Raw genomic sequence first — 141,484 nt, 5'->3', positions numbered from 1 at the left:
GTCTACTAGAGGAAAAACTTATTTAGAAATCTTTAAATGTGCTGCGAGGGTTTTCCGACAAGCAGTCCAAAACCCAAAGATACTTCATACATAGAAAAGTGGAAAAAGCGGCAAATCCTGACATTTGAGACGCTGGAACAACCTTTTTTGCTTGATCGATCTGCATAAATCATTGTCAATGAATCATAATATTATAAGTATCTACTTTTAATGCACTTATCTCTTCGAACCCTAATCGTATAATAGTACCCTAATAGTATCATGACTTACATTTTTGCACTGATATAATAGTCAAACACCAGAGCAAAAAAATCCTATTATCCAATAAGGGATACAATAATATGAAGGCTGTCGAGAGGATCCTTTTGTAATTTCCTGTAACAATACAGGGGATGAAGTGACACCATAAGTGTGAGTATTAGAATTTAGCTGTACATCTTGTCGTCGCCGCAACGTTTCCACTCAATAAAACGGTTTCTATATGAAAGAATATTTCATTTGTGATTTTAAGCTGAATAGGGAACACCGCTGCACTCAGCTCTAACACCATGTATCAGGCCATGTGCGAGCTCGCACTAACATATAATGAGGAATCCCAAAGCCTGGAAAAGCACACCACATCCAACATGAAGACTGCAAACGGGTTACCACACACACCAGTCGACCACGATTATTTTCTCATTCCTTTTTCTTTTTATGTTGAAACTCACATAGCTGAAATTACGCCAGTTGGAAACATTGTCCATAACTAATTTGTCTATCCTCTTGGTCAAGCAGTACAAGTGGGATTAACCCACTAGAGCTTTTACTGATACTGATTATTGATAGCTTGTACTGTAACACCCCCCACGTATATCTGTCAGTGAGGGATGAACAGGGCATTTGAACAGGAGTTTTTTAAATCTTATTCTCACTGATTATAACATGTTACAGATAAAATTCAGATTTCGTATCGGTGATTCCAATTGGATTTGGAAACACTTTCGACGAGTCAGCAGCAAAGTAATTATGCCGTGTCTGTATCTCTCAGCTTCCCAGTTATGGCGCCCGGCGTTGCCGTGATTCTTCCAGCAGACGATTGCGGAGCGGTCTTTCTCGTTGCACGAGCCCGCTGTGTGACAGTGTTAATCCATTTGGCTGTCACTCAAGTGTACGGCCCAACACTTTATTTACCACCAACTTCATACACTGGAACCTTCTGTGATCCCAGCCAAGCCGATACACCAGAACTATGCACCAGCAGACACATGCACACACACACACACACACACACACACACACACACACACGTGCCTTGTGTGTCCACCTGGATGCACTTTTACCATTATCCAGTATATGATTATCTTTTCCGCTGTGGCAAACCAGTTCTGAACACCCAGAGACACAAACCCACCCACAACAGCTATACAAATATATATATATATATATATATATATATATATATATATATATATATATATATATATATATATATATATGCACATGTGTACTATATGTATAAATTAACAGTCTGGCTAAGCTGACAACTGTATGACACACACACACACACATGATCCTGGCCCCTCCTTGATGGCTGTGATTGGGGTAGGACAGTCTCCATACATCAGTGGCGGCTATATGAATGGAACAATTGCATGAGCACTGGCAGCACCGGCGCACAGTCGCATCTCATTAGCTTAACGGGATGCCCAAAAAGTTCTGACAGCGTCCTGGCTGTGATTGGTGTGGCCTGGAGTGATGGGGACATACCTGTGGCTGTCTTGTGTACTCTGTGGGCACATGGTGAAGACGTAGCACACGTCGCAGCTACGGCCTGGCAGCGACTGTAGGATTCTGGGTGTCCACGCCAGCCGCCGCTTCACCGTACACGTCTTTTGCAATAATAAAACTCTCATTACTTTTTCTTCTTCTTATACTCTCACCGTCTCGTGCCCTGTCTCGCACTCTCCTTGCCACACACACTCGCATTACACAGACATGAGGGGAAACAGTGGCTGATTCTGTGTACTGCCGTGCCATGAGCAGAGTGCTAACTTTGAATGCTATCCAAGAATCAATTTGGAGTGGAGTTATTATTTTAAGTCTGTTTGCTTGACTTCATGGATTAAATTCAGAGAGTATACCTAGTCTTTAAAGGCATAGTTTGACCTTTTTTAGAATAAATGAGGGCATCAATAGCACTGTAATATGTGTCCCAACCAACAGCCGCTTAGCTTAGCTTTGGTTAGCGTGTGTAAAATGAAGTCAAGAGCTAGCTTGGCTCTGTCTGGCGCGAACAAAATCTAGCTTCCCGCACCGCTAAAGCTCACTAAATGACCCTTTATATCTTGTTCATTTAAAACGTAGTGTAAAAATAACACGTTGTGGTTTTCCGGGGGGTTATTTGCTTGGCCGGGAGCAAGCACTTCCTGAAATCCTGCTGGTTGCCTGGTAACTTCGTGGCAAGGACAAAATGTAAGGAAGTTATTGCTCCCGTCAAAATAATAATCCCGGCACATTAACCCATTTATAACTTACATTGTACAACACGGTTTTTGTCGGGATTAAACAAAATAGATATAATGTGTTCATCAGTGACCTTTTTGTTAGTTTCAGCAACGAGCCAAGCATTTTTTTATCCCATTTCCAGTCTTTTTTTCCAAATTTAAGATAACCAGCCACACTCTAGATTTGGATTGAATTGACTAAACTATCGTCAAGAAAGGAAGATTTTTTTTTTTAACTATTACTTTAGTATAACCACTTTTTTTTAGCTACTTCTTTTCTCTGTCACGTTGTCTGAACACTAATGTTCTTATGCTCTTAAAAATTTAGGATGTGTCATTTTTGGCACATCCACGTGTCTAGTTCAGGGCAAGTCACATTTCTTCAATGATGTGCTGAAAATGAGCCTTCAGGCTGCAGTGTTTTTTATCCAGTCGCACTATAGATGTCTCCCTGAGGGGTTTTTGGAAGAACACATGTTTTTAATAAGGGTCTTTACGTCTGGCCTTGCATAAATGTTTAGCAGCGTTCCTTCTGGGAACTGGGGCCTGTCTTTACAGTGGAGGCTAATCAGCTGTAAATTCTGTTTTAAAAAGGAAAAGGAAGGTATGGAAGGAGTTAATCTCCAAGGCCCATTGAACCCTGTGTCTCACCCTTTATTCACTCTCTCGCCATCTCTCTCTCTCTCTCTCATGCACAGATGCACCTACATACACTCCCCCCTCCAGAGAGTGAAAGGAGGGGGTGAAAACAAAAACAAAAGATAGAGAGAAGAAAAGCTAGAGGCTTTAACAAATGATCCAATAAACGGGTAGGGAGATTACAGGCTGGTTGCCCACTGGGAGAGGAAGTGGGGCAGTAAATATTTTTTAAAAGCTGTCAATAAATGTCCAGCGTTGAATTGAGAGAAGTATTCACGGCAAGAGTCAAAGGAGATTGGGCTCCGGTGCTGGCTGCTTGGGAACTAGTTAATCTTCTATAAGATGACAGCAATTTAATTGCGAAGAATTATGTTTGAAAAAAACTGCTGCTGATTGAGGCAGAAACATGCTAAATGTGTATACCAGAATGAAAACCACGCTGTTTGACATGTACAATACATGCAGCGCTCCATTCCACTCGCTGGCAGACAATCCCAGCTGACATTTCAAGGTCAATTAAATGAACATCAATCTTAATGCTGTCGACATGATGACAGAAAAGATTTTAAAAATGTAACTAATGTTGTTTCTGTCACCGTCTTGGATTTTTTGTTTACTGTTTTATTTTGAAGTCCTTATCTCTCGTGTCCTCGGTATCCCTGCACTTCCTGCCTCTGTGATTGTCTGCCCTGTTCCTGATTGTTTCCTCCTGTGTCTAATCACCTGCACCTTCCTAGTGTATTTAAACCCTGTTTGTCTCCAACCCCAGTGTAGGGGTGTTGTCTGTTTAGAGCTAGTTTTGAATCCTAGTTTATAGAATCTTTGGTCTTCATGATCTCCTCTTTTGTAACAATAAAATAAATAAATATGATATATATATGTATTTATAAATATATTTAATTATATATATATATATATATTTATAATAAATTGCTTTACACCGTTGTTTGGCATGTGGGTACATTCTTATGTTGCACGCCCTGACAGAATCAATAAGATTAAGATCATATGCAGCTGTCTTTCTGTATTTCTCTTGAAGGTAAAAACACTGACGCTTAATTATCAAATGCTTTTATGTAATACTGCACAAAACAAGGATATACAACACAAGCACATCATTTTATTCATCAAGTCTGTTGCACTTATTTAATAATAATAATAAATGTTATTTGTATCATGCTTTAAAAGATACCCAAGGCACTTTAAATGGTAAAAACAGACATAATAGAAGCAAAAGCAATGTACACAATAAAGATTACATAACAGTAATAAATCCAAACAACAAACATACTGAACTAGCATCACAGCAGATTCAAAAGAATGAGTTTTAAGAGCAGTTTTGAAAGTGGTGTGTGATGGGGTGATGGGGGAAAGAGTTCCAGAGGGAGGGGGCAGCAATGGAGAAGGCCCTGTCCCCTCAGGTCCGGTACTTGGATAGAGTAGGGGGGGGCTAAGGAGGTTGGCGTCGGCAGATCTGAGGTTGCGGGTGGTAATGGCCAAGGTTGTGAAGGGCTTTGTATGGGATGAGGAGAATCTTGAACTGGATTCTTTGCTGTATAGGAAGCCAGAGAAGGTTTTGGAGGACTGTGTTGATGTGATCTCTGGTGTGGGAGTTCTGGATGTATTGTAGTTTGTACTCTTTTAGTAAAAACAGAAAATAGTATACCGGTTTGGGTTGAGAATTCAAGATTGATAATATCCTCTCATAAATCCATTGTTTAGTTTCTTTTTTTTCGCAAGTTAAAGTTGCAGTGTTTAAGATCTGGCGGAAAATATGAGTTGTTTCCTCTCGTTTCTTTGGATTTAATCCAATAAACAAACGATCAAAACATACACGGACAGCACTGGCCCTGGTTAGTGGCACAGTAAACACACCATAGGCTACATAGGCTGCAAAATGTGAGCAACACAAGATAGCAGTGGTATTACTCTCAAAGTTTCCACAGTGTGGCAGAAGTTTGTATATATGTATGCCCTGCTGTAATAATTGACAGTAAATTTTAATTGGATGGACCAGGAAGTAGATGTCAAATGCTAAACCCAATTTCTTAGTATGCAGCCAGATCGTACAAACAGCACCTTAAAGAAGTGACGCTAGAGAGACTATTATCACTAGCTCCACTCCACAGTTGGCGGGGAGTCTGTCAAAGATCCCCGACACCAATCTCACTTTCCCACACCTTTCAACCACGCTTGTTACTCAGCAGTCCAATTAAAGCTGATTTAGGGGTTCACCTGTGTGCCTATTGGCAAATGCTAGCCTTAGGGCGGTGCGATCGTATGATTGATGGGTTGATTAGATAATGACAAGACAGCCACAGGACTCACCTGCGTTCTCCTGTTTTAGTTATCTTACTCTGATTGGTTAACATTGTGGTTAAGGCCGATCCTCCAGAAATCTGTAAATAATAAGGTTAAGCCTGACAACAAGATTACACTGAAGAAAGACAGAGTAATAATTAACTTTTTATGTGGCTTTGTCATATCAACTTCCAATAAAAAGACTTAATTTCAGTGTGTAATGACGGAATAGTTCCCTTTCGACTCACATTGTTATTATTATCAGCAATATTCTTCTTCTTCTATTAGCATATTGAATGTCAATGTGACCTTAAATTGACACTGGATCAATTGCAAACAGTTGGATGTTAAAAGGCCTCGTATAACTACGTGTTTTAAATAACAACTGAGCATTGAACATCTTGCCACTTATTTCTCTTGTTAATAGCAACGATAGGAAATTGAATTATTTTAGACCTCCCAGTCATCAGACATAACAGTAAGAAAACATAGATTTAATTCCCCTTCAACCACCAGCCAAAGATCATAATTAGTGGTCATGCTATAAAGATAAAAAACACTTTTGACAATATCAAGTGTCATCTTTGGGATCATTTCTACCTTAACATGTGTGGTCTCTCTCACACAAACGCACATACACACACACACATACACACACACAGGCTCACGCACAACAGAAGGCCCTGCAGATATGGTAGAAGTTCCAGGATATGGATATCTATAACACCTTCCTCCTCACCCTTGGAACGGATCCTCTTGAGTTTCTGTTTGGTAAGCAGAGAGAACATCCTCGAGTCGCTCCTGTTCTCTCCTCCCCAGCTGGTTTCCCGTCCACTGGATAATATTTCACTGATCCGATGACACCCTGCGCCGCTGCCGCCAAGGCGCGGTGGCCAGAGGCTCAAGACCTCTGGGGCAATTAAACACAGCACAGATAACAAGCTTGTCCACTGCATGAGGTGTTAACATTTCAACCCCGTTGTTACAGTAATGTGTTGCACTGGAAAAGAGCATGTAAAGTCTTGTTTTTAAATATCGTGATTCATTTAAGACCAAGTTGTGATGAATTAAAAAAACTGATACAATATGTAATCTGTTCACATCACATTTATTATACTCAATTTAGTAAACACACCTATTGTGTCACCATTTAATATTAATTATTTTTCAGTTAACGTTATGAAGTAAAGGTAGCTTATGTGTGTGTGGGACAGATAGATAGATAGATATATACTTTATTAATCCCCAAGGGGAAATTTGTCGTAACAGTAGCAGCACCAATAAACTAAACACACGAGAATAAAAAATAAAATATAAATATAAAAAACAGGGATGAAAGATATAGATGTATACAAGTGAAAGATATAGATGTATACAAGAAGTATACAAAGTAAAATATAAAATAAAATATATCTGTATATATACAACATATATGCATACACAATACAATACTAATGACTGCAGTGTAAAATTAAATTAAATATAAAAATATTAAATAGAGACAGTGTGCAAAATGCAAAGTGTGTGTATGTGTGTAGTGTAAATGAAAATGAAATGTGTGTGTAGTGTAAATAAATGAAATGTGTGAAGTGCAGATCAACATAGTGTAAATATGAAGTTATTATTGCAGTTATTGCACGAGGATCTGGCAAGAGGTGATCTGTTATAGAGCCTCATAGCCGTCGGCAGGAATGTTCTCCTGTATCTGTCCTTGTGGCAGCGGAGCGTGAGGAGACGTCTGGAGAAAGTCCTCCTCTGTCCCTGTAGGAGGTGGTGGAGAGGGTGGTCCGGGTTGTCCAATATGGACACAAGTTTCTTCAACGTCCTCCTCTCCACCACCTGTTCCAGGTGCTCCAGCTGGCAGCCGATGATGGAGCCAGCCTTCCTAACCAGTTTGTTGAGACGGCTGGTGTCACCGGCTCCGATGCTGCTCCCCAGCAGACAATGGCAAAGTGCAGCACACTGGCCACAACCGACTGGTAGAATATCTCCAGCATCTTGCTGCACACGTTGAAGGATCGAAGCTTTCTCAGGAAAAAGTCGACTCATCCCTTCTTGTACACAGCGTTGATGTTGGCCTTCCAGTTCAGTCGGCTGTCGATGGAGACGCCCAGGTACTTGTACTCCTCCACCATGTCCACGTCCACTCCCAGGACACTCAGAGGTGTAGGAGCTGTCGCCTTCCTCCTGAAGTCCACCACCATCTCTCTGGTCTTGGCCACGTTCAGCCGCAGGTGGTTCTCATCGGCCCACTTTACAAAGTCACTCACCACTGCCCTGTACTCCTCCTCCCGTCCATCCCTAATACACCCGACCACTGCAGAGTCATCAGAGTACTTCTGCAGATGGCATGACTCTGTGTTGTACTGGAAGTCACTGGTGTACAGGGTGAAGAGGAAGGGAGACAGAACAGTTCCCTGTGGGGCTCCAACATCACTGACCACCGTTCCAGACAGCACACGGCCCATTCTGACAAACTGTGGTCTGCCTGTGAGGTAGTCAGTGATCCAGGAGATGGTGGACGCGTCGACACCGACCACCCGCAGCTTCTCACTCAGCAGCAGTGGCTGGATGGTGTTAAATGCACTGGAGAAGTCAAAGAAAGTGACTCTCACAGAGACACCGGTTCCATCCAGGTGCGACTGAGCTCGTTGCAGCAGGTAGATGATGGCGTCGTCCACTCCCACATGAGGCTGGTAAGCAAATTGCAGAGGGTCCAGCGACGATTTCACCTGCGGCCGGAGGTGGGCCAAGACCAGCCTCTCCAGCACCTTCATCACATGGGAGGTGAGGGCAACCGGTCGGTCGTCGTTGAGGCCAGATGGTGTTGACTTCTTTGGGACAGGGACCAGGCACGACGTCTTCCACAGCACCGGGACTTCCTCCTGCTATAGTGAAGATATTGTAAATTGCACAGAATCCTGCTCAAACATTCAAGCAAATTATTGTATTCTTTGATTACAATTAACTGCTGTATTTCTTTGATATAGTAGAGACACTGTAACATGTTCAGTAGTTCGCTGACAACGTTGCCGACAGTGATTTACTGTCTGTTTAACCCTCCTGTTGCCTTCGGGTCATTTTAACCCGATTCAATATTTAACCCTCCTGTCGCCTTCGGGTCAATTTGACCCGATTCAATGTTTAACCCTCCTGTTACCTTTATATTTACTGACATATTTTACCCTTGGGGTCAATATGACCCCAGCTATTAAAATCTCCAGAAAATTATTAGAATTAATATTGTTTTCCAAGTTTAAGTGTGAGGTACTTTATGTTTGTTTGTTGACTACCGAAAGAACACCGACATTAAACATTGAATCGGGTCAAATTGACTCGAAGGCGACAGGCGGGTTAAATATTGAATCGGGTCAAAATGACCCGAAGGCAACACAAGGGTTAAGCAATTTTTAAAAAGCACCAAATAGATTTCCACTTTAAGATCAATTGGCAGAAAGAAATTCCGATGTACTTGAAACATCCACAAATGTATTTTTTAAGTTTTTTTCAAATTCAAATAGATAAAGCATTTTTGCAATAATACCTACTGAATTTAATATATATATATTTGTCTGAAGAATTTAGAGAAATTAATGATAAATATAAGAATTTTATCCCAATCTCAGCCAGTTCAACTTGGCCCAATGCACTGTTAAAGTAGCAGGTCTACCTGGTCGGCCTTAAGACAGCATTGGCTAATAAACGCCACTCTTAATCATTCTTCAACCCTCCCCGTTTGAGTTTGCCTAACTGTACCAGAGACCAAGGTTCAAGCCTCTCGAGCTGCCCTTGAAGCATAAGCAGCAGCCACCAAACAGACATCACTTCCAATCATCATCACAACTTCTGAGCCTTCAGTGAACAAGCAGGCTGTCTCAAGGTCTCCAGTTTCACCTCCAAAACTCTTTAAAACCCCACCGGCCTCACCAGATTCCCATTCGCTCTGACCTACAGAATCCAAAATGCATGTCGTCTCACCCTAACGATGACTCAAAATCAGAGCGCAGAAGACGAAAATAAATCACTGCATCTTTTTCAAGCCATTATCTTTTTTTGATGGGCAATTGACTTTGTTAGCGGGGGTTTATGGCGAGGGAGGGGTGGTGGTGGTGGTGGTGGAGTTCGTCTCTGCTTGCCAGTGAGAGCTGCCGGGCCTCTTGCCCTTTTCCGCTGTGATGCCTGCGTGCTGAGTTTGGCTTGGCTTGAGTGTCTGCACTTGATGGTTTATTCATATTCAGCGGTGCAGGACGCTGTGCCATGAGGTTCCTCTCACACTCAATATGTCTGCGAAGAAGTAATAGAAAGGAGGTCTGAGTCCCGCTTTTTGCCGTACGGGCGCTTCATATGTTTTGCTCTCGTTTTCAAGATTGGAACAGCGATCAGTTTCAAAGTCGACCAACACCACAGCCCTTCTCTCTTTCTCCCCTGAAAGGCAAATGTTTTACAGCTGTCAAACAGTGATTTTACTCAACGGCGAAAATGCGTGGTGTGATTTTGACTGTCGAGCCATTTCTGTTTGTTTTATTTTCTTCATTTCCGTTCTTTTCTCGTCTTTCAGTGTCGTCTGCTTCGGAGGATGTCCGTGTCTATTTTTCCTTCGCATCAACTCCCCGAATTCCAATGAGTTTTCTTTGTAGCTTCTCAGAGAGAAATAATTGATAACAAATAAAGCTCATGTCCATCTTACATCGGCGAGCCAACACTGAAAACATTTAGAGGAAAACATGTATGCTTTGTATATATTCCAGCCTCCCTTGCAGTCACCACCCATTCCCACAAATACATAATGTACTATATGCAAAGTTCATTTAAGCACACACACACACACACAGGTAAACGCCACGACAACTGAAATGTCCAATCAGTGTGTGCATGGCCTGTGTTCATCAATTAACAAGCCACTTGCTATTCAAAAAACAACAACATCAACTTCCCCCGAAAAGCCCAGTCAAAACAAGCAGCATAGACTGGCTTGTCCACTTAATCAAAGCCAGATGTCTCCTCAAAAACTATTTCTCTCTTTCCTCAGTGCACCCCTTCATCCAATCGCTCATTCTCCCCTTCTCTTCCCCCCGCATTCCCTTTCCTGTCTGTGCAGACGGCTGGTCCTCGGCAGTCGTGATTTGGTTCTCTTGTCGTCTCTCCGTCTGTCTCTCTGTCTTCTTTCTCTCTCCTTTCCCTTCTTTTCTGTTCGTAGAGTCATTGTCTTGTCGAGCGGGCATGGACCCGCGCTGACCCACCCCCCGGCCGCATTCACAATCGTTCAAGGTGAAAAATTAGACCCACATGGCAGATGCCACGAAAGAAGTACCTCTTGCCGGATAACTTCCAGTCGATCTGCCTGCCCATCTGATGTAATGGCGATTTTTGAAATACATGCCACAGCCTGTCTGTCTAACTAAGAGCTCGAGACTCCCTTCTGTTTACTTTAGCGTGAGCCATGTCCTTTTGGTAACAGCACTTTGAAGAGAGGAGTCTTGTGGCTGTCGACACACCATTCTCAGTTGATCGGAGCCTGAGCCAGGCACAGAGTGAACGCTAATTTACTTTTCCACCTCAGTGCCGAGAGAAAACACCCTTTCCCGGAGATGCTAAACAATACAGGCAGTGCCTTTCTGCTAACTGCTCTTCAGGAAGGGGAGGGAGGGGGCTACTGCTGCTGCTTTCAACTGGCTATCTTGCTCAACCTCCTTAATCTGAGAAGCAAATAGCCCCCAGTGTTGTCCTTAGAGCTCATGCACAACTCTGGGAGGCTCAGTGGGTCTGTGGAGAGGAGCAACAAAAGCACAAGTCGAATTGTTTGAAGTCCGCCATGTGATTGGCACTAATTTACTGGCTCTTTACCCTCTTTGTACTTTTGAACTTTTTGAATTACATTATGTTGTAATGCGTTACAGAATTAGCCGTGATTTATTCTGCTCTGTAAAAACAGGAACTGCTTTGTCAAAAATGTCAAATGTTCTGCTCTTAGAAGTCCTCCGAGTGATTCATAATGGAAACCACAGAGTGTGTTTAACAAAATTGAAAAATTCCTCATTTTCGTCTTTCTTTTCTTTACAGTAGCAAATCACAACAATGACTAATTTAGTAAGGGCCTTAAGTTTAGAAACATATGCAAATATTTAAGGCAGATTGGTGAAACTCCACTACAACATTCACTACCCGGCCAGTACCTCAGTTTAGTTTTGTACAACAAGCATAATCATGAACAATAGCTTCATTCTATATTTTCAAAGTAGCACAGGTCACGTGTGCCCTCCACTTATTTTTACTGACTCTACCAATCAAATGAATGTTGACTACAATACTTTACCAGTGTTGGCCTTGGAAAGGGAAACAGGCTGATGGAGCCCATTTCAAATCCAAGCAGATTGGCTTCCCCCAGCCTATTCCTCTATCATTTCCAGACTTTGTTTTTTTTTCTTTTTGCAAAGCATAACAACCATCACATTTTCAGAAACCCAACCATTCTGTGCACAACTGTATGGAAACATTGTCAGAATCAGCTAATCACAACTGTAATTTGACATAAAATTCACTTTTTAATTTAAATGATGGGTATTTGAATCCTCACAGTGGTGCAAAAACATTTTTTTTTAAACGTCACCTGAATTAATCTGCATATACAAACTCAACATTGTGTTTTACTGATGAATATTACTTCACAACTTTACTCTCCCTAATCCTTGCTCTTATCAGGCTGACTTGCTGACTGTGGATGGTGCTTCACCGCTTCACTGGGATTGAGGGGATGGAGGAAGGGGCGGCAGATTCTTGAAGGGGACACTTGTGGGAAGGAAAGGGGTCTCATTGCGAGAGATCAGCTTGTGTAAACATTCAGGTTAATGAAGCTCAGTGGGCCTAATCCTCAACCCTCTTTCTCACTCTCCCTCGCCCCGGCCTCAAACCCCTTCACCCCTCCCCGGGACCTCCACCCCCCCAGTTTCCACCATAATCCCTTGCAGGAGCGGGCACTGTCAATCAAAAGGACCCCAGGGAAGGAGGACAGGGTGAGACGTGTGCACGTGTGTGTGCATGAGTGTGTGTGGGCGTATATGTGTTTGCATACAGTACAACTGGGATTGATATTGCGTGCACAAACCACACACATCACATACCTGCGCACACACATGCGGGCGCAGAGCGCTTTGAGGCGCTGTAGTCTGTTGTGGTATTTCCATTGAGGGAGCCACACTGCTTCAAACCATATGAGCGGTGAAGGTGGAAGCTCTGGGTCCAGACCTGGACTTGGGGGTAATAAGCAACACATGAACCATGTATGACGAAGGGGAAACGGGATGAAGGAGCAAAGAGGGGGTGGACGGGAAGGCAGGTTTCCAATCTAAGCTCTCCAAACACTGACATCACACATTGTGGTCAGGCTATCAGACGAAACACACAGAGCTTGAGGATGTCTTTTTATACCCTGAAACAACAACACATGATCATAATATAGTGGGCATGTGGAGGAATAGGTGTTGCAGTAATGTTGACTGATAGCCGCTCCTTTATGTGAAAATAACATTTAGGCTACAGGTTAACATGTTTGATAAACAATGAAATGGAACGGTGTCTTAGACCCCGTTTACACGATGGGAAAACGCATATATTTTCATGCGTTTTGGCCTTTCATTTACACAAAAACGGAGGTTTTATCACGGAAAACGATCATTTCTAAAAACTCCGGCCAAAGTGGAGATTTCTGAAAACTCTGTTTTTGTGTTTGCGTGTGAACTAGGTCAAACGGAGTTTGAGGTTGTCAAACGTCACAGTATGCGACTAAAAATGCTTCACGTCATGTGAGCGTCCTGTTTACAGTTAGTTTGCTTAGGTGCGCCCGAGTTATTTCCTCCTTGACATGAGGATACTCCTCGGAGGTCTCGGACGGGTACTGTTCTAAGAACAATGCCAACATATCCCTATATTTAGTTTGGCATGATTCCCAATCCACATTATCGAGTGCTTTATTTATATTATAATCTAAGGCGACTCGAAGCAGCAGCTCCACTTCGCTGTCTGTCCATACAAATGAACCTCGCGCCATATTTACTCTCTAAAGGAAAAGGAAGTTGGTCGTGTTTTTCGTAGTTGTTGTTGGTTTTGAGAATTCTGATTGGTTTGCATGTCTTTATCCTTCTCGTTACACTGCCGACTACAGGTTTGGCATAGTTATGATGGCGCCCGGGGGCGTATTTATGCGGGTTCATATAAACAGAAACTTTTTTGAAAACGACCTTGTGTGTACGACGTTATTTTTGAAAATGAGGGGCAGAAATATTTGTTTCTGTAAATACCCGGCTATGTGTAAATGTGGCCTAGTCTGCTTTAATATAAGCCGCAATCATTTGCATGTCCTGCTAACTAGCGCACTGCCAACAGTTATAGCAAAGTATTGCTACTGCCAGGAGTTGGCATATCATTAACTCATTACATTGGTTTGTGTAACAGGTAATTACACATAATGTAGAATGTCCCGACTGTAAATACTACACCTACTGTTTAAAAACGTGTCAGCCAAAGGCTACTACCCAAGATAGAACATATCGGTTGGTTCTCATCCTAAAAGACATGTTCTCTTGTAATATTAAATGTGAAAAAGACTGTTTGATAATATGAACAAGTATGACAGCTGAAGGGTTATGTTACAACCATCTGTGTTATATTGTCTTTGTCTTTTTTAATAACAGCTCGATACTGAAACTCAAGAACAATGCTGCTCCTTTACATCTTCTACATGGGTCAGTACATGCTAGCTGCTGTTGGTGCTGTTTTAATGGGACATCTAGCTTTAGCATTTTAGGAATAGGCTATATCATTTATGGAGTCATGAAGTCCATATTAAATATCACATTTACAGGGTTCTGATACAAGTAAGCTGAAACCATATAAAAAGTCAGCTGATGAATGTTAGCTTCATGAGTTAGCTAGCTACGCCTGATAAATCTGCTAGTGTGTCTTTCAGTCGGCATTGATGGGCGGGCTCAAAATAATAAGCATGCTTTTTTGACTAAATGAATACACGTTGGTAACACTTAGTAGTGACTAAAGGAGGATGGGATGGGGGGGGGGGGGGTTGCTCTGAAATGTCTACCTGTTAAGTGCCACTGAGAGTTTCAATAAGCAACCATGTTCCGTCCTCAGTTACAGAATTTGCCCTGAGGAACTGTAAACAGTGTTAACTAACTGACACCTTCTCTACCACCTTGTCCTGAGAAGTTAAAAAAACCACCTGGCTAGTGGCCACTAAAGGACATCATGAAACAGATACCCGAGAACAAGAGAGCATTTGTTGGTGTGTGGGTTTATGCATTATGTACAGCAGCTTGTGTGTGGATGGATGTTGTTTTCCCTTCCACCGAGGCCAACTCCCTGTACTGTCTTCACAGCAACAATACCATCACAGCCCAAGGAGAGAGCCTGAACTGGCCATTCAACTCCACTGTTGCCATATCAGTTCCAGCTCTACATTAAGGAGGGGATTTTTTCTTTCTTTTTCATAGGCCTACTTGGAAAATGAGTTTAAATTTGAGACATTCAAAGGATCTTAAATGCTTCTCAGGCGGTTGATTATGTTAAAAAATAAATAAACAAAAATACAAAACTGAATGGACCCATTTGAGAAAAAAATCTCTGAAAATCTCTGCAGCTTAATTTTGTTTAAATGAATGAAAAGACAGTCAAAATCTTAACTCATATATATATATATATATATTGTGTGTCCGGCATGAAGGGTAATTTCTAAAGGCCATTGACGGCATGACTAATCATGGCCATATTAGTTTACTGGCCATATCTGCATGGTCTTTGGTCTCCCTCCTTTTTCTCACAGTTCTCGTTTTTCTATCGTCTTATGGATTCCCCTCTTGCCACCACCATAGGTTTGGTTGCTGTTTTATGATGGCATATATTGTGATGATGATGATTTATGCTCTAATACGCTTCTCTCTCATTTATTCCTGCTCCCCTGGTTCCCATAAATCAGTGCAGATATAGAGCCTGGCTTGGCTACATGCCACTCATGCCATAGCAAACACTCCTCTGGGGACATGGGAGGACTAAAAAACACGGTAACCTAAAAGACAAAACAAGCAGGACCTGAATATCCTCAACGTCCAGTTATTTCTTTTTACATTCAATTCAATGACAATTCACTGATGAGCTTAGACTTTTTATACTCTTCTTCACCCTTTATTTATTGCCTGCCTGCAACTATGTATTGGCAAAGCACTCACTGAAGTTTTTGCAGTGAGATTTGGGGGTATAAAATGAGCCCCCATTAACACCACACAAACCAGTATGACTGAGCTGTCTGAGCGCTTCTGTCAAAGGTCTGCTCACTGAAGCCAGATGGCAGAAAGAAAGAAGGGGTGAGAGAGACGGATGACAGAAATTGCTAAAAAAAAGAGAAAGGTAGGAAAAGGACAGGATGAAAAACTGGGTGGTTTGGGGTTCCCCTGGCATTCTGCATTACGTGAGCAACACACAATTGCACACAAACTACACACAAATGAACCGACACGTGAATGCTGAAGTATTCCGCCCAGACTCTGAAATCAACTGCTGGCTCTGATCCAACGTTAACATGGTTCAGTCCATATACCCTCGTGTGGCAGGGTGGAGGAAGCCAACTTTCTTCTTCTGTGGTAAAGCTGCTGTGTGGCACCAGCTAATGAAACCAGCAGCATCCCTCTGTCCCTGCCAACTCCTTCCCTTTTCTCTTCTTCTGTGGTGGCGGAGCTGGTGTGGTGACAAGGGCAGCCTGCGATGCAGTGAGGGCCCCTCACTTGACTGAATTATCTCATCAGGGTCCCTTTATTAGGAACTCAGCAGGCTTATTATTTTTATTATTAACGGCCTGTGTTTTCATCCTCAGGATGCGAGGCTTCAGTGCACACAGCTGTTTCTCCTCAACTCCTATGTTTTTTTAACTTAAGAGGTGCTTTTGCAAAATGCCGTTCAGATATTTTTCTTCAGCATCCCCCCGCTCTACGCCTATCTTTTCACTGGTCTGGCTTAATCTTTTTTTTTTTCTCTTCCTGAGGCCGGATTAGGCCAAGTTTAACAGCCATGTCTCCAAGCTGGAGTGACAGGCCAGTAAAATTATGTTGAACACAGCGAGCCAGATAATCATTAAAGTATGAAATAATAAATCCAACTTTGCCTGGTTTCCCTCAGACGAGTAACAACAATGTGCTTGAACATTCAAAGTGATGGTAAGAAAGCAATAGATTTCCAAACAGTATATTGGCTTTGGTGAGAATTCTCTGTAGAATTTGCAGACGTCTATTATGAAATAATGATTAAATATACATCACGGAAAATAAATAAACGCTCACACGAAAAAGAGGAATAAAGAAAATCGTGAACAGAAAAGTGGACGCGGTTCATCAGCGAGTCTACATGCTGAAATCCTACTTGGATGATGTATGTGTTATATTTGTGTCTTTCATTCATCACACCCCCACTGTCTTTCAGAAGAGGGTCTTGAAGTGAACATGGAGACATCAGGCTGCTAGCTAATAACCCACTAGTGGAAGTCTGATCAATAGCACAGCTCAGGTTTCCCAGCTACATCACAGAGAGAAAGTGTAGCAGCAGCTGTTTAGAGCTCCAATCCAGAATAGGAACAGCAAAGCGTCGAGAGGCATTCCTCGGTGAGGTTTAACATATGGACACTTTGCTCTTGTAAAAGATGACGATTAAGCTCAAAGGGCAACACAGCTTTTGGGGGGGGGCTGAAAATCGAGTGCTTTGTCACTTGAACGTAAACACAGGGTGTTTTGGGGCCCCTGCTGAAACAACCAATTTTGATGCTTTTCTTCAGAGAACAGTCTCCTATTTATCGTTGTGGATTAAATGCTCTTGTTTTAGAAAAGAAACAATGTCTTTGGCGAAGAGGAACAAAAAGGGACAATACTTGTTAGTCAGATCAATTCATTATTGGTTATTTAGGAAATTAAAAAAGTTTGAATATCACCAGATTTATCCTTCAAATGACAACATACACATACATAAACCGTAAGCATTTTATTTTATAGAGGAGCATATATATGTATTTCTTAAGTTTAGTTGTACTCGTACACGGAAACACTGCTCCCATTGTTGTAGTTACTGCAAAACATGCCTTTTTTTCAATGATTCAGACAATATTGCCTAGACGCTATGATCCTGTGTTCAGTTCTCCAACAATAAAGACTATTAAGACTCTAAAAAAGACAGAGACAACCAGAAAAAACTCTCACAAACCGCACAGTGAAGCTCATGCTGTGTTCAGAAGCACAAAACATGATTCACACATGGAGACATGCCTGCAGCCGTCAGATTTTATGGATCCCAAAAGTCACATTATTGCAACCCTGCAGCGCATATTCTCCGAAGCTTTGTCACCGAGCCCAGTGACTCATGCTGAATGGTCTATTCCACTGAGCCTCTATCGCACCCAAAACTGTTTAAACATGTCAAAATCACAGTGAGATTTCACCACCGTCTCAGTCTTGGAGGGACTGGAGCAGCGTTCTCTGCAGCCAGCGCTCAATCACAAGGGTGAAAACACAGCATGAAAACCATTTCAGGATAAGCGAGATGAATGGGAGACAGGAAAAGATGAACTGGAGCATTACAACCCAGTGACAGTTTGAGCAAACGATCTGCCGGGAATGTGTTGCGCTCCAAGGATGAATATGATTTAGGTTGCTGTATCAACTAAAGAAGTTCAGCTGACGTTACATGTTGAAAAATGATCCTACTGGATTTAGATTTACATGAACAAAACCATTTGAACTCTTACTGTACCACCTTTTTATGCATGCCTGCATATGTTTTTTACCAACAGCCCATGCTTAACCATTGAGTCAGACTCCTTCACCACAGCTTCATGACGGTAAGACTAGACTTGGTAAAACCAGAGGGGGAGGGAGGTGGGGAGGGGGGATGGTCAGTCACAATGTAAAAAGAAAAAACACTCAGCATCTATCACTCGTGGTCCCGAGACAATTGGCTTACTTCCCATCCTGGTGGTTTATCAATAAAGTGATTACCTTAATAGAAAGAACAGTGCCTTTTAAAAGCCTCTTTACTTGTCAGATAATTAAATCAACCAATAGAGAATCTGTTACTGATCAGAAACCTGAATTATTGATGAGCCAATGGTATCTTTTGTAGGGACTCTGGGGGTTATTAATAATTGATGGGCTCCATCTGGATTAATGTGTGTGAATGTGTCTGTTTATTCATCCACTATTCACATCAATCAATCGATGAATCCTTCAAGCTCTTGGACCCTCAGTTGTCCAAAAGCAGCAGCGGCAATCGGGGGAAAGCCAAAGAGCAGCAACCGTGACGACGATTGCTCATCTGACTTTGATTGCTCAAACTTTTTCCGTCAGTTGTGGTCAGAGTTATTAAAACCAACCGTCGTGTCCTTCAGTACCCAGTCAGAGTAATAACAGGGTAATGCAGTAAGTCAAACAGTCTTGTTCTAATTAGGTGTGGTTGTGTGCGGTGTTCCAGCGCCTGTCGACTGCTCACAGACGTGTCCATAAACACATTGGACCTCGGCGCTCTGTGGATTTCGCAGCACTGTCCGCAGGACGGGGGAATGATCCAATAAGAGTTTTTCATTTTGTATTTTCTTTTCTGAGTAGAAAGAACAAAAACACAACAATCACAGAGGAATGTTGTTGCAAAAAGGAAAAGCGAGGCAGAGTGGAACAGCCGGAGAATTCTGTTTTTGATCAAATAAAAACTTTTGTGTCTTGGATCATTTCATCGTAATATCTAGTTTATATAGAGTCGGAAGAAAATTCGAAGAAAAGTTTGAAGAGACAAACTTTACATTTTCTTATCTGAAGGCTGTGTAATAGATGTACATTTTACAAATTACAGGGATTTTCTGCAACTGGAGCTTCATTATGGCCACTAACTGGTGTCCTAGCACAATCTGTGGTATCTCACTGACTGGTTTTGGTTTCCATGCGGTCTGCAAAAATGACAAAATGATGCACTGGACTGAAGCTTTGAACTGACACATTGACAAGCTGCCCTCCGTTTGGTTTTCACCCAGAAGATATTTGTGACATCCTCATATTTAAGTGCTTACAAGACGTATACAATCTTCCAAATAAAATAAAGACGTCTTAACTATTCCTGTTATTTTTGTTGATGAAATGTGGTCCACAAAATCCTGACGAGTTCCCAATAAATGAATTTAGACCAAATCAGTTTTACATCTGGTAATGAATAAATCAAGGACTGTGGGTAGAATTAGCTACTTAAAAACAGATTGCTAAATACTATAATACAAAATCAATGAATTAAGTTAACATTCATACTGAAATTGAATGTGTGTTAAGATAATTCAACATTTTAACTGAGGACAGGCAAACATTTACACACAGAAAAATATACATATAAATCATCCATATACACCTACAACAATAATAGGCATGAATTGTATAAGATGTTTTTGATTGAAAAATATCTTTATAATATTGACCAAATAATATTACCTCAACTTGCTTTTGATCATATCACATGTTTTTCAAATTGTTTTCTCTGAGCAGCTTCAGGACTTTTTGTCCTTGTTGGGAATATAATCCAAGGATAAAATATGAGTCTTGGATCACTGCGTTAAATCAGTGTGCAATGATAAGTTCCAATGATAATATCTGGAAATCTGCAAACTGATCTGTTTCTTAATTGTTCCTAATTGGCTCAATTAGGGCAATATCAATCACTTCTTTCATATTATGTTTGTATGAGTACAAAGTTATGATAGCTGGTTCCTTATTTCTTCTTAACTGGGAGCTATACTTAGGATTTTGTGCTGCGTTAATGCTGAGCCTTCCTCTTCTTTACGCTCCGCTCTTTGTGGGCGGAGTTTTCACACACTTTGCAGTGACAAGGCAATGTGCACCAAGGTGAGGCCTCCGTGAAAATCCACTGCCTGGAGCCACCAAGCCCACCGGAGAGGAAATGAACACATCGCTCCTTTTTTTCACACTTTTACCTTTACCTTTAACTCTCCCTCCCTCCCTCTTTCTCTCTTACTCATTCACCCCAGGCATCAAACTGATAATCCAAAAGGTCACCTGTGGCCTCCTTCTCTCGCCCCTCCCTTCTCTTTCTCCTCTCCATTGAGAGAGAAAAAGAGACAAAACATGCCTGAGGGAGTAAGGGCAGGTAACTCTTGCAGTCAAACAAGTGTCTCCTCTTCCGATTGCAATTTTCTCTCACATCATTTCCTTGTTCAAGATCCTTTACCTCATTGGGGTGAAAAAGTGACACCGATTATTAAAGCGGCTGAAATATAAAAGGTAATATAGAGTCCTGTACCCTTTGAGAGCTTGGTTTCTCAACATGTAGCTAGGATAAGAACAATGTCTACAAATACAAATACATGCTGCATAGAACAAAAAAGGAAATTGATTCTCAAGTTTTGCTAAACCTATGAATTAAATGTACGTTACTGACTGCTGACTCATCACTACTCTTAACCGACCAGTAGGCCGCGAGTTATCAACAACGCCTTCAGTTTGAACTCTTGCTTCTGCTACGGATTACAAATTTAAGTTCCTCTCTTGGTTTGCATGCCCCAAAGTACAGTAATACAATCGAGTTTGTTTGTATAACTATTGCTTAGCTAATGACAAACTAAACCGAGTGCTGACTACAACAACATCGAGTCTTACGTTACCCTGAGGAGAGATAGTTAGCTGTTGAGCTAGTTACGGCTAGTAGAGCTAACAGAAAGCTAACGAGACCAAACATAGACAAACCGTTTCTGTTCAGAGAAGGCGTTAAACAGACAACATGAAGTGTTACACAGTTTAATGTGACAACACAACATGTTTACAGTAAATAAGCATACCAAAGTACATCAGCCGAATACAGTTTGGAGGTAAAAATACTTGAAGTGTAATTTATGCACGCTGCATAGGCTACACAGACTGCCCTGCACTCCCTGTCCCCCATCACACTTTTCTGGTCTTGTCCGAGCAGCTTCTTTAGGCTCTGAATGTAAAGTGATGTTGTCAAACTGCCCACTATAGGCTGCCCTTCTTTTGTGCAGAAGGGACAACTTAACAGTGTCCCTCGTTCGCCTAATAGCCTCACACTCAGCTATCACTTTTTAAATCATTGAATTGGAGAGATAATTTCGGCGGGTTTGTGTGAGCTTTAGGCAGGAGGGATGAAAGGTCAAAGGTCAAGTGTAGTTCACTCTCCCACATTTTATTTAGACTCAGGGAATATTAATAATATAGTCGAAGCAGAAAGGTTTAACAATGACAGCAATTTGTCCTTTTTGGCCCTACTGCAATATGTAATTTAATGACATTGTTTCTCTTTTAAATAAATATGAGTTGAGTTTCTTTCGTGCTTCAACAGCATCAGACTTCAAACATGAAGCAGAGTAAAAAGCGAAGTTATGTGTAAACCACAATTTTATGTGAAAAAAAGTATTTTCTCTGTTTGTCTACTTTTCCACTGTGTATCTGGGATGTAGGCTGCAGCTTCTCTGACTCAGACATTACCGGGTCTTATATCACCCTTATTAAAAGAGTTTCTTTCCAAGTTTTTCAGACAGACAGTACAGTTCATTAAACTCCAATAAACAGAAGTGAAAATAAATTAGATGTTACTTTTTTTTAAACGTTTTGCCTGTCGGTGAATTTAATTTTAACTCACAACCACAAGCTAGAAACAATAAGTTAATAAGCATAGGTTTTAAAGTCGCTAAACCTCTGCATGATGGGTAGGAAATACTGTTTGTATTATACAACATCTTAAAAGTCTGTAAAGGTAATGAGGGCGCGTCTTATAGCATGTCAGTCTTTGTGTGGACATTATTTTTGACCATCGGTTTTTCATGATTTTCCTATCCTTTGACCTCGGTCCAGTGTGACCCAGGGAGAGAAGGAGCAGTCGCCCCAATGGTTTTCTCTCTTAAACCTGTTTCAGATTCTGAGGCAGCGGGGCTTCTGCAACTCAGGAAGCCATAAGAAAGTATTTAATATCATCCCCCTTACATTCAAAAAAGACACCCTCCTTCTGCTTGTAATCTTTTACTCACTCTTATTCTGAATCACTCGGTCTTTCTCCTCCACCTTGTTGTTTGTATTCTGTTCAGTGAAGAAGTGAGGTGTCTTAAAAGCAGGATGTATAAGGGAATATGCGGCAGATGCTTTAGTTTGTCTCTATTTGCTGACTTTCTTGCAAAGAGCAGGTGAAAGTATCAAGAGAGAATCCATTATTGTGTGTCCTCTGTGTCTTCACTTTCTAGCACATAATGATGTTTTCATTTTTATAAGAAAACGTTTCCCTCTTTTCTTTATTTTTTTCATTTTTTCTTCTCCCCAATCGTATTACTCTTTATCTCCTACCACTTACTTCCTTTAGCTGAACTTTATCCTACCTTTTCAGGTAGACATGCACATACAGGTCATGTAATAAACCCTTGCTTCCTTTAGCCTTCCGGCCATGGGAATCAAGTACAACATATACAGTGATGACATCATGCTGTACACTCAGAGGTCAAGTATAAATCCTTAATATTGTAATAACAGTGACTTAAACTAATTACAAATAATTAGTTTTTTTCTTTTGATAATTTATTATAATCCTATGCAACATATCGTATACGATACAACAACAAAGGACAAGAAAAATTTTTGCTTTTGAAGTTCAGTTGTATCTTACTTACAGATTTTTCTCATTTAAGGTTTATTGTTTGCTTCACATTAATCTCATCGCTGATTGCTTTGTTCTGCCACAACAAGGCAGCCGGTTGGTACTGTGTTTAACAATCATGATATTTCTTTCTTTACTTGTAATGAAGCAGAGGCTATGTGATTGCGCTTGGCAATACTCGCATTATGATGCGATGAGTAAGATGGAGAAGATCCAATAAAGAAACAGTTGTCATGCTCAACTGCCACGGGCGAGTTGATTTAAGTGCAATTAGAAAAACAAACGTTAAGGAAATTTAATATTTGTGAGATACTTTTAGGATATCACAAGGTTGAGAGCCATCCTTGCCTTTGTTTCATTTTTACTGACACAAGAACAGGAATGGACAGTAAGTATCCTCCTGTAATAATCAAATTCATCTTTACTGTAAATATACCGTATATTTATTTATTTGATTCTTTTAGCCGCTGCTTTGGTCCAGACTCATTATCTCCAAAACTATTGGATGAGTTACCACGGAAATCTAACATCCCCAGAGGCCGATTTTTGGCTTTTAGATAAATGTCTTGGCAGCTATTGCAAGGATTGTCCTGCCATTTGCAACATGTACAGAAGATTAATGCTAATGACTTTTGGTGCTCCCCACCAACAGGTCAAACAAAACAGGTGAGTTGAACAAAGACATTTGAGCGGGGAAAATGACTAACACATGGTGAAATCATCCCTGAATTGAAAAGGGATGTGTTCAAAATGATTAGGGTTAATCAAATTTTTTTGTTGAGCTCACATTTTGGTTTGAGCTGCAAACAGCCTCTCTCATCATGTGCTTGTACCTTTAAGGGTGTAGTTCACTCAAAGCTCTTTTTTCCCTCCGTTTTCCTCTTAAAAAAACATTAACCAAAGGAAAACCATTCAGTGAAGTATCATCATCCTGCAGTGACTCTGTCGCCACCAACATCTCAACAAAAAATCCACCAAAAACTTGTACATTGTCAGCAAAATAATAGGTTGTGTTGTTGTGAAACTATGTCACACCATACCTCGAGTCACATGGAGAAGGCAGAAATACAATACTCTCACCACGCCTCGTCTTTGTCAGGGAGAGAGTTTGAAAAATCCCTAGACTTGCGAACACGGATCCTAAAGTCTGACATTTTCTGCTCCGTCGTGGGAACTTGTAAAGCTACGTGTGAACGTATCTGTCTCACCTCTGGGCCTGTGCGCAGGAAATGGAAGAGTTGAAAGTGTGCTTTTGAGAGTGTATGTTCTGGGTGCTGGTGGAGGGTTTCAAAGAGCAAAATGTTGTGGAATTCTCTCAGGAGATCATCCATCATATGAAAATAGGAGACTGGCTGAGGTTTTGCTTTATTTGCGTTCAGGAGGGGATTATAAATCACCAAAAGTGAGAACAAGTGTCAATCGTCTGAGCTGTTGCTTGAACAGCGGCTGTGTATTTTGTTTCGTTTTTCGTGTTTCGTTTCCTAGACAGCAGTTTATAGCGTCTTCTTTTTTTACGGTGGTTGTACTAATTGCCTTGTTGTTTTTTTGGTTTCTGATTGAAAATTGCTGATGCAGTGTTGACTCACAGACTGTGTCATACATGGAGCAGAAATGTGAGCTATTTTCACACCAGTCAACACAGCCACTGTTGTGTTTGTACGCATGGGAAAACGTACAGAAGAGTCGGATGAATACCTGCCCTGAGGATGTTCAATTCCAATATCCGCTGAGACATTCCTTCAAAAGTTTATTGTTACATGTTACACTTTTGGTGGGAGACACTTTCTCACGGTTCAAAACGGAAACCCAAATCAATATCGTCTATTTAGAATAGCCTTATTTTAATGATCCTTATCAATTCCTCAGGTCATACATTTCTCAATAAATTGATTGTTGCTTTGGTGGATGAAATGTCAGAGAATGGGGAAGAATGTATCAATTCATGTAACATTTTCAAATATCCTGATTAATTAACTGATCATTTCATTTGTATGAATAAAATTGGAAAAAGGTACCCCAATTGATCAATTCATGTAACATTTTCAAATATCTTGATTAATTGACTGATGATTTCCTCCTTTCTTCAACGTTGCATGGACTATTAGATCCATTAAGGAGTTTAAATAATTGCTCATATTTCTCTTTGATTCAGACCTTCAGAGGATGGACGAGGAACACCTGTCAACACAATGCAATGGCTCTACAATGTATCCTGAATGTGTTGTTGTGAAATGAGCTGATTCATCTATTCATGGCAGTTTTTGAGGTCACGTTTATTTTAGTACAGCTTCAGTCCAACAAAGCAACTTCACTAACCATAAACTACCAGAGATTAACCAACACAGGGAGTGTTTATTGAAGATATGTTTGGATGGATTACGTTATATCATGCACATGTGTATTCAATTCATGTTATTGTGTACTCATGTTATCTTTGGGTCAGTTACAGAAATTGATCGAGTTACATTTCTAGATTGTCACATCCGTGCTTCGATTTCTAAATAACAACAGCTTCAGCCACCAGAATCTAGTTATACATGATGTGTATAAAGCTAGGAACATTCCACACTGTATTGTATTGTTATGTGTGCATTTCTGATTTCTATTCTTGATGCTGCACACAGACATTTGTCATAGTATACAGTATATCACGTCAGTGGAGCAGCTCCTGCAGGCTGAGGTTTCATCCCGCTGTGGAACCAACTCTGTCTGAGGCTTACAGCCTGAAACATCTGTTGTAATTTCTGTCAAATTGAACTTTTATTACCTGGTCATTAAAGCCGCAGCAATGGCAAAACCAGATGGGTTCTTGCTGACCTTACAACTGCTTCTTTTTTATGGTGTTGGTGAAAATTGAACCAAAGGAAGCCGTGCGCTTTATAAAATTAAGGCAATCATTCCCACATTCCTGAGACATGGGGGGCACTGAGGAGGGCAGAGAGAGGTGCAGAGCAGCTATGAAGGGGGGAGTGTGTGTGTCTGTGTGTGTGTCTGTGTGTGTGTGTGTGTGTGTGTGTGTGTGTGTGTGTGTATGCATACAGTATACAGCTTAATATTCTTCGTGGGTAGATTTGCAGACTCAGTGGAAATGGAATACAAAATATTACTTTACAATGTTGCGGCTATATGAGACAGTAATTCTGTAATTATCTGTACAGTACAGTAAGTATTTATAACATGACCTTTTTAAATAAATGAAAGGATTGTCAGAAAAGTGGCCATTGATACAATGGGTATTGTGTTTCCAATACTGCATATCTAATGTTAAGTCCCTGTCATGGATCTCAAACGTTCGATTATATTATCTCTTATTTTTTTTAATCATATTGAAATCTGCAAGATATTACATTTGAAAAACAACCCCTTCCCGGCCCTGCACATGCGTGTGTTCCTTATGGGCCTCTACGCTGTACGGTTAAAGGCCAGGGTCAGTTAAATAACACGCGCAGCATATAACCAGCCTGGGTGAGAGCTGTCTCCCTGGGAGGAACGGCTGCTCCATCACTGGTCCCAGTGGGGAAGAATGGAGGGATGCTGGGTGTGTTTATTAGAGACAGAGGGAGGGGAAATGCTTTTTCAGCCCAGGGGAGGGGGAATTTGCTTTCCGTACCGTCAACGTAAAATCTGTAGATGTACTGGAGAACCGGAAACCGCTTTTTTTAACTTTAAGTTTTATATTTAAAAAATGTTTTAAACATTCGTATGACAATCGTATGCCATGATAAACAATACATGCTGGATTCTAATCCCTTGGAGAATTGTGTAAAAGTTAGAGCGAAGTTGTGTCCAAGAAATTTTTATCAAATTAATGGGAGAAATGATCTTAAACCATCTTGGCACCAGTACACAGCGCTCAAACTGTTAGTGGGATGGAGCCATTTCTGTTCAGAAACCAACAGCTGACATTCACACCCACTTAACACAGTGATTCGCTAATGCGTGCAGAGACTAGAGAGTAACCAGGGTTTAGCCTGGTCTCTTAACATCTCATTTGATTTCATTTTTCACAAGTGAAACACAGCTAATGCCTTCAAGGAAAACATCAAAATGAGCATCTTTTTTGACGATATTGTGTTTTAACCTCGCTACCGTCTTTGAGTCACAATAGCTCCAAAAAAAGTTTGTCTTTAGATGTGGTCGGACAACACTTTGTGAAGACTTGTTCCTTTTTATGCAAAAACAAGACCCTCAGCGCCTGCCGGTGCATCTTTAACCACATTTCCCAGAGCGACTTTCAACGCCTTTCAAAAAACGGGGGTTCAAACTTGTAGCTTTCAACGTGAAGTCGCCAGATAACATGAGCAAACAAACAAAGTGACTGATAAGCGGATGTGGTCATGGCCACAAAACAAATGTCTTTTCTTTACATAATGACAGTTAGGTGATGACATAGTCACAAAAAGTCCTGACCAATTATGTAGAGAGTCCAGCCTTATACAGTATCTGTGTGAACAAAAACAAGGAAAAAAACGAAGTGGTTGGAATAGAAAGTAAAGTGTGGGAGGGATTTAAGAGGAACACGTGGACATTGAACACTGTTGTGGAGTCAAGAACACATAAAAGCTGCAGGTTTGTATGACTTAAAGAAGTTATTTTATCAGAGAGGTGTATGATTTTGAAGGTGGAGTTGAGGCAATGGGGCGGACGTTGTGTGAATCAGAATCAGAATCATTTATTTGCTACGTGTGTTAGAGACAATCAACAGTCAACATAGTGCAAGAATTTAAATGTACAATGGTAAAAGATAAAAATAATGCCCGTGCAAGCTCAGGTCTACGCTTTCGGGGGTTGTGTAAAGGGGCCATCTAAACGCAGATGTGGTGGTTACGAGGCTCTCGCTTCCTTTGACATAAGCTCTACGAAGTATACGATTACATTAATACACTCCTTGTGTTTATGCTCTCTCTCCCTTCCTTGTCTGAGTTCTTTCAGTATCCCTTCAACATGGGAATAATAATGCTTATACGTGACACTCACATCCATGTGACGCACAACGAAATGTAAAACTTTAAACCTTGAACCTCTTCACGTGAGACTCTCCAAAAAGCTGAAGGTCAAAATGTACCTCGGCGAACTCGGAGGCAACGTTTTCCTGTATCCTGACGGGAGGAACGGCGTCACATTGTGACAGTAACTCTGTGTCAGCGGATAACAGCATCTGGCACGAGGACAGACAGGCAGCTCGTCAGAGGAAGGGAGAGACAATAGCGGCTTTTATTTCTCCACCACACATTCCAGCGGAGGAGAGGAGTCGGTCCGCCCGATGTTTGAACCTGAGGCAGACTAGTTCATCGTGTCTGGGTCACGGTACTTCCCAGAGCCTTTGTCATTTCGCACCTCACTGCTGTATTGTCACAGTAGAGGATTTTTCCAGCATGTATATATATTTAATTCAATTGTTTTTCTTCGATGAACGCCACGCAACCACATTTCTACTTGAATGAACAACGCATCACTAAAGTCAAAAGGTGAACTGTTTGGTATTACAAGAGCTTGTGTCATTAAAAGTGAGTTCATAAGGTCACTGCTATTGATATTTAATACACCTATTTTTTTTAAATGACGGCGTCTATTGTGAACAGTTTTATATTTCTTTGTGCATAACAAATAACCTTCTGCTGCCAATTAACCTGTTTGGGTGCATATTGTGTTATGACATATTTTTGTTATGCTGTATTTTTTTATATTGACACACACAGCATATGATCACATGACCTATTGTTTGTATATTATGTTGTTTTTTTGTCCAGTAAAAGTGAGCTGACATAAATTAAATATCAGGACACTCATCTTGAAACAACGCTTTAACAGTTGTGCTAAGCCCGAGCATATCACAATGGTATATTTTTATAATAGTAGTAATAATAATAATAATATTAATAATACTACTCAATAGTGATAATAATGATAAGTGTCATGACTCATTACACATGTGACAGATACCAGTTTATTCAGTGGCAGTAGCCTCAGTAGACCAGAATGCATTGCTGTTGCCATGAGCTCATGCGGTGTGAGTGCTGTAATTATTTTCCTCAACTATAGAAGATGTCACTCTTACAGCTGACATGTGCCAAATGCAACAGGTTGAGGCACATTCTTTGGGGGATTTTGGAAATAGTTATAGATAAAGTAGACATGTTGCTGAAGTCATCTTTGAGTCAATGAAATAAAGTAATGAATTATAGCATTTTTTTAACAAAATAACAGCTGTAATTCACCCTAGGACATTCTTTTTAGAACAATATGTCCTTAAAATTCATAAGATCTCTCCATCTTTACATAACAATTGTAATATGTGTGGTTCCTTTATCTGGCTGATGCTTATGAATGTTTAACAGACATTCAAGATGAATGTTTATTCATATGCCCGTAGCTTGTTGTTATTTATATATTAATAACCAGATGCGGAAGCAACCAGCAGTTTAATTCTACAGTGTTGGAAAAAAAAGAAACCTTTTCATCCAGGACACATGTTGTTGTCCAGCTTCTTTTTTTTTTTAGAGCCACGTCACCGTCGAGGATGTTCTTTTCTTTTATTTGGAAAAGGTCAGCGATGCCGACACTGGCCCATATGCATAGTGGCATGAATCTCCCCCAGGTGCCCTCACGTATCCATGTCTGCGGGTGTCGAGCTGGTGTTAGCGAGGGCATCCTGTTGTCCCCCCCGCTCAGGAGAACCTGTTTCCTTCTGAGTCACAGCTCCCAGCTCCGACACACTCGTCCTCATGTTACAGAATACACAGAAAGACAATGGCACACGAGTTGGGCCCACAGAAAGCGGCCACAAACACACATATATTCCCATAATTTTAAACAAACAGACGAAACAGAGGACGAGACACCTGCATTGTGCCTCCTTCGTTTCAGGGTAAATTATGACGGTTGCGCTCTGGCAGACAAAACTGTCAAATATTGCTTCTCTTAAGTTCAGCAGGTGTTGTTAGGACTACACGTCACATGGCCTGTTTTGGTAACCTTAAAGGATCTTTGACATTTCCAAGATACACAACCAGGAGCAGGTGATGTGCTCTAGGCATGGGGTTCAAAATGAGAATCGAAGATAGAATCTAAAAGTGGATGTGATGCCTGATGATGTTTTATGGGAAGGAAGTGGACCATCTATGAAGGCCTCGGTAAATATAATAAAATATAATTTTTTTTAGCCATTATTAGAGCTTCTAGATGAATTTAGGGTACAAAAAAAAAAAAACCTTAATATCAAGCAGTTTTTAAAGAATGGACTGATTGAGGTTTTCAATAATATCAAATGAATATGTATTATTGAATGGATATGAAACGTCCATGAGCAGTTTGGATCAATCGGACAGTATTGGGATATTTAACCCTTAGATGCATAATCATTTGATATTCCAGGTATTCCTCAAAAATATGTTTTGTTTTGTGTTACTACCCCCTTTCCATAGTGGGGTCTAAATGACCCATGCATTTTTCTATGGAATCAATGGGAACATTTGATTCTTATCAACTGATCAAGTGTCACCCCTCAGGAAGATTATTTTACACAGCAAGAGCTGATACGTGTAAGTATTATCTTCATATAATATTGTGTGTGTGTGTCTTTCAAATAATAATGTTATGATTATTTATCAACAAATTAGCCTACTTTATAACTAGCTAACACTAGCTAGCTAACATTACTATATGTATTGTGTGTGTGTGTGTGCGTGTCATTCATGATTGTTGTGTGAAAGAGTATGTAAAAATGTCACCAAAGATCCATAGCCTTCATTGGATTTACCTGCTTTGCAGAGCAGGAGAAGGAGGATGTAGGATGTATCAGTCCGTGAGGTGTTCTCTACATAATCATAATCCCCATTATGGCTAGCTTAGTATTATTGTTTGGTGGTGACACAAAAGCCACCCCAAAAGAGGAAGAAGCGGGGCCAACCCGAGAAAAAAAAGGTCAGTGAGATCCCCCCAAGTAAAAGATGTAAAAGTCACAAATAGTGTGGAAAATGCAATGTACCTGTGTGCAAAAACAGAAAATAAGAGAGAACTGTCATGACTGGACTACACACACACACACATACACACACACACACACACACACACAGACACACAAGATGTTCACATTTTCTATTGCTGTTGGTAATTTTCAAAAATGTTAAAAAGTGAAAAATAAAGATATTTCAAACATGAAATCATTCTTGTGTGGTCCTTAATATAATACTAAATATTATACAAGTGATTATTCTAAACCAAAATGGCAAAAATGGCATAAAAACACATTGATTCTAATATGGGTCCTTTTTGACCCACTTATGGAAGAGTGTAGGGTCCAGTCACTCGTGCATCTAAGGGTTAAAAAGAGCACAAGGCTTTTTAGAATACCTTTGTACTTTTTGTGCATGTTTACTTCTTTCCAAATACAGAACCAATATGTTTGCATATTTAGTTTGTGTATTACTTCTCCCACCACTTTAGATAGTGTTAGGTACTGCATACAATTAAAACATCTGCAAAATGTCGCATAGGTGCAATATAGCATCAAACAAGAGACATTGCACCTGCAACCTTGGCTAGGCTTTAATCATTCAAATAAATAGTGATTATCAATTGAGGAGGTAGGAATGGACTCTTGATAAACAGCCTGCAGCTATTGACCACGAACTAACACATCCTCCATCTAGAGTGCATACAGAGGACTGAATAGTGTGAGGGTCGTTGTGTAAACACGCGGGAAGAAGAGCCCTTAAACAAGCGCAGATTTAAAGATACAGAAGAAGACGGAAGAAGAAGAAGAAGAAATACATTAGAGTGGTTGAGATAAGGGAGCGCGCTCTGGCGTACACGCGCGCTAGCACGCACACACACACGTTACAAGTTCAGGCTTCGTGCAGCGCGCGCAAGGCTCGGAGAAGAGGAGGAGGAGGAGGAGGAACCAGAAATCTTCCCTCATTTACTTAACAACACTTCCCCACCGCCGGGAAAGCAAACACGCTCCTGAAGCTGCAGCGGAAGAGAAGAGGCGATATCGACGCGAGTGAGTGTCTGCGGAAGGCTGTCAGCACCTGGAGCCGCTCGAGCGAGGGAGCCTGCGCCTCTTCGTCCTCTTCGTCCTCTTCTTCCTCTTGTTTATTCTCAGGAGCCGCGAGTCACCGGGTGCGCTCACTTTGTCACTGATTTTGCCGGGACACTTGCGAGAGGCGTGCGGGGTCCTGTGGGCATGGAGAGGAGACTGCTGTGACTGAGGATCGGATTGTTTCCCTGCTTTCTGGAGAATGGTGAGTGGGAAACACTCCATCCTGTTCTCTATGCGGCTGTTTCTGGTCAAAGCGTTATATTTGATAAAATATGCTAAAATATGATTCGGAAATATTTCTGTTCCGCTCTGTTGGTGTCCAATTTAGATAATCTTCTAAATTAAACACGCATCTCATCCACAACTACATCAGATAAATATCCTTTAAATAAGCACCCGTCACTCCTGTATGGTTTTTAATTATGTGTGTCATCAAATGGTACAATAAAAAATAAACATGAGACTAAATCTTCTATTGTATTCTGTGTACACACATTTACATTTTATTTGAATAAAGTCATCTAATTAATACATATACTTGACTAATACAATAATAAAAATAATTGAAAAGGTGTGTTTTCATATAATGTATTTGAGACATATACTTGGCTATATTCTTTATTAGAAATAAACCCTAAAGGCCTCATACAATCACACATTTCTACACTATACCCCCTTAATTGCTAATGCATAAAAAGTAGGCCAATCTAAAAGTAAATATTTTCCTTTTTCAGTGGAAATCTTGTCAGCTGCGGATACTATCATATTATTTCCTTCTTCGCTATTCAGCATAAATTTCTTTTATTTATTCCAATACATTGTAATTGCAGAACACCCCCAAAATCCATCATCAACAAATCAGTATTTGTGTCTCCTCGAGACCTTTAAAAGACGCGGAGGGGGAAAGTGTGTGAGGCACCTTCTCTTATTGAGCTCCTTTGTTTTTCTTGGTGCTGGTTAAATCTGTTCAACACTTTCTGCTCGGTTTGAGAACAGAAGATTACACTGAAATCACTGACACCCCCCAGCAGCCATACAGGGACCCTCATTAACTAAATTAGGGGAGCCTCGCTAAGCATTTTTTTTTAAAGGCTGGTATTCATATTTTTCAAGGAGCCCCTTCATGGCTCCAGACTAGAAACTCACTCACTGTTTTTCCAGCCGTTTAAATCCCCTTTAAACATGTCGATCAGCTGCACAGTTGGAGGAGCGGGGACTTAGTGGGGCCCTTTGGTTTCTGAAAATGTAAATAAGTTTAAAGCAAAGAAAGATGACATTACATATTTTCGTGTAGGATCTGGTTCGATTTTCACAACAAGTCATTACATGGATTAGTTATGAAATAAGTAAGATCATAACATCCCTTCTTTTTAAATTCAATTTGAATTAGCATTATTTGAACTATAACCTCTTGGGTTTCGCATCTTCATGGACGACATCAGAGCTTTTTGTTTTATTACTATTGCCATTGTTTAGTAGTGCAATGTGTTTCCTGTCATTTTCCTCTCATTTCTGCTTTTCAAAAAATAATTACTTCTCCCTGTCAGAATCAGTTATCTGAAATAAACCTGAAAGTAAGGTTTTTATTTAGTAAAAATAGATTCATCAGAGATTTATCAGATTCTGGTCTGTGATTGTAAATCTCAGTAAATCTCCTTTTGTATACTTGTATTTAAACCCCCACAAATACCGTTATGGGGTCTTGATGGAGGGGTGGTGGGGTGTGTGTTGGTGCTCAGACCACATACCGAAGGTGTGTGCTCGGGCATGTTTGATTTAACACTGCGGTTCGTCTCTTAATAACATTAGGCCCCATTTCTGGACTGCTGGGTCCCTCTCAGCCTCTCTCCCTCTCTCTCTCCTCAGCCTTCATGGTTCCTATTACTAGCTCTAATAAATTGTGAATAAGCAGCAGCCCAAAAAGTCCCGGGCTGCGGAGAATTCCCCATCCTGTAGCGCAAGGCACCCCCTCTTAAGAAAACACAAATTAATTCCAAACCCCTCTGTAGCCAAATGTTCGTGGAATGATAAATATTTTCACAGGAAGCTCTGCTCTTCCTGACTTTATCTGCACCAATGTCATTATATCTCTACACAGCCGCACAGTTCTTGATGTCTTTTAGCTTCTGTGCATCTCTCTCCTCCTCCTCCTCTTCTTCTTCCTCTCTCTTTGGGAGTCAAATGACCTGAAGGTTACTGCATGGCTCTCTTGTCGACCCTTAAAGTCTGAAAATATATGCAATCCATCCTCTATTATTATAGTACTCGAAACTAAACTGATGAGATTCACTGTGTGTGTCCATCCAATATTTGGTGCTGAAAAGTTTGAGCTTTTTTTCAGTTTTTTGCTGCTTTTTTCTTCTATGAAACTATTGTATTCATTCACACACTGTCTTTGTGTTTGTGCTCAGCCCCGTGAACAAGGACATCTTTCTAAATGAGCATGCAGACACCTTGTTTTATGCTTCGCGACTTTCATTCTAGAATAGTTTGTCCTGCTTTTCATAATAAAAGAAATATTATTTCAGCTGTTGAACGGACCACAGAGAAGATAACCACTTTTTGTTAGAATAATGTCTACTTTTAAGTTGGCACTTAATGTGCATCTGCATGTTTACCCCGTAATTTACTTACTTCTTTATTCTTTTGCATTTCCCCATTGCTGAGCGACTAGCGTCACTTTAATTTAAGTTCCTCATTGTTCGTTACAGCTATTTGCGTCTAACTCTGGCCGTATACCTTCCTTGAGGGGTCACCATGGAATAAAGTAAAGTTGAAGTCTTCTAGGTTTTCATGGAACGAATGCTTCTGAACCTTATACAACTTCAGAAGAAGCAATCATGAATGTAGCCTGATATGTGCAGCTGTCTGCATAAACAGAAAGCCTGACTAAATCAAAACTCCCTCAACTATTCTTTGTCAAACTTCTTTATTACTGTCGAGAAAAGCAATACAGCAGATGGAGAAACGAAGACAACAGCAAATTATTCTGAATTATTAGCATTTAAAAAACGGTATAATTTCCTCTCCTTCTGGTTTTTCTGAATTGGTGTGGTGTGTGTGTGTGTGTGTGTGTGTGTGTGTGTGTGTGTGTGTGTGTGTGTGTGTGTGTGTGTGTGTGTGTGTGTCAGTGTCATCGAGCCATCTTGAAGCAATGTGTCCGTGTTGTTGTGAGCCCTTGGACGTGTGCGTGCGTGAATCTGTATAAACCTCAATATGTTAAGTGAAACAAAAAGCTCACGATTGAAAAAAGATGCCGCTGATTCTAATGTTGTGTGACTTATCACACACACTTCCTCCCAAATGTCTTCTCCTCCTCTCCCTCCCTTTTTAATTCCCTTAAAGCCCCAGAGAGCTCCCGGGGTGTGTGTGTGTGTGTGTGTGTGTGTGTGTGTGTGTGTGTGTGTGTGTGTGTGTGTGTGTGTGTGTGTGTGTGTGTGTGTGTGTGTGTGTGTGTGTGTGTGTGTGTGTGTGTGTGTGTGTGAACCCTTGGCTGTCAGCAGCAGACAACAGCTGTCTCTGACTGACTATCTCCACTCTCCTTATCTCATCTTGAGAATGGAGAAGCCACACACTTTGCAGCGTAGAGCCTAAAGTGATCATATTTCTTCTTTCTTTTGGTGCTTTATAACAGTTTGGGTCTTTTTCACCGAAAATATAATTTCATAATTATCTCTGGCTCTGGTTATTTTTGTCTGAATTGATCTTCTTGAACAGCATGTTCCATGTCTACTCATATGTTATAATACCTCCGTTACCCTGCATTCTTATCTCTCCAAAAAGGCATACATCACTGGCATCTCTTCTCTCTCTCGCTTTCTCACTCTCACACACACACAAACACACTCCCACAGTAAATCCAACAGTAAAGAAATAATTGGACCTCAGGCCGTCTGTAACGCCCGTGAGCTTCAGCGACCAGCGAGCTCTGTCTGGCCAGCTGTTAGCAACTACGACGGCCACCCGCCGTCTCCCGCTGGGCAGACTGATCGAGGGCAAACCGTTTCATCCTAATGACTAATAAAGCAGCCAGTCTGAGAGTGTGTGTGTGTGTACATTTGTGTTTGTGATAGTTAATTAGAGAAAAACAGGAGCAGTCATGCAGTCAGGCGTGTGTCAGTTGTTGAGTGTGCGAGCGCGTGTGTGACCAGATGTTTTATAATTATTATTTTTTCATACCTGGGACAGACCACCATCTGACTGGGGTCAGCCTGGTCCTCCAACCCCACAGCCGCTCCTGCGGGCTGCTGGGAGGTCTGCCAGCTGTCCCTCACTTTGACCCCTGTCCCGGGGCACTGGTTCTGGGGGAGACAGAGTCTGGGCCTTGGAGTAGGTGGTCCTTTTTCTCAGATTTGGCAATATCACTAGGGGGGGGGAGGTAGTTTGTGATATAATTAGAGTGTGTGAGTGCCGTTTAATGGGCAGTGAAGGCGAGTGAAAAAGAGACTGTGTGATGGAGAAAAACAGAGATAAAGACACTTGCATTGTGGAATAAAGAGGCTTTGATTACAGGGGGACAGAAGGGGGTAGCTTCTGGCATTAGAGCAGCCTTGTTGCAGAGAGTTAGTCAAGTGGAAAAGAGAGGCCACCGAGTCTGAGAGGTAAAGTTACACAGACAGAGTGGGCAACAGGTTCACTGCTGCCAGGGATTAATCGGAGCCCCGCGTAGAATGACTTCTGTTCTGTATCTGTCATTATGCGACTTAACTGCTCGTTCACTTTTAATTTAAAGATTGTCAGTATTAGCCAGGTGTGCCTGTGTTTTGAGTCCTCTGTGGGAGTTGAACCTGTCAATAAAGGGATTAATCGCTCGCCGGCGTTTTTTAAAACTGGTTGCTCGAGTTCCTTAATTTCTAGTTGATGATGTAAACATGATAACGGCCGTATCAGATGATGACGTCTGCATGCTGGCTGCGTGAAACCGCATTGAGACGGGTCACCCTGATCGTAAACTGACGAGCGAAACATGGAAACATCTTACCCGGGCGATTTTGCTTTTTACCGTCTCAGCAAATTTCGGACGTGGTATGTGGAGTCAACAAAAACACGTCGGGTTACTGTCGACTTTAGCATTTTTCCCAACGTCAAAAATGAAGCACCGTTGCTCAGCTTTTTTATTCCAGGTTTACTGTTTTCGGCAAAGCAACAATGCTAAGTTGTAGTGAATCAAGTATTAACAGTTGATCACAAAAAGGACCCCAGTTAGAAAACAGCTGGCGTCGTTCACTTCATACAGGCAGCAGTGGCGTTACTGGCAAATGACACACTTTCTGCTGTGTGTCCGATATGATGCTAAAATATGCGGAGGGCACACACACACACTTGGAATGTAAGTGCCCGTTGATGAATTCTCCGGTTGCCGAGGTCGTGATGGGTTGAAATGATCAATCCTGAACATCTGTCAGTGGACCACCAGCATGCCCGAGCCTCCGTCTCAGCACAGCTCATGTACCCATGTTGAACATTTTCTTTGAGACTACTTTCCAACTTTCTCACTAATGTCCTTTTTTTTAAAGAAGCAAACAAGTTTAATGAACTGTTAGTTGGAGGATTATCATTGTCGTCAATAGGTTCCTGCAATGAGTTTTTAAAATCCTAAATGAGTCAGCTTTTTGGCCCTTCTGGTTCCCTCATCTCGCAGTCAATGTTTTTTGGTTAAATGCCTGAAGTAAGGCCTGTGATTAATGCAACCTCGAAAGATGTAACTTTCTTCTTCTACAGTCTGAAATCGGTCAGTAAATGCCCCTCGCGTGAATGTTGAACCTGTTGCGGTTGCTAACGAGTGGATAAATGAGATCAAATATTGTAGGCTGGTCCGCCCTCACAGTCTCGTTGTAATGAATCGAGCTCAAGAGCCACTGAGCTTGTTTTCTGTTTCCGAAATCCAATGGGAAAAAAAATCACTTTTGAATTTCTGTCTCGGAAACCAGGGGCGATGCTAACTCCTAGGTTGGCCGACCCCAATACCTCATCCCCACACCACTCTATCTGATGAGAATCCTTTCTCTAGCTAATTTTAAAATAAATTGGCTTTTTACATTTTTTTATAATTGATAAATCATTGAAGTCATCTTTCAAAAATGATGTCTTTGGGTTTTGGACTGTTCAGATGAAAATACAAATGTAAAGACATCACTTTTGGTTTTGTGAAAAAATTTCACAATTTTCTAACATTTGATAGACCAAGAGATCAACCGGTTTATCCAGAAATCTGTAAAATATTAGAGAAAAAAATGTAAACAATCACCCCCAAAGCACGGTGATGACAGATGTAATCAAACAGCAATTGGCTCTGTTGTTTTCAGCCTGTGTTTGTTTGTAGAAATATATTTTGTAAATGCGACCTTGCAAATTATCAAGTATATTATATGTCCGCACACGGTTTATTGAAGGATTATCAGGCTTAGGAGGACATGAGGAGTTTGCAGTGTCTGTAAGGACTGGTTCCCTCGTTCTATCACTAGCTATTAGATATTAAAGGTGTTAGCTTTTACCCTTTCAATATGGATGTAGCTTAAAAGATTTAAAGGATAAAGTGAAAACTAATTGTACTGCTGTGTGCCAAAGGTGGTTAAAGAGAGCAGGAGCTGGCAGATGGCACAGATTTCCACCATGAGGCCCCTGATACTCAAATACTGGGCCCTTGTTCTGTGTCTTTTATCGGCGACAGAGAGAGAGAGAGAGAGAGAGGGGTTGTGTGCAGAAGTGAATCAATCCCCAACTTTGCCTCAGGCTCCATGGCAGACTGTCCACATGGAGGGCTCCAGGTGGGGTCCCATATGGCTCGATTATAGACCGGCAAGTCCCCTTATATTGAGATCCACAACGCTTCAATAACAGGTCAAAGCATCGGAGGCTCAGTGGGTGACCAGACTCTCACGTGTCCCGTCCAGACAGTCACTGTACATATTGACCGAGTCTAATCAGACACACACACACACACACACACACAAATCAGGCACCTGGCATGATATTCAAATCATTGTTGATGAATGTAATTCAAAGAAACTGCGCACAGTCGTCATATGAAATTCAGAGAAAAACATTAATACCAAATTCTAAGGTGATTCAAAAGAGAAGAGCGCTGATCTTTTATGGTCCAACTGTTTAAAATAAAATCATTTTAAATATGTGTTACACAGTAAAATGCAGGCGTTACTTAATCAAACCGACCAAAACCGACAATCTGCCACTGTGTGCCCAGAGGCCGAGATAATCTCTGAAACGTTGCTGTTTTTTCTTTGTTCACACCACTTCTTCTATTTCTTAAAAACAAGCGCAACACCCTGAATGCTTTCTACATTTCATGAGTCTGCGCTTTGTTCCCCATATGAATGATTCGTTGCGCCTTATCCTTTTCTTCCTTCGTATGGACTGATGAATGGACAAGTTGGCCTCTCTGGATCAGTTTCCTGTCTGCCGCTGTTTCCCTGCCCAACAGTTTAGTTGAGCGACGGGTAAATCTGCTCCAACTCGAGCGTCGTCCTTTAACTGTATCAAATGGCCTTTCGACTTAAAGCGCAACACGCCATCCTGTGATGTAATCCATCAGCACAAAGGCGAGAATTTGATATCCGTGAAAGAAGCAGTGGTCTCGCAGAACCCTGGGACCCAGGTGAAGCTGGTGGGACTGGCCTCGTGGCCTCGTGGCCCCGCGGCCCCCCGCGGCCCTCGCTGGGTTTGTTTTAGCTTCAGTTTCAGCCCCTCGGCTCTCCGCATCTCTGCTGAGCTCCGCTCGTCTTCCCTCCGGTGTCCTGCCGTTCCCATGGCCTTGTGCGCCCTCCTCCCAGGCCTCACCCTGAACCAGGAAGTGCCTTCCCCTGTCACGCACAGTGTTTTGTGTGTGTGTGTGTGTGTGTGTGCGTGTGCACACAGGGCCGTTTCTGGGATACAGCTGAAGTCGCTTTCACTTTTGATCCCTGGGAAGAACGAGGAAACGCGAAGCACAACAGCTCTCTCCTTATTTCCCCTCCGTGCTGCAGGATCAGAGTTCCTCTCTCCAGCTCCACAGTCTGCGTTTGACAAAGGTCCGATCAGGATCTCTGAGAGCTGCTCGGACTAAAGGGGGATTTCAAGTGGAAAGAAATAGGAAAACCATTGATAAACACGGACACATGGTTTCGATTAAAGTACAGGTTTCACATTTGAACTGAAGCTTAAAATAAAAGACGTGTTGCTGAGGTGTGATTCTAATAAGATCAATAATAATCTTCATTTAAAGCGGATCAGGTTAGACACTTTTATCCAATTTGTATGTTGTTAATGCCCTTGTGTTTTTACACAAGGCTATAATTAAATCACCTACTTAGCGTCACAGTCACAGTCCGTTTTATTTATGTTTGTGTTACGCTCAATAACACGGATGTGCAGGTGGATTTTTTTTTTGTGGCTGCTTCATGGTTGAAGTGCATTTATTTACTCAGAAAACCCTGTGAACTGTCTTGGGTGTTTTAAAAGCCGGGAGGGCGGCTCCATCAGCTGGAGCTGACGCAACACGAGGTGTGTTTACTTTGCTTTTCTGTCAAAAAATTGCTCCCGTTCATGACACGAGGACAACAGAAAAGATACAGTACGTCGGGAAAAGGTGTCGGGGTGCCAGTGGCGCTTCTGCTCCCGGTCACAATTTGTGCCACTTTTCTCAGATGGCTTTTGCTTTTTTCTCCTCCCCGCCTCTCCTTCATCTTCTCTGCTGCTGTAAAACCCGACTGCCCCTATAATTCATGACTGTCATCTGTCTCTGTCGTTGTGTTGTCAGCCAGGTCAGAGGTCAGGCAGTTAGCTGCAGCTTTGCCAGATTGGAAAGGCCCAGAGGCAAAGAGAGAGAGAGAAAAGAGAGAGAGACATTGAGAAATGAAATAAGTGAAGTACTTCCACGCTGTTGTGCATCGCCGTAGAGCAAAAATAAACACGATCAAGTTCCACATCATTTTGTGGGGCTGAAGAAATTGGCTGCAATTCAGCCACCGGAGCATCAGTGATGGTTGGCGATACTGTGTGTGTATGAGGTCTCTTCATACACAACTGTTTGAAATATGCAAAATAATAAGAGAATAAATCCAAAAGTACAGCGTGGGTATTGTCCACATACTTATATTAGTAAATTACTTGACTTGTACCTTAAAGTCTCCTAATACTACTTCCGGCACCCTCATTACATCATGCACAATATGTTCATGCATTATGATGTGGAAGCTTGTGTGAGTCAGGTTTAGGATCCGCTGTCAAACTCAGACTAATTAATGTGGCATTGACCTTTTGACCTCCAGCTTACTCAGCCGAGACCTCCCCTTCCCTCTCTTCTTTTCACCTTTTTTTCCGCTCTCAATCTTTCATCCTTCCCTATGTCTGTCAGTGGGGCCTAATAGAGGCAAATCCAGTAAAAGAGACATTAACCCCTCTTCTGTCTCATCCTGTCACCAACACACACACACACACTATTATTGTCTTATTTGGACGGCAGCCTTGTTCTGCTTTATTTCCGCCAAAGAGCTTCAGAGAGTCAGCAGAGTGAGTCAGTATTGGTGGAGCATTTCCCCCTAAAACAATGTCACCTGTCAGGTTCCCGTGACTTCTCATTTAATGACCGAAATCTTCCCATCAATGCCACATTCATCGCGCCCTCTTTCTTTCCGTCAACCCTCTAAACGAGTCACCTCTTGAACTCTCGTGCTTGGAAGACACCGAAGAACAAACCTGCTCCTCTCCCTCCTCACCCTGCTGCAACAGGGCCCCCGGAGGCGAGTCCCCATGTGTCAGTCACCGGCATACCTGTGTCCTGATGGTGTGTGTTTGCTATTGTTTGCGCAGGAGAGTTGACGGCTTGAGAGGAACCCGACTAACAGCAGTGTGACGGGATACGGAGGATAAAGCTCTCTCTCCACAGTCAGGTGAGAGGCCACGACTACAAAGGGGAGACGAGCAAAGTGCTTGAGATGAAAAGGCTCGCTGGAGTTACTGCGATCAGCCAGTCGAACAGATTATGCACTCTGACAATAAACCCAGACCCGGACGACACATCTTCATGTTTGCAGTGAAATATTCGTACCACTTATTGAACGTGTATCTGAATTAAACAAAAAAACTGCATATTCGTGGATATTCAATGGACAGCCATGCATTATTTTGTGAAGTTTTGAGCAAGAGGGTCTCCTGCAAAACATGATTTCTCTGGAATTGTAAGAATTAGTATCATGTAATGTCATGCCAATACCCGAGGAGCACTTCATTCCAACTATATTAGATTCAAGTTTCAGCTTTTCTAAATCTCATTGTTTAATTCCTAACCGCTTTTCATTGTGTATTTTCTTGCCTCATCCACAGGGCTTCTGAGCATCCACTTCCAACTCACCCGACCTACTGCAGGTGAGTTACCAACATTGAAAGTGGAATTGCATTCCTGTATTGTCATGCATTGCAATGTATGAATGCATGTTTGCGTTTATTTCAAATGTGGCGCTATTAATGTGTGGAAACTGCCACATCATTGTGATTCAGCCTAACACTGTGTGATGTCAATCACTGACTCATTACATTTTATTTGACTAAAAACTGGAAAGGGTTTTCTTTTTTCTTTTCTTGTTATTATTTTAAATCGTCTCTTTCGATTTAACCAGCGGAAGCTGTCTTTCTTGGCATTAAAAGAACGTGTTTGCACGTTGAGCGTGTTCTTCCTCAGTCCTAACCGTGACCAACATAGATGTTCTTTTGTAACAGATAAAGTCAAAGGTAACTCGTCAATAAAGGGTTCCTCATATTTCCTTCCTTATTTCAGATCAGCCGACGGGGAGACGAGTCATGGCTGCGTATGGGCAGACTCAGTACAGCCCGGCCCTCCAGACCGCGGGGCCGTATGCGCCGTACACTCACCACGCGCAGGGCTACAGCATGCCGTCTTACAGTGAGTACCCACTGACACGCACTGACATCATCGATGCATTATTATTGATAATCATCTAAAAAGCAAAACGTTTGTGTGAAGTGATGACAAAGTAAATCTCAGATTATATACATCAGATTCTGTAGCTCTGTTTATTCTCTAATGCGACGCTTTCTTTTATTAACTTGTGAAAGCAACAAGACGTCGATTCATTGGACGACATCAACATTAAACTGGACACTAATTCAGTCGCTTTACAAATAGTGGAAGAAAAAAAATGGGGGACAAGTCAGTTTTTTAATGAATGACAAGATGTACACTACCATTCAAAAGTTTGGGGTCACTTAGAAACTTATTTTTCAAAGAAAAGCACTGTTTTTTCAATAAAGATAACATTAAATTAATCAAAAATACACTCTATACATTGTTAATGTGGTAAATGACTATTCTAGGTGGAAGTGTCTGGTTTCTAATGAAATATCTCCATAGGTGTATAGAGGCCCATTTCCATCAACGATCACTCCAGTGTTCTAATGGTACATTGTGTTTGCTAATCGCCTTAGAAGACTAATATCTGATTAGAAAACCCTTGTGCAATTATGTTAGCACAGCTGAAAACAGTTATGCTGGTGATATAAGCTATATAACTGGCCTTCCTTTGAGCTTGAAGTTTGAAGAACAAAATTAATACTTCAAATATTAATCATTATTTCTAACCTTGTCAATGTCTTGACTATATGTTCTATGAAATGTTCAATTCATTTGATAAATAAAAGTGAGTTTTCATGGAAGACACGAAATTGTCTGGGTGACCCCAAACTTTTGAGCGGTAGTGTATGTAGATTGATTGTTGTACATCCATACACCTACAGTCGTAGCGTTTGTTGTTATTGATCGGTCCACAATGTAAATACAGACATAAGTCAACATTAGTTAATACAAAATCTAAATTTTTTCACCTCAGCATGAGTGTCTTAAAACTGCATAATGACTCGTTTGTTCATGAAACCAAACAAATTAATCTTGTGCGTTCATCTATACTTAGACATTAAAACAGAAGACGGCCTGAGTCACTCTCCGGGGCAGACGGGAATACTGGGCTACTCAAACTTCAGCAGCACTCCTCCAAGTCAGAGTCTCTACAGCTACTCGCACACACACGGTCAGTCGGAAACTCTGCATGCACTGAATGTATGGTCACGCGATCGCACACGGACCCTCCATGCGCCATCTTTGATTTCAACCTTACTGGAAGGAGCTTCCATCCGTGTGCTGCCTTCCTTGACTCCTCTTCTCCTCGTCTCCTCTCCTCCTCGTCTTTCTCTCTTTTCCTCCGGCACACCTGTTCTCCATTAGCCGCGGTCTGGACTCCTGGCGTCAAAAGTCTCCCCGCCCCTCCTCTTTTCTCGGGGTCAGGCCCCCTTTCTCCACTCAGACCAACAACACAGCATGCGAGCGCTGGTGTCTGTTGGGGAGAAAGAGACCGTGAGGAAACATGTAGACGGAGAGAGGATGGAACAAAGGAACAAAAACAAGAATAACAGAGAACAGGAGATGGGCAGAAGGTCTTTGCGGAAAAACAAAAACTCGAAAATGAAGTGTGTGCAGCTCTTTGCCCACGTATGGCTGTGTGTGTGTCGGTGTGTGTATCTGTGCTGTACACATTCCTCAGTCGTCCGGCGCCCAAAGCATGACTCCCTCAGTGCGACTTTATGGCTTTGAAAGCAGCATGAAATTGACCTTGTGTGTGAGACGGGAGAGGTTAAGGTGCATTATACGCAGGGGTGAGTAGGTTTAATGTTGCAGACTAGGGGGATGACCCGAATGGACGAGACAGAGGGGGGACAACACAGGATTAAACAGTAAACGGATGAGGTTCAGTGTTGCATACTGCGCATGAGGTTATTTTACAAGTACTGTACTAATTGGAACATGAGCTCATTATAATATAGATGTATTATAATGAGCCTGTGCATTCAAATGCCATCTTTATTACAATAGTATTTTCTTGCTTTTGCTCATTTTCTTGGGTTTGATGTTAGTTCTGCTGGGTTGTTGCATTACATCACATCGCATGTCATTTAGCTGACGCCTTTATCCAAAGCGACTTACAGTAAGTGCATTCAACCATGAGGACAAACTCAGAACAACAATCTAATAGCACTGCGCTCATGACGACACTCAAATAAAGTCTAACAGGGAAAGAAACAATCAGACAATGGGACAAGTTTTCTGTAAGTTCCATCTCAACCACTTTATTTGGAGGATGGGGGGTCGAAGCTGAACAAGAAAAAGTCAAACATACGCTGTAGCTTCATCAAACTTATTTGGAAGTGAAAACAAAACAAGTAAATTGGAAATTGATGATTTAATTAACGTTTACAGATGCACATTTAGAGTGCGTGCGCTGACTTGCAGTTTTACCTCCAAAAAGTGGTTTTAGATTTCTTTACAAACCGAATCTCTGATTATGTGACCGCTTGAAGGATTTGCCCTGTCGGGAGTAATTGGAATGATTTCAGCGTCACCAGGAGTCCCGATAGAAATAGGGGCCAAAGGCTCCAGCTGTACAATACTCCAACAGTGTTGCCTGAATCGAACCCAAAGTTGACAACAAGGAGTTCATAAGTTGGAGAGTGTGACCTCCTTTTCAGTTCTCTTTCTAGTCCTTCCCAAATAACTGTAGTTTCCCAAATCACTTCCGTTTTAGGAGAATATTCAGATGTCAGACATTACAGGGGAATGTAAATAGACATGTAAACACACTTGTGACGAAACCTCTCACAAACTGCACAGCGCTCAATGACTCCGTTGGAGCACGACTGTTGGAACAACAAACCTTTTTTTTCTGTTGTTGAAATTCTCGTTTGAGTTTGAAAGACACTGTTCCCAAACAAAATGAATTTGTTTGAATATTTTTAAGCATAAATCATTTACTGCAAACTTCAAACGGTAATTAACTGCCGCAACAACCGAATGTTTGAAGGATTTCAGAATGTTTCCATGTCATCCATTATACTGTACACAATTCACGAGCACACACACACACACCACAGAATGTCATTGACACACGTACTGTACACGGTGCGTACAACTGAAACCAAATGGGGACTATGGGAGCCTTTTTGTGTTTACTTAAGAGACCTCCTGTATTTTTCCTTCAGTCACTTTGAAGATTGTTGTGTTGTCCGGGGAGGTTCCAGTGTGGTTCTTCCATTGAGTCATTTCTCTCCACTTTGTCATGCACCGTGGAGGGGAGAAGAAGAAAAGTGGAGCAAGAGGGAGCAGTCGTGGACTGCATTTGTCACGGAAGTTCAGACTTGAGGAAGAATATCTTTAAAAATCAGGACCGTTCTGGTCATAAATCTTTGTTGCCCCCTTAGGGCAACTTGCTGTACAGCTAGCAGTGAAAACCAAACAAGGCAGGTCCTTCACAGAAACACAGACTGAGTGGCCTGCAAGTACTTTATACACACACAGTATTACCTTCCTACTGCACACGACAACAACAAAACACACAATCAATAAACAATACAGTTAAAAAGCAATTATTTGCAAAGCTTAATTGATCTGTTTAAAAATATATATATATTATCCAGACACTCTAATTGCAGTGTAATCAATAATCAGCTCAACCAACTGACATGCCTCGTCCTCCAGCCATCACGAGTCGCCAGTCAATGACGATGCCGGCCTATTTATCTAACCTGCATGTCTTTGTACCGCGGGAGGAGCACCTGGAGGGAACCCAGAGTGTGTGCCGAGCTCGTGGAATATCTCAACCTCTTCTCTCTTCTTCTCTTCGGATTGGCACAAGACATTTACAGGCTTTCGTGGTTTCTACAGAAAATTTATCGACTAGGAGGTTGAAGTTTGTTGGACGTCATTTCATGAAATCTGGTCCAACTCGGGATGAAATGTTTAAACAAGGAGATCCCTTCACTTTGAATCTAGTGCCACGAACTCAAGTCTGTGGCCGAAAAACCAATCAACCCCAGCTCCATTTTAATGAACAAATGTCAGCAGCAAACTAAATAATAAACATTATACAATTGGTCAGTGAGCGCTGCATCTGTTCGCGGATGTTCCACTACCGCCGAACCCTTCGGAACCTCGTGAGATATCCATCCAACGGGCTCAATGCAAATGCTGTCCAGTGCTGGAGGTGGAGGTGAAATCATGAATCAGACACCCCATGGACAGACTTGAGAGTCAAAGGTTCAGGCTGAGGCAGCATCACTTGGGTGGGGGGAGGGGGGGGGGGTTGCTTGGAGGAAGATAGTCCTGCCCTGGCTTGAGGAGAGTGAGATGAGTCTCGGAGCAGCAGAGTTTCCAACCTGTATTGTGCTGCCAGACATAAATCTCACTCCCGGCACCTGCAGCACTGAGCTGTCACTGAGGAAGGAGTGAACGTGTACGGCTCATTATTTCCTCCGCGCAGTTCCGCAGATCAGATCGCGATATCCGAGATTGATCCATCGATACAAGATGCAACACAGTCAAACAGCTCGCCATGTTGCAACTGTTCGCTATCCTGCAGGATGGAAGTATACCTAAAAGGTTTGACCTTTTGTCTTCTCGTCACATTTCAGGTGGCGGTATTTCATCTGGAATTTTCCAAGGCACCCACGCGATCTCAAGTTCGACCCCGTTCAACTCGACCCAGCAAGTGAGTAACGTGACTTCTATCCGATTGCTTTTGCTGCCAAGACTTCTGGGACGTTTCTACAAGAGGATAAAGAAAAATATATCTGCTAAAAGAAATAGTCACAGCGGCCGCGATGCCGTATCGGGGCCGCTCCGCTCCAGTCGGTGTCTCCAGGATGCGTACGTGGAGGTGCACTGTTTGCTGAACCTGGGAGCCTGAAAGCCTTTTCTCCACCACATTGAAACGGTGGAAATGGAAGCGCACAGCGTACCAGCTCATTTCATTCTCTCATTTTTTGGCATCAGGACAACATTTTGCCATGACGATTCACACACATTCAAACAATACCAGCAGCTGGTAATTGCAGCTAAAGATATATTAATCTCCACATGTAGCTACTGTCACAACTGTCTTAAATAAATCCTATCGTGACACGGGCTGACGGAAGTCATTTGTTTACCTTTTGACAGGAGTTCTCAGCGTACTCAAGCTACAGTCCGAGTCAGTACTCTCCGTATTATAACTCTCATCACTACAACAGCCCCTACCTATCCAGCAGCAACATCAGCCCTGCTGCCATCACAGCTCCGTTAGCCTATCAGCATCCAGAACACCCCGTAATGCTGCCCAATCACAGCCCGGAGTCACACACAGGTAAGGAGGGACAAACCACCTGAGATTGTTGTTATTGTTTTCAAAAGGATATGTTATGCCACATGAGAGCATATCATGCCGACCTGTTTTATGGATTATACTATATATATAGGTGTCTTTTTGAAGAATGTCCTTACTTTGTTTGAGTGATTTCTGTTGATTGATTCATACTAAGTGCCATTGTTTTATTATTGAAGAGTATAGGATAATAAAGGGACATTCCTGTGATTTAGTACTGCACACAAATGTGTGACTTTCAAGAGACGGATAAAACAAAACAGTAAAATAAATATTGCAGAGACTAAGGTATTCTAACTCTGTATGCCTTCCAAAACCCTGGATCCTACATTTCCCATAATGCAACTCAATAGCATCTTTTTTTATTCACCATGACAAAAAAGAAAAGTTACTAAAGTGTGTGTGTGTGTGCGTGTTCTAGGAGAGTACCACCCACCGCCCAGCCCCCCCACACCAGGTAAAGAGGAGGTCCCAGCACGAAGGGGGTCAGATGGGAAGTTGAGAGGGAGGAAAAGAGTCAGTGACCCTGCTCCACCTCTGGACGCTGATATGGAGGTAAACACACACTCACACAGTGTTGAACATTATCAGAATCTCTCTCTCACACACACACACACATGCACACGCATAAACGTTCATGAGGTTAACATTACATCTCTGTTATTTCACTGCAGCGTGTGTTTATCTGGGACCTGGATGAAACCATCATCATTTTCCATTCGCTCCTCACGGGAACCTTCTCCTCGCGATTTGGCAAGGTACGCCGATACGACCCCTCCCGTTGCCATCTACTGTCAGGCGTTTGTGCCCGAGCTCATCACACGAGTACACCATTGCATCATACGTACGGCAAATGGCGCAAAAGCCCCCGCAACAACAATCTAATCTCGCTTTGGTCAGATCACCCTTTGTCTCAGTGGCCAGGTGCTTATTTGACTAACATTCAAAGGTTTGAGCCGAGTCCACGACCTTTGGATCTCACCCCTGAGCATTTTCACACGCCGGCTGTTTTGCCTTTCTGCCCTCTTGTTTCTTTTCATAATGCACCGGGGCTGTTTAGCTACCCCGGCATCCTGCGGCGTGATTGACAGCCGGTGGGACCTTTACATAACAGACAGGCGGCCGACGAGGGGCGGCCAGTGGTGCGTTTCTCGGTTTTGGCCGCGGATGTGTGTTTTGAATTCTCACGGTCCCCCTGCGGGGCGACACAATGCCGATGGGAGTTTGAGAGCAGCATTTCTGTACGGTTCAGCCCCCGTCAGGCCATGCATGCCGTTGTTTCTTTTTCTTTCTTTTCTGCCACGGAGAGAGAGAGAGAGGTGGGGGTGGGGGTGAAGAGAAAAAAAGGGAGGAAGAAACAACGAGAGAGAGAGAGAGATAGAGCGAGAAAGGGGATGTGTTGAAATGTGACTCATGTGCCAGGAATTCCCGATTCCCCTCCCACCACCCAAACGTCCCGCTGCCGGAGATCAGTCGGACCGACTCTGACATGAAAACACCGACGTGCAGCTGAGGAATTAAACGAGTGACAGCGGGAAAAACAGATTAAAAATCTAAAAGCATCAAAACTGCCGACAGGCTCGCAACAACTTTTTTTCCCCATCCATGAATGCCTTTCCTTCTCCTTTCCGTCTGCTTTCAACACTCCGGGCTCTTCCCCCTCAGGGTCAGCCTATTAAACTCTTATCATAAACAAATGTTTTGGACCTTCGCGTAAAGGCGAGCCTGGGCCCGGCGTGCAGGAGAGACTAATGGGTGTGTTGAGAGACGGTTGTTTTCACCAGCTTGGCGAGCCAAAGGTGAACGGAGATCCACATGAGGAGCTGATTCCCCCGTTACAGCTCCTCCGTTATCTCATCTATCATACGGCACCGCTCTCTGTTTCCCATATCGAACATCCTGCATGAGAGTAAAGGTGAAATGTTTTTCGGTGCTTTTTCTGTGGGTTAAATTCTTCTCTGGGATTATCTGGGAGACGGTTGTATTCGTCCCTCTCTATAGAACAGCCCTCGTGTTCTGGAGGGAAGGTGATTATAGATAATTATTTCAATTATGAGACGAGCCGAAAAATCCTTTCTTAAGCCTTTAACCCCTCCTTCTTCATCCTTTCTATTCATCTCGTCCTCTTCTGTCCCGCGTTCTCAATCCTCCCCCTTGTCATCTTCTCCTCGTCATCCTCCTCCTTCTCCCACTGACCTTTTTTTTACCCTTCATCCTCAATTATCTTGTTCCCCCTTTACACCTTTTTCTTTTGGAGGGGGGGGGGTCTATTTAATTGTCATCATTTACCATTCATGTGTCATCGAGCCCACTTCTAGCATGTTGAGCCAGAAGGCAGCTCTCTCTCTCTCTCTTGTCATTTTTGGATGCACTGATCTAACATTCACCTTTGGCTGACACCGCTCCGGCTTCTCCTGTCTCGCTGCCAAAGACAAGCCGACGCTGCCATCAAAACAATATGGCGCCCATTGCATACACACACCTGCTTTTGTAGTCGCGAAGAGAAGAAGGAGAAAAAAAGCACGCCCACGCTGTTTGTCAGCCGGTCGGAGGATTTATGTGTCTCTCTGGGTGACGGCTTATAATTTGCTTGTTGAGAAACAACTGAAGTTGGTGTAAGGCAACACCTGCGTGTTTGTTTGGCTTCCTTCCAAAGCCAAAAGAAGAGGAGAAGAGAAGCGGGGGGGGGGGGGTAGGGGGGGGGTGAAGTAGTGGTGGAGGAGAAAGAGAGAAACACGTTTATAGACTTACTATAAGTCCATAAACTGTTGTGTTCTAGATCTTTATGTGTGTTTCCCATCATTCGAGGCGGTCATCGCCATTCTATCAGTCCAATAAATTATGTGATATCTATGTGAAAATCAATAACCTGCTAGAATTGGGTTCAATCAATTGCTGCAAACATCAGGTCTGCATTCATTTTTGGCGAATAACTCATCAATCTATGGACGGACTGATGGATTAGATTTTTCATAGAAATGTATATATCCAAAAACCTGCTAAACTAATGACATTCTCATCAGCCTGAGTAAATTGTGTTTATTGCGAGTTCATAAATGTTGTCACACTGACGAGCTAAACTAAGATGGTTAACTTAGCGTTGTCATTGTGAGCACATCGCATGCTGAGTCCGGTCCGCTGGGAGGCTCGTAGTCTTTGCATGGTAAAGCAATTAAAAAGTATCGGTAATCATAACATATTTGTAGTTTAGGGACTAAAACTTGAACCCCAGACACAGGTCTTAAAAAATAGATTGAAAGAGTTGGAGAGTAGGCTCATCTGGTTGTAGATGTTTTCTTTGACTGAGGTGTGTGCTCCTGTGTGAACTGGGCTATGATGACTTGAGTCTTAGTTTTGGTTTTATTCATGCTGTGATGTAAAAAGTTATCTTTCTTTTTTATATATTGTCTGTCACTGTTTGATGTTGTATTGTCTGAAACTTTGTGTAATGTGCTGCCGCTGCTGTCTTGGCCAGGACACTCTTGTAAAGGAGATTTTTAATCTCCACGAGGCATTTCCTTAACCCTCTCGTTACCTTAGGGTCAATTTGACCCCATTCAATGTTTAATGTCGGTGTTCTTTCGGGTCAATTTGACCCCAGGCTGTTTTTCACTGTATCAAACATATAAGAAATATCAACTTTTTTATATATTTAAAGGGCTATTTAGGTAGTCAACAAACAAACATAAAGTACCTCACACTTAAACTTGGAAAATAATATTAATTCTAATAATTTTCTGGAGGTTTTAATTGCTGGGGTCAAATTGACCCCAAGGGTAAAATATGTCAGTAAATATAAAGGTAACAGGAGGGTTAAACATTGAATGGGGTCAAATTGACCCTAAGGTAACAGGAGGGTTAAATAAATTAAAAATAAAATAAAAGATACGGCTGGTTAAACCTGGAGGTGATGGAACGACTTTACAAATAGGTTTTCTCACCTTGTTTAATCAAACATGCGGCAGTGAATAAAATGTTACGAGACACGTGCATAGTTTACTGAAATTAATCAGGAAAAAGGAGTTGGTGTAGAGAGGCCAAAACAAGTTGGAAAAAGATTTTGTGGAGATAAGAATTGGCAGAAGGTTTCGACAGATTCACCCTCGCCTCTCCCTGAAACCTGTTTATGTCAATCCAGTTGATGAGTCCACAGAGGAAGTGAAAATAAAGCTGTTGAGATAGACAAGCAGGCGTCTGCACTGACAGGGCCAGAGCCATGACAAGAGTAATGGTGTTCAATAATCTAGTTCTGATTGATTATTCCCTTCATGCTAGACCTCTTCCATCATCAATCACATGATTGTATTGTTTTTTTCACGATTACGGGTGCAGCCTTTGAAATGATAGAGATGATGTTCTGACACCGTATTATTTTACATATTTTATATACATAAATATATACTGAACATCAAAGCTAAGACTTTTAACTGAAATGTATTGTGTTTAAATGTGATTCGAGAAACCAAAGAGAATCAATAACCCCTGTTTGTGTTTAGATCAACGTGATAATGTATTCATGTACACGTCAATTGTAGTTCAACGTTAATAATTGTAGGGTGTGTGTGTGTGTGTGTGCATCAGGACTCCTCAAAGGCCGTGTCTCTTGGTTTGTGGATGGAGGAGATGATCTTCAACCTGGCCGACTCGAGACTCTTCTTCAACGACTTGGAGGTGACTTTTTACACATTTTTTGAGAATTGACAAATCCAAAAAAGTGTAAGAGAAGCATGTTTGGAAAATTGGAGGTTTGAAATCCGTTGAAGTAACTTTTGTCCCCTTAAACTGGAAATTGTTCACTAACAGCACTGATGCGTTTAATGGTTCCATTGCACCTTTTTTGCAACTTGAAAGTTGTATTATTATTATTAGAATTGATATCCAGTAAGATGGAAAATAGCCGCGGAGAGAAAATATCCAACAGTGTAAACTGGCATACCAGAAAATCTTCCCAGCAACAGCCTCGCAAGAGGTTTGACATTTGGGTGCTACTTTCTGACTTGGCAAAAAGCACAGTAGCAGTCTTTGTAGAAATTCCCTCACACAACGTCTGTCCTGTATTAATTCTTACTACAGCATTTTCCAAACAATTTGCCCTCCTCAGTTGAGCAATACCATTAAAAGAAAGGGCTTGTTAAACACTGGCATCAGTATATTTTACAGTGAGGTCCAACTTTTACAGTGAGACCTAAAAATCCACCAAAGTTAACACGGACATTGGCGCAACCTCTAAAAACCGTGACTCCCCGAGCGGTCATTCAAACGCCGTTTTACAAACTACCAGCGACCGAAAAGGTCTTCGTTTTTTTCTTCTTCTTCTTCTTCATCCTGAATTCCGTGGCCTTGTTCTGACAAAGAAAAAAAAGATTAGAGAGGGGGACGGAGAGAGAGGACAAGTAGACTTTGTGTCGTAATTATAGGTGTGCGTCTGAGCATCCGAGAGGAAAATTAGTCAAATGGGAGGAGGAACAGTCGAGAGGAGGGAAAGGAGCCAACAAAGCCTTTTCTTGTCAAGGCTCAGTAAATCTCTTAAAGCGGTCGGCGACAGCGGGCTGACAACTGCCGTTAAGTTTGGACGTACAATTATCTCGTCCCTCCGATGTCGAGGGCTACATCGGCGGCTACGAGTGTCATCGCTGCGGTCATCACTGTAACGCCACCGGACGATCACATCGTTATGTGTGTCCGTCCTGGGCTGATGGGGGGAACTAGAAGTTATACTAGGACTCAGTTGTTTGCACTTGTGTGTGTGTGTGTGTGTGTGTGTGTGTGTGTGTGTGTGTGTGTGTGTGTGTGTGTGTGTGTGTGTGTGTGTGTGTGTGTGTGTGTGTGTGTGTGTGTGTGTGTGTGTGAACGACTGTGGGACTTGAAGCTGGACTAAAGACAAAAGAGTTGAGAAAGATATTATTAGACATACACTACCGGTAAAAAGTTTGGAGTCACTTAGAGAAAAGAAGAAAAAAATTAGAAATGTCCTTATTTTTCAAAGAAAAGCACAGTTTTTTTTAATGAAGATGAGATTAAATTAATTAGAAATACACTATATACATTGTTCATGTGGTAAATGACTATTCTAGTTTGAAACGTCTGGTTTTTACTGAAATATCCTTTAAACTAGAAGTTTGAAGAACAACATTAATATTTCAAATAAAAGCCATTATTTCTTGTCAATGTCTTGACTATATTTTCTATTCATTTGATAAATAAAAGTGGGAGTTTTTATGGAAAACACAAAATTGTCTGGGTGACCCCAAACCTTTGAACGGTAGTGTACTTGTGATGGATCAACGACGATGGATTCATGCTCCCTGCTTTTGTTTTCCTCCTAAATATCCAATTTGAGTAACGATTTAAAGTTTCCGATGTCGCTGCGTGTTGCCTGAAGGTGTTTTTCCCGTCGCCACGCGTTAAAGAACAACATGCACACCGCTGCGCTCCTCAAAGACAATAGGCCTTTCTTCTGCGGATTTTTTTTTCCAACCAAAATGTTGGACAGCCTATACATTTTTTTTTTGTTATACTTAAATTGACTTTGTGGTTACGCCAGGATCGCACGGCCGTATTGACCGTCCTGTATCTCCGGCGCCTCGCCGTCCCGTGTCCTGACATTTTATTTCCCCTTTCCTCGCCTTTTTATGTCAGCTCTTTCTCGTTTTCTCTCCTGTAGCTGCTATCGCTCCCGCAGGCTCGCCCTCAAGCGGAGAGACCTGCCCGCACAGGGCTCCACGCTGACATGGATCTCTTGATATATCCGCTCTCCTTTTTCATTTCCCAGGAATGTGACCAGGTCCATATTGATGACGTGGCATCGGACGACAACGGACAGGACCTGAGGTACAGGCTCTCCTGTGTTACTGTACTCTCTCTCTCTCTCTCTCTCTCTCTCTTCTGCTGTGGCTTGTGAACCAGACTTGCCCTCATTTTTTGTTGTGCACATGCGGAAAAAAATAAAACAGCCGGGAAGAAGAGACAAAGAAGTTTGTGCGTGCGTCTGTATGCGAGCATGAGCATGTCTTTTTTTCTGTTTTCCCCCGCCATATAATATGTCACAGGATTATCCGACGCTTTCATTTCTCATCAGCATATCTCTTTATCATTCCCCCCGTCTGCCTCAGTCCAGACGTTTTATTGCTAAACTTGTCGAAGCACTTTAAGATACTTTGAGGAGAAAGAGCCAGACTGTACCAAAGTACTTTTTTTTAAGCATTTATTTTATTGAACTTGGCCCTTATTCATTCCCAAAGAAGTTTTTTTTAAATGTTTATCCTAGCTGTGCTGGATGTTACTGACAAAGGTTTTTCATTCATGGCTAAAACTCAGAGTCCACAATTTTCAATTTGACAGCGTTATTTTCCCCTGAAATTGTTGTGGTTGAACTGGCCCGCTCCCGAAATGTAATGCATGGTTCAAGCACCGCCTTCTTGTTCATCACCGAAACTATTTCAATAAATCCCCAAAGCATGAAACAGTATCCATGAATGTAGTTGTAGCAGCTCTTAAAGCACAGATGATAGCGCTCCTATAAGACGCCGTGGACCCTTTCTGATCTTTATCCTGACTGTTTCCTGTCTTGCGATCACGCAGCACTTACAACTTTGGGTCGGACGGCTTCCAGAGCCCAGCGGGGGCCGGCTCTCTGTGCCTGGGGTCAGGAGTCCACGGAGGGGTGGACTGGATGAGGAAGCTGGCTTTCGATACCGCCGAGTGAAGGAGATCTACAACACGTACAAGAATAATGTCGGAGGTGAGCACCGCCGCGTACCGGCTAACGTCGATATTTACACGAGCGGATTTTCTCTGAGGTTTAAAAATGGTGTGTTGCGAAATTTAATCAAATAATATCAGAAATTAACAGTAAGATAGTGTTGTGATTAATATCACTCTAGAGACACACTATGAGTATTTACCTGCCAGATGTGAACACAGCTGAGCTTCAGACCACAGCGATGCGTCTGGGCTTTCTTTTTGTTTTTCCTCGTACTGTATCGAGTTATACAAGCTTCCTGCTTCAGAAAAGTACATTTTGTATTTTTCAAGCTCCAAATTTGTGCATCAACGAAACCTCTTATTAGATTTGACAATTCACCACCATAATCACCTGCTCCCCCCCATAGGAACCAGTGGAACACATAATGCGGTTCATTACTGGCGCATTACCTGGTAGATTAATTGGATCGCGGGGCCCGGTTTGTTTGTCGACTCGGATGATAGATCCAGAGGATTCCGTTCGATATGGACCACTGTGCGCTGCTGATTACAGCTGGCTGCCTGACATACGCTGGGAGCCATATGTCCGAGGCCTTGGCGAGAAGAAGTTGTGTGAGAGTCCGTCCGTCCAGAGACGATAGACAGTCCCGCTGTCGAAATTCGGCCTTGAGACGTCTCAGTGGATTTGATCCGGAGCTTTAACAAGTTCATTTCCACGCTATTCTGTTCCAAAGACCGACCAATCACGCTTGTGCTTCTCCCCGATGTGCAGGTTTGCTGGGCAGCCCCAAGCGAGAGGAGTGGCTACAGCTGAGGAGGGAGATGGAGGTCCTGACCGACCTGTGGCTGACTCAAGCACTCAAAGCCTTGGCTGTCATCAACTCGAGGTGAGGTCACGCCGCCACGGCTCCATTTACTCCAGCGGGTCGATTAGCTGGTCGCTGTTCAGTATTTAATTTAATTAGGATTTTTTATTTTTTATCCCGGATGAATGTCCATCCATCGATGAGTCATAACTTGACCGTAGTATGAACGTGTCCTGACCTGTTTGCAGGCCTAACTGTGTGAATGTGCTGGTGACCACCACCCAGCTCATCCCGGCCCTCTCCAAGGTTCTCCTGTACGGCCTGGGCTCAGCGTTCCCCATAGAGAACATTTACAGTGCCACCAAGACAGGTGAGGAGCATGTACCGACGAAGGATTCGGAGATAACGACAATCATGGCTAACCAAACATATCTGTAGTGGCCATTCGTCCAAATACCTCAAATAAAACTATAAATCAAATTGCCACCATGGGTTTTGGAGTTGACGCAGTCAAAAGAAAGTAATGTCCACTTCCTTATTCCATTATTCTTATAATTTATTTACAAAACAAAATAAAGAACAAACAAAATGTTGACACTGCCTCTCGTGTGCTGGAAAAAAACCATCGGCCACCCCGGTGCATGCTGGTCCTGACGCTACGCACACCTACATACAACCACAGGTGCCCAGTGTTACCCAATCAGTGAACCGATCCTACAACTAAATATATTTAAACAATCACAATGAACTAAACTCAACTAAAACTATCATAAGAAAAAAGCTCTTCTAACATATCCAAATATAACCTAAATAAGCAATGATTAAACATTACTTTACAATAAAACTAAATACAAATGGCAAAATAAATAGCTCCAACAATATATCATTTCCTTAAAGACACTCTTTTAACATGCTCAACTAATTTGTTTCTTCTTCTCCTCTCAAAGGCAAGGAGAGCTGCTTCGAGCGCGTCTCTCAGCGGTTCGGCCGGAGAGCCGTGTACGTGGTGATCGGAGACGGAGCCGAGGAAGAGTCCGTGGCCAAGAAGGTACGACTCAATCTGGGGGGTTTTTATGACTGTGACTGCTGAGAAATGGGCCTCAACTAATCAGTTTGCTTTAGGACACACTCCATTTCTGCAGCTTGTCTCAGAGATGTTTTTTTAAATTTTATATATATATATAATCTTTGCATTGAGATGTCAGACGTTTTCCTGGCTCGGGAGAATCTTTTTCGCATGAAGCCTTCGTCCAGGCCAACATGTTATCCACGCAAAGTTTGTCACACACTATAATTCCCGTCCATAGTTCACATCTGCGTTGCATCTGCAGCGAGATGTATGCTTGCCTTAAGTTATCAAGTTTTACATTAAACCTGCATCTCGTTTGTGTTTTATTTCCTGCGCTCGCAGAAGAACATGCCGTTCTGGAGGGTGTCCTGTCGACCCGACCTCGAGGCCCTGAGCCACGCACTGGAGCTGGACTACCTCTAGAGGGCGCCAGCTGTCGCGCTCTGCTCTTCCACCTCCAAATCACCAGAAGCTCCTGACCTCCTGAGTGCAGCTGGAAGGTGAAGCTGCTCCCAGAAACTGATTCAGTGTCACTTCAGGTTTTGGCACAAGGCGTTTGACCCGGGCGGACGGTTCAAAGCCAAAGGAACTGTGAGGATTTCGAAGCGAGGCGGCAGTCTATCCAAGACACATGGACCCAAAGGTGCTGGACCAAAATACAAGACCAAAGACAAATAAGGGCCCGATGCCTTAGAACTAACATCAGGGAACTATGGTTAATACTGCAAATATCTTCTTCTTTTTTTTTTAAAGACCTTTTCCTTTTTAAAAAAATTTCAGTTCATCTCCACTTCCTAAAAAGTGTCCCACTTTTGTACACGAAGAAAAGTGATGCACTGAATGCAAAAATTTTACTTCCTGTTTATTGAACACAGTGAGTATGCCTGCATGGATAAAAAGTTTCGATTGTTGTTAGATTGTTTGTTCTGCTGTGTTGTGAGACTAAACCCGTTTTTCCGCTGATTAAAACCATTTTAAAGACACAATTGGAAACAAGACTTAAAGATATGATGTCACACGCAGTAGATTATTGCCCTCATTATTATTTTACAAGTGTTTTATTCACGTCGGCTAAAAAAAAAGTCAGATAATATTCTCCTCATATGTAGAGACTATTTAAAATAGTCTGATTGTATTTTACCATTATAATGTGAGCTATTTATTATTGGGTAAATTTACAACACAATGAGGTATAAACAGTTTGGGAGCACAGCAAAAATAAAATATCCCCTTCAAAGACCAAAACTATGCTCTTGTAAAAATGTTTTGATAAGAAGTTGTCTTGAAGATGTTGTACTATAGGCCTGTGCTTGAATCCATACTTTAGATTCTGGGTTGTACATGTTATGTGCTAACTCTTCTTTTCTCTCCCGGTGTAATTTCCGAATAACCTGTTTGTAATATAGATGAACTGGTTGTGCATGTGCCGATTATACTGCCTGTCAGCTTAGCCATGATTTGTATATAATGCTATATTGTCGATTTGTTTGTGACACAGTTAAAATAGATTAATACAAAATAAATTAATTGCAATGTTGGGAAAGGTGAGTTGAATTTTATTTCACAGTTACTTGAGAGGGACTGATTCTTGTTTTACATTCAGACTGAACCTTTTCTGAGGAAAGGGCGCCCCCTTTAGGGCGGAGAACAGAACTGCAACAACAAACTATATTTGAGTGAGAAGAAAGAAAAGTAACAAGCCGACAGTCTATTATACGATTATGTAATTTATTGCATCGGGACCGAGCAACCCAAAAAAAGTCTGTGGCACCCCCCCTTCATAGGGTTCATTGGACCTGGCTGGGTCTGATGCCATGGCCCTGCTGATGTGCCCCGCCCACTCCTCCTCTCTACCTCCATCTGCCTAATGGATTGTGGAGGTGTGGATCGTGGTCCATGCCTACTACCAGGGCCGGAGTGGGGCCACTTTTCAGCCCGGGAATTTCAGGCTCAAGACCAGCCCACTTTTTTCATGGTAGTGGAAATTGGATAAATGAAGCAACAGTTCAGCTCTTACTATCCTGTCGTTCTTTTATTAATACCATGGTCCAACAAATAATGTAAAGGTTAAATACAACAATAATAATCCACTTAAGATGAGAAGTTAACAAAAAATATGCATAACATTAAAAAAGGCAGAATAGCATAGCAGGGGTTTCAGACTCAGATGAGGCAGTAGGCCAGATTTGTTGGAGTGAGACCTCATGGGGGCCGTCATTGTCATGGTCATTATAATTTTTCTGCATGAGTATTATAAAGTGGTGATTTACTCCTTTACTACACCCACTTCTGAGCAAACAATGCATATTGGTTTATCAAGTACTGTCATATACTGCTCTAGAATATATAACTTTAATTAATATAGTTTCCTCTGTTATCCTCTCTACCTGTCCCTGTAGTCATGGCCTCCTCATTGCAAATGTCAGGCTCATCATTTTCAGCAGGAGACTCTTATCTGCTGCTCCAAAGCTACAAAGAAGAATTAAGAGTCATATTACTGCATACTTCAATATCAACAGTATATATCAATATTGGCATAATATTTGCAAAGTCTATGGATCACCATATTTTGGGCGATATAAGAAGGATAATATTTTAATTCAATTTAATATTTTGCTTGGGAATTGGTTGACAACGCTACAATGATATTAATCAAGGCTACAACGTTAGCCGAATAGTTATGTTGCTAATCATTAGGCCTTTGTCTCTCTTTACCAGTTGCCACTTGTGTTTGTCCTCTTGAAAATAAATCTGTAAGCTTGGCACATTTGGCAGGATCCTCCTCCAATGCCTTTCTTTTTTTCAACCTGGCTTTTTCAGCCCCTCCGGCCCTCTTCCTCCCGTCCATCCTCCCTGACGCGTATTGTTGCGGTCGGGCCGGCCCAGCTATCCGTAGCTGATAGATAAAACTTTTTGGAAAAGACGGCTAAGGACCGAACCAACTCTATTATTTGGGAGGGGTGAACTTCCTCGCATGGTACAACCCATGTAGAGGCTGCGGTGTCAGAATGCGGAACATGTGTAGCCCACTTTAAGAGAAGATGGACTAACGTGACAAATGTCAACAAATAAAATTCTCGACCGGCCCAGAAGTGAAGCGGCCCACCGGGAACTCTCCCGATTCTCCCGATTACCCACCCCGGGCCTGACTACTACCAACTATTCAGGACCGTCTTTCTTTGGCTCGATCCCCGCCCGAGTCCATATGTCCCTGAGCAAGGCAGCTGTCTACGGTGTATGATTGAAAGTCGCTTTGGATAAAAGCGTCAGCTAAACGTGATGTAATGTTCCTTCTGTCTTTTTGAAAGACAACGCACTTGAACATCTTTTTAATTTCTTTTCATTTCTTTATGTAAGAAATGAATTCCCTTTTTGTTTCTCTATCTATTGTCCTTGGCAATTCTCATTTCTGAGAATCACCTTCCCACCCACCCGTTTTGTGATCTCACAGCAGAGCCCACCCACCCCCTTCTCCAATTCAGCCACTTCCCTGGGTGGAGGGGGGTTTCTGTGAGATTCACAGACTTAACTCCTGCTGGAAGTCACTGCTAGTTACAGACTCTGGTTCGCTGCTCCGTGACGTCACTACTCACTAGCGACGTCACAGCACAGAACCAGAGTACATGTCATGTAACAATGTTTCCATGGTGACTGTAACGGATCCCCTTATTTGAATCGGCGTGAGACTATTACTGCTGGTGAACTTCTTTGTTTTCTTTCGGCGAATACAATTGAACCAAAAAAAATTCTTAAATACCTCCTTGTCACCACCGTAAGAGCATTAGCCTCATACGGGACCATTCAAACTATTAAAACTTTATATGAAATGCGCATCCGTCCGTAACATTTAGCCGTACCGTCAAGTTTGAATTTTAACAGCGCTTCCTTTTAACATTTCAAAATAAAAGTCCGATTTAGCTCTAAGAGGAAGTAGATTAAAACATATACAAAATCATTAAAACAATACAATATAAAAAGGCAGACATCAAAACCAATAAAGCAGATACAAAAGAAGGCAATCAACACGAAACAATACACCTTTTAAGGGTTATTTTGTTTTGTTTTCACTGTAAATTATTTTTTACAGTCAAACAAAATATGACAACCCTGCTTTTTCAGGGTTTGTGTGTATATAAATAAATATATATATATAACATATTATAAGTAGCTCACATGCTGAAAAAGTGTGAGCACCCCCGATATATACAAATACAAAAATAAAATAAATTTTTTTTAATTTACACTTCATTATAAATAAATAATTAAATAAATATAATTTACATCAACATTTAAATCATACAAAGCAATAGAAAAACATGAAGGTTGATAATGTAAATGTTCATCAATCTGCAACTGATGTTGCCATTGTCTAGCTCCAGTTGAGTGACTTTTAGTTTATACAACATAAATAACATTAAAAAACATTAAAAAAAGTGAAACTACACTGACATCAGGATTTAGGCTCTGCAGACAGAGACCATCTTGAAGCCCCTGATGGCGGAGTTGATGTCTGAGAGTGACAGGCGGGCCTGCAGCATCTTCGTTCCCAGCTTGGTGGGGACGAAGGTGATGCGCTGCATCACGCTGCCGCCTGGATGCAGAGGGAGCATCCTGCAGGAAGAGACGGAGGACATAGGAATGAGTTCACGATGTGTCCGAGTTTGCAGATGGCTGACACGTGCTCCGATTATGTAAAACTATAACTGTGTGGATGTCTACACGGTCTATAGCTAATCACACACGTTTTGTGCTCCAGCAGCCTAAAATAAACCTTCAGTGCCTGCAAGTAATCATCAACCCCAATGTCAACACAGCAGTGGCACATTTCAGTTGTCCTCGCCGCGCCTGCCCGAACACAAACACGAGCACAACGGTGGAACCAGCCCACATTCCTTCAACAAAAGACACGCTGTACTGCCACGTCCCCGTGGCACTCCTGTGTTTGGCAGCCGTTCATGAAGCGCATAAATCACGGAAGTCGTTCGACATGTTCAAAACAAAAAGGAGGACAAGACGTCTTTAATTCCTACCTGAAGTTGACCTTGCCCTGAATGAGCCCGGCCCCGGCTACAGTCAGTACTCCGCTCACGGGGTAAGAAAACGGGTTGGTGAAGGTCACGATGGCCGCCTGCTCTCTGCTGAGCACGACGGAGTCTGGGTCTGCAATCTGGAGGACAGAGGACGTTTGTAATCCCTGATAATCCCCTTCAATAAACTCTGAGATGCCATTTCACACCACAGGATTCATTTACAAATTATTTTTTCTTCCCTTGAAATAGCCAGTGTGTGCATGTTTGTGAGAATATAGTGAACGTGTGGAAGTTTACATTTACAGTTTCAAGTCAAATGAAGCACTTAAGAGCTGCATAGCACATTTCATTGTATCATTTGTGCAATGAAAAAATATTCTCTCAAGCTGCTGCACCACAGTAAATATTCTAGATGCCTTGCGAATCATTTCTTACATTATTCCTTTGTTTGGCAATGCATATTTTGTATGTAAAAGTTCGTTTTTTTGCAAACAATTGTGTTAAAGTTATGCATGTTTGAACAATTTGAAAAAACAATACCTCTATGGCGAGCTGTGGGCTGGCGATATTGAACTCCTCTGAGGCCAGGACTCGCTCGTGACTGGCCAGGTCCTCCAGGACGACTGCCAGGTTGATGACGTCGTCGCCCACCACGTTCTCATACTCGGCTGGGAGGATCTGCTGGTGGATGACCTTGACTGGAAAGACAGCGAGAGAAAAAAGAAAGAAATTCAAACCACAATCTCTAAGAAGTGTGAGTCTGAAGACGAGGGGGGGGGGGGGGGTGAAAGTGAATTTACCCTCCATGGGTGCCAGTTGCACGACGCCGTGGCGTTCCCAGAAGGTGTCCGACGGGCTGTGGTTGTATTCTTTGGCCTGGGCGTTCAGATGCACTTTCATCCTCTTGGCCACCCTGTGCTTGTTCTTCACTTTCATCGTGAAGTGGACCGGCTCCCCGGCAACAGGAACTTTACACAGATCCAGGACCACCAACACGCCTGAGCCTGAGAAACGAACATGGAGAGAAAGCCAGCGCATGAGACGACCCGTGTTGGAACAGATAATCCGGTCGGATTATTGTATTAAAAATTCAAAATGTTACCTCTGCTTAACGTCGAGTCCTCTGACATTGCGGAACTTCTCGATGAGAGTGTTGAATTCGGGCCTGTGTTGTGAAGATGGAAAGAAAACGTAAGTATTCAGAAGTATTCGTGCCTTCGAGCCGCTCGATGAGTGAATGAATGATGACCGACTCGTACTTTTGATGAATTTGTAGTCCCCCGTGATGTTCTGGTGTCTGTGGACGCCCACCGCTTTGGTGCAGATGAGCGATCCCACTCTCTCCGTGTCCTTGCTGTGGCTGACCACGCGACCCTCGCTCACCATGAACACGTGGACGTCGGCGTTCACCTCGGCGTAGACGAAGGGGATGTCAAAGAACAGGTCGATACGCCGGTCCTTGATCGCTTTGACCGGCGCCGGGCCGCAGCAGAACACCCCTAGGAGGAAAAGAAAAGCAAGCTCATTGAAATGTTCGGACAGGAGAAAGAAGTTTGAAGCGTGACCGAAGCCGTGAAAGGATTTCTCACACACCTCCGCTCCTCTCCTGGGGGGTCGGGTCCAGAACCTGCCAGCCGTCCATTCCTGGTCCCACATCCCGGCGACTCATCCAGCACTCCACCCACACATGGAAGTTCCTGGAGAAGAGATAGCGTGTCACAAAGCATGCGTAGGCTTGCTTCTCAAAAGCTTATTAAACTGAGTGTGTGTGTGTGTGTGTGTGTGGGGGGGGTCATTAAAAGGTGCATCCCCACTGACCATATGCTGTCATTGCTGTACTTCAGCTTCTGCCCCGTCTCGCTGTAGTACTCCTCGATCACCAGGTTGTTGTTGGTGTCGTGGGCGGAGTTGAAGTTTGTGATAACGCGGCAAGGAATGCCGAGAACTCTCATGACTGATGGGCGTAATTAAAAAAATCACATGAAACAGACGTTGAACGCACTGATCGACAGATGTGAATGTTGCGTAACGGGTAATAATTATCGTGCGTGCACGGCTTCGATGACGTCAATCGTGATGAAGTTGTTTTGACTTTATCGCCGTTTAGATGGATGATGAAATAATCACCTGTGCACATGACGGCTGCAAAAACCCAGCACTGTCCATACTTGACCGGGCTGTAGCCGGACTCCGCCCACTGCGTCAAGACGTCACCGCTCCCAGTCCACAAGGAGGGGTTCACTCCATCCTTGAAGCTCCCGTTCCATTTCCCTGTCAGCACACCGCGGTCGTCTTTACTGTTGATCTGAAACACGAAAGAAAGAAAATAAATGCAATTGTTCATTTTTGCACATTAATAAAGCAAACTGGGACACCTCACATCCTCCTCGATGATTGTGATCATGTGTGGCATTTTAATAACCTGTTTTCCTGCAATAATTACAGTGTGCCAAAAAAAGTGTTTCCCTCTACGGGAGGGGTGCGTTTGTTTGCCTGCAGATCACAGTGTTCCAGCTCCAAGCCCCGACATGCTTTTTGAAAAGCACAAGGACGCTCATGTTGTTATGCAAAGTCAATTTAAAAAAAACAGAACACTGCTGTCTCGTGATTTTAAGCATATTTGTGAGCTTCTATTTTCACGTGGTGTTGAAACTCTGTTCGCACTCACCATGGCAGACACGACCCGGCTGATGTAGATGGGGCTTTTTCTGTTCAGGTAGTCCATGTTCCGGTTCTTTTGGTGCTGAGGGCTGACTTGGAGCAGATTCAAACACGCCTCAAGAACACCGGGCTCAAACTGCACAGGGAGAGAGAATAAGAAGAAGAGAATTAAAATAAACATTTTGTGACAATTTGGTGGATATTCTAATAAATAATGTCATGCCTCATGTTTAATCCAACTCGAAGATGAAGCACATGCGTTACAATGAAATGTTCCTTGAGCCAAACTGTGTGATTTGTTATTGTGGGGCTACAGAAATTAAATTTAAGTGGTTCAACTGTAGCGTGTGTGGATGTTCTGTACGTGAGGAAAGCCTAGATTAAATTATAGTCCTGGACATATTCCACCCGCCCCAAAATGCATTGTGTCTGTTCCGACTGTGGGGCAGACGGTTAAAATAATTAACGAGTTAGATGAAAGTGACGTAATCCTTAATTTAGTACACACCATGCTCTCCACACACGCTACAGTACAATGAGACATAACCACAGAGTCGAGTCACAAACAAGATGCTGATTTACTTTTTTTTCTGACCGGATATTTGCAAAAGTTCTGATCAACGGATATGTTTTATTATTATTATTAATCACCTGATCAAAGGACCATGGTCTCGACACAATATTCTTAGTTGTCCCTATGAACAGCAGGCCGGAGTCATTCTGGATGTACTCTTCTCTCTGGTCCTCAAAACGAATATACACAGCATCCTCTGCAAGAAAGCAACACCAAAAAGCATTCAGCACATCGTTCTGCACAGACATTAAACCGGAGCGGATAAGGCTCGCAGAATCAGTAACTTCGTTTAAATCACTTCTTAAAACACATTTTTATAGAACAGCTTTTAAGTGATGTCGTCCTTTCATGCAGTTCTTTGGTTCCCCTAATTTAGTTTGTCTGTTTTTAATTTTATTTAATTTTTAATTTAATTAAATTTAATATTTGTATCTTATTATTCTATTTGTTTTGCCTTGATTCTCTGCAGAGCACTTTGTAAATTTGTTTTTAAAGGTGCTATATAAATGAAGTTATTATTATTATTATTATTATTATTTATCCATACACCACAAATATATATTAGTGTTCTCCGTTTTGTAAAGCCAATGCCAGACATGTAATCGAATTAAACTTCACCTCTCAGGTATGATTCACTCTGCAGAAGCGATCAGACGCCCATAAAAGGAACTAAAATGAGAGTAAAAGTGATGACATCATCGTGAACTCATTCGGCCACACAGCCCATCTCTATTCCTCCATGTACGTGGCGATAGTTTGCTGCAATATTACCCTGAAGGAACTTCATCCAAAGGCTTTGTGACTCTTACCGCGACACCAGGGGTTGCAGAGCAGGATGAATTTGCTGAACGCGCACGTCTTCTTCACGCCCTGGTTGAACACGTACAGCTGGAACCCGTAGCAGCCCACGGCGGCAGAGGCAGGAGAGGAGATGAAGATGGACGGGTTCTGGGGGTTCAGGTCCTCCGGGTCAATGTAAGCCATCCAACAGCGGGGAGAAACCTTCTTGGAGAAAGTGACCGGCATGACCACGTACAGGCGGCCTGGGGAGGGCAGAGAGGCAGCGAAGGGATGTTAAGTTGGGGTCCCAAGAGCCGTTCATCCCCGAGAAATCTGAACGTAGACTACCTAGCATCACTTTGATCCTCAGAGTGTCGGTCCTGGGGTCGAAGGCTCGGCCCTCCAGCTGCACGCTGACCCTGATCGGGACCCCTCTTCGCACCACCAGGGTCTTGGAGCCGCTGAAGCCCTCCGTCCTGTGCCTCTCCAGGTTTTTGGATTCTTCCAAGTTGACATTTTTGATTTTCAAGTCTGCAAAATGAAGGAGAAAAACATTTAGAAATGAGATACTGATGAATACAAAACATGTGTTTACCTGCAAATAGAAACGGACAGATCGAAGAAGCAACAGCGAGGACTGGAGACAAATCTCACCTTCCATTTGTTGTTGTCTCTTTGTCTTCAATGCCGTGTGTCCTTTCTCCCTCTCACGTTACTGCTATATAAAGCATTGCCCCACCTTGTGGGTGGGGCAATGCTTTATATAGCATATTAAACTGGTTTTCTTTCATTGTTACGAAGGCCCTTAAGTTATGCGAATGGGAACACACCCCTTCTTCTGTGAGGCACAGGTGAACGGGCTCGTGCGTAAAGCCTTACGTGAGCAGTCAGACGCACCTAGTTCAGAGACGACGATAGTTTATTGGGCGTGAACAAGTTGTGTCATGCAGATTCCAGAACTACATGTAGCACGATGAGTAATACCACTTTGCTGTGTGAAAGGCAATTTAAGTGTCGAATTGTAGCCTCACCGTAGTATTGTATGGCTGGATTAGTTTGTCATCATGCTCCATGTCTCTGCCCTTTAACCTCCTCCTGTCAAATGTTCTAGAAGCAAAAGGTGATTCAGGTTTTACTCCAGCAACTCCATCCCATAAATCGATAAGCAGAGCCTTAATTAAGCCATTACTTTTCCCTGTCTGTTTTTCTTTGTTTACACGGCGTCAATCATTTTTAATTTCTTCATTTTGATTCCTCCCATCCATCCCATTTGACTTGTATTGGTTGGTTGATAATTCACTTAAATTGTTAATCATACCTTGTTTGTACCAGTTTTTAGAGTCAAAAGCTCACTGAACTAAAACTAGATTTTATTGAACAGGTATTGTTTTGATCTAATTCTGAACTCCCTCAAATCGACGAGGCAAAAGTCCTTACACATCATTTAATTGGTAATATAGTTGTTTTTAGATGGAGGCACAAGTAGCATATGTTCTCTCTCTACACACAGACACTCTTCAATCCACAAGGCCACAGTGGCTTCGTGACCTCTGCCCCAGAGCAGATGCGTGCTACGAAGATTAAATTCCTGTCCTGCGCAAATCCTGTTCGAGTGGTAGAGCAGTCATCCACGGAAAATGCAACGGTCAGCATATTTGAGTGGGTGGCATTTTTAGAGAATGAATAAAGACTTGATGTCATGACAAGAAAGTGTCTCCGTATCACAGAGTTACACTACCGTTCAAAAAGTATGGGGTCACTAAGAAAAAGAAACTTAAAGATGTCCTTAATTTTCAAAGAAAAGCATGTTTTATCCATGAAGATAACATTACATTAATCAGAAATACACTCTATACATTGTTCATGTGGTAAATGACTATTCTAAGTGGAAACGTCTGGTTTTTAATGAAATATCCACATCGGTGTATAGAGGCCCATCTCCAGTGTTCTAATGGTACATTGTGTTTGCTCATCGGCTTAGAAGACTAACGGAGGGTTTGAAAACCCTCGTGACATTATGTTAGCACAGCTGAAAACAGTTATGCTGGTGAGAGAAGCTATAAAACTGGCCTTTCTTTGAACTAGAAGTTTGAATAACAAAATGTATATTTCAAAATAATAATCATTATTTCTAACCATGTCAATGTCTTGACTATATTTTCTATTCATTTGATAAATAAAAGTGTGAGTTTTCATAGAAAACACAAAATTGTCTGGGTGACCCCAAACTTTTGAACGGTAGTGTATTATTCTCATACTTGAACACCTTTTAAACACAAAGATTGAAGAAATGTGAGAACAATCTTTAGTAATAACCTGCAAGCAAAGTTTAAAACCAGTTGATACTTTGAACAATCTCAGGAATTTGAGCGCGTCGGTCTGTCAGTTCACCATTTTGTTCCAGAAAGAAATATGATACTAATTATCGGATGGATTGCTATGTAAATTATGAATGGTATTCACTGTTCAGTCACACAGTACTGCTATGATGACATTTGCACCTTCAGTATGACTCAACGTATGAAAAAAAAATTTTAAGACAATTATTTTGTCATGGTTGCTTAGCGACCGAGAAAAACTAACCACCAACAGACCATGTTCCAGATAAAAAGAGCTCATTTGGTTTGCTTTAGATCGTGTTGAGGTCATTTCTTAAAGAACACGTTAGCTTTGTTTTAGAAATAACTACTTTTTATTTTAAAAGCGATTAATGGAGCTTAAAAAGTGTTTTAAAAACTGTGGTGGAATAGAAGAAAGTAGAATGAAAATACTAAAATAAAAGGATGTACAAATGTATCAACCACAGAACACGATGGTGTATTCAAAAGCAATAAAGTTGAATAAATCTTTACAGGAGTTGGAGCTCAATGTCTTTTGGATGAAAATCACATTTCAAAACTGACATTGAGTCTTCATTAAATATATAATTCGGCTTTTAAACGTCATACATATTACAACATTGGCAATAACTTCAACATGCACATCCATTATTTAACAGTTAATTATATTAGTTGTTGTCTGTTTTAATCATATTTTTGTCTTTTATTCTCTGGCAGCCGTATTTATTTTGTGACATTCCACTGGTAATAAAAATTATAAGAATTCTAAAATGCTTCAAAATCTGCAGTTTCTGTTCAGCTGCAACATTTGACGTGGTTGGTGGGAGGAAGAATCCAGACTACTTCAGCGTTTGACAGAGAGAGGGGGGGGGGGGGGGGCTCAAAAACCTAACTTCTTTGTTCTCTTGTAAACCAGTTCCGTTTCCAACAACGAAAATGGCCTCACAAAATATAAGTGCAGAGGACGTTAAGAGCGAGGGCTTGTGTACATTTCACAGTATTTTTTTAGCGCACTTAATGGAAAGAAATGTATCGTGAACCTCGTGGCCGGCGGAGTCTCCAGAACCCGAGGTGCCGAGAGCGAAGGAGCGAAGCTGTAATGCGCTGCCGGTCGCAATGTGGAAAATAATAGTCGTTGTTGCCGTCTATGAAGCTCCTGTGTTGTTTTTGTATTGCCTGTATAGGCATCGGCTCAACTTGGCTACACTAGGTTTGTCAGAGCGTCAGAAGCTCAGGCACAATGCATTGTGGTACATGTAGGAACTGCCTGCACAGTGACACTGCTACACCGAGGAAGCTTCAATGGACTCCGTCCAACACAAACACTGATTGGACCTCCATTCACGTGTTTCCTTTAAAGCAGATCCAGTCTCACAGCAGATATAATGGTCTCTATTTCACTGGAAATTTAGTGAGAGTTGACACGCAACAAAAATGTACATTTGTCAATGAATCAAACATTAACATCCAAAACATCATTTTTTGAATATTAATAATGATTTTTTTTTTAAATACAACTCGTGTATTGTAGCTGGTGTCTAAGCAGGAGTCCTTGGCTTGTTATGAACAAGGAAGTCCGTGATGTCATGCCACACATTGCTGTCATGGTAGAGGTAGTTCATGGAGGACTGCAGTGACGGCTGGAGGGTGTGAGGGTAATATTCAAACAGCCACAAGACAACGCCCCACACAAGCGTGGCAAAGAGAGGGAACGGGTCATGTTTCGGCTGCGGGACGAGGCCCTTCTCTACAGCCAGCCGAGAGAGGGCGAACAGGACCCGGGACAGCAAGTACATGTTGATCTAGAGAAGAGCAAACGCGTTTTAACCGACCGAACGCTCCAACGCCGTGTCGACTTTACGACGATGCGTCTTGTTAATGTGCGAATCGGATCAAGGCATAAACATACCTGGCTATTGATGTTGTTGTTATCTCCGAACACCAACCATCCTCCGACACAGGCGGCCAGAAAGGCGTGAGACTGCAAACTCTTTCCCTGGCATTTCTCCTGCAGCGCCTGCAGACCTTTATATGTGAGCACGAAGCAGGCGAGGTTGCGGGAGTGGGTGTACGTGGCCTTCAGAATGGCTCTGAGCTTGTCCTTCAAACTGTTAGAGAGAAGGTAGAAGAAGAAAGAAAACAGTGTTGAGACTTCAGAGACGGGGTTTGTGAGGCCCGTTTCTTTCAAATTAAAATTAAAAGTCACTGCTCAGATCCTTACCTGCCACTTCTGAAGAGAAATGTCATGACCAGAGCATGTGGTGCTCGGATTTTCGCCCCATATCTGAATGGAAAAATAAATAAATACATATTTTTTTAAACAGTGCCAAAAATGACTAGAAACACAACTGGATACAAAACACTGTCAAACATCCACGGTGCTGTTCGTAGAGCTAAATACTATTTAATGTGTCGCCACCGGGGCTCCAGGCTGCTGAAGATCCCCACCTCTGTAATACAGCCGGTAGCTACGCGCTAGCTAACCTATCTATGTGGTGCAGGGGTTAACTATAACAAAGTTAGTTGGTAAGTTAAGTTAACATATTAAATATGTTCACTTACACGGCGCCGTTTCGGAATCCCTTCAACACTGCCAACGCCGCTTTGTACTTCTCTTGCTGCAGCAGGTGGTTGACAGTGTACAGAAGAGTGTTCGTCAGATCAGGACCTGCCATGATTGTCAATACAGTCGACCGGACACTATTTCATGTTGCACACGTTCCAGCACGATGTGTCACAGCGAACATGGGCCGCGGTGCAGGATCATCGCGAAGGTTCCGATGTAAACTGGGCTAGGATTTCTGTTTATTAAAATGTGCGTGTTGTGAATTACCAATTGATGTTAACAGTTTAAAGTCCAATTTTTAAGTTTAACTGATTAATTAATTACTTCTATACGTGAACGTATTGAGTAAATTAGGCTAGAGAGGAATGCATAACTGTTTTGCAGTGGTCGGATATTCAGATCGCTTAAACTTCACTATAAATACCATATTTTAAATACTCCACTATAAGTAAACATCCTGCATTCAATACTGTCATTATGCAAAAGTTTAGAAATGTTTTAGAATAGTATGAAAAGTCACCCATCAGTGTTTAACTAAGAAAGAAGAAGCAGGCGAAATAAGTAGGATGTTCTCAACACATAAAGGACATTTCATCATTCAGTTAAGCAGAAATATTCACATAAAAAAATATAAAGGATATATATTTTGGCGATACGGTTTTCACTGGACAGGGAGTGCATATAATTAATTTTAACCTGAAAAGTAACTAAAGCTGTCATACTTATGTCGCTTAGTAAACAGTACAATAGAGATGTTAGTCTAGACAAAGTATACAACTGCATTAAATTGAAATACTGTGTTCACCGTCATGCATCTGCAAAGGTTTCAGAAGTATCAGCAACCATACCGCCTACAGTATTAGTTAGTATTCACATCATTTAGTAGTCATGCATTTAACATGTTATTGTATTCTTTTTTTAAGAATTATTTGGAAAATATACAAAAAATATCAAAAGTAAAAGATCTTGTGCAGAAAGCCTGTCCCCGAGTGGTATGTTATTGTACTTTAAGATGCTAATTATTGTTACATTAATGTAAAAGCGGTATTCTAATGTTCTAATAGTACTTGATCACAATGTTGGAGAAGTGCACACATTGTTCATATTTTAAAAGACAGTATGCAAATAAATTGTGGCCTTAACCTCATTTAGAAGAAACATACAAACAGAAACATACAAACAAAAGCAATGACCTGTATGTAGGTTATTGTAAACAAGAGTGAAAAATGCTGCTTTGATAATAACCAACACTTCACACGTGTTCTGCAGGAGCCCAATGTTTAAATTGTTTTATTTATTTTCTTCTCTCGATCAATCCAGTCCATCGTTACATGAAACGCATCCGACAAATAAATAGTATTCAACCATTGACTTCCACTTATCAAAAAAAGTTAGAGCTTCAAAAAACAGTGATTACACTATCAACATGATGTACAATGCAATCAATACAACTACACCACTATTTTGCATGTTTCTATACATTTAACTGCTCCACAATCTGGAGCACAGCAGTGATTAAACAGTGAAGTGGTTAATTCAACCGGTTTGAAGTCTGAAGCTGCGAAATTATTAGTTGTAATCGGTTAAAATATTCAACAGTAAACATTTTAAATTACAAATATTATTTTTTTTCCTTTTTCTTTTCAAGTCAAGATTGACTTTTTACAATAATCTCTTCACACGTCTGCAAGGCAGTAGGTACACACTGAGCGTTGTATGTATGTGTGTGCATTACCGTCAGTAAGTAGATAAATGTAAGATAACGTGAAACATCGGACACAATTTAGTGTAAAGTGAGCAGTAGCTGGTTTTTGACGTCTTTCTTTCTTCTGTACCAGCATTGACACGATAATAAGACGGACAGCCACACATCGGCACATTCAGGAGCGCAGCATCGTTTCACCTTTTACTGGGAAAAATTTGCTGACACTTAACGTGTAATGAAGATTGTTCAAAGATCTGGATACACATTGAAATAAGACAATTTAATTCACACCACGCTGCCTATACACGCGCGTGCACACACTCACACACTACACAACTTGCTGCTTTACAGCTAGATACAAGTCGTTAAAAATATCACTTTACAGATTTTACTTGTTAAAATGTTGTATCTATGATTGAAGTAGCTGAGCTACCTTTCCGTGTCTCACAGTGTTACCCACTAATATGATAAAGGACAATAAAAAAAACATTTAATAGTGACCACTGTTGTGAAACATATCATTTTCTTAAGAACTGGTCACGCGTAATGACTTGGACCGTCAGGTCAAATGGTTTACAAAAAATAATTAAATAAAATCCTTTGGTAGATTGGTTTCATAGTCATTTTCTTAAAGTTACACTCTACCCGATACTAAAAAGAAACTTTAAGTTTGACGTTAGTGGAGCTATTTTTTGGAAAAGACGTGAAATACACTAATATACTACTGTACAAATCTGAATACCTAACACCCTATAAAACTAGGGCCACATTATATATATATAGAACATTAATTCAAATATTAGTTATTAACTTATGCCTGCAACTCAAAGGGGTCCACTGCTTGGATGTACATGTTCTACTCTGTAAGTATATTTACATAAACTGCATTAGTCACTGAACACATTAAACAGTATCTTCATAATTGAACTAGAATAATACTTAAATCTGGACGTCAACCAGAGGATTGGCTACCGTTCAGTGGGAATAGGTCGTCATTCAACAAAACATTGTTGTCTTTTACGCAATGCACCCTAAAGCTCCCACTTCATTAGTAGCCACTAATAATAATAATAATAATCAATAAAAAGACCACTCTTTTCAGTGAGGTCAAGCAGGCCGATAGTATCTACAGCACAGATCACTTTGAGATGGCAAAGTTCAAAAAATCAAATCACAACCAAAACTGTTTCACCAAATACACTTGCAAACATGCAAATGTTCTCTATTTCATATTGAGAATTGAAATCAATAGCAAATGCTGAAATTTACCAAAGTGTTATAAAATGATCAAACAAACCACCGTTTGGCTCCATTATTGGCAAAATTGTTTTCTACAAAACTATTGCACATAAAAATACAACCTCTCTTAAGAACAATCACGGCCGACTTCCTGCTCACATAACTATGTGCAAACTAGTTCAAAGTTAAGAAATGAACCTATCCAAAAAAAGTCAGATTAGCATTACGATTAGCATGAGCATATTTATCAAAGTTGATAATGAAACTGCGTATGTGCTACGGGAGTCAGTTAGCTGTTAACACTTTTTTTTCTCTTCTTTTCTTTTAATAATAATTAAAATCGGTCCATTCACCCATCCATCCTTTCGACTAAAGAAAAATAAAGTTGAGTCTAAAAGACCCACAACCATATATGTGCAATTGATGTCACTTTTAAATATGACCTTTTTTCTTCTTCTTTTTTTTAAAAGTCAAAATGCACAAATATGGTTATTTCCCTCTAAAATTGTTAATTCTAGTGCATAAACCAGACAAGGCGGCTCTGATGAAGTTACTACTGCACAGATTCACAGATGTACGTGTAGAAACTGGACTTGCGAAACACGCAGAGCGAGTGCAGACACGACGGGGTGAGAAAGGCGTCTCTCCGGCCTCCATCGTCTGATAGTGGGCCGACCAGGACGAAGAGAGAGTTCCACTGGATTGTGAGGGGGGAGGGGAGTGAAACAGAGTGAGGAGGGTTCACAGGTGTCTTTTAGGGGGGTAGGGGGGGGGGGTGAATTTGTGGCAAAACAGTTCTATCCGCCTTTGATAATGTTATAGAAAATAAAGATTTGCGCGTCCATCCACCAGTTAAAAAGCAGCTCCTGGCTGCAGGGCCAATCTGAGAATCAGTTCCTCTCGTCTGAAAGGGGTTATGGCTCCTCCGAGCACACACGGCTCCGTCCCGTCCCAGGGTGCATCACTCCTGCCCAAAGCCTTCCGTCTCCTCGATGGCGAACATGAGCTTCTCCTTCAGCTGCTCGTAGCTCTTGTAAGGAGGGAGGTCCAGACGATTAAAGCTACAGAGAGAGAAGAGGGAAAAGCTAGATGACTCTTCACGGATGCAAATGCTTTATGTGCGATCTTGATTTGTTTAAGTGGAACAAAGTATTACAATAATTGTGCTTATTGAAAAGATTTTAACATAAGACGATAAAGTAAATATTTTCCCGTTACTTTTTGCCTCGTGTTATTTATGAAACTGACTCATCCGGTGAGAATCATTCACTCATTTATTCTACTCAAGGTAGAACAAAAGTTCTCCCACAGTTAGGGATGGGCATCGAGAACCGGTTCTGTTTTAGAACCGGTTCCCAGTGAACAGATTGTTTGGGATCGTCAGCCAAATTCTTTAACGGTTCTGCTAACGGTCCTCTGTGGCGTTGCGCATGCGCAAACTTTTTTCGTTTCTTCTTCAGACTGCAGCAAACATGGCAACTAGGCAGAGGCGTTCTAAAGTCTGGCTCTATTTCACACGACGAAATGACAACTAGGCCACTTGTAACGTGTGTAAAAAGTCTATTTCGTCGAAGGGAGGAAATACAACAAATATGAAGAAGCATTTGAACACAGCGTGGAATTAAATGACAGGAATGTCATGTGTTCGATGGAGCAGCTCAGCGAACGTCGGCGCTTCATCTCTTTCTGTCCAAGGTAAACTCCTCAACAGTGATCACAACCACTCACTGTGTGAAGCCATTTGCCTTTATTGTGTGGAGTCGATCAAGTTATCTTCTGTCCCTTCGTTTGAAGCATACATTTGAGCTCCGGCATTGATCTCCCGTTATTGATCACTTCACGTTTGGATTGAAAGTCCAGTTTTGAGAAATGTTTGATCGTAACGGTATTAATTATCGGAGGGCGTGTGTTATCAGCAAACGTTCGCGTTATCGTGTTAACCCATTATTAAACTGAGCATATCGATTTTTAATCCATTATTAAACTTAGCATATAGCTACGCTAGCTTAGCTATAGAATCTTCCATTTTCAGCCCCCTACATTGAGGCAGAGGTCGTGTTTGCCTCCCCTCTTAATGTGGCTTTATGTCAGCTCAGCAAATTCAGCGATTTTGTTAGTGCCATTTGTTTCATTGTGTAAACCAGCTTTCACTATATAAATAATCTCCATTGCCATCCAATTTAGCTGATGACGTTCAGAGTCAGACCGGTTCAGAGGCTGGTAGTCTGTCTGGGTCACAGGCTACAGCACGTCTTGTACACCTCCTCATATCTTTGTGTTCATCCTCCACCCCATCTGAGAGAGTGTTCTCCACGGCTGGAGACACAATAAGTCCTGAGAGATCGCGTATCCTCCCGGAGAAAGCAGACATGCTTATTTTTCTGCACAAGAATTGTTGATGATCCATACAATTGATGGTTGCACACTTGGTATTTGCCACTGCTAGTTTCATTTTTGGCAGCTCAGTTCATATACCCTTTAAAAAAAAAGGAAGGAGCACTGTAATTTCTAGTAACATGTTTAAATTAAACAGAATACATTTTATTTAAGTTATGTAAGTTTTATTTTAAATTCAAGAGGAATATGTATAAATGTTTTTGGTTATTTAAAAAAAGTGAATGTGTATGTATACATACTGTACAGGACTGTCTCAGAAAATTAGAATATTGTGATGAAGTTCTTTATTTTCTGCAATGCAATTAAAAAAACAAAAATGTCATGCATTCTGGATTAATTACAAATCAACTGAAATATTGCAAGCCTTTTATTCTGATTTATTGCTGATTATGGTTTACAGCTTAAGAAAACTCAAATATCCTATCTCTAAATATTAGAATATCATGAAAAAGTATACTAGTAGGGTATTAAACAAATCACTTGAATTGTCTAATTAACTCGAAACACCTGCAAGGGTTTCCTGAGCCTTGACAAACACTCAGCTGTTATAAATCTTTTTTTTTACTTGGTCTGAGGAAATACTAAAATTTTATGAGATAGGATTTTAGAGTTTTCTTAAGCTGTAAGCCATAATCAGCAATATTAAAAGAATAAAAGGCTTGCAATATTTCAGTTGATTTGTAATGAATCCAGAATGCATGACATTTTTGTTTTTTTAATTGCATTACAGAAAATAAAGAACTTTATCACAATATTCTAATTTTCTGAGACAGTCCTGTATATGGTGTGTGCAGCTTTATAGAAAATGATATAAAAGAAAATTAATGTAAATAAACCCGTTTGTGCTCTTTTTTTCACCCCTTGCCCAATAACAATCGATAAAAGAATCGAATCGATAAGCAGGAATCGATAAGGCATCGGAATCATTAAAATCTTATCAATTCTCATCCCTACCCACAGTATTAACTTAGAATGACACATTTAAGCCCCCAAATAATGGAAGGCTGGCGATTGACTGAATCATAGATGACTCAGAGGGTTTGGTCCCCTTGCCACATACCTAAAGAATAGAGTCACTGGCCTTACCATGTGTGGCTTCGTGGAAGCCAGTTCTCTTTGCCCACTTTCTCAATGCAGAACTTTTGAGGGCCGTTGCTTCCTAAATTAATCAAAAACAAGCACACAAAGACCATTAAATCAAGAAGTCAACTATGATATAATATATATACGCTGCGAGTGTGCATATATATATATATATTTGGCGTACCCATCAGGTCGGCGAAGCCTCCGACAGGAAGGCGACAGGTTCCCGTGACAAACTGCAGCAGTCTCATCCGCTTCTCGTTGTCCATCTCCTTCACAAACTGTCGACAGATCATTCTGCGTTAATACCGCTGAGCAAATCCAGTATCACAAACTATTTGTTTTAAACCATACATAATTCACCTGCATTCTCAAGTTTATTTTTGCTATATTAGGAGTTTATTTAAATCTTTGTGCCAAGTGAAAACTCAAGTGTTGCTCAATGTGCCTGAGGAAAAATCTATTTAACTGCACTACTATAGTGCAATATTTAATTGACTGTTAGAAGTAGAGCAAAGTGAGAAGGCAGGAATGACTCTATAAGTTTGACAGAGCGGCACCGACCTGCCAGAACCAGAGGATCTGTTTGCTGCTTCGGGCATAATGCCTGTAGATGGTGCTTCTCTGCCAGTCCACCAGGTCTATCTCCTGCATCCCACAGAGCATCACCTGCAGGCAAGAAAGAGGCCAGCTCTCATATACGGGTGATTTATCCCAGCAAAATCAATATTTTAAAGAACCATCAGAAAAAAACCCAAAAAGGAACCTTTCCTTCTTTGATAAAAGTGGGTGAGAATAGGTCGAGTTCATTTTTTCATTACCTCCAATTCCTTAGCATCAAAGTATTGGAGGTATTGCTGGGGCAAGACTTCATTGAAGCCCTCAAAGAATGATTGAGTCTGCTCCTCCACACCTCTGGAGAGCCTCCACTCTGCCACCAACCTGCAGGAGAAAAACATTACAGAATCAAACACACCTCAAGGAACGGAGATGTGTGGTTGCTTAGAAAAGAAAAATCTTAATTTAAGCATCAAATAATCATTTTTTTTTAAACTCCTTTCAAAGCAATCCCTGGAAATATACAATGTAGTCTGTCTATAAATGAGCAATACCTTCCATTACACATGGCAGAACAACGGTAATACTTGGTTCATATATAATACCGTCTACTACAACATAGTATAGAACATCATCAAAGTGTGACTGCATCAAAGTGTTCTACTGTTGCCAGTCAGCCTGGATAAGACGAGCAGCAGAGGATGCGTCTGTACCTGATGTATTCCTCCTTATTTTCCTCAGTTACTTGGATGTTTCCTCCATCTGATTTCAGCTCGTGGGTGGTGACCTCCCCCAGGATCTCTTTGTCAACGGAAAAGAACATCTCCAGTCCGCACTCCTCTATGTTATTATCCCTGCAGGGCAGAGTCATTATCATTGTTAACGAAAACAAAATCCACAGATAACTACCTCCAAGAACCTTGTTACATCATCTTTGTTTAAAAAATGTTTTATATATTTGCTCTTTTACTGCCGGCTATGTATATATATATATATATTTCTTGGCCGCCAAGAGTAGCTTCTCAAGAGCCTTGCTGGTTACCTAGCAACTGGTCCGGGTTGAGGAATAGTCTGGCAAATAAGCCAGATATTGATCTTTAATCTAACTCCTGGCAAGAAGGCAAGTACAAACTTTTCCTTTCATACACCAGCTCTACTAACTGCATCGTACAGGAGCCCAGAATGTATTGGTATGAACCAAAATATGTAGGAATTGTGAAAATATAGTGCTTCTATACTTTTAACATTTCATAATGAGTGTCTTCAATATAAAATTAATTTGGGGAACACCGCAGTTAATGACCACCAGGCCCTTTAAAGTGTTACACACACATGCTAGTCTGTTCATCCACCCATGCAAACGTTCCCCATCGTTTTCTACATGTCACGTTCTACATTTCACATCATCTTTCCCCAGACCTACTTGATCCAGATGAGGGAGTTGTAAAACTCCGGATCGATGGACTCCAGGTCTTTGAGAGCCAGAGGTTTGTTCAGAATGCGCTTGTAGAAGGGCAGGGAGAAACCCGTGTCGATGAACTTTCCATGGAACAAAGCCTAGAAGGGACAGTCGGTGAGCAGATGGATTAGAAACGACAGCCAGATACAATTAAGAAGAAAGGAAATCCAATAGTACAAGGAGAGTGGCTATTTGGTTAATACAAATATTTAAAATAATCTAATTCCTTCCTGAGCGAAGCATTTCTATGAGCCCACATGTATATTTTGGGGAATTTGAGATCTGATCACATGCATACAATTGTAAACCATATTGGATGATTTACGCATCATCATTATACATCTTTACAAAATCATGTGGGCCAAAGTAACCACGCCATCATCATGTTCCCACTGATCCATAAGCAAATCACGCCGGTACCATGGCGATGAAGCGTCCGATGAACTTGAAGTACTTGAGGTGATCGGGGTTGATGTAGGACGCAGGGTTGATCTGCAGACAGTAGTTGTCCTTGCCAGTATACTCAAACAAACAGTACATGGGGTTCAGGACCTCATGAGAGAGCAAGAAGAACCACTCCCTGAAAGTAAAACAACGGAAGGCATGAAAGAAACTTTAAAAAGATTAAGTGGAAGTGGTGGTACTGGTTGAGGTGGTTTGTAAAATGTTGGAGATCAGTTCTTAAAATGTGAAATTAGACGACGGGCTGTTAATATTACAACAGTATCTATGAGATACGGGTGCACACCTTCGGAGTCATACAATAAACACGCAGTTCTACAAACAAAGATTCAGTTGACATTACCTGGTCACACCTCCGTAGTCCAAGCCTTCCTCTCCAGGAAAAATGATCCACAGTCTCCGCCTCAGATCTTGAGGGTGGAAGCTCATGATCTTCAAACGCAGATAAAGAATTACAACCTCAAACATTAACGGAACAACACTCTGACACAGAGAAGAGGAGAAGACGGTTTACTAAAATGATTACCTGTTGAAATGAATCCTCAAACAAGGTTTTCCTGGAGACGTTAATCTTAATGTGCTGCGGCATCGACAATTGCTGATGGAAACAAAAAAATACTTGTATTATAGAAGGAATGAATGCTTTGAAACTGATGTGCAAAGATTAAAAAGTTAATGTTCACTCAATCGACTATAGAGACATGCCCACAAAGTAGCAGCATTGAAGATGAAGACAGGTACAACAATCACGGGAGATAACAAAAGCATTTCAACACTTGCTGTGCTGCACATACCTGACACCAGAACCTGAAGTATTGCACCTTGGCTTTGAAGTCCCTGACATAGGTGATCTGTGGCCCATTCTCACTGTGGAAAAGACCAGAAGAGCCAAAAGTCCATTCAACAAGCACGCGTGGTCCATGTGTGTGTGTGTGTGTGTGTGTGTGTGTGTGTGTGTGTGTGTGTGTGTGTGTGTGTGTGTGTGTGTGTTCACAGCCACGACTTGAAAAGGAATGTGCAATTGTGCTGCCTCTGTATCGCGTTAGGGACGCTCTCATCAGGCTTTTCATCAGGATCATAATGAGGATAATCTGATGTGATAACACGGATTGTATCAGTATGTTATGTCAAGATTAAACCTCATTACGATGTGTAAATGACATGGGGTTGTGGTTTGGGGAAAATGGCTCCTGGACATGAATCAGCTTTGTAGAAGGTCAGGTGACCTGAGAGGAGTGCTCCTCCTGTTAAGAGACGTATTCAACTTGAGCATGTTAAGATTTAAAACATTTAAAACAAGAACTTACAGTGAGGATTTCCCTGTGCGAGGGTCAATGTAGGTTGTGGTTCGCCTGTTGTGGTCTACAAAGTAGGGAATACCATCTACTGTGAACCTCATCTCCCAGCCCTCGGGCAGGGGCTTGTCGTTCAGCAGCCTGAACAATACAAACACGCGTGAAGATAAACATCAAACACATCAATTGTTTAAAAAAAGACACGCATACAATTTGCATTGCAAGTAAAATTGTGGACCAAATTCCAACAGAAAATGTGCACCAATAAGCAAAACACACAAAGAGGATTAATTATTTACATCCACATGAAGACAATTTCATTTATTTGCTACATTGGAGCATTTCTCAGAATATTAAATCATCGCCGAACATTTAGGTTTTACTATTCATATATGTATATATATATATATGACTGATATTCAGATTAGTATCAATAATAAATATATTGTAACTAAATAATTCAAGAAACATGATAGTTTTGCTCAATAAAAGTCTCAGTCTATCCTTTTGAAAACAGAACAGACATATGTCGCAGTTAAATGTATCTCATAATTGTAAGGCTAAAGATAATTCTATCAGCCTGAAGACAGAACATAAACAGGAAATGTAAAAAAATAAAAAAGTGACATAACAGGACCTCCATGCTGTTTCACTTTTAATAGTTTTGAGTCAGACGCTCGTTTGTTTGTGGTAACACAACGTGCTCATGAGAAGCAGTTTATTAAGTATGAAGTACTACTTAGTTTAATCCCCTCGAAAACCTTCAACATTATTTGCGTGTGCTTGTCCTGTCATTATATGACATGTCATTATCCCCCTACTGTTAACTCATTACAGGTTAGGATAACACTGTAGCTCGTCTTCATCCTGGAGCTGATAGAAGTAATTTCCTACTGAAATATGCGAGTTAATTCCACACGTATGCGTCTCCCCACTCTCCAGACGTCACTCCTAATGCCAGTTAGCACTGATTGTATTCTACAAGTGTATTAGAAGTAAAAGATACCTCTTCCAGATAATAACACACAACTACAGCCAAGTCAGGCAGAATCATTTAGTCTGTATAATAAAAGCTATGGCTGTATTAAGATACATATTACATAGCACACAGGCACGGGCAGACGCTCACCCTTGTGTCCTGGGGTCCTCCCACTGCGTCACCCGAGTCGGGTGATGGACAAAATACACTCTGCCGTTGGTGTCTGTTCTCTTCTCTGCCGTAACAAAAAAACATGTTTTTATTTTTTATATTTAATTCTGTATCAATTCACTGCAAACATCTTTACTGTGTTTTTTTCATCTCAGTAACTACGGCTAAAATAAATGACTAGTGGTATTTACCCCAACCATGTGGAAGTGGTCCCAGCGGGTCAAACTCTTTGTTGGCCGTGGCTGCCAACTGGTCTTGGAGCTAAGACAGAGCGAGAGTGGGACCCATGTTATGACTAAAATTAAAGAGGAAAAAGCTTTAAACTGCATTTATAACAGCATGTTAAAGCAAGAATGCATCATGAAGCATCGGTAATTGACCTCATAGCATTGTTACTTCTGTTCCCACTGGGTGTTAACACTTAGAACTTCCTCACGTGATCTGAAAATGCAAGTCAAAGCTACCCATTGTTAGGATCACATAGTCATCCTAATCAGTGTCTTTATTAGACATGAGAAGCAAATCAGACTTCAAAAACACTGAGTAGTCAAGATGCCACACGTGAAAAAGAGTAAAGGCAGTTTACAGATGGATTTACAATGCTGAGAAACCCTCAAAGACTTTATGGCTTTGTTTAATTTTTGTTGCGAGTTGTTTTATTTCAAGCAACAGAAATAATTATAAAATAGGTGTGACCTTTGTCATGCATGCGCAGCCTGTAACAAAAAAAAGAAAGAAAAAAAAGCAGCTTATGGGCCCTATCAAGTGTTTCACACCAAAGATAATGTATTTTGCTTATTGTTACTTCACAAAGTAATGAATGTTCGACACTGAAAGTTTGACACTGAAACGCAGCCTTCACATTCATCTGGTGGAGGTGAAAAGTTCCTCTGTGTTCACCATGGATCCATGTTGAACATATTTGATTTAATCTCTGATTTTGTGAACGTGACATCAACAGTATTTGCATATTCATCTACTCTCAAGTACAAATACTGTTTAGGAAGGTAAATGAACTTCTTAGTGGTAAAAGCATATCAGAAACAGATAATTATTCAGAGCAGAATACTGAAATGGATCATAAATACATGTTTAAACTGTGCTTCATGTCCAGAGAGTGAATGTAACAAATCCATTAACCAAGGCAGTGACTGCTCTCACCCCATAAATGAACCGCTGGTTAAACTGCTGCATGGCTCCCTGCAGCTGGCTGCGCTGGTGCTGCCACTCTTCATAGTTACGCACCGACTCCTGAGTGGGTCGTTGCCAAGTAGTCGTTCGGGTTATGTGGTCGACGTAGTACACCCTACCCATCGGGTCCACCCTGCGCTCCCACCTACAGGAAAGGGACAATAAATAAAAAGGAGGCGGGGTTGACAACAGAAGCCAAATCGTTGATGTGCCCGAGGGCTCTACCGGAAAAAGAAGAAAAAAATGCAAAACCGACAGAAGCACACAGGAAGATTTGCAGCCTTGTAACTGTGCAAACAGAACAATAAAACATGTCTGTACTCATCTGACATCATGGTTTATGCCTGCGCACAGTCCAACAGAGCAAGAACCACATTGGTATTCACAGAATAAAAGAATACAAATGCATCAAGTGTGTTGGTACCCTGATGGCAGAGGGTCGGGCCTTTCCCAGATGGTCCTCTTCTCAATGTGATCCACATAGTACAGCCGTCCGTTCTGGTCCCCCCTTTGCTCCCACCTGTAGAGACAATGTGAATGAGTGAGCAAAGGCGCAGCAAAGCAAGCAAACGTATTATGTCACTTAACAAATTAAACACCAAAGACTCTGCTTCATAATATGATCATAAAATACAGAAATGTTGCTTGTTAACAGCTACAGACTACAGTGAGGACTTTCAGAACCAAGTGCAGTGATTTGCTCGTTTACCCTGGTGGTAAGGGGCCGTTGCTCATGGTTGGGATTCTGGGAGTTGTTGTGGCCAGAGCTGCTGAGGCAGAGGTCCCTGGTTTTGGGCCACTTGCTGTCTGGGAAGAACCTGCTGTTGTTGCTGATGGTGTTTCTGCTGCTGCTGCTGCTGCTTCTGTTGTTGCTGCTTCTGTTGTTGCTGTTGTTGTTATTGCTGCTGCAGCTGTCGTTGCCGTTATTATTGTTGTTGTTGTTGATGATGTCGCTGCTGCTGTTGCCACTCCCGAGTCATCCTGCTGATTTGAACATCCACTCGCTGTAACCTGAGAGCAGCCATCAGAAGCTGGACCGTCACTCAGCTCACTGGGGGAGGAACTGCTTAAAGAGGCTGGAGAGAGGAGTGGGAGGATCGCAAAGAAGAAAACCTTTAAATCTGTGAATTCATTTGCAGAGGTGTATTTGGTATGATTGCAGTCATTAAACATGGTGCGTGCGAGAATGTAAATGATAAATTGACCTGTACTTGTATAGCGCTGTTCTAGTCTTCCGAGCACTCAAAGCGCTTTCACACTACTTGTCATCATTCATACACTGAGGGCAGTGGATAAGGTTCCACCTGCCCATCAGCAGTAACTAACATTCATACACATTTATACACAGAGCAATTTGGGGTTAAGTGTCTTGCCCAAGGACACATCGACATGGGTTAGTGGAGTCGGGGATCGAACCGCCGATCCTCTGATTGAAGGACGACCCTGCTCAGCACTGAGCCACAGTCGCCTGTTAAGTTGTAATAGTTTATTTTGATAACATCTGCAGAGGTCTTATGGTTTAAATTAATACATATAGAAAGATATTATAATAGACAATATTAAGGAGAATATTGTTATTAATGTATTATGACGCATAGGGGTAATGTTTACTCTATGCAAATGTAAATGGCAAGAATTAATGTATTGCATGAGAGTGACTGTTAGTATTATAGATTGACGAAGCCGGTTGAAATCCGTGACGTGACTTACAATGACAAGACTTTTATTGTGAAGGTGACTTTAATTGACCGGACTCTTATTGTGAAAATACCGGAAGTGAGGTTTGACCGGAAAACAGGAAGAGTATAAGACGGCGTGTTTTTGTAGGGAACGTCCTCTTTTTCAGGTGAGCTCGACGGAGGAGGCTGTGAGCTCCCAGGTGGAGCTGGGAGCCTGCAGCCTGGACACGAGGGAGAGCGCGTTGAATGTTTGATTCACTTTTCTTGCCATTAAATGTTGATAACTTAATCCATGCGTGTCCGGAAGCCTGTTTCTCCACCATCTGCGTAGTGCCCCAGTTTTGAGAATACCTTACACGCCTTAATGTAAAATGTATGTTGTGTCAAATTGAAATAGCGAATCTAATGCAGCTCATGTTATATTGGAAAATCGTTGCTATCTTGTGTTTTTCCTACTCGGGGAAGCTGTTGGTCTTTGAGGCGTCGGAGGCGGAGGCCGCGCTGGTCTGGGCGGACGCGAGGCGTTGGAGCCCCCTGGAGATTGGGATGGAGAACCCGTACCATTGACGGCATGACCATTAGGTACAATAACCCACTCCTCTGAGTCACTGGAGGGGGATGCGTCTCTGCTTGACCTGGGGATCAAGATATTTTCTGAAGTTATTCGACATGAGTATTTTTTTACCAAACCACTGATCCACGATTTGTACAAAGAATATGTAGGCCTATGAATAAAAGTCTACTCAACCTGTTGTCGGTGTCTCCATTTGTTCTTGCAGTTCCATTTGGATCAGTAGCTAGAATGAGAAAAAGACAAGTTACATCATGTACTTAGAATAATTTGGGATATTACTGCTGGTTATTTAAGAATTATAAGAAAGATATGTACAAAGAGGAACATTTTATGTATGGATGAGCTAGCCGATGTATCAGATTTACAAAGAAGTTGTTAAATCATTTCTCTTTTTACTAATACTAATGACTATCATTAAAACTTTGAAGGGCAATAAATAGAGTGTCTTAATAGCAGCTAAATCAATAGATTGTTGCACATCTAACATAGTTTGTGTGCTCAAATTGTTCCCGTGGGCGACCTGGTATGGTGGGTTTGTGTCCGTGTGTGGTTTTTTACCATGATCCCTCTCTGCCGAGGCGAAGGTTTCTGGGTCTAACTGCATGCCGTCCAGACAGACCGACAGGTCACCTACAACATCCCGATGGTCTCTGTCAGAGCTTAGCTGCAGCGTCTGCACTACCTCACATACTGCATAGGGGACAGAATACAGTGTTAAACTGGTGCTTATGATTTGCAGGACTGACATCACACATCATCACAAACCAATTAAAACAGATGATGCTGAGGCTGCACTGAGGGCGTAGAAATTACCACTGAATGTTCATAAATAATTTTCCTAAGAAGGGCCTCCCTCACTTGCCCTTTGTAATCATCTTTTTCTCAAGGGATTCGGTTCTCATTTTCAGTCCAGCTGGGGAGAGTATGCGGCTCTATGTCAGTGTCAGTCACTCCGTCAGATCAAACCAATTAAGTCACATGGGGTGTAAAAAGCAGCAAGGCCTCCAGGGGCTACTGGCAAGTATTCTTAGATTATTATTTTTTTTACTCTGGGCAAATGAAGGCGAAGCCGCTACATAGAAGATGGACCTGTCTTTTATGTCACATGGTTCATGCCGAGGAGGGCCATTGTATCATGCTGTAAACACAGTCCAAGCAAGTTAAAGGTCATAAGCTTAGGTGAGGTCTGAATGCCAGGGAGAACCTAGCGTTGACTGTGCATGTTGGTGTTTACGCTTATTAAAGCCCAATAAAGCATTTTCATAACAAACACAGGCAGATAAGTGCTCTTACACAAGTGTGCAGAGTCTACAATGTGTGCAACATCTGGACACTATGCGGCTGATAAAAATAAACACAAAATGGATACTGAAAGTGAGATTACAAAAGGATACAACTTTTCGTTACAGTGAAATAAATAAGCCATGTGGGGGGGGGGGGGGGGGGGGATTTAGTCCTGAATACCTTTTAATATTCTGTGGTACTCAAAACAAAGAGACCAGACAATATTAGCTCCATCTGTCAAATAGCTTTATAATATATATCAATGCTGTTGGTTTAATTTAAAATAACACAAGATTACAGAGGAAACTAGTGTGAACTCACTTTTCAGGTCGTTAGCTTTGAGGGTCTCTTTGATCTCCAGCATGGCCATTCCCAACAGGATGTCTGCTTTCAGTGTCTGGTGGCTCCAAACACGAAATATCAGCTTGCTGACCGGAGTAACAATTCTGTAGATAAGCAAGAAATTGACAAGATATTCAGCACCAGAAGAAAAGATGAAAGAGGGTCTGCACTAATGCTAAAATTATTCTTAGTCAACTATGAATAGCTGTGGAGAAAAAAATCAATGAGGATTTCTGTATTATTATTATTTTTTCTTCAGTTGGGGGAGGTCCATGGTATACGGTTGTTGTTTGAGATCACTGCACTTTTATATAAGACCAGAAAGCAAGTATACGACATAACTTCAAAACTAAACACATTTAAAGATTTGAGATACGGTGTCAGAGACATTTACTTAGAAAATGCCGCTGAGGTGGTGTATTAGTTTCACTAGTTATTTCCACATTTGTACAAACTGGGCCCTATTCCAATGGCACAGCAACCATGATAAGGCAGTACGTTTTGGAGTCACGGACTCGCCTGTTATTTTCATTCAGATATTCATTCAGCCCTGCTAGATTGTTTCCCTTCATTGACACAATCACAAAAGTCCAGCTCAGTAAGATTACACTAGAATCAGACTTGGTTCTCACAACAACTGACACATGCAACTAAAATGGTAACCCCCACAATGTTGTATGGAGATGAAATTTGGTGCAAATTAATAATATTTGTATGAACAACTTGCACATCATCTGATAACTAATAAGCCGAGGTCTCTCCTATGACAAACACAATAGCCGTACTCACACTGTGACAGGCTGTTTCCATTTGGGACTGTGTGTGTTGTTGCACTTTTCAGTCCTCTTTGACTGGCCATCCACGGCTACCTCAACATAAGGGCTGGGACCAAACCAGTTCTTTTTGTTTTCCTTCAGCTTGGCTGAAAGCACTGGAGAGGATAACACAATTCAAATCAGTTTATTTTGTAAAGCCCAAAATCACAAATTTGCCTCAGGGCTTTACAATCTGTACACATACGACATCCCTCTCCCAGGACCTCACATCGGAGCAGGAAAAACTCCCAACAGTCATATTTTAGGTAATAGAACTTTCACTAGATAAGTCGTTGCATTTGGTGAAGATGCAACAACTTGCTCACACCGTGAACATGGATATAAACCACCACTTCCTGTCGCTTTCCTGTACTGAACACAAGAACAATCAATAACAGCTCTTACAGGAACTTAACATTCCACAGCCTTCAGCTTCATATAGCCCACGTCAGATACTCAACTCTACAACTGTATACATTTGTCAAAAATATGTCTAATGTTTGTTGATAAACAGGGTTACAAATATTGCAAAGACAACTGATAACTTACCTGTGACTTGTAATTGGGCCTTCATGGTTCATCCATAAGACCGCAGCCTTGTTTGGCTGCACCGAAAGGATCTGCAACCAGTGACATCAGATGTAAACATGGGACAATCTGCAGATAACCTACTTAGGCTGATAGGTTGCTACTGTCTCTGCAGAATATAGCCTGGCTTTTCATACAATAGCAGATATGGGTTGATGAGACTATCTAAAAAAAACACAAGGGGTATGCATGACTGGTTTAGATACCTGGAGGCGTTAAAAGAGTTGGATTGAAGCGATGCCAAATCAAATATATAACCTATCTTTTAATCGTCACAATAAACTCGAAGCAACACATGTAAGGGGAATTTTCTTTATCGTATGCATTTAAAATAAACGGTAGAAGCATTGTTTAGACAATTCTTACTGTGGGGGCAGTAAGAATTATGAAAGGCATTTAGCGATACGTTTTTATGTCGCCTTATTGCCAGACAGTCCAACCCGTCGCGTACCGTATTGTTTTACAACTCTAAGTGGATGTAAGGTCATTTAACTCAAATGCGTGTTTCCCCCCTGACATGGTTAACTAGCGGAGCTGAGCTATTTCAAGAAACCACGTAACGTTACCATACCGGAAATCCCATCCTTAACGTGGCTTAATTAACACTCACTAAACCTTCCCTGCTAATCTCAAGACACTATCCGTTTGACAGGACAAGAAGTCTACGTATTGTAAACACTAAACATAAAGGTGCTATTAAGCATATGACCTATTAGACAATGACACAGAGTTGTTGGGGGCGACGTGCGCCCTGCAGTCTGCAGGGTGAAGGCAGCTACGTTACAACGGTAGCTTAATAGCGTCTGTCACGTTAGCAAAGGGTTAGCCAGCAGTGTGTTGTCAAGACTTCAAACACCGCCCTTTGGGTGGGGAACAGCTTTGACCGTGAAACTGCGGAGATATATTATTAGATATAATCTAAGTGGTTGTTTTTGTTATGAATAACTGAGAGAAGCCGAGAAGTTCCACCACCTGGAGGCAACTTTGTTCGCCCACGTCCTGAACGCCGACGCTTAAGCTAACCGTGCGTTGAGTGACGTTGGCAATGCTAACGGCTCACGGCTCCTCTAACCAGACGAGGAAAGCTCACCCTCTTTGGCGAGAGACTGACCCAAGGTGACCGTACCTGACAGAAGCAGACGATAAAGGTCCAAACAGCCAATTTAGTTCCTGCTCTGCCTAGGTTGTTGACAGGTAGCTGCCTGCCATCACCACAGCCTCGCGTTCCGCTAGCCAGGACAAGATCGGGTTTCCCGGTACGAGTCTTTCACAATAAATTGAAAACCTTTATTTAAAATGATTGTTTTTTTATATTTATTTTCACAAAACTATACTGTACTATAACTACACATTTAATTGCAAAATACAGCCAGGATAATTTCCCAATTTATAAACAAAATTATTCTAGTTTCACACCAACTCGCATTTTCTGGTGCTTTCACAACATATTTATCAGCGGATGGAAGTTTCTCAGTTGTCAATCTGATTTGCAAACTCAGTCGCTATTATAGAGTGTATTTATGGCACTTTTATGACTGTCATAAGTTCTAGAGAAGCTATTAAACCTCAGGTTGCGATTGTTATGTTGTCAAATTGAGAACAACAATGTATCTCTTATCACTTACATTCATGATTAATGGTCTTGCACATCTGGGTGCTGATTACAGTTCAATGCAGTTCAAAATGTATTGCCACTTTACTTTGTCATAACACCAATTATGACTGACTCAAAGCCTGCCTAAATAAATGTGTCTAGCTGTGTCCCCTTTCAATCTTCTCTCGTTCCCATTGGACGTGTTGAGTGATTATTCTATTTAACATGTGTGTCTTCGACTTTACCATTTAGTTATATATATTGCAATTATTATTCATCCTAGTAATATCAGTAATAGTAATACTTAGTGAGATCAGCATTAGCATTACGTAGTACCAGTTGTGTTAGTTGTAACCATAACAGTGTTATTTACACATTTATTTTGAAGGCTAAAACGACGTGACGCCCTCACTGATATTGACGTCACCATAAAACTGATTTTCATAACTAAATTATATAAAATAAAGAGCAACGCCATGCATTTAAATTCTGGAGCAACCATTAACATCATATTATCATCTTGTATGATCCCTACGCTGTGTCTTGCGTTCATAAACAACAGAACTGTAATAACATCACACTGATTATGATAAATGGCGGCGTGCGAGACGCCATTGTTTTTGGCACGCCCACTCCTGTCGTCCTCCAGCTCTGTCCCGTGATAGCGATTGTAACGTTGCGAAACAGCCGTTAGCGTATCCGTCTCTGTTTGTAGAAAGCCATGGTATTTAGCCAACGTTAGTGAAAAGATAAACACTTCATCTACACAACTACCAAAGATGTTGTCTCGTCTACTGAAGGAGCACCAGGCGAAGCAAAATGAGCGGAAGGAGCAGCAGGGTGAGTGACGGCTAGCTGGTTAGCTATCCTGCTCACAGATGCTAAAAACAAAGCGGATGGAGTGTGACAGAAGGCCCAGTTGGCACAAATTACTTGTATGTGTTGATCTTTTTTTTCTTGCCCAGAGAGACGCAGACGTGAAGCTATTTCCGCCGCCACCTGTCTGACAGAAGCTCTGGTGGACCACCTCAATGTCGGGTAAGGAGGTTCTGCTCCTACACCCCTGCTGTTTGTGTTTTTGTTTCCTGAGGTCTGGCAGACGTCCTGCTGATGTATTCAAGCTGATCAGCCATTGGTCCTCTTCCTGTTTTAAAGCCCCCCCCCCCCCCCCCCCCGCGGTGTCACCTTTTTCAGCCCTCATGAGTTTGCAGGTATGATTAATGTACCTATAATGCTATATTGTCATGAATAAGTGAGACTTTTCCCTTTCTTTCCTGTTTAACTTTAGAGTTGCCCAGGCATACGTAAACCAGCGTAAGCTCGATCATGAGGTGAAGACTCTCCAAGTGCAGGCGAGCCAGTTCTCTAAACAAACTGCCCAGTGGATCAGTATGGTTGAGGGTTTTAATCAGGCCCTAAAGGTAGGATGCACTGTCCATGAGCTTGTACACAATATCAACTTTGTTTGACTTTTTTCTTTTAAAGTCTACAGCTTTTAACTTGAATCAATAAGCCGCCTTACTTTTTACGGCAATATGCAAAGTTGGATTCTGTAAACGATATAAGGTCCCAAATATCATTCACCGAATAGAAGCACATAGTCAGTATCACATTTAGGTTAATGTTTGATGTGTTATGAGTTTGTTCAGCACTCTGTGTGTGTGACTATCTTGAATTATACTGAGTACCATGACTCTGTGTTAATCTCACAAGTATTGCTTCATACAGAAATAACCATAACTGCTGTTTTATCCTTCTGTGCACTTTGTTTTAATGCAAATAATGCCACAAAAAGTGTCAACAAAACCTACAATTTCTTACTCATGATTACTAAAAGGAGATCAGTTTAATTTAAGGGCCTTGACACAAGTCCTAGATCTGATTGGATTTGACAGCTGGTAAAAGAAATTGATGAATGAGTTTCTAATCTCTCTGCAGTTATTCATCTTATTCTTATCTTATTCATCATGCTGCTGGTCCTGATAATAGGTAAGACTGATGGCCACATATTATTAATGCAAATTCTGTTTCTATACTCATTTAAACAGGAAATTGGGGATGTGGAGAACTGGGCCCGCAGTATTGAGATGGACATGAGGACCATTTCCACAGCTCTGGAGTACGTACACAAGGGACAACTGCAGTCTGCCGCCTCATAAGCCTCATGGTGGAACGTTTACAGCTGAATCTAAACACACTGGAATGAAACACGAGTATCAGCGAAGATGCAAGCAGCAATGACTTCGCTCGGTGTAGTAATGCTGATGGTTGTTTTGTTCAGTAAAATGCTGAAAGTTTGAAATCGGCCATGAATCTGTTTAGTGGCGACTCGAATCGATCAATAACATTCAGGCAATCTGTGATTGATCAATGTGCTCTGTCAGTCTTGATTTTTTGAAGGTGACACTTATAACATCTAGGTTCACCTGCTTGTCACATTTTTTCAGTTGCTAAAACACACTTTCTGAAGCTAAGGCCCACTTTGTCATAACTAACCATGCAAACACAGAAAACATAAATACTTTGAACATCACTGTATTTGATAATAAATGGTATTTCAATGGCATTGTTTAGCAAACAACACACAGGCTTTTAGTTTTTGTAAGATTTGTCTGTAATGTAATTTGAAACTTCAGTGTAAAGTAGACTGTGCTTATTATTTAGCATACCTTGTTTTAATAATTTGCCGACATTTAAATAATTATGACCAAGAACAGTTTTTGTGTCTTGGTAATTGCAAAAAACAGAATATGCTTCACGGGTCACCGAGGCATTACCTCGCTTGTCTGTAGTATCTCCTAAAAGTGTTGTTTAGGAAGGTTTCTTATCAGCACCTGATACTTGAAGTGTGTGTATATTTTAATGTATTATACAGCTTATGTCCAGGGATTCACTCTTCTTGTCGGACAACTTTCTTTGTTTTAATAAAGTAAAGCAATGGTGTTTTATGGAATTAATCGCCCACTTAAGTGTCCGTAATGGCTGTGATTTGAAAAGAAGAAGAACAAAATAGCATGAAGAACCTCAGTAGGTAAGTTTGAGAACAATTCACAATCTGTATCTTTAGTGATCAGGAAAATATGAACTGTGAACTAAACAAGTGTACCAGTACTCAGCGAGTTCTCATGAAGATGTACGTTTGAATTAAAACTCTCAGGCTTTAACACATGTTTGATACTTTACAGCTGGGAAGGACTTCTGGGTCAAAGATTGGAGTTTGGTTGATGATTTATTGGTTGCCCTGTCAGCAAAAGAGGTCAAATGACAAAGACGTAGTGTTGGACATCTAATGTGTTAAAGTTTGGAGACAAAGTTTTGGAACAAAACTACTGGAAATCCCCTCAATACAATAACTGGATGAGTATTTGCTTGTTTGGTTGGATTATTTGTGGAATATGTGGCGTGAAAGAAAGTTATGTCCTGATGCACGTGGCTGTCTGCTGAGTTTACTCATGTAAGTGTGTGTTTGATACCCGATTGCACTAAATTCACTACATAATAATACAATCGATAACCAATGGCAAGATCCAGTTGGTAAAACGCGTGCTCCTTCAGTTTGAGCTCATAGTGTAAATATATTCATATCTTTTTTCAAGATTTTGCCAAAAGTCCTTCGAGCAAGTCTAAAGTTATTGAATTTTTTATGGAGGATGCTTTTGTGAAGCAAGCAAACACACGGCCATTTTCCTTGTTGCATCAGAGTTTTGTTAAATATATACATTGATAAACCACAATACGATGCATAGTACAAAAGCCACTTCTTAAACATTTTCAACATATCTGCAATCTCAAAACATGCATCAGGGCGTACAGTGACAGAGTATACTGCACGTATTGTTTCAGCTTTAAAACTCAAATAACAGCTCAGTGAACGAGGGAGGCCCATGAGATTAAACACGTTTTTTTGAAGGTTGCACGAGGCTTTAACATGCAGGCTTATTCTAAGTTTGTTATAACACTCTTAAAATGTAAAGTACTAATACTGTATACACTGAGAACGGTTGTTTAAAAAAGGAACAAGCAAGATTTCATGTTGAATATTTGAAAGAAGAAGGACGAAATGAAAAATAGATCATGTGTTGCTGGAAGTTACCGAACAAAAAGAAAAGTTATACGATATCCAAGTTCATATTGTGTTCACAAAGTTCTGGTGTTTGCTTTAATTCCCACCACTTCTTTCTTAAACTCACACACACATGCACAGACCCAACAGTTACGGATTGGGGATTACAATTGCGGACTTGTCTGAAGGGATAAACATTTGGGATAAAGCCTCTCTCTGACCAGACTCTGAGTGTACTCAGAAGAATAACCTGAAAGGGAAAGAGAGGAGGACGGATAACTAGTGGAGATCCATCACTTCTCAAAAAGAACAAAAGGTAGGATCATACAGTTTTTATATGATCAACCCTTCTCACCATTGAATTAAAACACAAAATACTTTCTCAATTTTGTGACCTCTGATTTTGTTTCTTCCTTCTGATTAAACGCTGTAATATAGGCAATGATCACAATTTTCTGTTGCGAATGTATCACATTTAATCCATTCAAAATTGTTTTTAAAAGTGTTTAAATGTTAATGAAGAAAGCTTACAGTAAGCAGTAATTGAGGTTTTAAGTTTTAATAGTTTTACCTGATCAAATTATATTAATATATACATTGTTGTTTTAGTCTGGTGTATATTTTTTAATATAATAACTAGTGTTGAGAAACTAAATTGAATATGGCTAAGTATAATTCTAGAGGGTCAATATTGTGTTTTACGGGATAAAAGAGGCCGTAGAGAATATATTTTCCCCACAATGGAACAAATTGGTTTTCAGCTAATGAGGAGCATAAGCAGCTCCGTCACAGGCATTTAATTTATGCCTCTAATGCACCCCTCCCTCCTTGGGTCCCCCTCACTCACAAATACCTTTCTTTCTTCCATAAGAGTATTACCCAAAGACGTCTCATGTGCCCCGAGCAGTTCAATATTTCAAGGCCCTCTGTGAACTAACTCATTGTTTCCCATCGCTATCAAAAGAGTTCCATGAATCCTAAACCATGATGAAATATAGTAGGGATTTGGTTATGAGGATTCCTGAAATAAGTCGGCTTATTTCTACTTTACATTCCTGAACAAATCTGATGTGGCAGTTTATCGTATCAACAATACCTGGTAACATTTACTTTATTTTATAACATTTTTATTAGCAAGCAGGCAGTCTTCCGGGTGACCGAGGACTCACTTCTGATCCTGAAAGCAACATGGATATGCAGTTTGTCTACGATGTTTTAGGGTAAGAATCCATCACAATGCATTTATTTGACAGCTGTCACTAAACCTTTTTATCCTCCTCGCTTTCACCTCAAGAATAATTTCTCAAAGTCAAATCCCATCCTTCGTCTCCTCTCCGTTCTCTTTCAGGGAAAATGCTTGGTCATACATCAGTGCTACCTTCGTGGTGTTGTGGATTATGGTGTGGCTGTACAGAGACAGCCTGGAGATCGAGAACATCGCCGAAAAGCACGTCTTTGTGACCGGCTGTGACACGGGGTTTGGAAACCTGCTGTGTCAGAACCTCGATCGTAAAGGTTTCCACGTGCTCGCCGGCTGTCTGACAGAAAAGGGAGCCGATGACCTGAAGAAGGCGGCGGGCCCTCATTTGAAGACTGTCCTTCTGGATGTGACCAATCAGGACAGCATCCAGAAAGCCATGGAGTGGACCCAGAAGGAGGTCGGCGACAAGGGTGAGGGATGACGCCGCGTTATTTGATAAAAAGTGACGATCGACTTGATAAAGTTTCACAAAGCAGATCTGCAACCACAAGACGTGTTCTTCCAATTGTTGTCTTTAATTTTTTCGTCGTAGGACTCTGGGGTATTGTGAACAACGCTGGACGCGCGTTACCCATGGGTCCTTCAGAGTGGATGAAAGTGGAGGATTACCACAGCACACTGAAAGTCAACATGAATGGATGTATTGCCATGACGACGATTTTCCTGCCACTCATCAAAAAGGCCCGAGGCCGTATTGTCAACGTGGCGTCGGTGCTGGGCAGGGTGGCAGCAAACGGTGGCGGATACTGCATCTCCAAGTTTGCAGTGGAGTCTTTCTCTGACTGCCTCAGGTAACAACCCGTGTGCTTTATGAAACACAAAGAAAAAATTGTGTGGAGCCAGTTGTCCTTTCATATTATTAACAGAGAAAATGCAAAAACAAAAAGAAAATTATTTTTTTCTCATTTTTAGAAAAATCCATGTTCTAGTTAGTTATAAGAACAAATACTTCTTCAAGTTGTAATGGCCACAAGTCATTGTGTATTTTGTTTGCAGACAGATTTTTATATTTCACATGTTCTTTTTTCCCCCTAAAAGATGAACAATAACACACATTTCCAGCAATAAAACAAAACTCATTCAACGAAATTGCAATAATAAACCAAACAAACTGCCAGTCAGACAAATATGGACTCATGAGACCAGGCGGCGTTGCTGTGTTTATCAGATAGATATGCAATTGTGTTTTCATTTCTTGAGCTTTCAATCAAAAGGTTTGTCACTAACTTCTTTTAAAGTCTGTTGTCTATATAAATCTTTGGAAATGTCACGTATTGTGCTATTCTACATTTCTGTTGTCAGGAGGGATATTAACTACTTTGGCATCAATGTGTGCATCATTGAGCCGGGCTTCTTCAAGACCGCGGTGACGAGCCTGGAGCCCCTCGAGAAGGAGCTGCACCGCCTGTGGAACCAGCTCAGCCCCGAGGTACAAGCCAGCTATGGAGACAAGTACCTTGATAAATGTAAGTCGATTAATAATCGCTATTTGAAACGATGAGCATCATTGTTTTTTATTTGTGATTAAAATTGAAAATATTAAACGGGTACAGTTAGACAAAATATGTGTGGCAAATTTCAAATAAACCTGCAAAGTGGTAGTTACATAACATTAGATTACATATCATTTAGCTGACGCTTTTATGCAAAGTGATTTCCAATAAGTGCATTGAACCATGAGCACAATCTCAGAACAACAAGTTAAAATATGTTCCTTTATTTTCCTGGACATTTTAAACTACTGGAAATTCACATGGGCCACAGCCTTGTGTATACATCTTGTTTCCTCTGTATATCTAGTATTTTCGTATTAGTATTTAGTATTGTTATTGTGTTTTATATTTTGTGTTTTATTTTGATCTTTTATTTGTATTAATGCTCTAATGTGCACCCGCGGCTGTGATCCTTAAATTTCCCCACTGTGGGACTAATAAAGGATTATCTTATTTTATCTTATCTCTTATCTTAAAGTTAAAACTCCCATTTAATGTGTTTCCTGAAGACAAGCTGCTCACCTGTACCTGTAGGCAACATAGAAATGAGATGCTACAAAATGTACACAATACATTAGGAAATGTAGGACTTTAAAATGTCATCAATCTCAATATACAATACATATATACATTTCAAGGGGGGAAGTAAAAACAAACAAACAATGCCATCAATTTGTATGCATAAAATATCTTATTTCATGTAAATTCTCATTCTCAGACATCAAGGTCCAGCGTCTGATCATGAATGCAATCTGCGACACTGACATCTCCAAGGTGACCGGCTGCATGGAGCACGCTCTGACCGCTGCCCACCCACGCACCAGATACAGCCCCGGCTGGGATGCCAAGCTTTTCTGGATCCCCCTCTCCTACATGCCTTCCTGTGTAGTTGACATTGGGCTGAAGCTGGTGCTGCCTCGCCCATCAAAGAGCGTGTAACTCATGAGAATGTGGATGAAATATCTGCAAAGTTATTATCAGCTTTTTAAAAATGTCATTTTGATGCATTGCAGAGGTTGACTTAAAGAAATGAATATGTTGCCTTTCTAAATACCCATATTCCTTATCCATGCAGTGACTTGATGTTGCTTATATTTTCTTTATGTGCCCTTAATCTGTCATTGTTGTTGTTGTGTGTGTGTGTGTGTGTGTGTGTGTGTGTGTGTGTGTGTGTGTGTGTGTGCGTGTGTGTTTAATTTACTGTTGGATAATTGTTTTGTGTGTTCACACTATGCTGTGCCTTTTGACACTTTTATTTTTGTTCGTTGATATGGATGGATTTTAATATTAAGAAACACTCAGAATGCAATAATCAGTATATTGTATTCACTAATAAAAGAAATAGCAAAAAGGCATACCATGCAAAAATAATAATGATAATGAAACATTTTCTTTTTATTCTCGTACTCAGACTGTCATTGAAAGTCAGAAAGATTTGAACACATTGCTCCACCGGCATTTGGAAATTTCACATAAGGCTGTGCTGTACACAAGAAGGCATTTTGTTGTGACTATTATGCATTACTCTCCAAAGTGTATAATATTGTGTCTATCAAAAGATAACAAAGGAAAATGTGGGAACTGATTATCAATCTCACACAGTCTACATCCAACACTGACACATTTAAATCACCTATTTTCTTTTCATTCAGTATATAATACATACATTTGTGTCTAGTTTTGTTATCTTTGATAAGCTACAATTTCAGTTAGTTATCAGTTCATTCATATATAATGTAGAGAACAGATTCAGCTGGTGATAATCTAAATAATAAACCAAGCAGCTTGTGGACCATGTGTTATGTTACGCAACAGTTCAAAGGCTTTCTTGGACCAACTGTCCCTGCCTTAATTAGTGGCAGGTGTGAGGTTATGTTATGATTCCATCTTATCTAAACACTGTTTGGTACCATGATAGTGTTTGTCTGTTGCATTAATATTACAGAATAATTATATGGTAAAAAAACGTTAAATGAATCCTGGTTGAAACCCATGAAGTCCTCGTGGCAGACCTCTGCTCACCAAAATACATTTGCAGCCCCTGATTGGCTCGTTGATCTGTCAGTTAAGTGACAGCTGCCACTTGAGGTGGTGCGTTGCTAATATAGCACACGAACCACCCCCCCTGGTGCTTTCAAGTGCCCCTCGTAAAATATTCTGTGGCGCATGTCTGGACATTATGCGTGTGATCGTGAAAGTTAAATTGCAGAGCTACTTTTAATACATTGAAGTGCATACATGTGCTAAATATGAGGCAAATTAAAAAATGTTTTAACCAGTTGTGGAAGAAGTAGGCTACTCAGATATTCTACTTAAGTAAAAGTAGCAAAAACATAGTAGCCTAAATAAATCTTCTGCCACAAGTAAAAGTTGCCAAACTAATAATATACTTTAAGTGCAACAAGTGAAAGTACACTCATCATGCACTTTAGTTTAAAGCTGCAGCTGGTAAATGTGTCTTTTCTCCCCTTTTTTCTTCTTTTGTTTGTAGGCTACTATTAGCTGCTGAAATGTAGCTTGTAAACTTTTACAATGGTGAGAAAAAAAGTCTAGAATAACACACGTAGGCTAATGTATTTTTTAAATAATATTTGGTAGTATTAGCCTACTCTGAATCTGTAAAAAGTAGTCTCACCTACAATATTTCACTCTGACAGGTCGAAGTATAAAGTAGACTGAATTTAGCAGAATCCAGTTAAGTTAAGAACAATTACCTCAAAAAGGTTCTCAAGTACAGCAACCTAATTGGGGAAATATAACTTGGCAAAAAAAAAAAAAGTTCATGAGTCGAAAGAAACAAAAATCCCGACGACACCTGAAGGCAGCAAAACTTCAGCTTGTCATATGAAAGTCAGTGACCTGCAGAAGCCGCGTGAAAACAACTCGTATCAACCAGCAATCTTATCTCCTGGCTCCTCTGCCGTAAGTATCGACCTGTCAGAGCGTGTTTGTGGGGAGCCATGCAGCGTCTGAGAGCGCTGCGTCTGTCCAGCTCTGTCCAGCTGATCGTCAAACACACAGACTCATTTAGGAAGGTTTTCGTCATCCAGCCAGCATGTTGTCTGACCACGAAATCCACAACGACGTCCCAGAAACCACCGACTACACGCCTGGATCACTTCCATGTCAAAACGTAAGTGTCTCTTGGGTGAAGAGCAGTACGCTTTACTTGGGCCTGTTGTAGTAGAATTAAGAAGATATAAATACTGCAGTAGCCTACATAGGGGGTCATTGTCAGGTCATGTGTCAGTTATCACCATGTGTCATCTATAAATTAGGGAATTGTCTCTCTGATGTTAGCGTTTGAAGCAACGTTAGGCAGACAAAAGAGTTTCAAAGGGAGCAAATCTCCTATATGCAAATTGTAGTTGCACCTGGCAAAATAAATAAATACCTATATGTCCTGAAAATCATCATCTCAGCTATATCTTCAGTAGCTATTTGTTGTTGAGTATGTCCTCGTCAGCCTTTTTGACATGTATTTTTAGGGTAAACACAGCTGTAATGAATAACACACAAGTACTGTATGATCCTTTTTCATTTCGGTGGGTCAGGTTGCTGGTATTGTGCATGCCGGCTCACTGGAATAGCTCTGACGCTTTAGTATAATGGGGGCCTACGCACTTTTATCAATTACCCCTGTGTTTACGCTGCTGTGACAAAAATAAGCCTACATCATGCAAGAATGTTTGCGTTCTTTTTTTGAGAGTTTGATCCTCACTTCATCAGGAACATTCATTCAAATTCCGCCAGCTCGGGCGTGGAAGACCTGCTTTTCTACACCATCACGGATGGAAAAGAACAAGTCCCCATTTCCTACTTTACCTCAGTAAGTAGCTCGAGGCCCACCAACCTCACAAACCGAGCCCCCGCCTGGCTCTCTGTTGATGTATGTGCTCCACTGTGGTTTGCAGGCCCTGAAGAAAACCGGCCTTCACCCGTCAGACCCTCGTCTGAAGGACTGCATGGATGAGCTTCGACATGCTGTGAATGAATCTGTTAGTGAGGTGATGATGGACAGAGACCTTTTCCACAGGTGAGACGTCACTCAATCAAAAGCATTTAGACAACTCACTTTAACACCTGTAAACTCACTGGATGCCGATGCAGATCTAAAGGAATAGTTCCACCCAGACGGCCCAATAACATGTGTTGGTTTGCTAACGTTTTCACTGTCTCCACCCGCCCCGATAAAAATAGTGCTCTTTTAAAAAAATATTTGTGGTGTTCAAGCCGTCACAAATATATTTTTAATTAGAATGGCACAGTAAAATGTTATTATCCACCACAGACCTTGTTGTTTCATCGGGTGCAACTTAAGTGCCCTCCCCTGTGCAGAGGGAGGACACAGATCACTACAAAGACGCGTGGTAACATTTCTGCAACTTTAATGAGCAACAAGAGTCGCGATGTCACAGATGAGAAGTTTTGTCTAGAAAGCAAATTTTGAATTGAGCCGTGTTTTTACTTTTTTTTTTTAAAGCTGACTTTTCAGAATGAAACGGATCACTTTTGGCGGGAGACACCACAATAGATTTGTTTTGAGGGCGTGTTGCTCTTCTTCAGTACAACGGCATTTGTGTCTCATTTCTATCTCATGTTTTGTTTTCCATTCATTCCCCGGTGTCGGCATGAGCCCAAACTATTCTTAGTCTGACCTTCGGACACAATCCATTCGAATGAGGCATTTGTTGTATTTGACCCGGTGGGAGGTTATCTCTGTCTTTGTCTTTCTTCCCTTGTCTTCAACACACACACATACACACACCCCATTACTGATCATAAGTTATTTATTACAAGTCTACAGCAATGTGAAGAATGTCAGAATGTCACACAGCACCGTCGACACATTCTTGACATGACTGAAATGTTTTTGGCGAACTCTTTGGAACTCGTTAAGGTTAAAGTCTTGAGTGGGCTTTAATTCCATCGCTTTACTTCCAAGGGGTCGCCCCCAACCGCCGATATGATGGGTTTCGTAATATATTGCAGGCCAATGCAGAAATCGAGTTAGATTTTCAGGTTTTGCATACAAATGAAATCATTTCACCGGAGTATTGTCATGGAAATCTAATATTTCCGATTATTAGTTTCAAGTGATTTCTTGTACCTGCAATCAATCTTCGGTATTTACCAAAGAGGTGATGATAGCTAACACGTTTTATTATCTCTGTCCACTCTGTTGATTAATATATAACTAGCCAAAGCTAGTCAGTAAAACCTCCGTGCACACTTGAAACATGTGTACAGAAATGGTAGACATGCGTTTAGTTTAATTCAATAAAAACCTGGAGGTGTGACAAATCGGTGTTATGTAGTTAATGTGACATGTCAGCTTTATTTACTGACATGCTCGTCCAAGCAAAGGCCCGTTGTAGGCTGATAGCTGGCAGCTGCCGCTCACACACACACACACACACACACACACACTTACTATGTTACAGTGAATTCAAAAGTATCTATTTCATTTTCAGTGAGTTGCTCCTGAGTTATGTTTTTTTTTCTTTTTTTCCTAAGATGTGTTGGTGGGAACATCGTCCTGCTGATCCAGGCCTTCAGAAAGAAATTTGTCATCCCGGAGTTTGACGTGTTTGCACAAAAAATAAATGAGATCTACGACACGGTTCAAACCCAACGTAATGGGAAGGTTTGCATTTGTTTGTTTGTTCCTTATTGTAGTGACTAACACAAGGAGTGTAGAGTGTTGTTTAAGCCTGACACACATGTTTCATGTGGGTCACCTAGTGTGAAGTAGACGGCTTTCTTTAAATTCATACTGCCTTCTAAATATTTGCCTGCATGAAAATCCTAAAGATGAACGGCATTACTAACTTTTTTTTTTTAACTGACTTTTTATTCATTTACTCACTTCAACTTTCTGCTCATACACAATAACTGTTGTGACTCTTTATTTAAAATCTTAAACTGTGCAATTGAACTCTTACTGTGCTTCTCTTGTGTTTTCTGACTTCAGGTGGCAGACTACATCCCCCAACTCGCTAAATTTAGTCCAGAACTGTGGGGGGTGTCTTTGTGTACAGTGGACGGACAGAGGTACGAATAACAGATTAGTTGTTGACGAAAACATCGGCGCCACAACGTCCATTTAGTAGCTTTTATGTCGCTTGTAGCTTGTTTTATATCACATGATCTTCATCGATAGACAGTTATCAGACTTCTCGTCCTAATTGGCTTAAACGTTGCGATTGATTTGACTAATGCTGAGGACCACCATGAGTTATGATTGAAAGCTAAATATCAGCCACTCAGTGGACCTTGTGGTGAGATTGTATCGTCGACTACTGTTTCCCCGATTAAGAATCGGAAGGGTTTTATTGCAAAGTATATTTTCACACACAAATTTGACTTGGTGATTGGTGCGTTACAATAAACACAGTGCAATAATATATAAGGCATCATTCAATATTTCAAGATAAAACTTTACAATTGAATCTGATAAACAAATAAACTAAATGAGAGAATGTTTGACTAAGCGTTGAGTGTATTTAAAGTGAAGAGTTAAGAATGGACTTTCAATCTCAACAGAATAGTTTATTAATTATGGGACGAATTAACTTATTCTTGTTCTGTAATATTGATGCAACTGTGTGTGTGTGTGTGTGTGTGTGTGTGTGTGTGTGTGTGTGTGTGTGTGTGTGTGTGTGTGTGTGTGTGTGTGTGTGTGTGTGTGTGTGTGTGTGTGTGTGTGTGTGTGTGTGTGTGTGTGTGTGTGTGTGTGTGTGTGTGTGTGTGTGTGTGTGTGTGTGCGTGCAACCATCACAAGCGAGGGGTAATTCTGGACGAGAGAGCTCAAAATAGTGCTCGCCCTCTTCCTTATTCGTGCCTTTTTGAAATGACCTCACGCGAGACAGCGAACAACTTAAGTGCCCCAGCGTTGCGGAGGAGGAGCCGACTCGCACCGTAACTGTGTCTGCACTGAGTATTAATATGTAGTCCATCTTCCCGGTGGGGTCAAAGAGGCTCTGTTTTTATGTGCAGTGAGAGTTGAAACCTTCTGTCGTCCTCCCGCAGGCACTCGGTGGGCGACACCAAGCAGCCGTTCTGCCTGCAGTCCTGTGTGAAGCCCTTGCAGTACGCCATCGCCGTCCATGAGACGGGAACAGAGCGGGTTCACCGTTACATCGGCATGGAGCCCAGTGGACTCAAGTTCAACATGCTCTCGCTTGATGATGAAGGTGCGCCAGGCCTCATCACTTTCTTATTGGATCATTACCTTCGCATTGAAAATGCGGAAGGTAATGTTTTGATCGCCGTGTATTTGTATGCGTGCGTGCTATTCGCATAAGTCAAAAAGTATTAAACCGAATCGCATGAAATTTGGTGGGATGATTGGTTATTATCCGGGGACCATTTGATTAGATTTAGGGATCGATCGGGTCAAAGGTCAAGGTCAAGGTAATACAAAAGGTCAACATCTTCTTGCATCGCATGAAATTTGGTGGGATGATTGGTTATTATTCGGGGACCATTTGATTAGATTTTGGGATCGATCGGGTCAAAGGTCAAGGTCAGGAAAAGGTCAAAATCTTCTTTTTACCATAGCGCGGTCAATTTATAGCCAATTGGCATGCAACTAATGCTAAAATGTTAATAATTCAATGCCCAATCTTGTGATATGCGAAGGTATGCGCTCTACCGAGTGCCCGTTCTAGTTATGTCTTTGACTCTGAGCCAAGTGGCTACGTGAAGGTCTGAAATGTGAACCAATGAGGAAGTGCCCTAAAAATGCATCCTCTCTCTTGGCCATCAGGGGGCGACTCCTCTGGTTGCGAAAATTTGTCAAAATGTATGGAAGTCTATGAGGAAGTGATCATACTTCTCACTTGATTTATTACCTAAGTAAAAACTGTAAATGTGTGTTTATGGTCTTAATCGGTATAGTTTCAAGTCTTCTTCAATGCAGAATCATGTTCATTGAATAAATTATGATCCAATTTAGAGAACATTAGACAATACATCAGGCTATGCTTTAGGGCGTGGCTACCTTGTGCTTGACAGGTCGTTATGGTCTTACAGCTTTAATCCTTTCACGGTGTGTTTTCAGTTCACGAAAGGTACATTTTAGGATCTTGGTTGCCTACAAATTTTTTAATCAGCATCAGGTTGTATTTGCTTTCACCCTCTTGTTTCACTTCTGGTGGCGAAAACAAAATGGCTTCAGAACCATAGTCCACAAATGAGTGACATAACGGTGACTCTGTCCACATCTTATATACATGCTATGCTCTCAGTAAATATTTAACTTCTTACTTATGTATTTTGTATAGGAGCCCTCATTAACGTTCTGTCTTATGTCCCAGATAAGCCCCACAACCCCATGGTGAACGCTGGAGCCATATTGATCAGCTCTCTTATCAAGGTAAACAGATGGACATACGGCCTGCTGCGAGACACACAGAACAGTTTACTAACTTGGACTTTGTCACACAAGCATTCGATTTTTGCAACTGATTCCTTTTTTTATTTTCCCAAAATCAGTCATCAAATGTCTTTGATTAAAAATATATATATTATTTTATATATTTATTTATATATATATATGTGTATATATATATTATATTATTTATATATATAGATATGAGTAGGAATTTTGTAATCCTTTTTTGAGAACTCTTATCTTATTGACAGCATATAACTGCTTTTTATTAACATATTCAAAGCTTGTCTTGCAGATTTAAATCCGAAAAATACAGGTTTATGTCGTCGTCTGCAGTCATGTTTTGTGAAATAATCCCTGAACTCTCCCTGAGCTCTGTGATTTATGACCACTGCCTATCTTTGATCTTGTACTTTACCCACTGATAAATAAAGTAATAAATTATGCAATCAGTGATACAGTCATGTATTGTTTCACACCACAGTGTTATGATTACTGTAGTACCAAAGTCATCAGTCAAGTTCAGTGTTCATGAATGTGGCCATTACAATCAAAACATACAAATAACTCTCGCTTTGTTTTTCAGCCTCATTCAAATAAGGCAGAGAAGTTTGACTATGTAAGTAGAGTGTCTCGCCTCCGTTAGCCCCACGAATATAAAACTAGGGGTCGTGTCATTCGTCAGAGATGCTGCAGCACTCGTAAAATATTGTCTTTGCTCGCCCAGGTTATGGAGTTTGTGAAAAAGATGGCTGGCCAGGAGTATGTGGGATTCAGCAATGCCATGTGAGTGCCCTGACAAATACATTTGAAGTTATAATATCTTTTTTCAGGACACCTAAGTTGAAAGACTGTGTTGCGTCTATTGCATTATTGATGTTTCTGTATTGACCTCTCCTCCTCTCTGTGTCAGGTTCCAGTCAGAAAAAGAAACGGCCAACAGAAATTTTGCCATTGGATACTACATGAAAGAGAAGAAGGTCAGTTCCCGAATGCTGAAATACGTGGCATTCAAAATGCCACATATTTGCCTTCGCAAAAGCTGAATACCAAATGGAATAATTGTTTCAGCTCTGCATGTAAAGCTTATGGTTTAATTTCAATATTTTGAAAAGCCAGCTTGTTGTCTGGTAAAAACACATTTTCTACCAAGATTTTGATTTTATTCATATTTAGTTTGAAAGGTTAGTCAAACCAACACTTCTGTTATCCACTGCAATACATCTATTTCTAATTTGTTATTTTTATTTTGCATGACAAAAAATGTACCTTCCATCCATCTATCCGTGTTTGCTTCCGTCATCAATTTCCAAAACAAACAATCATTGAGCCCAACTGAGATTTCTTCTCGATGGCCTTTATCATGCTCGAGGCATATCCACGACCTTTTGACCCCGCTTGAGGAGCCAGTCTAAAAGATAACCTTATGACGAGACCAAGATATTCTTTATTATCATAGTACATCTGAAGATTGCTAGGCCGGCATAATTCACATAGTCACTATGATCATATTTCCTTCACCAGTGTTTTCCTCCGGGAGCTGATATGATCGATTCCCTGGACTTCTACTTCCAGGTAAACACGCTCTACCATCGAGTGGCGCTTTTCATGAAGAATCATTTCATCAATAATCTTGTGGAGCTTTATATTGATTTAGCTGTTGTGAAAAAAGACCCAATGGTGTTGACCATGACCTGGTCCTCCTTTTGGCCTCAGCTTTGCTCCATCGAGGTGACCTGTGAATCCGCAAGCGTCATGGCTGCCACTCTGGCCAACGGGGGGATCTGTCCAATCACAGGCGAGCTTGTCCTGAGTGCGGAGGCGGTGCGGAACACTTTGAGTCTCATGCACTCGTGTGGCATGTACGACTTCTCTGGCCAGATGGCTTTTCATGTGAGTCCCGGGAGGAAGTGAGTGTACCGGCTCTCTGGCAAAAACAGAAATAAACAGATGAATCAGGGTGAAAACTGTGAAGGAAAAGCTTTGTCATTTGTTGACCTGAAACAAATCCCACTCCTCTCATCTGCCAGGTGGGCTTGCCGGCCAAATCCGGGGTGTCCGGTGCCATACTGCTGGTGATCCCGAACGTGATGGGAGTGTTGTGTTGGTCTCCTCCTCTGGACAGAGTTGGAAACAGCGTCCGGGGAATTCACTTCTGTCAGGTTGGACAAAGGTTTTGCATTTGGACTGTTCCCGGCAGAGGAGAAGATGCTTAAGTAAAGCCACAATGTCCATAATGTTTATTGGATTATAGCATCAAATCATTTTGAGGGCATATTCTTTTGTCATTACTGTCTCCTGCGCTGTTGTTTTTTCACTCTATTGAAGCGAAACATTTAAAATCTTACACAAAGCGGCTTTAACTTGCTTCGTTAGACAAACCAATTAAAGTTTGTTCGACCAAAACCAGAATCTTGAAAAGTTTAGGTCCAACAGTCAATACCGTGGAGATGTAAACTCTATAGCTGCCTTACAGAAAACTAATTGTGGTACTGATTACTAGAGCATGATGACATAAAATCATTCCAGTGGCCTCAGAAGCCTTGTTCTAAAAAAAAGAGCAGGTTTAATTTGCATTCTAGTTTTCTTTGTCTGAAAGCATACATTGATACACAAGTCCTCCAGCGTTTTCCTCCTCTCACCATTATACTGTGTATTACCACCCTCAGGAGCTCGTTTCAGTCTTCAATTTCCACAATTATGACAACCTGAGGCACTTTGTAAAGAAGCAGGATCCTCGCCGACCGGATGGAGATGACAGGGTTTGTTGCTTTGTCAGTTTGATCTTGCTCGTGTGTTGAATGTGTTTTTGTTTCTCTGTGTTTTATATTTCTTCCCCCTTGTATTTGCAGAACAAGTCAGTTTTTAATTTGATGTTCGCCGCCTACAGTGGGGACGTGTCTGCCCTGAGAAGGTACATCCCCAGCCAACCTGTTTATTGTCTGTCCCGTATAGCAGATGGCCTTCATAATGTTAACACCCGGCGTGGGTGCCAGAAAACACTCAGATTTAATGAATATCGAACATAAAGTGGAGTTAACTACTTCAATGCTGCTTGGCATTTATTATCCACATGTGAAGGGTAATTTCTGTATTTCTTTGGTGATAATGCATCTGTCTATCATATTTGTACTTGCATGTAGAATAAATCTAAAATGTGTATTTGTGCTTTTATTCATTCCTTCAGGTTCGCTCTGTCGTCCATGGACATGGACCTGAAGGACTATGATTCTCGAACAGCGCTTCATATCTCTGCAGCAGAGGGTGAGTTCCACGTAATCTGTCAATCTGCGGTTCGGTTATTTAGTGAAGGAGCAAGCACTAAATCACTTCCACGGGCAAACCATAAAGCGGTCAGGCAGCAAATCAGTTTGACCACTTGGCAAAAATAAGACTTCCTCAGCTCTCAAAAGGTCTGCATTGAAAAGCCGAAAATTATGAACTCCAAGAAATCATGAATGAAGCATAAATAAACCAGTTATTATCCGACTCATCCCTACTGTGTGTGCCCATGATAACCCAACACAGGGGGGTTTCACTTATTCTTCCTGATTGGAGCACTATGTGCAGTGGTGTATAGTAACGAAGTAGAAGTACTTCGTTACTTTACTTAAGTAGTTTTTTTGGGTATCTGTACTTTATTTTACTACTTATATTTCTGTTTACTTTTACATTTACTTCACTACATTTTGCAATGAAAACTTGTACTTTTACTCCGATACATTTCCCCTGAAACAGTATCGTTACTCGTTACTACGGAAAAAAATAATCATGAGAAACATCGGGGACTGTTGTGGAACACACCGCAGCGCACCTGAACGCAGCACATCGGGGACTGTTGTGGAACACGCCGCAGCGCACCTGAACGCAGCACGAGCACCAGGTTGGGGTTCAGTGGTCCTTGCCGCGTGTTTCTCTTCCCAGTGATGCCCAGGATGCTAGCGAGCGAGCGGCTACAGATACGACTCATTTCATGTGGAGCAGCAATGGAAGCTACTCGAACAACCACGGTGACCAAGATCAACGTCCGTGGCCATATTTGGGCGAACTCTTTTCTTTGGTCGGAGTGAAAGTTTCTTCCTACCGGATGAAGTGCCTCTTATGCCGACCGAAAGCTACGGAGATATTGGCCTTCAACAACTCACCAACCTCAGGAAACACATTGAGGTAAATTAAGATTAATCCCATGAGCCGCAACGTTAATGTTTAGTCATCATAAACCTATTAAGATATCTAGCAGTGTTGTCCTCAGGATTGGAGTAAGTTATATCTTTGGCAGGAGGGGGGAGGCAGGTATCTGATTGTCCTACGCATGTTGTACGTTAGGCTAACGTTCGCTAGCTATCGTCAATTAAATGAGACAATTAGCGTGAGTGGAGCAGACGGATCTCTAGCGAGTTAATGAGCTGAAGAAGTGTTGACAGTTGTGAGAATTTGTTGATTTGAGTCGTAGCTATAATATAATGCTAATCATTACAGCATTATTATAATTATTTGTATTAATATTATAAGAGTGACGGTCCAGTAATGGCGACGATATTGATTTGGGACTGTTGTTGTGTTTAACTACAGAGATACAAGTACATATTCACAAATCAACTCTGGATGCACGACAGTGCATGAAACTAAATGTATAAACTTCAAATTAAAACAAACTATTTTGTACAAAACTGTTGGTTGGGGTCATGACATGTTAGGAAGTGTTATTAATTCTATCATGTCTATAATACTCTCACTTTATTTCAGGAATGGACTACATCAAGCAGCACATGGAAGAACCCTCCCTACAGCTAGGTGATGCCACCAGGTCCAGTTCATCTGATGAAGAGGACTTCTTCTTCATCATCTCAAGCGCATGAAGCAGCAAACAGCTGGATGGAGACGTGGATCACGTTGACTTGCTGAAATGCTTCCCAACTGTGTGCAGGCTGTCTGTGAAGCTAGACACACTCTACCTGCACCAGGGCCTGTGAAGCTAGACACACTCTACCTGCACCAGGGCCTGTGAAGCTAGACACACTCTACCTGCACCATCAGGGCCTGTGAAGCTAGACACACTCTACCTGCACCATCAGGGCCTGTGAAGCTAGACACACTCTACCTGCACCAGGGCCTGTGAAGCTAGACACACTCTACCTGCATCAGGGCCTGTGAAGCTAGACACACTCTACCTGCATCAGGGCCTGTGAAGCTAGACACACTCTACCTGCATCAGGGCCTGTGAAGCTAGACACACTCTACCTGCATCAGGGCCTGTGAAGCTAGACACACTCTACCTGCACCAGGGCCTGTGAAGCTAGACACACTCTACCTGCACCATGTGAACGGCTCTTCAGCATCGCAGGACTCGTCTTCAGCCCCAGAAGAGCGACACTGAAATCTGTCCATTTTGAAAATCAACTTCTTTTGAAGATGAACAAGAATTTGTTCAGTTTAAAGTGATGATTCTGGTTGTTACTTTTGGTTCTGCTTTTTTCTGTGTTAATCGTGTTTTTATATTTTAGTAATTTCATAGTATTCATATATTGCTAAGTTCATCCTAGCTCATACTCCTTGTTCATGGCGGCCACAGCACCCAAACAAATAAACTTCATAATTCTCAAAATTCTGACCCTTTGTTTTTTTTATTAACAGCATTTACTTTTACTTTCAATACTTAAGTACATTTAATATCAGAAAATTACTTTTGATACTTAAGTACAAAAAAAATCAGATACTTTAATACTTTTACTCAAGTAGTATTCTCATAGGTGACTTTTACTTTTACTTGAGTAATTTTCCAGTCAAGTATCTTTACTTTTACTCAAGTATGACTTTTGGGTACTTTATACACCACTGACTATGTGGGCGTGAACATCTCTATCGCCCTCCTTTTTGTTTTGTCGGTAGAAGTCACACCGGTTAGATTCATCTGCAGGCTACCTGTAGTTTGCTGATGATATATATCTAGATATATATATACTGTGTATAAACTGTATTCTTATTCGCAATAACACAAGATATGTTTCTTAACAGATTAACCCTTCATTGCACAACATCATACTAGTCTGCATGTGTTAAGTATTGCAAAACAGAAAACAAGGATTTTGGAGAAAACTAGATTTGTTTTGTGGTCAAAAGGAAGTGGTAATCAACTCTTTGTTCAGGCAGCAGCCCGGAGTTTCCCCTCATGCTCTGGGGTCGCCTCGATCTTTTGAGGGTATCGTTACTTGTACACACAGCGCAGCTCCACCTGACATCAACCTGAGCAGTGAAAATGCCTCCGTGTGTTGTTCAAGGCCTTCAGCTTAGAAGAAAAATGTATGATTTTACCTTTAAAATACTGCAATTTCCGAAAGAGGGTTGATTGAAACAACAACCCAACAGCACCTTTTATTATACAAACAATTAAGCTCAGAGGATAATTGTATTTAACTCGCGTTGTGTGTTCACCGCTGTGATCAGCGCTAAATTACTTTCCACTTAATTTGATTAATTTGGGAGGCACAGTAACTTTTTGGCTCACATTATACAAACCTAAGAACAAATCGGCTCACGCAGCCTCTCAGGGCACCATATGGTCGATTGTTTGTCGTCTGTTGTGCTCTAGGTTTATTCGCAGCACAGATTTAATGCTTTTCTGCAGCAAGTTCAACGGTGACATTTAAAAAAGAAAAAATGAGCCAGGTAAGCAAGCTATTTGTTTACGAGATAAACATGGGAGTGATAACAGTCTTCTTGCAAATGAAAAAGGCAGAGCTCTGTGCTCCGAAATCTGATTCGGACTTGGATCGTGACTGGAGGAAAAGAGTCCTACTTTTTTTTCTTTCTCCATGTACTTTGCATTCTTAGCACTTTTTTGTGTTCCACCCACAAGTTGTCACACTTGTCAATTGTGAAAATCGTTCTAGTTTGGTCAATATGATCTTAAAGAGCACTTTGTCATCTTTTGTGTTCATTCTCAGGTCATAAAGATGTGGTGACGTTCCTTACTGAAATCTGCAAAGTTGATCCTTTTGTAGAAGACAGGTGAGAACCGCATCGAACACTTGTGTTTTTATCCTTTAGCTTTGAATTTCTTGCACTGCACTTTGATTATGAGAAAATATGTGTTTGTTTTATGTTGTTTTCAGATCTATGATGTACTTTCCTCTCTTTTATTGTGAGCTAATTTTGCTGAGAATAACCCATTTTTAGACAACCACAAGAGTTCCCCGAGCATGCAGCAATAACTGTCCACCAAATTATAAGAATGACGGTGTGCATCTTATCTTTCTATTCTTGCATTTCAGGAACACAGTATTTAATCTCATTTGGTATTGCATCTCTAATACAAACATGTAAAAAATGCAAAGTTCAGGGTAACCTACATCTAGAGCCATATGCCTGAGTAGCAGAATGTTCCTGCATTAACAGATGAAACCTCAGAATGAACATTTGAAGTTGTCTTTACCACATACTGTGACTTGTATTATTGTGCAGTGCTGAAAATGCTCCATGACGTACCTGCTGACTCATCGTACTCATTTGTACTCATTGCTGTGCAGGTGGGGCAACCTCCCAGTCGACGACGCCATGCAGTTCAGACATGAGGAGGTGGTGAAGGTGCTGAAAGACTACCAGCAGGTCTACAGGCAACAGGAAGCACAGCACCCTGAGGCTGAGCGTCCCCCAATTCTGAACACCATCGAGAGCATAGTGTGATGTATCGCATGCAACTCGTCAGGGAGTTTGTGCAATCTGTCAAGTTTTGAAATGTGTCGGTCCATTTGTAGCACCCAAAAGGAGTTTAAAGAAATACCAGAAGATGACTGTAACATAAATTAACAATGCAAACTGCAGTGAAGGAAAATGATGAGCAGGTGAAAAGGAAAACTTGAAACGAAGATCAAATGCAAACAATGAGGCAGAGAAAATAGAACAAAACAAGCCAATAAAATACAACCATTTGTGATGTTGTGCCATCTATATATGCTGTAAATAGATCAAGCATAATTTCAAATCTGTAATGCTGAAATACATCAACCTGCACACAATGTTTGTGTTGGGTTTTATGTAGCAGAGTATTGTAAAAGATTTGATGGATATTATTTATACTTGCAATGTTTCACATTACTTACACAATACATTTTTCCAGTTTTTTATTTATACTATTGTGTCTTGTTGGAACATCTGAATATGTACTAAAAACTAATTGACATGATTGGATGTAAAAACTCAAATTCTCCGTTTTGTAAAAGGGAAACAAGGGAAGGAATTGTACATTATCCCAAAAAACATAATGTAGGATATATTGTTTTTTAATATTTTTCAGCTGTAAATAAGTGCACTGGATTCCTAATAATACATTATTATACATAATGTCATAACATTTATGCACATTGTATCTCTTCATAAACGAGAAATTCCAAAAAAGTATTCACGTGAAACTATTTGACATTGAAAAAATCCATTAAACATTTTTTTTATCTGCCACCCATCGTATCATTTTGCTTTGATTTATTGGTATTGTGGTAGTCAATGCGTCATGCAGTCAGTAATGAGTTGTTTGCAACCAAAAAATCAGCTGAATGTAGAAACAAGATGGAGAAGCTGCAGGAGACGTGTGACATTGTCAGGAGGGGGTCGGTACTAAATTGTTTTAAATGCAATTAGTACAAGAGTTTGTTATGAAAAATTATATTTTCTCAGAAAAAGCTAGACATTCAGATAGTGATGATAAAGGATACAACTAATGTATGCTAAGTCATGGCCATCTCATTTTAAAAGGCTTTCCCTCTTCTTTATTTATAGGTATGAGAGTTAATCACTGTTGACAGACTGTCCCCTCACTGACCTGTGGCTGGTAAAAGCTGAGCTGCAGCATGGTGGCTGTGACCACGGTATGCAGTTGTCCTAGCTTCCACCAGGTGGCACTGTGTTCCCATCAGAAGGGCTTTCTGTAAACCCACAGCATCAGTGGCATAGGACTGCACAGAGCGTCTTAGATACCTGCAGAGATACAGAGCGTCTTGATTACCTGCAGAGATAACGAGCATCTTAGATACCTGCAGAGATACAGAGCGTCTTAGGTACCTGCAGAGATAAAGAATGTCTTAGGTTTCTGCAGAGATACAAATCATCTTAGGTACCTGCAGAGATAAAGAGCATCTTAGGTACCTGCAGAGATAAAGAGCATCTTAGGTACCTGCAGAGATAAAGAGCATCTTAGGTACCTGCAGAGATAAAGAGCATCTTAGGTACCTGCAGAGATACAGAGCATCTTAGGTACCTGCAGAGATAAAGAGCATCTTAGGTACCTGCAGAGATAAAGAGCATCTTAGGTACCTGCAGAGATAAAGGCCTGTATTGAACTGGGTTAGGAGCAGAACATCAAGTAGTAAATGTAGTCATCCATTTTTGATAACGTGGAACAGTGTGTCTCGTGCTCTCTGTTGTCAATAAAAGAACGTTTAATCCCTGTCTTTTGGAAGATTGGGGTCCAGTACTGTTCCTGTAAAAAATTAACTGGGCCTCTTTATCAGCAGGGCAGACTGGTGTTAGATTGTGAATGATTTGATTTGGTCGATAGGAAAATCAATAAAAACCAGCACAATAGATGATTACCATAAATCAAAAATAGATATTTTTCCCATCGACCTATTTTAGTAATATTTATCAATCTTGATTGTTTTGGTGCGAGTGGCTTAGTTTTGGAGCCATTGGCTGTCGAGATGTCTGCCTGCTCTCCAATATAATGGCACTAGCCGGCACTCGGCACAAGTCGTGTGCTATATTGTCCCATTATTTTGGAGAGAAAGCAAACATCTACAAAACTAGATTGATGAATCGCACTACGAGTAAGGAAAAATAAGTATTTTCTTTATTTTGTGGTGAACTGTCCCTTTAAAGGTTCTCATTCAGATCGTTATTTCAGCAGCAAACACATATGCTGAGTAATTTCTTCTTGGAGTGGATAATTTTCCGGTAATTACATTGTTGAACTATTTTGACACATAGAATTTTCAGAGACGCTGTGATTTCCAACAGTTTTGAAAGCCTCCAATGACTTGCCAATTATCTTCCAACGCGGCGGGTAATCAACCAGCACATAACCCGCCACACAGCCCAGATCTTGTTATTGTTTAGTCTGCGAGTTCTTATTAATTCCAAGCCTTGATAGTAGTCATGATTTATCAGGCTAACTGGTGTGAACAGTGATTTAGTGGAGGTTGTTGTGGGACAAGATGTGGTCAATTGGCAGGGATCCAATCTGTAGTCGGAGTTTAGGGTGGCTTCAGTGGACAAACCTGTGGAGATGCATGAGTCAAAGGAAATACCCAAACATGGACCAGAATCTTTAGCAGAATGTGTGTTCACAACAGCCTCGTGTGGTTAAATAGAGAGGTGAAAATGTTTCATCACTAGAATATGATTAATCAAGCAGAATAAAATAATGGATGAGTTGTAATTAGGTGTTTCTCATTAAAGTCTGGTACAGAGAGATTCCACATACATTGACCTTTTGGTTTAGTTCTATCAGATGAGAGGTAAATCATGTTGTAAGCCGGTACATGTTGTGCTGATTAACTCAGGTAATAAACAGAAATTAGGTTTGCAGCCTCAAAGGGATGTGCTGAGATTATAATAGATATTAACAAAGCCACTGTATTGTTTTGTTTGCGCTTCCTTTCAATGTATACATCAAAAAGTTATTTTTAAATACAAATATTTTAGCACATAAGAAACAATTAACCTTGAAAATATTGTATACAACATATAGTATGTGGCTATTCTACACAGTCCAACTCTAAATATCTCACTTATCTTTGTTTAAGTACATTAAGTATAAACTTTTAAGGTACAATACTAAGACTTTACGTGAGTATGTCGTGCTACTTTAACTCCACGACGGTACCAAACAGTTTAAAAAGTACTTAAAAATACCTCCAACCCAAACCAGCTTAAACATGAAAAGGCTTCTTACATAAATCAATAATATTAATAATCCAGTAACTTTAAATAATCTATTTTTCCTCCAAGCATAAAACAAGTGTGAGTGTTCCTCTCACTCGTTAGACATGCAGTTGGTGTTCCACTTAAATCTCCACCAGATGTCGGAGTGACAGCAGGACAATATGACGTGGATTTGCTGCAGGATGTGAAGCCATCATCGCCACCATATAGCCACACACACAAACACACTCACACACACATATCGATATCTATATATATATATATATCTATATATATATATGTCCTGCAGAGTGATCTGTTTGGACTTGCATTCATACAGCCTTCTATGAATGTGTAAAGACTCTCAGGAAGTCTTAAAAGTGTCACACAAAAATAAATATATGTATGTGAGGTTGATTCATCCAGTGGGAATATGACTCTTCCCAAAAACGTTGTTGTTAATTTTTCACAAACACAGAGACGGTGGACTAACTATTGTTGTCATGAAAGTATCATTTGAAGCCCTGCGACGAAATATTGTGGTTGTTACGTTTTTGATAGTTTCTCAAAAAGGGCAAATAGTCTAATAAATTGAGAGAAAAAAAATATATATATATATACTCTTTTTCGTGTTATACTAAGAAAAATAAAATTGTGCTTCTCCTCATGCTATGATGTTTGTTTTTCATCTGATATCCAGTTTATCTTTTCTGACAGCTATGTTCTCCCTCTGTGCCATCTCATAACTTCAGATTGACTTTAAATAATTTTGTAGGTGTTTGCTTTGAAAATGTGTTTGATTTGAAAATGATTCGACAAACTTTCATACGGCGAATGTATAAAAAAAAATTGTTATGAATAAAGGCATCATTCCGAGAGACCGCTCAAAAGTCTAGATTTGCTTTTGTTTTTTTTGGATTTTCCGGCAGGGAATCAATAGAAGGAAGGACTCCAGCCCTCCGGCTTTTACAAGAACAAAAAGCATAATAAAGCACCCTCTCAAGAACTGACTGTATGAGAGATAAACAGTTGAATCTGAATTTTTCAACCCTCGACCCTCAGAGGAAATAATTTGTATTTTAATGTCATTTAGAGATGCGCACACTTTCTGATTCTCAATATTTGAATTAGTAGTATAATTGAATAATGTTTGTAACGCCTGGGTATGCCGATACAAAAAAAGGTATTGTTCATTGTTCAGCTTATATTAATACAAATATTTGTGCAATTATTAGTTATTTATATGCAATCGGCAGTGTGATACAAGCGTATTATGGAGTTTGCTATCTACAATGCACAGACATTTTGGGGGGCAGGTGCTCAAACCAAAAAAAAGGGCACCCAATGCCAAAAAAAATTCTGAAAGAGTTGAAGCATTAGCAGCAATACACTGATGATGCAATACATCCTCGACCTGCATTTCTTCTGGGCAGCATCAGACCGCGAGCTTACATTTTCTTTATGAATAAAGATGAATTATTATATAGCAACAACAGTACAAGCGTTCTGATTGGCTAATGGGCGTCATGCCAGCCACGTATTGCCCTCCTGGTCTGATACGGATCCGTATTGCCCTCTGACGTCATTTTCAAAATGAGCGATATTGATCGACATCAACAGCCAAGAGCAGTGGTCCTCAAACTAAGGCCCACGGGCCGAATACGGCCCGCCTCCACATTTGACCTCCGGCCCTCTGAACAATACCAGAGGCCTTATGATTTTGTTTTTAGTCTGGCCACGAAAATCCTAGACTAGCCCGTTAAATAGAACGGAATAAGAACTCTCTCTCTCTCTTTTCTCTCTCTTCTCTCTCTCTTCTCTCTCTCCTCTCTCTCTATTCTCCAAACATAACTAAAGTCAGTAAACAGCTGGACGAGGCTTTGAAATCACGGATTTCGTGAGTTAAAAAAAAAAACATGTTTTATGAAACGTCGGACCAGTTGTGACGTCATGTTTTCAGCAGCGCTAATGTTGTGGTTGATTTACAGTGGTGTATAGTAACGAAGTAGAAGTACTTCGTTACTTTACTTAAGTAGTTTTTTTGGGTATCTGTACTTTATTTTACTACTTATATTTCTGTTTACTTTTACTTTTACTTCACTACATTTTGCAATTAAAACTTGTATTTTTACTCCGATACATTTCCCCTGAAACAGTATCGTTACTCGTTACTACGGAAAAAAATAATCATGAGCAACATCGGGGACTGTTGTGGAACACACCGCAGCTCTTTCTATTCCCAGTGATGCCCAGGATGTTAGCGAGCGAGCGGCTACAGATACGACTCATTTCATGTGGAGCAGCAATGGAAGCTACTCGAGCAACCACGGGGACCAAGATCAACGTCCGTGGCCATATTTGGGCGAACTCTTTTCTTTTGTCGGAGTGAAAGTTTCTTCCTACCGGATGAAGTGCCTCTTATGCCGACCGAAAGCTACGGAGATACTGGCCTTCAAAAACACACCAACCTCAGGAAACACATTGAGGTAAATTAAGATTAATCCCATGAGCCGCAACGTGCATGTTTAGTCATCATAAACCTGTTAAGATATCTAGCAGTGTTGTCCTCAGGATTGGAGTAAGTTATATCTTTGGCAGGAGAGGGGAAGACAGGTGTCTGATTGTCCTACACATGTTGTATGTTAGGCTAACGTTCGCTAGCTATCGTCAATTAAATGAGACAATTAGCGTGAGTGTAGTAGACGGATCTCTAGCGAGTTAATGAGCTGAAGAAGTGTTGACAGTTGTGAGAATTTGTTGATTTGAGTCGTCTTAGCTATAATATAATGCTAATCATTACAGCATTATTATCATTATTTGTATTCATATTATAAGAGTGACGGTCCAGTAATGGCGACGATATTGATTTGGGACTGTTGTTGTGTTTAACTACAGATACAAGTACATATTCACAAATCAACTCTGGATGCACGGACAGTGCATGAAACTAAATGTATAAACCTCAAATTAAAACAAACTATTTAGTACAAAACTGTTGGTTGGGGTCATGACATGTAAGGAAGTGTTATTAATTCTATCATGTCTATAATACTCTCACTTTATTTCAGGAATGGAATACATCAAGCAGCACATGGAAGAACCCTCCCTGCAGCTAGGTGATGCCACCAGGTCCAGTTCATCTGATGAAGAGGACTTCTTCTTCGTCATCTCAAGCGCATGACAGCAGCAAACAGCTGGATGGAGACGTGGATCACGTTGACTTGCTGAAATGCTTCCCAACTGTGTGCAGGCTGTCTGTGAAGCTAGACACACTCTACCTGCACCAGGGCCTGTGAAGCTAGACACACTGTGAAGCTAGACACACTCTACCTGCACCAGGGCCTGTGAAGCTAGACACACTCTACCTGCACCAGGGCCTGTGAAGCTAGACACACTCTACCTGCACCAGGGCCTGTGAACGGCTCTTACCTGCATCAGGGCCTGTGAGGCTCTTCAGACTCGTCTTCAGCCCAAGAAGAGCGACACTGAAATCTGTCCATTTTGAAAATCAACTTCTTTTGAAGATGAACAAGACATTTTTCACTTTAAAGTGATGATTTTGGTTGTTACTTTTGGTTCTGCTTTTTTCTGTGTTTATCGTGTTTTTATATTTTAGTAATTTCATAGTATTCATATATTGCTAAGTTCATCCTAGCTCATACTCCTTGTTCATGGCGGCCACAGCACCCAAACAAATAAACTTCATAATTCTCAAAATTCTGACCCTTTGTTTTTTTTATTCACAGCATTTACTTTTACTTTCAATACTTAAGTACATTTAATATCAGAAAATTACTTTTGATACGTAAGTACAAAAAAAATCAGATACTTTCATACTTTTACTCAAGTAGTATTCTCATAAGTGACTTACTTTTACTTGAGTAATTTTCCAGTCAAGTATCTTTACTTTTACTCAAATATGACTTTTGGGTACTTTATACACCACTGTTGATTTATCACAAAACAACGTCAGGGGACAAACACCGTCATGACCTGTTTGTCTGGTGCTGCGGGTCAGAGGAGAAGGAGGTGCAGCCGTTTGGTGGCGCGAGGAGCACTGCGCGGAGGAGGAAGTGGAGGAGGAGGGAGGAGCGCGGCGGGGGGAGGGGGGGGGGCTCATGAGCGCCGCGGAGCGGGTCGGGGCGAAATTCTCACAATAACTCAAATAAATGTCCCGTCGGATATTAAAACACATTTGGGGGGACTTGATGACCGAGAGAGTAACTTATTCTTAAATACGGATGAATGAAAAAAATGTGTCTCCAGCAAAAAGGGCACTTTTCTCATCCAGGGCAAAGGGGCTGGTGCTTGAGCACCACTAGGGCTCTATCTGTGCACGTGCCTGTCTATGTGTGCCCTGAGAGTTGCAGTGGAACATTATTTTGTCTTAATTTCTTGTTGCATCTGAATTTTTCCCGTGACGTGAAACTGGACATCTTCAACCATGAAGAGTTGAAAAACTCGTCCAATGTGATGAGTTATCAGAGGGAGTGTTGAGCCAGGTCAGACTGCTGACCAAGTCCAAAACATCCATTTCATGACTTGTGCGTGTGTAATTGAAATAATGATCGCTAATGACATGAGACATTATCCACCTCAATAAAACACAGTACAATCCATTTTATTGTCATGCATTTATAAAGAAAAAAAAAAGTCTTTGGTTTCTTTAGAACATCAACTACCAGCTCTTACATGTTTGGTGGTGTCCGAAAAGTTCTGTTCTCATGGCAAATACCTATGTTTTCATAATTAACATGTAGTGGATGTTGACAAATAATAACGGTGGTATTTTGTTGTATGTATGATCTTATAAGCCTCGTCAATGGAGTAGCCTCAAAGTATGTTTTCCCACAGGTCTCGTAGTTACGGCTTCTCCCCAGTGGGCTCTTCTCATGTGAACCAACAAGGCTGAATTATGTCTGAAATCTTTTTCACATGTTTTGCAAGAAAATGGCTTCTCACCTGTGTGTGTTCTCATGTGGACCGTCAAATGACTACTATTTCCAAAATTCCTCGAACATATTTTGCAAGAAAATGGCTTCTCACCTGTGTGTGTCCTTGTGTGGACCTTCAAGTTAGCATTAGATTTAAAATCCTTCCCACATATTTTGCAAGAAAATGGCTTCTCACCTGTGTGTGTTCTCATGTGGACCTTCAAGTTAGTACTAGATATAAATTCCTTCCTACATGTTTTGCAAGAAAATGGCTTCTCACCTGTGTGTGTTCTCATGTGGACCGTCAAATGACGACTATTTCCAAAATTCCTCGAACATATTTTGCAAGAAAATGGCTTCTCACCTGTGTGTGTCCTTGTGTGGACCTTCAAGTTAGGATTAGATTTAAAATCCTTCCCACATGTTTTGCAAGAAAATGGCTTCTCACTTGTGTGTGTTCTCATGTGGACCGTCAAATTACTACTTTTTCCAAAATTCCTCGAACATGTTTTGCAAGAAAATGGCTTCTCACCCGTATGTGTCCTTGTGTGGACCGTCAAGCTAGCATTAGATATAAAATCCTTCCCACATGTTTTGCAAGAAAATGGCATCTGACCTGTGTGTGTTCTCAGGTGTGTAGACAAACCTGACCTGTACTTGTATGTTTTTCCACAAGTATCACATTGGAAAAGTGCTTTCCCGATTTGAGTATCATTGGGAATCTTTAACAAGTTCTCATCGTCACAGTGACTTCTATTTTTGGGATCTATTTTCTTTGGTTCTGGCTCTGGATTTCTGGTTGATTCAGAGTCTTCATGCTCACTTCCTTTACGATCTGGGCTCTCAGCTACGAGCTGGTGGTCAGTTGTGGGTTCTGGCTCACTGTGGTCCGTTTCCTCATGAGTAGGAGTCAACATGAAGGTCTCCTTCTCCTGCTTCAGCTCAAGCTGCTTTCCCTCCGGACTGGTACAGAGTTCCTCTTGTTCCTTTTTGGTCTGTGGAGGCGCTGGGTCCTCTTGGTCCAGACTGGAGCTCCTCTCCTGAATACAGAGCGGCTGCTCAGAGAACCTCTTCTTCCTCCTCCTCCTCATCCTTACAGACATGTTGCTCTGGGAGCTCTGGAGGGAGAGAGAACGAAAGGAAATAGGTAATAATCTGATGATAAAAATGAAAATACCAATTAAAGCTGCAAGCAGCGTCGAACGGGTCCTCGCTCATGTGAACCAACAAGGCTGAAATACGTCTGAAATCTTTTTCACGTTTTGCAAGAAAATGGCTTCTCACCTGTGTGTGTCCTTGTGTGGACCGTCAAGTGAGCATTATATTTAAAATCCTTCCCACATGTTTTGCAAGTAAATGGCTTCTCACCTGTGTGTGTTCTCAGGTGTGTAGACAAAGCTGACCTGCACTTGAATGTTTTTCCACAAGTATCACATTGGAAAAGTGCTTTCCCGATTTGAGTATCATTGGGAATCTTTAACAAGTTCTCATCGTCACAGTGACTTCTATTTTTGGGATCTATTTTCTTTGGTTCTGGCTCTGGATTTCTGGTTGATTCAGAGTCTTCATGCTCACTTCCTTTACGATCTGGGCTCTCAGCTACGAGCTGGTGCTCAGTTGTGGGTTCTGGCTCACTGTGGTCCGTTTCCTCATGAGTAGGAGTCAACATGAAGGTCTCCTTCTCCTGCTTCAGCTCAAGCTGCTTTCCCTCCGGACTGGTGCAGAGTTCCTCTTGTTCCTTTTTGGTCTGTGGAGGCGCTGGGTCCTCTTGGTCCAGACTGGAGCTCCTCTCCTGAATACAGAGCTGCTGCTTAGAGAGAACCTCTTCTTCTTCCTCCTCCTTACAGACATGTTGCTCTGGGAGCTCTGGAGGGAGAGAGAACAAAAGGAAATGGGTAATAATCTGATGATAAAAATGAAAATACCAACAAGTGAAACCAAGCATTCACCACACCGGCTATCCTGACAGTGGACGAGGACAAGATGGTAAAATTGTGTGAACCCAGGGCAGAAAACCAACATCAATATTGGATCAAATATTTCAACTTGTTCAATCTTCTTCTCCCTCACAATGGAGAGTTGCTGAATGTGCAATAGAATATCAAGAGAAAGCACAATGTTACTTTGTATAACGTTATATTCTAAAGAAATTATTAAATAAAACAGTTGAAAGGAATATATCGTATTCCATGGACGGCAAGTGTACCGTGGAAGGTAGGTTATTTATTCTCTGCCTGCTTCACCTCATTGTACCAACCTGTTCTCATCTGCTGTCTACCATCTGCATGAATCCACGTGACTGCAGCAATAATTAAAAGGATGAGCTATATTTCACACACCTGTTCTGCGTAGCTTTATTTCAGGTTTCCAAACGATGTCCAGCAGTCTGCGCTGACGGTCGACCTCTTCCTGGTACTCGAAGATAGTTTTTTCAAAACTCGAATATTTCTTCCGCAGCAGCAGTCAGCCGCTCGTGGACAAAGTTTCTCATGTTCTCAACTGACGACATTGTTGTTTTACCTCCGCGAGGACTACTAACGTGACATCTTTCCCCCGCTAACTCCGTTGTTTACTTCCGCTGCGTGTCACACTGTCAAGTTCCGATGTTGGATACGAGTTGTTATTTTGGTTCCGCCTTTTTAATATATTTTTTCTCTCCTCTCGACGTCAACTGATGTTTGAGTCATTTCAAAAACAATCATTTAACATAAAAAATACAACTTTAGCCGGTAGATAAAAGTAACAATGAACCTGTAAACAATTATCAGCAAGAGAGCAAATGAAGGAAAACACCCTCATGAGTAGGAGTCAACATGAAGGTCTCAGTCTCCTGCTTCAGCTCAAGCTGCTCTCCCTCCTGGCTGGTGCAGAGTTCCTCCTGTTCCTCTTTAATCTGTGGAGGCTCTGGGTCCGTTTGGTCCAGACTGAAGCTCCTCTGCTGAATACAGAGCTGCTGCTCATGTAACGGATGTGAAACGGCATAGAAGAAGTCGACTCCGATGGTGGATTTTCCCAGCATTTATTTATGCTGCAGAAGACAACACAACACACTTATTGCCTTCTGGTCCGTCTTTGCACTTCCCTCAGCAATATGAAACCATTGTGCATGGAAGGCAGGACCACACTAAATACAAATAACAATTATCAAAAACATGTAACATACAAGGGGAAAACAGCGACCCCCAATGGACAAAACAAATAACTACATGAGCTAGAGTAATTTCAACAGAAACAACGAAAATTCCAACCTTGAACAAAAGGGAAACACATACCTGCAGAAGACAACACAACACACTTATTGCCTTCTGGTCCGTCTTTCCACTTCCTATACAAACAAAACAACATTTATACAAGGAAAACATACGTCGGGGCGACCGGATGTGGCCAAACAAACGGCACCAAAGTGGCTCAATGAGACCGTCACAAAACGTTCACTTTGACCGTTCAAATCACACAACAGCTGGACACCGTGATCGTACCAGTGACCGTTACCGTGTGGAACATAAATGGTTACTTTTCATTAAAGAACAGAGCCAAAACAGTGCGACATAATTTTCCACTCGACTCACCCTCAGCAATATGAAACCATTGTGAGGGAGAGACGGACTCAGGAGCAGGAAGTGCAACAGATGGAAAGCAATTTCCGCAGGAAACAGAATTTTAAAAATAACGCTAAATTAAATACAAATGGCTCATTAAAATAAAATTCACAAACACTCAACAATATTGTTGAACAACAAACGAAAATAATATACAACACATTGAAAACAAGAAATGACAAATGTATTTCAAACTCCGTTTCACTCACAGAGAACCTCCTCAAATGCCATGTGTCTCATTCAGGCCATCAATGCAGCACCCTATGGAGTCGTTGGTGTACTTGTCTACTCAGACCCTTTGGACATCAACGATGGTCTCATGTCGGACAGCAATGAGACGTTATTGTTTTACCTCCGCGAAGACTAGTAACGTTACATCGTGTCCCAGCTAACTCCGTTGTTTACTTCCGCTGGGTGTCACACTGTCAAGTTCCGACATTAGAAACGAGTTGTTTTTTTCCCCTTCCGCCACTTCACATTTTTTTCTCCTTTCTACGTCAGCTGATATCTTCGAGTTATTTCAAAGAAAAAGATTTAAGATAGAACATAAAAAAACATTTTTTGTAATGCTGGAGGAACCCTGTAGCAATGACCCTCTGTAATCGTACACAATTGCTATCAGCCAAAGAGCTGTTGGAGGAAAACACCCTCATGAGTAGGAGTCAACATGAAGGTCTCAGTCTCCTGCTTCAAGTCAAGCTGCTCTTCCTCCTGACTGGTGCAGAGTCCCTCCTGTTCCTCTTTATTCTGTGGAGGCTCTAGGTCCTCTTGGTCCAGACTAGAGCTCCTTCTCCTGATTACATCACTGGGATCAGTCCTATTCCAAATCAACTAATAGTTTTCTGTTCTCATAATAAACATGTATATGGTGTTGACAAAGAACAATGGTGGTATTGTTTTTCTGTCTGGGAATGAGAACAGCAGAAGGGCACTGCAAAGCTATTATAGCAGAATGATGCAATTCAATATGGTAATCAGGAATTTGATATGCAAGTCTTCACAGCAACAAGAGATGAAAGAAAAAAGTCAATGGTATGGGTCTACAAATACAACAGTATGCTGAGGTGGAGCGATTTAATTGTTTACAAGGTTCACAGTGATGCATAGTTTAACAAGAAAACAGATTGAAGGCACTATATCAATTTTCGTTCGTAAAAATCTTAATCAGCAAACTAACTATAGCTGTTAAATAAAAGGGAGTGGCAGGAAGTCTTAAAAGTGTCACACAAAAATAAATATATGTATGTGAGGTTGATTCATCCAGTGGGAATATGACTCTTCCCAAAAGCTTTGTTGTTAATTTTTCACAAACACAGAGACGGTGGACTAACTATTGTTGTCATGAAAGTATCATTTGAAGCCCTGCGACGAAATATTGTGGTTGTTACGTTTTTGATAGTTTCTCAAAAAGGGCAAATAGTCTAATAAATTGAGAGAGAAAAAATAATATATATATACTCTTTTTCGTTTTATACTAAGAACAATTAAATCGTGCTTCTCCTCATGCTGTGATGTTTGCTTTTCATCTGATATCCAGTTTATCTTTTCTGACAGCTATGTTCTCCCTCTGTGCCTGCTACATCTCATAACTTCAGATTGACTTTAAATAATTTTGTAGGTGTTTGCTTTGAAAATGTGTTTGATTTGAAAATGATTCGACAAACTTTCATACGGCGAATGTATAAAAAAATGTTGTTATGAATAAAGGCATCATTCCGAGAGACCGCTCAAAAGTCTGGATTTGCTTTTGTTTTTTTGTGATTTTCCGGCAGGGAATCGATAGAAGGAAGGACTCCTGCACTACGAGAACGGGACACAGCTCTACCAGTCAGCAGAGGAAGCGACGACAGATATGAAGAACAGAGGACTTCCCATCAACGTGTTCAGGGCTGGACCGAAGGAGGATTTAGCCGCGCAGCTGTCCCGCACTGCATGGGAGAGAGCGGAAGCCCCAGGACGGCGACGGGAGGACACATAACGAGAGCCGGAGGACCCGTGAACGGACGGAAAACGCTGTGAAATGGTGATAAATGTACCAACAAAACAAATATTATAATAATAATTCGCTATCTAAACACAAGTATATTCCCTTCCCTGACAAATGTAAAAATATAAAGTATAATGGAGGGACCAGTCCTTAAGTTAGCCTTTGCAATGATAGACAAAGATTTTTCTTTTCTTTTCTCTCCCTTTTGGGAAATTTCAGCGGAGGCCCTCTACCTAGGAAAAGGAGAGGCTTTCCTCCCAAGCTAGACGTTCCTTCTATTTTAGTTAAGGGTCATTTCAGGACCTCAGCCTTGGAATCTATGTTATTGTGTTTTTTGTTCTATTGTGTGAAAATGTTCTTGATTGTTGTTTCTTCAGGGAGTAAATCATTTGAAATGTGTTTAAGCATAAAGATGCATAGACTTAATCTATGGCTAGTGACAAGATTAAAATAATTTCTTACAATGTTAACGGGCTGTTAAATCCAATCAAACGGTCTAAAATTCTATCTAAAATGAAGAAGGAGAGGGCACACGTGGTATATTTACAAGAAACCCACTTAAATGATAAGGAGCATGAAAAACTGAAGAGAATGGGCTTTACTAACTTGTTTTTCTCATCATATAAGCTCGGACATAGGAGAGGAGTAGCCATTCTCATTTCTAAACAGGTCAATTTTGAAAAGATATCTGAAATCAAAGATAAGGAGGGTAGGTATGTTTTAGTAAAGGGAAATATAGATGGAAATATAATAACTTTACTCAATATCTATGCACCTCCGGGAAGTGATATGGGATTTTTTCAAAAGATAATTGATATCATAATAACAAAAACACAAGGCCTACTAATATGTGGGGGGGATCTTAATATCCATCTTCAACCACAACTTGATTCTTCAAGTGGGAAAACATATGAATCAAAATCTCTACATAGAAAAGTCAACACACTTTTCAAGGATGTGGGACTTATTGATATATGGAGAGAACTATTCCCACAAAGAAGAGATTACACCCACTACTCCGCTCCTCACTCCATTTACACAAGAATAGATTATTTTATAACATTTGGGAGGGATAGAGATAAAATACATACATGTGATATTGGGACAATTGATTTGAGTGACCATGCGCCTATTTATCTAACGGTTGACCTTGACCTACCACCCCGAAATACTATATGGAAACTAAACTCTGGCCTTCTCAATGACCCTGGTTTCAAACAAGATATTAGAAAAGAAATGAGTGTCTTCCTAGAATTTAATGATAATGATGAGGTCTCACCTCTTATTGTGGGATACTATGAAAGCGGTTTTAAGAGGAAAAATTATAGCAATAGCCTCACATAAGAAAAGACAAAGAAAAAAGGCTCTAGAGGAGCTACTACAAAAATTGAAGAATTTAGAAACAAAACATAAGGCCAGTTCAGATGGAAATACGTTTCAGGAAATCGAGAAAACCAGAAATGAAATTAGAAGTTTAACCACACAAGACATTAAAAGAAACCTCATGTATCTGAAACAGAGACATTATGAAAGTGGCCCAAAATCAATGAAAATACTAGCATGGAAACTGAAGAAAAAACTAGCTGAAAATACAGTTCATAAAATACGACACCCTAGGACAAAGGAGATCCAAAACAAACTAAGTGAGATTCATGAAGCATTTGAAGCATTTTACAAAAAAAATTATACAAGAGTCCCAGGAGGAGACATAGCCCAGATTGATACTTTCTTGAACACCCTGAAATTACCCACTCTTAATGAAGAGCAAAACCAAGAGCTAATCGCTGAGATAACAGAAAGTGAACTGCAAGCAGCAATTAGCAGACTTAAAGTAGGTACGGCTCCAGGTTCCGATGGTTTTACAGCTGAGTGGTACAAGGAGTTTAAAAATGACTTGATTCCTATCATACTTCCTACTCTAAACTGGGTCCTGGAAAGGCCCAAACACCTCCTAGTTGGAAGGAGGCCATTATTTCTGCCATTCCAAAGGAAGGCAAGGATAAAACGGAGTGTGCGTCTTACAGACCAATATCTGTTTTAAATGTAGATTATAAGATGTTCACTTCTATTATGGCCAGAAGACTTGAAAAGTTTATGACTAAATTGATCCACAACGATCAGACAGGTTTCATACACCAACGTCAAACACAAGACAATATAATAAGGACGTTACATATTATTAATCATATAGCAAAAACAAATTGGAAGCAATAGTAATTAGTATAGATGCTGAGAAGGCATTTGACTCGTCAATTGGGATTTTCTACAGAACTCTTCATAGATTTGGTTTTCATGCCAGGATTATTAAAACCTTACAATCATTATACAATACTCCTACTGCAAGGGTCAAGGTCAATGATTATTTATCAAATAGGTTTACCCTGGAAAGGGGTACAAGACAGGGCTGCGCATGGTCACCAATATTATTTGCACTTTTCCTTGAACCACTAGCCCAATATTTAAGACAAAACAGAGAAATAAGAGGCATTCAACTGGCAGAAAGAGAGCATAAGATAGCTTGCTACGCAGATGATGTACTAGTTTATCTTAGCCAGCCAACACTCTTTGCCCCAGCTGATGCTGGCACTTGAGAAATATGGGCAATTATCAGGATATAAGGTTAATGTGGGTAAAACCCAAGTACTATCGTATAACTATAATCCAACATCAGAAATGGAAAGCAAATACCCATGGTCATGGCAAGCAAAATCTTAAGTACCTAGGCATAAATATTCCAAAAGATCTGTCAAAACTATCAGAATATAACTACTCACCTATAAACAAAAAAATCAAAGAAGATATCACAAGATGGAACCTCGTACCTTTCTTTAGTTTCAGCTCAAGAATACAATCTATTAAAATGAACATATTACCCAGATTGTTATATCTATTTCAAACCCTACCAATAGAAGTTTCTCAGGGCCAGCTTAATGAATGGGACAAAATGTTGTCGAGATATGTGTGGCAAGGCAAGAGACCAAGGGTTCGTCTTAAAACACTGCAGTTAGTAAAGGAGAAGGGAGGATGGGGTTTGCCATCCCTCAAGGAATACTACTATGCTGCCCAGACAAGAGCTATAATATGCTGGTGCAATCCTTCATATGATGCACAGTGGAAAGACATTGAAGAAAAAATATTTCCCATTCCAATACAAGCAATCATAGCTGACTCTAAACTGCAACACTACATAAACAGTTCTGATAATCCATGGGTCAAATTGACCCTTAAAGTGTGGAAGAATATCATTCGAGAATACAAACTTGAAGGAGATCTACTGTGCCTTAAATGGTGTGGATATGACTCAGACTTCACACCAAATAAAATGGACACCAGATTTAAAAAATGGAGAGCTAATGGAATAACAGCTTTATGCAATATTATGAAGGGAAACAAACTGTTTAGTTTTGAAATGATTAAAGAAAATTATCTTGAAGAGAAACAGGACTTCTTTAGATACCTACAGTTGCGGCATTTTGTCAATGAAAATGTTAAAATGGTAACAGAGGTAAACTCCAGTCTCATAGAACTGTTTAAAAGAGCATACAAGTCAAATTGCAATAAAGGGGCAATATCAGCCATATATAAATGCTTTCTAGAGCTTAAAACTCATTCAACAGCATACATTAAAGTAAAATGGGAAAAGGAATCTGGGATAGATATTTCTGAGGAAGAATGGACATTAATATGGGGGTATCAATGGAAATGTACCAGTTCAATGAGCTGGCGAGAGTTTAACTGGAAAAATTGTATTAGATACTTCATTACACCATCTCAGACATCTCATTATAGCGATAACATTCCTGTTTGCTGGAGAAAGTGTGGACACCAAAGCGCAAACCATTACCACATCTTCTGGGACTGTCCCATCATTAAAAACTTTTGGAAGGCGGTACACAATGCTTTACAGGACATCTTTCACGAGGACATCCCTTTGGACTTTAAGATTCTGTACCTTGGAAATATACCTCAAAGCTGGCTGAAAGGGGACAGACTCTTGATAAATGCAATGCTGGTGGCCAGTAAAAAGTCTATTACCAGAAAATGGTTATTACCAGAGGGTCCTACAATCACATCATGGAGAGACATTGTAACAGAGATCTACAGAATGGAGCAGATTACAGCCCATGTTAACCAAAGAACGGAAACATTTCTTTAGCACTGGCAAAAGTGGTGCAACTATGTCACCGATAAATGGCCTGACTGTATTTCTTTACTCTATAGAAAATGATTTCTCCCTGCTTTATTTTAAAGTTTTGTTACTATGGTATTGTTTTTGTTACTTTATTTGCATATGTGTTTATTTTTTTGTTTTCACTTCTCTTTATACAAAGAATCTGAAAAATGTCAATATGTGTATGTGAGATTCTGAACACTAATAAAATATAAATTTAAAAAAAAGAAGAAGGAAGGACTCCAGCCCTCCGGCTTTTACAAGAACAAAAAGCATAATAAAGCACCCTCTCAAGAACTGACTGTATGAGAGATAAACAGTTGAATCTGAATTTTTCAACCCTCGACCCTCGGAGGAAATAATTTGTATTTTAATGTCATTTAGAGATGCGCACACTGTTTCTGATTCTCAATATTTGAATTCATAGTATAATTGAATAATGTTTGTAACGCCTGGGTATGCCGATACAAAAAAAGGTATTGTTCATTGTTCAGCTTATATTAATACAAATATTTGTGCAATTATCAGTTATTTATATGCAATCGGCAGTGTGATACAAGCGTATTATGGAGTTTGCTATCTAAAATGTGTTCCGTGTACAAATTCATGTCAAATTTGGGCTTTTAGTTTGATTGTATTTTAAGAGTGAATGCTATTTTGTAAGTCTTTTCTGTGTTACACAAGTACTTCATGGGGTAATGTGCCTTTTATTACCCGTTTTAGATCCTCTTTTCATCACTTTTTCAATTCAGTTTATTTTATGTAGGGGGTGGGGGGAGAGAGGTGGGGGGGGGATTCTTTACCATCCTGCCAATGTTAAAGGCTCTAAAATAAGAAGCATATTTGATTATTACAACACTATAATACATACTCATAGTGGTGTCTATGCGTCACAATAGTTAATACATTCTGATTCATATGTGAAGTCTGGAGCTCCTGAGCCGTCAGTAACCCGGCCTTGGTTATGATCCTCCTGACCTTGTCGGTGTTACAGTTGTAGTAAGGAGGTGGGCCAGAAAGTGGGTCAGGAGGTGGGCCAGCTCCACTGTTAACCGACCTGAGGTTACCAGGGGATGTGAGATGTACAAATTGGGAGGAGGAGGTTGTTTCTGGGGATGGGGAAAGGGGCATGTTGGAGGCCGTAGCCCAGGAAAATGGCAATTGGGTTGGCGGAGGTAGTGAGGAGGTCCCACGCCGCAGCCGGAATGGGTCAGGAGGGTAGAGGCCACACCTCCTGAACCCATCCACCACTACTCTCCGATCCTTCACCCTCTGGTATGTGTCTCTTAGGACCCTTGAAAACTCCATAGAAACCAGGAAGGAGATGCTCACTATCTCCATAAAGCTACGACACATCAGGCCTGTACTATCCCTCCCTCTGTCTGCCAGCAGCAGAGGGAACAATTTAAATCACAGTCAATATGCTGTTCATAAGTGGATGCCTAGAATCCATACGATAGCATCCTGTGGTATGTTCTGTATTATAAGATGTTGAATACATATAATTAATGCAGAAGGTTACTATCATTTGGTCATGGGTAGACCTACGTCTGTGTTTTTAATATTACTATTGTGTGGCTTTTGCAGGTTCACAGGCTAATCTGGTTTGTGATGAGACACGTCTGCTTGTGGGATTAATATATTCCCAAATGGGGTTGGTTATGAATGAATTCTGGCTTGTGGTTCCATTGATCCTTTCAGTGAGCTAGGTGGAACAGCAGCTCTCGTTTCATGGGAGGGAGCGTTAAACTGTACCTACAACGTTGGCGGTCCAGGGTTCAAACCAACATCTGTTTTCAACAACAGGTTGACTTAGTTTTACATGAATTTAATGGGCATTCATTTGAATATGAGCTGCACGGTGGTGTAGTGGCTAGCACTGTCGCCTCACAGCAAGAGGGCCGCGGGTTCAATTCTCGGTCGGGTCGGTCCTTCTGTGTGGAGTTTGTATGTTCTCCCCGTGGCAGCGTGGGTTCCCTCCGGGTTCTCCGGCTTCCTCCCACAGTCCAAAGACATGCAGCAGGTTAATTGATGTCAAATTGCCCATAGGTGTGAATGCTTGTCTGTCTCTATGTGCCCTGAGATGGACTGGCGGCCTGTCCAGGGTGTCCCCTGCCTTCACCCTATGTCAGCTGGGATCGGCTCCAGCGCCCCTAATGAGGATGAAGCGGTATTGATAATGGATGGATTCATTTGAATATAAAGCGTTTTTTATATACACCTTTTACATGCGCTCAACAGCATCCATCTTCTTTCTTTAAGATCTTGGTTGGTTTCATTCAAAACAAACATGCTACTATTGTCTTTCATCTAAGGCCGGTGCAGGTGTTTGGGTGTCTGCCAGACAATGCAGGCATTAGCTGCATTTAAAGTTGATCCCGCAGCATTATTAAGCAGTTAACCTGTTTAAATTCTAAAACACCATCAAAGAGTTCATTTATACTTCACATTTCTGCTAAGGCTAAGGATGACAAATATATGATTTCCAATGACACACCAACTTTTTCAATAAAATTATTGGTTTTCCTCATAAAATCTGGTGTTATGACGCAGCGAAGTTGCAGTGGAACATTATTTTGTCTTAATTTCTTGTTGCATCTGAATTTTTCCCGTGACGTGAAACTGGACATCTTCAACCATGAAGAGTTGAAAAACTCGTCCAATGTGATGAGAGTTATCAGAGGGAGTGTTGAGCCAGGTCAGACTGCTGACCAAGTCCAAAATATCCATTTCATGACTTGTGCGTGTGTAATTGAAATAATGATCGCTAATGACATGAGACATTATCCACCTCAATAAAACACAGTACAATCCATCTTATTGTCATGCATTAATAAAGGGAAAAAAACAGTGTTTGGTTTCTTTAGAACATCAACTGCCAGCTCTTACATGTTTGGTAGTGTCCGAAAAGTTCTGTTCTCATGGCAAATACCTATGTTTTCATAATTAACATGTAGTGCAGTGGTCACCAACCTTTTTGAGCCCAAGTTCCCTGACCTCCGCCTTCATGACGGCAAGATCTACCTATTGAGGCGTTGAGAGAAAACGACTGTCCAGACTGGATTTATGACTTTTTATTTGGCCTAATTGTCATTTTGGTCCAGCGTTCAAATTGATGTGACCAGGAACACAGAATTTAAGTGTAATATAACAAGTAAGATATTTGTTAACCGCACACAATATGAACAAGAAAAAACACATTTGCAATGAGCAGCTGGATGAACTACCAATATAAATGTTGTATTTATTTACATTTCGTTGCCTCTGTACCTGTACTTTAGAAATGACAATGAATTTAATCTAATCCAATTACAACACAACACTGACAACATGATCAGTCAATGCAACTCATGTAAGTTCAGCTCTCATCATAATGCCATCAAGCCATGTGACTCCAGTCAGTGTTATGGGAGTGACTGAACTCTGTCTGTGAGCTTGTAGTTAGATCATAATCACAGACAGCCAGTCTGAGGCCATCTGTCAGCTGTCTGTCAGTAATCCAGCTCCTGGTCTTTGATTTGGTGATTTTCTCAACTCCACTGACGAGTTTTTCGGGGCAAAATTGGTGTTGATGAAAGTTTTCTCATCTGGGATTGGTTCTGAACTCACACCGTTGGTGATTACGTTCACATCAGCTCTACAGACATCCTCAGATTTAAATAATTTTCATAATAATAAATATGAGAATCACCATTTGTGACTCCTGCATCTGTCCCTTTTCAAATAATAGAATGAATGCAATTGCAATCACTTTCAAGTAAACCAGATTGCTCAATCAGACAAGAAAAAAAAGCTCAATGTTGAGCTTTTGTTTTGAAGGACAACAGCAGAAAAGCCCAACTCACGGAAGACCTGGCAAGTCGCCAAGAATCTCGGCTGTCGCGCATGCGCAGGTGTAACCTGTTAATGCCGTAACGTAAACATGTACACGAAGGTACAGGCATTTCAACACTTATTTATTGATGACTTAGTTTTATGTCGGTGTACTTTGAGCTTGTAATATGTGAAGTTATCAATAAAGGTCTTAATGCATTTCCCCCTGCGCCCCACCTGTAGTGGTACGTTCCCCTCTTTCGGGGAGCACAGCTGACAACACGGCTGTGTAAGCGAACCCGTTTTCAGGCGTTCATGAATCAGGAGGAGATCTTTTCTGACGTCAATCTTCCAGTCAGAAAGAAAACATTTCAGAAGACACTTCAGAAAATGTTCGAAAACAAGGAACAATGTGTTTCTGAATTTATTTTCATTTTATTTTGGAGATCGACAGGGAACGTCTCCGAGATCGACCGGTCGATCGCGATCGACGGGTTGGCGACCACTGATGTAGTGGATGTTAACAAAGAATAACGGTGGTATTTTGTTGTATGTATGATCTTATAAGCCTCGTCAATGGAGTAGCCTCAAAGTATGTTTTCCCACAGGTCTCGTAGTTACGGCTTCTCCCCAGAGTGGGCTCTTCTCATGTGAACCAACAAGGCTGAATTACATCTGAAATCTTTTTCACATGTTTTGCAAGAAAATGGCTTCTCACCTGTGTGTGTCCTCATGTGGACCTTCAAGTTAGTACTAGATATAAAATCCTTCCCACAAGTTTTGCAAGAAAATGTCTTCTCACCCGTATGTGTCCTTGTGTGGACCTTCAAGCTAGCATTAGATATAAAATCCTTCCCACATGTTTTGCAAGAAAATGGCTTCTCACCTGTGTGTGTTCTCATGTGGACCGTCAAATAACTACTTTTTACAAAACTCCTCGAACATGTTTTGCAAGAAAATGGCTTCTCACCTGTGTGTGTTCTCATGTGGCTTTTCAAGTGATAACTATTTTGAAAATCCTTTCCACATGTTTTGCAAGAAAATGGCTTCTCACCTGTGTGTGTCCTTGTGTGGACCGTCAAGCTAGCATTAGATGTAAAATCCTTCCCACATGTTTTGCAAGAAAATGGCTTCTCACCTGTGTGTGTTCTCATGTGGACTGTCAAATAACTACTTTTTCCAAAACTCCTCGAACATGTTTTGCAAGAAAATGGCTTCTCACCTGTGTGTGTTCTCATGTGGCTTTTCAAGTGATAACTATATTGAAAATCCTTTCCACATGTTTTGCAAGAAAATGGCTTCTCACCTGTGTGTATTCTCATGTGGACCATCAAATGACTACTTTTTCCAAAATTCCTCGAACATGTTTTGCAAGAAAATGGCTTCTCACCTGTGTGTGTTCTCAGGTGTGTAGACAAAGCTGACCTGCACTTGAATGTTTTTCCACAAGTATCACATTGGAAAAGTGCTTTCCCGATTTGAGTATCATTGGGAATCTTTAACAAGTTCTCATCGTCACAGTGACTTCTATTTTTGGGATCTATTTTCTTTGGTTCTGGCTCTGGATTTCTGGTTGATTCAGAGTCTTCATGCTCACTTCCTTTACGATCTGGGCTCTCAGCTACGAGCTGGTGCTCAGTTGTGGGTTCTGGCTCACTGTGGTCCGTTTCCTCATGAGTAGGAGTCAACATGAAGGTCTCCTTCTCCTGCTTCAGCTCAAGCTGCTTTCCCTCCGGACTGGTGCAGAGTTCCTCTTGTTCCTTTTGGTCTGTGGAGGCGCTGGGTCCTCTTGGTCCAGACTGGAGCTCCTCTCCTGAATACAGAGCTGCTGCTCAGAGAGAACCTCTTCTTCCTTCTCCTCCTCATCCTTACAGACATGTTGCTTTGGGAGCTCTGGAGGGAGAGAACGAAAGGAAATAGGTAATAATCTGATGATAAAATGAAAATACCAACAAGTGAAACCAAGCATTCACCACGCTGGCTATCCTGACAGTGGACGAGGACAGGATGGTAAATTTGTGTGAACCCAGGGCAGAAAACCAACATCAGTATTGGATCAAATATTTTAACTTGTTCAATCTTCTTCTCCCTCACAATGGAGAGTTGCTTAATGTGCAATAGAATATCAAGAGAAAGCACAATGTTACTTCGTATAACGTTATAGTCTCAAGAAATTATTAAATAAAACAGTTGAAAGGAATATAGCGTATTCCATGGACGGCAAGTGTACCGTGGAAGGTAGGTTATATATTCTCTGCCTGCTTCACCTCATTGTACCAACCTGTTCTCATCTGCTGTCGACCATCTGCATGAATCCACGTGACTGCAGCAATAATTAAAAGGATGAGCTATATTTCACACACCTGTTCTGCGTAGCTTTATTTCAGGTTTCCAAACGATGTCCAGCAGTCTGCGCTGACGGTCGACCTCTTCCTGGTACTCGAAGATAGTTTTTTCAAAAACTCCGAATATTTCTTCCGCAGCAGCAGTCAGCCGCTCGTGGACAAAGTTTCTCATGTTCTCAACTGACGACATTGTTGTTTTACCTCCGCGAAGACGACTAACGTGACATCTTTCCCCCGCTAACTCCGTTGTTTACTTCCGCTGGGTGTCACACTGTCAAGTTACGACGTTGGATACGAGTTGTTATTTTGGTTCCGCCTTTTTATATTTTTTCTCTCCTCTACATCAACTGATGTTTGAGTTATTTCAAAGACAATCATTTAACATAAAAAATACAACTTTAGCCGGTAGATAAAAGTAACAAGGACCCTGAAACAATAATCAGCAAGAGAGCAAATGAAGAAAAACACCCTCATGAGTAGGAGTCAACATGAAGGTCTCAGTCTCCTGCTTCAGTTCAAGCTGCTCTCCCTCCTGGCTGGTGCAGAGTTCCTCCTGTTCCTCTTTAATCTGTGGAGGCTCTGGGTCCGTTTGGTCCAGACTGAAGCTCCTCTGCTGAATACAGAGCTGCTGCTCACAGAGAACCTCCTCAAATGCCATGTGTCTCATTCAGGCCATCAATGCAGCACCCTATGGAGTCGTTGGTGTACTTGTCTGCTCAGACCCTTTGGACATCAACGATGGTCTCATGTCGGACAGCAATGAGACGTTATTGTTTTACCTCCGCGAAGACTACTAACGTTACATCGTGTCCCCGCTAACTCCATTGTTTATTCCGCTGGGTGTCACACTGTCAAGTTCCGACATTAGAAACAAGTTGTTTTTTTCCCCTTCCGCCTCTTCACATTTGTTTCTCCTTTCTACGTCAGCTGATATCTTCGAGTTATGTCAAAGAAAATGATTTAAGATAGAACATAAAAAAACATTTTTTGTAATGCTGGAGGAACCCTGTAGCAATGACCCTCTGTAATCGTACACAATTGCTATCAGCCAAAGAGCTGTTGGAGGAAAACACCCTCATGAGTAGGAGTCAACATGAAGGTCTCAGTCTCCTGCTTCAAGTCAAGCTGCTCTTCCTCCTGACTGGTGCAGAGTCCTCCTGTTCCTCTTTAATCTGTGGAGGCTCTGGGTCCTCTTGGTCCAGACTAGAGCTCCTTCTCCTGATTACATCACTGGGATCAGTCCTATTCCAAATCAACTAATAGTTTTCTGTTCTCATAATAAACATGTATATGGTGTTGACAAAGAACAATGGTGGTATTGTTTTTCTGTCTGGGAATGAGGACAGCAGAAGGGCACTGCAGAGCTATTATAGCAGAATGATGCAATTTAATATGGCAATCAGGAATTTGATATGCAAGTCTTCACAGCAACAAGAGATGAAAGAAAAAAGTCAATGGTATGGGTCTACAAATAAAACAGTATGCTGAGGTGGAGTGATTTAATTGTTTACAAGGTTCACAGTGATGCATAGTTTAACAAGTAAACAGGTTGAAGTCACTATATCAATTTTCGTTCGTAAAAATCTTAATCAGCAAACTAACTATAGCTGTTAAATAAAAGGGAGTGGCTTAAAAAATTCAACATTTGCCTGTAAAACGCAGTAAAGTAGAAATATAAAAGTACAAATATACCTCAAATGTATTTAAATTTTTTAAACTCAAGATTCTATGTGTGGAATTTAAATGAAATCTTAGCCATCTGAGGACAGCGTTGTACAATATTACAGTATTTGAGTTCATGCAGTTACATTCCAGCACAGCTTGTTCAACATGAGGATGCCCCACTGATCAAACCATCAGCTACGGTATTCAGTCATAAATTAACAATAAACTGTCTGTGAGCTCCAACATTCAAACAACTCTTGTATGGTATAACTTAACTTCTTCACTATGGGCCACTTTTAAAATCCAAAACAATGATAATTGTAAGAGCCAAATGTTTTGTAGGTGCATGTATGTTTATGTATACACTGGGTGGCGCTGTTGCTGTTATTTTGTTCGCCTACATTAATCACCAGGGGCCGGTATTTCAAAATGATCCACCAGTATTAATCCTCCTGGATTGGATCAAATCCTGATCAGATCCCAAAAACGGGTATTTCAAAGCAAATCTGATCCTGAAGATTCAGATTTGGTAATCCAATCCTGCCTTTTATCCGGATTAAACACTGCTGTTGAGTATTTCAAAACTTTGGTGGGAAATCTGAATCAGTTTGATCCTAAAAATCAGGATTATCCTGATCCCACCTCAGAGGTGGATTTGAGGGAGATTACATGAAAATGTTGGACCAGCCAAGTGTAACTGCTCCCAAAGTTCATTGTTTGATACAGATATAGCTAGACTGCTGTTTCATCAATGTTTATTTTCTTTGCATGTTCCTTTCTTTTTCAGAAAACACAGTGAAAAATTGAAGTAAAAAATTATACAACGATTCGTTGAATATCAGTCAAATGTATTTATTAACATGCAGCACACACACTTAATGTTCATAGCAAAGCTCAAGGTTAAAGCATTTGGAGCAGCTCTGTGTTAACTGTCTGTCTTCTCTTTCCACAAACATCTCAAAAGAAAACATATTACGGTTTTATCTCTTTTGTTGACAACTGTTTCCTAAAAATGCAACTTAATTGAGTTTATTTTGTATAGCAAATTATCACAAATTACACATTTGCCTCAGAGGGCTTTACAAACTGCACACATAGACATCCCTGTCCGAGGACCTCACATCGGAGATATGTACAACACATTTTAAAATCTACACCCAATGCATTGCGAGTAAATGCATTAAAATGTGGATCGCGACATACAGACGCTAGCCTCTTTACTAGCTTGTTAGCTCCTTAACACAGAAGTCAATGGAGCAGCGTTAGCTCGCGTTAGCGCGAACTCGGCTTTATTTGACTTCGCCGAGCTATTCTTTCAACTTTGTGCGAATTTACGTAATTCGTTAACTCAATAAAGTGATTGCCTTTCATCTCGTTTTAGGACGCATCAACACTGACGAATATTATACTTAGATTTAGAGACAACACTAGTGCCAGCTTCTCCTTTTTTCCGTAAAATGTTCGCTCCGTTTCCGGCTTCCTGTCTGATCCAGGGGCGGGACGGATTTGGAAATCCCAATCTGCCGGTATCAGGATCTCTCTGA

The 141,484-nt window shown here is 41.1% G+C and overlaps 8 protein-coding genes across 10 annotated transcripts; 4 read left to right on the top strand and 4 right to left on the bottom strand.

Moving 5' to 3' along the window:
* The first annotated feature begins 32,159 nt into the window (after positions 1-32,159).
* eya2 (EYA transcriptional coactivator and phosphatase 2) lies at positions 32,160-62,055 on the top strand. The gene is given in 17 exon segments (XM_056436403.1): positions 32,160-32,359; positions 41,965-42,044; positions 42,478-42,519; positions 42,929-43,054; positions 44,079-44,195; positions 47,626-47,702; positions 48,152-48,335; positions 48,775-48,908; positions 49,028-49,111; positions 52,935-53,024; positions 55,126-55,184; positions 55,935-56,035; positions 56,038-56,094; positions 56,830-56,944; positions 57,112-57,233; positions 57,811-57,911; positions 58,275-62,055. Coding segments are annotated over 14 exon segments (1,425 nt in total). The 5' UTR covers positions 32,160-32,359; positions 41,965-42,044; positions 42,478-42,519; positions 42,929-42,951; the 3' UTR covers positions 58,356-62,055.
* Positions 62,056-62,150: 95 nt separating this feature from the next.
* On the bottom strand, positions 62,151-67,653 carry tgm5l (transglutaminase 5, like). Of its 2 annotated transcripts, XM_056436388.1 has the most exons (14): positions 67,632-67,653; positions 67,326-67,508; positions 67,007-67,240; positions 66,275-66,393; positions 65,631-65,759; positions 65,090-65,267; positions 64,781-64,916; positions 64,556-64,659; positions 64,222-64,461; positions 64,065-64,127; positions 63,763-63,966; positions 63,503-63,660; positions 62,963-63,099; positions 62,151-62,543 (listed from the first exon to the last, which is right to left on the bottom strand). In XM_056436388.1, the coding sequence occupies exons 1-14, from the start codon at positions 67,636-67,638 to the stop codon at positions 62,390-62,392; spliced, it is 2,046 nt and encodes a 681-aa protein (XP_056292363.1). In that variant the 5' UTR covers positions 67,639-67,653; the 3' UTR covers positions 62,151-62,389. The 2 variants fall into 2 exon arrangements, with proteins under 2 accessions (XP_056292363.1, XP_056292362.1); XM_056436387.1 differs by having other exon boundaries at positions 67,326-67,653.
* Positions 67,654-69,773: 2,120 nt separating this feature from the next.
* pxmp4 (peroxisomal membrane protein 4) lies at positions 69,774-71,991 on the bottom strand. Its single transcript, XM_056436418.1, has 4 exons — positions 71,879-71,991; positions 71,538-71,600; positions 71,226-71,424; positions 69,774-71,118 (listed from the first exon to the last, which is right to left on the bottom strand). Exons 1-4 carry the CDS (start codon positions 71,989-71,991, stop codon positions 70,855-70,857), a joined length of 639 nt encoding a protein of 212 aa, XP_056292393.1. The 3' UTR covers positions 69,774-70,854.
* A 1,152-nt stretch (positions 71,992-73,143) lies between these two features.
* On the bottom strand, positions 73,144-90,938 carry itcha (itchy E3 ubiquitin protein ligase a). The gene is made up of 24 exons (XM_056436386.1): positions 90,830-90,938; positions 89,665-89,735; positions 89,090-89,231; positions 88,280-88,404; positions 87,233-87,364; positions 86,849-86,897; positions 86,557-86,735; positions 85,131-85,497; positions 84,846-84,941; positions 84,392-84,566; positions 83,422-83,491; positions 83,210-83,294; positions 82,093-82,221; positions 81,580-81,652; positions 81,312-81,383; positions 81,129-81,217; positions 80,744-80,903; positions 80,288-80,421; positions 79,578-79,718; positions 79,128-79,248; positions 78,871-78,975; positions 78,491-78,587; positions 78,310-78,382; positions 73,144-75,887 (listed from the first exon to the last, which is right to left on the bottom strand). Exons 2-24 carry the CDS (start codon positions 89,687-89,689, stop codon positions 75,788-75,790), a joined length of 2,739 nt encoding a protein of 912 aa, XP_056292361.1. The 5' UTR covers positions 89,690-89,735; positions 90,830-90,938; the 3' UTR covers positions 73,144-75,787.
* A 911-nt stretch (positions 90,939-91,849) lies between these two features.
* Positions 91,850-94,240, top strand: bloc1s1 (biogenesis of lysosomal organelles complex-1, subunit 1). Its single transcript, XM_056436419.1, has 4 exons — positions 91,850-92,137; positions 92,263-92,335; positions 92,586-92,718; positions 93,346-94,240. Exons 1-4 carry the CDS (start codon positions 92,077-92,079, stop codon positions 93,454-93,456), a joined length of 378 nt encoding a protein of 125 aa, XP_056292394.1. The 5' UTR covers positions 91,850-92,076; the 3' UTR covers positions 93,457-94,240.
* Positions 94,241-95,596: 1,356 nt separating this feature from the next.
* On the top strand, positions 95,597-99,512 carry rdh5 (retinol dehydrogenase 5 (11-cis/9-cis)). Its single transcript, XM_056436414.1, has 6 exons — positions 95,597-95,676; positions 96,495-96,580; positions 96,709-97,031; positions 97,154-97,412; positions 97,924-98,087; positions 98,833-99,512. Exons 2-6 carry the CDS (start codon positions 96,549-96,551, stop codon positions 99,051-99,053), a joined length of 999 nt encoding a protein of 332 aa, XP_056292389.1. The 5' UTR covers positions 95,597-95,676; positions 96,495-96,548; the 3' UTR covers positions 99,054-99,512.
* Positions 99,513-100,981: 1,469 nt separating this feature from the next.
* Positions 100,982-118,319, top strand: gls2b (glutaminase 2b (liver, mitochondrial)). Of its 2 annotated transcripts, XM_056436396.1 has the most exons (18): positions 100,982-101,247; positions 101,844-101,943; positions 102,029-102,150; positions 103,632-103,761; positions 104,089-104,168; positions 105,147-105,310; positions 106,436-106,494; positions 107,099-107,131; positions 107,240-107,298; positions 107,426-107,492; positions 108,037-108,087; positions 108,229-108,405; positions 108,543-108,674; positions 109,182-109,274; positions 109,365-109,426; positions 109,700-109,776; positions 113,457-113,520; positions 114,039-118,319. In XM_056436396.1, exons 1-18 carry the CDS (start codon positions 101,075-101,077, stop codon positions 114,193-114,195), a joined length of 1,800 nt encoding a protein of 599 aa, XP_056292371.1. In that variant the 5' UTR covers positions 100,982-101,074; the 3' UTR covers positions 114,196-118,319. The 2 variants fall into 2 exon arrangements, 1 of the variants encoding a protein (XP_056292371.1); XR_008834327.1 differs by lacking the exons at positions 113,457-113,520; positions 114,039-118,319 and adding an exon at positions 111,259-111,634 and having other exon boundaries at positions 109,700-110,679.
* A 5,015-nt stretch (positions 118,320-123,334) lies between these two features.
* LOC130207727 (ras-responsive element-binding protein 1-like) lies at positions 123,335-138,592 on the bottom strand. The gene is given in 5 exon segments (XM_056436410.1): positions 123,335-123,478; positions 123,729-124,226; positions 137,321-137,692; positions 137,695-137,823; positions 138,294-138,592. Coding segments are annotated over 5 exon segments (1,230 nt in total). The 5' UTR covers positions 138,466-138,592; the 3' UTR covers positions 123,335-123,419.
* Between the last annotated feature and the right edge of the window lie 2,892 nt (positions 138,593-141,484).

This window comes from Pseudoliparis swirei, chromosome 18 (genome assembly GCF_029220125.1).
Source record: "Pseudoliparis swirei isolate HS2019 ecotype Mariana Trench chromosome 18, NWPU_hadal_v1, whole genome shotgun sequence".
Classification (NCBI taxonomy): domain Eukaryota; kingdom Metazoa; phylum Chordata; class Actinopteri; order Perciformes; family Liparidae; genus Pseudoliparis; species Pseudoliparis swirei.
Note: the sequence above shows the minus strand (reverse complement) of the source record. Positions and strands in the feature narration are given on the sequence as shown.

What these genes read in the sequence shown, in the direction of transcription:
- gls2b (XM_056436396.1), top strand. Translation starts at nt 101,075, where the DNA reads ATGCAGCGTCTGAGAGCGCTGCGTCTGTCCAGCTCTGTCCAGCTGATC. An exon ending in AAACCCAACGTAATGGGAAG is followed by an intron (nt 103,762 to 104,088) that starts GTTTGCATTTGT and finishes TTCTGACTTCAG; the next exon opens with GTGGCAGACTACATCCCCCA. An exon ending in ACTACATGAAAGAGAAGAAG is followed by an intron (nt 107,493 to 108,036) that starts GTCAGTTCCCGA and finishes TTCCTTCACCAG; the next exon opens with TGTTTTCCTCCGGGAGCTGA.
- itcha (XM_056436386.1), bottom strand. Translation starts at nt 89,689, where the DNA reads ATGAAGGCCCAATTACAAGTCACAG. An exon ending in AACGGCCCCTTACCACCAGG is followed by an intron (nt 84,942 to 85,130) that starts GTAAACGAGCAA and finishes TTGTCTCTACAG; the next exon opens with GTGGGAGCAAAGGGGGGACC. An exon ending in ACTTCAGGTTCTGGTGTCAG is followed by an intron (nt 81,384 to 81,579) that starts GTATGTGCAGCA and finishes TGTTTCCATCAG; the next exon opens with CAATTGTCGATGCCGCAGCA.
- pxmp4 (XM_056436418.1), bottom strand. Translation starts at nt 71,991, where the DNA reads ATGGCAGGTCCTGATCTGACGAACACTCTTCTGTACACTGTCAACCAC. An exon ending in GGATTCCGAAACGGCGCCGT is followed by an intron (nt 71,601 to 71,878) that starts GTAAGTGAACAT and finishes TTTTCCATTCAG; the next exon opens with ATATGGGGCGAAAATCCGAG. An exon ending in ACAACAACATCAATAGCCAG is followed by an intron (nt 71,119 to 71,225) that starts GTATGTTTATGC and finishes GCTCTTCTCTAG; the next exon opens with ATCAACATGTACTTGCTGTC.
- rdh5 (XM_056436414.1), top strand. Translation starts at nt 96,549, where the DNA reads ATGGATATGCAGTTTGTCTACGATGTTTTAGG. An exon ending in TCTTTCTCTGACTGCCTCAG is followed by an intron (nt 97,413 to 97,923) that starts GTAACAACCCGT and finishes TTCTGTTGTCAG; the next exon opens with GAGGGATATTAACTACTTTG. An exon ending in AGACAAGTACCTTGATAAAT is followed by an intron (nt 98,088 to 98,832) that starts GTAAGTCGATTA and finishes TCTCATTCTCAG; the next exon opens with ACATCAAGGTCCAGCGTCTG.
- bloc1s1 (XM_056436419.1), top strand. Translation starts at nt 92,077, where the DNA reads ATGTTGTCTCGTCTACTGAAGGAGCACCAGGCGAAGCAAAATGAGCGG. An exon ending in GTGGACCACCTCAATGTCGG is followed by an intron (nt 92,336 to 92,585) that starts GTAAGGAGGTTC and finishes GTTTAACTTTAG; the next exon opens with AGTTGCCCAGGCATACGTAA. An exon ending in GTTTTAATCAGGCCCTAAAG is followed by an intron (nt 92,719 to 93,345) that starts GTAGGATGCACT and finishes TCATTTAAACAG; the next exon opens with GAAATTGGGGATGTGGAGAA.
- tgm5l (XM_056436387.1), bottom strand. Translation starts at nt 67,638, where the DNA reads ATGGAAGGTGAGATTTGTCTCCAGTCCTCGCTGTTGCTTCTTCGATCT. An exon ending in GCCGGGTCGTGTCTGCCATG is followed by an intron (nt 65,268 to 65,630) that starts GTGAGTGCGAAC and finishes TTCGTGTTTCAG; the next exon opens with ATCAACAGTAAAGACGACCG. An exon ending in CAGGGCAAGGTCAACTTCAG is followed by an intron (nt 62,544 to 62,962) that starts GTAGGAATTAAA and finishes CTCTTCCTGCAG; the next exon opens with GATGCTCCCTCTGCATCCAG.